At 48.9% G+C, this 140,729-nt stretch overlaps 6 protein-coding genes and 1 long non-coding RNA gene across 25 annotated transcripts in view; 2 read left to right on the top strand and 5 right to left on the bottom strand.

The window, feature by feature from the left end:
* LOC135188468 (protein disulfide-isomerase TMX3-like) overlaps positions 1 to 907 on the bottom strand; it is a 77,002-nt gene extending 76,095 nt beyond the window's left edge. For all 5 annotated transcript variants that reach the window (XR_010307710.1, XR_010307709.1, XR_010307708.1 and 2 more), the window contains exon 1: positions 616 to 907. The gene's annotated coding sequence lies outside the window, so the exon portion shown is untranslated. The remainder of the gene's footprint in view (positions 1 to 615) is intronic.
* A 379-nt stretch (positions 908 to 1,286) lies between these two features.
* Positions 1,287 to 9,226, bottom strand: LOC135188473 (uncharacterized). Its single transcript, XR_010307716.1, has 7 exons — positions 9,138 to 9,226; positions 8,494 to 8,659; positions 7,115 to 7,448; positions 6,087 to 6,252; positions 4,567 to 5,981; positions 4,284 to 4,462; positions 1,287 to 4,039 (listed from the first exon to the last, which is right to left on the bottom strand). It is a non-coding gene; the product is annotated as an uncharacterized LOC135188473 (long non-coding RNA).
* Positions 9,227 to 24,440: 15,214 nt separating this feature from the next.
* Positions 24,441 to 37,582, top strand: KCNS1 (potassium voltage-gated channel modifier subfamily S member 1). Of its 2 annotated transcripts, none has more exons than XM_064167539.1 (3): positions 24,441 to 24,480; positions 29,052 to 30,044; positions 34,957 to 37,582. In XM_064167539.1, exons 1-3 carry the CDS (start codon positions 24,460 to 24,462, stop codon positions 35,410 to 35,412), a joined length of 1,470 nt encoding a protein of 489 aa, XP_064023609.1. In that variant the 5' UTR covers positions 24,441 to 24,459; the 3' UTR covers positions 35,413 to 37,582. The 2 variants fall into 2 exon arrangements, with proteins under 2 accessions (XP_064023609.1, XP_064023608.1); XM_064167538.1 differs by lacking the exon at positions 24,441 to 24,480 and adding an exon at positions 24,639 to 24,971.
* A 7,003-nt stretch (positions 37,583 to 44,585) lies between these two features.
* STK4 (serine/threonine kinase 4) lies at positions 44,586 to 98,172 on the bottom strand. Of its 11 annotated transcripts, none has more exons than XM_064167349.1 (12): positions 98,051 to 98,172; positions 94,781 to 94,861; positions 93,460 to 93,588; positions 91,572 to 91,686; positions 90,692 to 90,856; positions 90,113 to 90,280; positions 89,440 to 89,577; positions 88,673 to 88,801; positions 88,207 to 88,260; positions 86,278 to 86,458; positions 68,256 to 68,407; positions 44,586 to 47,551 (listed from the first exon to the last, which is right to left on the bottom strand). In XM_064167349.1, the coding sequence occupies exons 1-12, from the start codon at positions 98,080 to 98,082 to the stop codon at positions 47,393 to 47,395; spliced, it is 1,503 nt and encodes a 500-aa protein (XP_064023419.1). In that variant the 5' UTR covers positions 98,083 to 98,172; the 3' UTR covers positions 44,586 to 47,392. The 11 variants fall into 11 exon arrangements, with proteins under 11 accessions (XP_064023419.1, XP_064023417.1, XP_064023422.1 ...); XM_064167347.1 differs by lacking the exon at positions 98,051 to 98,172 and adding an exon at positions 97,694 to 97,834; XM_064167346.1 differs by lacking the exon at positions 44,586 to 47,551 and adding an exon at positions 47,552 to 48,334.
* Positions 98,173 to 98,246: 74 nt separating this feature from the next.
* Positions 98,247 to 102,588, top strand: TOMM34 (translocase of outer mitochondrial membrane 34). The gene is made up of 7 exons (XM_064167747.1): positions 98,247 to 98,405; positions 98,489 to 98,588; positions 98,797 to 98,949; positions 99,798 to 99,955; positions 100,213 to 100,357; positions 100,975 to 101,101; positions 101,573 to 102,588. The coding sequence occupies exons 1-7, from the start codon at positions 98,291 to 98,293 to the stop codon at positions 101,669 to 101,671; spliced, it is 897 nt and encodes a 298-aa protein (XP_064023817.1). The 5' UTR covers positions 98,247 to 98,290; the 3' UTR covers positions 101,672 to 102,588.
* A 3,030-nt stretch (positions 102,589 to 105,618) lies between these two features.
* PABPC1L (poly(A) binding protein cytoplasmic 1 like) lies at positions 105,619 to 116,304 on the bottom strand. Of its 4 annotated transcripts, none has more exons than XM_064168028.1 (15): positions 116,098 to 116,304; positions 115,180 to 115,373; positions 114,552 to 114,667; positions 113,632 to 113,771; positions 112,671 to 112,831; positions 112,363 to 112,500; positions 111,733 to 111,828; positions 110,652 to 110,918; positions 110,055 to 110,145; positions 109,702 to 109,827; positions 108,627 to 108,787; positions 108,205 to 108,298; positions 107,428 to 107,558; positions 106,579 to 106,668; positions 105,619 to 105,974 (listed from the first exon to the last, which is right to left on the bottom strand). In XM_064168028.1, the coding sequence occupies exons 1-14, from the start codon at positions 116,288 to 116,290 to the stop codon at positions 106,585 to 106,587; spliced, it is 1,992 nt and encodes a 663-aa protein (XP_064024098.1). In that variant the 5' UTR covers positions 116,291 to 116,304; the 3' UTR covers positions 105,619 to 105,974; positions 106,579 to 106,584. The 4 variants fall into 4 exon arrangements, with proteins under 4 accessions (XP_064024098.1, XP_064024099.1, XP_064024100.1 ...); XM_064168029.1 differs by having other exon boundaries at positions 108,627 to 108,766; XM_064168030.1 differs by having other exon boundaries at positions 112,737 to 112,831.
* Positions 116,305 to 120,262: 3,958 nt separating this feature from the next.
* Positions 120,263 to 134,951, bottom strand: YWHAB (tyrosine 3-monooxygenase/tryptophan 5-monooxygenase activation protein beta). The gene is given in 11 exon segments (XM_064167784.1): positions 120,263 to 122,113; positions 122,115 to 122,129; positions 122,552 to 122,614; positions 122,616 to 122,648; positions 124,141 to 124,238; positions 124,241 to 124,269; positions 124,271 to 124,301; positions 125,183 to 125,410; positions 126,269 to 126,428; positions 126,430 to 126,580; positions 134,826 to 134,951. Coding segments are annotated over 10 exon segments (954 nt in total). The 5' UTR covers positions 126,574 to 126,580; positions 134,826 to 134,951; the 3' UTR covers positions 120,263 to 121,960.
* Between the last annotated feature and the right edge of the window lie 5,778 nt (positions 134,952 to 140,729).

The raw sequence follows: 140,729 nt of genomic DNA, 5'->3' as shown, positions 1-140,729 counted from the left end.
AGGGGAAGACTGAGAGGCCTCACAGCCCCCTCGGGTACCCACAAACCCCATTCTGATGCCCCCAGACCCCTTCAGATGCCCCCAAAAGGCCTTTCGATAGCCCCCAGACCCCCTTGTCGCTCCCAAAACCCCTTCAGACGCCCCCGGCTCACCTGCAGGTGCCGGCAGGGCAGTGGCTGGCAGGTCCAGGCTTGGACACTGAACACCAGAGGGGCACAGCCCCAAATCCTCAGCTCCCCAAGCCCCGAGACTGCACAGCAGAGCCCACGGACTGTGGGGACCCCACAGAGACCCCTAAAGAGCTCACCGAGAGCCACTCAGATCCCGCCCGAATCCTGCGGCGCCCACAGAGGCCACACAGCTCCAGAGACACTGCCCAGCTCCTCTGGGACCATCGGAGCCCACAGGGGACACCCAGAGGCTTACAGGCGCCTCCATGCGCCCCGCAGCCCTCGGGACGCTGCCAGACCCACTCCAGGGGCCCGCACAGCCCCTCCCGAGGGGCGGCAACGCTGAGCGGCCTGGGAAGCAGCTCCGCCGGGCCCCGCTCAGAGCGACACAGAAAACTCACCACGCACTAAGGACAATCCCTGCGGCACTGCTACGGACACTCACCGGCACTGCAAAGCCCTCCTCGGCCCGGCCCGGCCCCGCTGCCGCTCCACGCCGCTGCCGCCGCAGCCTTCCCCCCGCAGGCCTCTCAGCACGGCCCCGGCCCCGCATGCGTAACGAGGCGGCAGAGCAGGACGCATGCGCCAGCTCCGCACCCCGCACAGCGACCCAACGCATGCGCGCAGCGCTCACTGCTGCCACCCTGTGCTTAACTGCCGGCACTGCAGCTCCCTGGGGACCGTGCTCGCTGCTGCCACCCTGTGCTTAACTGCCGGCACTGCAGCTCCCTGGGGACTGTGCTCACTGCTGCCACCCTGTGCTTAACTGCCGGCACTGCAGTTCGCTGGGGACCGTGCTCGCTGCTGCCACCCTGTGTTTAATTGTCGGCACTGCAGTTCGCTGGGGACCGTGCTCACTGCTGCCACCCTGTGCTTAACTGCCGGCACTGCAGCACCCTCCGCACCAGTGCGGGCTTACGTAATTACGTCAGAGGCGGAGCTATCTCCATAGCAACAAGACGAGAAACGACGCAGGCGCGAAACTCTATAGCAACGAGCCGCGACAGGACGCATGCGCACAGGTCCATAGCAACGAGCCGCTTTTTAATGTCTCCCTCCCTCCTCTCCTGCCCACTCCCCGAGAATTTTCAGGCGTTTCAGCCTGAAACCAGGAGCATCTCCGCCCCCCCCGGGCCTGGGCAGCTGCTCAGCCTGGCTCCGTTTAGTTTCTCCACTTACATTTTCAACAAGAAAACAAACACGCAGAGGAAAATTCACTCTTTGTAATGTACATATCCACGTTGCAGAGTTGTGGTTTAAAACACTACGTTGCTCTACTTAGGGATTGCTTTCATATCCCAGAAACCTTTACATATCAGAGAGGAGATGAGGGGGGGCACTGCAAAGTCTTTTTCACATACACATTCATACAATCCTCCAATATCCGGATAAAACCGAGAGCTTTTTCTCTGCTGGAACACCTCACACCACTACTAACAGGGTTTCATCTGTTTCCAGCCCCCCTCAAGCACTTCCAAGCTTTTCAAACACTCAGGGCTGCAAGCACCCTTTTTGGGAGGCTGCCCCCACCCCTCACTCACCTGCTCCTCTGCAGCATCTCTCACCCTGCCCTCCCCACCACGTGGCGTCACGGAAGGATAGGCAGAGACTGGGACGGCTAACAGGCTCTGCTCCTTTCCCTCCACCCAAGGCAGAGACATCCTTCTGGGTAAGATCTGCACCTCCAGCACAGGGCTGAGCTTTTGCTGCTTTCCTCTTCTCAAGCAGAGCTGCTGCACAGGGCTGCACCTCTGACCGTGTCAATGTTCCCCAGGGTTGACTGCCCTGAGACCACCTCGCAGGCAGTGCATTTATCCCTGGCAGTCCCCCAGCTCTCCTGTCTGTTGCTCTGATAAACTAAACCAGCTCTCTGAACCTGTCTCAGTACAGGTCCTTATCAGGGCCCTGGGAGAAAAGAAGGACAAGTGTTAACTCTGTCCCACAGTTCCAGTAAGAGCCCTGCCACTCAGGCACAGACATTGGACTCTCACCCACAAGGCAACCCTTGGGCTAAGGCTCCAGAGGCAGAGGTGGTCAGTTTTTAAATGCCACTTCCTCCAAGCCCAAGCTGGGTGTGTTCCCCCACATAAAAAAGTCAGACAGATGTGCTAAGAGAGCTGCATGGATGAGCAAGGAGCAGCCTGACAACCAAGGATGAAGAAAAGGCAGAGTTGCTAATCATCTTCTCTGTTTCAGTCTTTACTCCCAAGACTGAACTCCCTCTGAGCTCCAGCCCCTAGACGAAGGAGAGGAAAGCTGGAGTAGGGAGGACCCTGCACAACTCAACGCAGGCTGCGTTAGGATCAGTTACACAAACTGAACACTCACAAGTGTGTGGGCCCTGACCAGATGCACCCAAGAGTGCTGAGAGAACTGGGCTGATGTTGTCACTTTGCCACTCTCCATCAGATTTGCTAGATCGTGGCAGACAGGAGAGGTGCCTGAGGACTGGATGGAGTCTACCTTGACTGCAGCAAGGCTTTGCATACTGTCTCCCATGACAGGAGACAGCCTCAGGAGGTGTGGGATAGAAGAGCAGACAGTGAGAAAGATTGGGAACTGGTGACACGATAGAGTGCAAAGAGTGGTGACCAGTGGTGCCAGGTCCAGCTGGAGAGCTGTGAGGAGTGGAGTCCCCCAGGGACCAGTGCCAGGCCCAGTCCTGGTCAACATCTTCATCAATGACACTGATGAGGGCACAGACAGACAGAGTCTGCTCAGCAAGTCTACTGATGATACCAAACTGGGAGGCTTGGCTGAGACACATGGAGTCTGTGTGGCCATGCAGCGAGGCTTGGACAGAGCGAGAGCTGGGCAGAGTAGAACCTGATGAGGTTCCACAAGGCTAAGTGCAGAGTCCTGCGCCTAGGAAGGAGCAATAAACTGCACTGGTGCAGGCTGGGAGGTGATCTGCTGGAAAGCAGCCCTGTGGAGGACCTGGGAGCCCTGGTGCACAACAAGTTATGCATGGGACAGCAATGTGCCTTGGTGGCCAAGAAGGCCAAGAGGATCCTGGGGTGCACTAAGAGGAGTGTGTGCAGCAGGTCTAGGGAGGTTCTTCTCCCCCATCTTCTCTGCCCAGGTGAGACCTCACTTGGATATTGTGTTCAGGTTTGGGCTCCCCAGTTCAAGAGGGACAGGGATCTACTTGGAAGAGTCCAAGGGAGGGCTACAGAGATGACTAAGGAGCTGGAGCACTGCCCTACAAGGAGAGCCTGAGGGACCTGGGGCTTTTGGCTCTGGTGAAGAGCAGACTTAGAGGAGATCTGATCCATGTTTATAAATATCTGAGGGCTGGGGGTCAAGAGGGAGGAGACAAACTCTTCTCAGCTGTGCCCTGTGACAGGACAAGGGGGAGCAGGTATAAACTCCAGCACAGGAAGTTCTGTCTCAACATGAGGAAGAACTTCTTTACTGTAAGGGTCACAGAGCACTGGAGCAGGCTGCCCAGAGAGGTTGTAGAGTCTCCTTCTCTGGAGACTTTCAAGACCCATCTGGATGCGTTCCTGTGCCACCTGATCTAGATTCTAAGGTCCTGCTCTGGCAGGAGGGTTGGATGCAGCAATCTATGGAGGTCCATTCCAATCCCTTACATCCTGTGATCCTGTGACAGTAGCCATGCACTCAGGCTGGGTGCACTGAGCAGCTGAGGAAGCCTGTGCAACACCTGCAAAAAAAACCTTCTCTGGCTCTAGAAACAAAGCATCATCTTACCTCAGCACCAGCTGTAGCTACCAACGATTGCCACACTGCAGAGCAACAGCCTGTACCTTCGTCCTGCTCCAAACGGAGAGCGAGCCACGAGGAACGGCCTTCTCTAATCACCTGTGCCCTCCTGAGGGGCTGGGCACAGCCTCACCAGCCTGTGCCTGTGCAGGAGGAACACAGCACCTGTCAGCATCTGCTGGCGGCCGGGAGCAGAGAGCAGCGCTCCTCAGTGCAGACAAGGGAAGTACTTCTGCCAGCTCCATCATTCCCATCAGAGCCTTCCGGCTTGCCCGGCTGCTCTGTTCGAGTCTACACCTGACAGACACTTCAGCTACTAGGTCAGAGCTCTGACTGAGCAATCTCCTTTTCAACCCTTCCCTCCTGGCAGACACAGACAAACCCTACCTGGAGCCCACAGGAGCCAAGCCAAAGGAGATCACCCTGCCAGGCTGCAGGGCCAGGCTGCAGCGGCACCAGCGTCCGTGCTGACGGATTCACCGCAGCAGCTGGGGCCCTCGTGCCCATCCTGCTGCTGCTGCACATCTGGCTGGCTTGGCCAGTGGAGTGGAAAGCAAAGTGTAAAACTATAAAGAGTAAAATGACAAACAGGGAACAAATCTCACTGCTCTGAGGCCACAGCTTCCTGCAGCTACAGCAGGCCATTTGAACAGCAATGAAATCCAGTTACCTGTCCTCTAAGAGTGCTGAAAATGAGGAGCAGCAGCTCTGCAGCTCTTCAGGTGGAAAGCAGAAAGGAAGGTACATTAAATACACCCCAGAAGTAAAACAACGTCAAAACCACCCAAACACAGATGCACACAAAAGCCTTTGGCAGCAAGCACAGCCCAGCACATGCTGAACTCCCCTGGCACTGTTGGGTTTCTGTCTCCACTGCCATCATTTCATAAACCAGAACTAGAAGCATGGCTGCACAAATACAAACTCCACTGTGGCAGAGGCTGCTCACACAGCTACCTCTCTTCCAAAGCACAGCCCTCAGCAGAAAGCAGCACACACAGCTGAAGATCTGAAGTGCTTTGGCCCCCACAGCAATGAGGCCCAGACAGCTTTGATTTCTTGCTACTCACCTACCAACAGTGCCACAATGATGTCTCCAAAAGAAGAAGTTCCCTGAGGGAGTGCTCAGCTGCAGCAACACTGCTGAGCAGCCTCGCCAGGGCAGAGGCCACTCCCCGCATCTGAAGACCCCCTCCAGTTTTCATTCCTTCACCCCCTGAGCTTCTCCTCCTCTGCAAGCACCAGGACTTGAAAGGCCTAAGAGAAGCTCCCTGCTGCTTGCCCAGGCAGGCACCCAGAGGCCAGCCACAGGTTCCTCAGTGCTTGGAAACAAACCCAAATATGACAAACCTGCCACATCTGCTCCAGCCAAACTCTGCGACCTGAGCGTGCCAAAAGCTCTGGTGACAAAAGTGGCCTCTCGGAGCAGAGAGCAGCACACTGTGCCTCAGGTCAGGAGCCTGACAGCCAGCCCAAGAGCCTCGGGTCTAATTTAAATTCCCCAGAGACTCAAACAGAGTTGATAGAACCAGTAACAATTGGTAGGATGCCCTTCCCTCTTCCCCCTTCTTTTCCCAAAGGAAAGGAAACAGATGGAGAGAGAGGGAAGGTAAGCAGAGCCAAACAATAATCCCACTGGGAGTCGGGAGTTAAATAAAAAAAAGTTTAACATAAATACAAGGTGTATGAGGCAGGGAAGCTACAAAAGCATAGGGACGGGGAAAGCAAGATACAAAACATGTAAATGTACAACCAGATTGGATGGCAGTGGGTTTTGTCCACTTCGTGGTGATGATGGCCACGTGGAAAGACAAAGAGCAGCAGGAAAACAGGAATGGTGATGCTGGCAGGCAAGGAGGGAGAGAGACTGCAAGCAGGACATCTCTCCTGCTTTCATGTATCTCAGACAGGGAGGGGGAGCGGACTAACCATCACCTGGTAGTGTTCAGACCCACCCCTGGGGAGGAGTCAAGTTCAAGATCACTCCCCCCCAGGAGGGTTAACCCTGTACACCAAGCTAGATCTACCTCTTCACACAGCAGAACAGCAGGGGCCAGCAGAGCCACACAGCAGGAGGTACCAAGCCTACAGAGAAGTTAGTTAAGTTGATTTCCTCCAAACATACTCTAAGGGAGAAGTTTAAGGTGGTCAGAGGTCAGTCCCCAGGGCTGGCACTTCACAGCAACTCACCACAGAGACGTTTTTGTCTCCATTTCCCAAAGGAAATCTGATTCTGAACCACTTGGGTGTCCAACAGCTCCACGTTCTGGTACCAAAGCATCCTCCACAGCCAGGCTTTGTGTCTGAGGCCGAATGCAGATCTGCAGCTTCCTTTCAGGCAAAGCAATTAAGCTCCCTAAAAAAGCAGAGGAATAAAAAACAAAGCAAGAAAAGAAAGAGTGAGATAATCTTCAATAAAACCCAACAACAACCCAAAGCATTTCACAGGAAGCCTCATCCTCCAACCCATCTCACGCTGGAACTCCCATCCCCTGTGCTTCCTGGTTGGCCGAGAGCTGTGGAACAAAGCAAGGCACCAGCCTGCAGATACCTGCTGCCCTGTGGCCACCAAATAGAGAGACCACTCAGGAGCTCCAAGGTAACATCCAGGACACCAGACCAATTTAGATGCTCACAACAACCCTTCTGATGCCCCCCAAACCTCATTTCATATCTCCAGACCCACTTTAAATGACCTCAAAACCCCCTCACATGGCCCCAGACCCTACTTAAATGCTCACAGACCTACTTTAGATGTTCCCAAACCCACTTTAGATCTACCCCACCACCGCTTTAGATGCCCCCTAGACAATCTCAGATGTCCCCAGGTGCCCTTAGATGTCCCTAAAAGCCCTTTTGATACACCCGGACCTGTTCAACATGCCCTCAGACCACCTTTGTCATCCTCAAACTCCCCTCTAGATGCCCCCACATCGCCTTTAAATAGAATCACAGAATGGTTTAGCTTGGAAGGGACCTCAAAGCTCATCCGGTTCCAACCTCCTGCCAGAGGCAGGGACACCTCCCACTAGAACAGGTTGCTCAAGGTCTCATCCCACCTGGCCTTGAAAACCTCCAGGGAGGGAGCATCCACAACCTCCCTGGGCAACCTGTGCCAGTGTCTCACCACACTCACTGCAAAGAGCTTCCTAACATCCAGTTTCAATCTCCCCTCTGCCAATTCAAACCCATTACCCCTTGTCCTGTCATTACAAGACCTTGTCAATAGTCCCTCCCCAGCCTTCCTGTAGCCCCTTCCGATCCTGAAGGCCACACCAAGGTCCCCTTGAAGCCTTCTCTTCTCCAGGTTGCAGAACTCCAACTCTCTCAGCCTGTCCTCATAGCATAGCTGCTGCAGCCCTCTGAGCATCTTTGTGGCCTCTTCTGGACTGGTCAAACGGTTCCATGTCCTTCTTGTGCTGGGGGCTCCAGAACTGCACATAGGACTCCAGGTGGGGTCTGACTAGAGCAGAGTAAAGGGGCAGAATCCCCTTCCTTGCCCTGCTGGTGCTCTTGAAGATGCCAGGAAGGACATGGCTGGAGGTCCTGGGCCTGAAAGGACACCAAAAACCAGAGTGTGTCTCCTAGTTCTGCTACTCTGGTTACACTGATCTGCGGTCTCTGGGCTCACACAACAGCGGGGCGCAGGCAGTGCAGACAGCTCCATTCCCACTGCTGCTCTACTGAAACTAAAGGTACTCAAAGACTGTTGGCTGAAACATGGATTACAACTTTCAATGCAAGAATTCACAACTTAGCTCCATATTTGCAAGACTAAATATGCACTGAGTTGCTAAGATTTACAGAGCAATCTTGAATTAGAGTTGCTTGTGAGGCCATGGAGCAGATGCATGCCACATTTCACCAACACTCTGAGATTCTTCTGCCTTTCTTTTTGAAGAGGTTGCCAAGTTAGATTGCTTTTCCATTAGTGTGCTGCAAGCAAACGTGGCACCCTGAAACAGTTGAAGTTCTTCACCATAAGGGCGGTGAGACACTGCAACAGGTTGCATGAAGAGCTGGTGGAAGCCTCATCCCTGGAAATTTTTAAGGCCAGGCTGGATGTGGCTCTGGGCAACCTGATCTAGTGGGAATTGTTCCTGCCCATGGCAGAGAGGGTTGGGACTAGATGGTCCTTGAGGTCCCTTCCAAGCCTGACAATCCCATGAGTCTATGAATTTACACCAGACAAAAGGTGAGCCATTGTTGTACAGACTGCAGAGACTCTGGCAGAGGCAGGCTTCCTGGATCGGCCGTCGAGCCCTTCGAAGTTTGCGTGGGCTGCACATCAGGGAAAAGGATGTGCTCGTAGCCCTATACTGTTCTTGCTTTGCAGCTGGAAAACAACATCCAAACACAGTCCTCCAAGAAATGACAAGCAGCACATCTTCTGTACTGATTTGGTTCCACCATCAAAGCTGTACAGTGAAATGTTACAAAAACCATTAAACTGCAGGGTCAGGTTGGGAGGCTGACAAGATGGAGAAGAGCAAAAGAGAAATCTCTTTGAAAGGCATTAGGCATGGGTAGGGAAAGGGGGCATGAAAGACTGATCAAATGCTTTGGTCTCCCTTCTTCCCCACTACAAAGTACTTACCAAGAGGTGGGAAAACAACATCCACAGCAAAACTCAACATCATTTCCTCCTGTAGTATGGCAACAACAGTCACTGAACAGTACTTTCCCATGAGAGGGGAAGAGAAGTTGATGGTGCCTCCATTCCATCCTTTTGCATTGCAATTGGCAAAGGAACACCCAATGACCTGAAAAGAATTACAGTTAGAACGAGAGGAAACAGGGAGTTGTTCTGCCCTGTCAAAGAAGCAACTACATGTTTAACATCCTCTGAAACACCATCTTGCACACAAAAGTTACAGCCACCGATGGCATTTGAAGTGCTATCAATTCAACTCACTTCTTCACAAGAGAGTTAAGAATTAGGAAATCAACTTTGAACTGTAAACTACATTTCCTCAGCAGCAGACACTGAGGGCTTCAAACTGAGATTCAAAGAGCTATCAAAATCTTAGGGACCCAGCAGAAAGTGTGATCACAGAGCCCAGGAGGGTAGCGCTTGGAAGGGACCTGTGCAAAGCTACCAGCGCAACCCCCCGGCCACAGCAGCCCCAGAGAGCCCAGCACAGCTGGCACAGGGACACGTGCAGACAGCGCCGCAAAGGCTACTTACGGCAGCTGCGCTAAAACGCGGCTCAGATGCGGCGCCGCTGCCGAGCAACTCACCTGCCCAAACTCCTCTGCTGCGAGAGAAAAAGAACGCAGCTCTGCCGGGGAACGCGGGAGGCTTCCCTCTGGCCCGAAACGCCCTGCCCGCCTGCCGCTCTGTGCTCGCCGCCATTCCGCTGCAGCCTGCACAGCGCCACTGCCGCTCCCTGCGGCTCCACCCGCGATGCTCCGCCCTCCCTCCGCCCCGCCCCCTCCCACAGCACCGCCCCGCTCCCACCGCCCCGCCCCCTCCCACAGCACCGCCCCCTCCCACAGCACCGCCCTCCCACAGCACCGCCCTCCCACAGCACCGCCCCCTCCCACAGCACCGCCCCCTCCCACAGCACCGCCCTCCCACAGCACCGCCCCCTCCCACAGCACCGCCCTCCCACAGCACCGCCCCGCTCCCACAGCACCGCCCCGCTCCCACCGCCCCGCCCCCTCCCACAGCACCGCCCCCTCCCACAGCACCGCACCGCCCCCACAGCACCGCACCGCCCCCACAGCACCGCACCGCCCCCACAGCACCGCCACCTCTCTCCGCTCTGGGAGGAACCGCCCTAAGCAACCGGTCAACCAGACCCTGGCACCACCTGCGAGCTCAGCGCTGTCCTCTCCAGCCCTAGAAGCAACTGAATGCCAAGGAATTGCTTAAAAATTAATCCAGTGCTTGTATTTCTCATTAAAATGCTAAATTACTGGTGCACAGCCCTGAAAGTCTGTTTGGGATGGCCAAATACTCTCCTGGTTATTTCAGAAATGACTTCACAAAGAGAAAAGCAGACACAAAATCATTAGGGAAAGTGACAATAATTAACAGTACTCCAGTAGACAAGGTGCAGGGGCTGCAGGGGCTGGGCCAGAACAATGTCAGCAGGCTCAGGGGCTGCCTGCAGCATGTAGGGGTGATGCCTGGCCTTGTGCAAGGAGCACTTTGCCCTGCCCAGTTGTGAAATCAGGGACTCTCCCAGCCTGACCATTGTAATAGCATGGGATATTCAGCTGCAGGATGCCTTCCCCTTCCAAGACATTCCCACTACCAGTTTTCAGTACGCCTTGTGCTCCTGCCAACACCAGAAATCCCAAGGAAGAAGTCCAGGAGCCTGTTACACAACGTGAGGCGAGCTCTGACCCATTGGTGGGAAGTGGAGTAATTTCTCATTGCCCAAGAGCACCCAAAGAAAACAGTTTTCCCAGACAGGGTGTAAGTCGCTACCTGAAGGGTAGTAAGATCATTGTCTTCTGAGTAGTGACTGAAGACATCAAGAGTTAGGCTCAGTCACACCAGGGATGTTTGGCAGGTGACTGTGCTGTGTGGAGCTTGTGCTCCTACGCTGCTGAGACAAGCCGCTTTCTTCCAGAACCAACCTGCTTCCTGCATGCAGTGGCCGTCCAGAGAAGATGCTGGGGTTCAGATGACCCCACAGTGCTTGGAAAAGACTCACCCTTGGCTAAGCTAAAGCTGCTTTCCCCACACTGGCTTTGAGCTGGGGCAGGTTTCCTTTGGGAAATCCGTTAAGGATCAGCCCCATGCTGAGGACAATCTTCCCTTGGCTTGTGCCTCAGCCCCGGATGTGGCTGCAGGGGGCAGTTGTGCAACAGAACTGCTTTTTGAGCAATTGAAGAATCCTGCTAGTGTCTTCTGCAAAAGGTTCCCGTAAAACACCATGCAATGTAAGAAGAAAAAGGTACAAACATCAGCCCCATTCTCCACCCCCATCCTCCCCAAGGCTTTAAATGTCGGTATCCCCCAGCTCTGCACACTTGCACCTCTTGGGAGCACAGCAGCATGAAGTCTGTGGTCGCTTTCTTCTTGGTAGGGATGCTCATTCTCTGCGCAGAGCTGCCAACAGGTACGAGATGACTTAGAGTGGGGTTCAAGGGGTGGAAAGAACAGAGGCTAGGAAGGAGCTATGTTTGCAGGGATCTTCTGGAATGTGGCATTTCCTGGGGATAATCTCCCCAGGGTTTCTCAGCTGCCAGCAGCCTGGAGCAAATACGTCCCTCCTCTCGCAGGTAGCGCCTGGTCCTGCCCACCCGTCCGCATCACCTGTGCCTTGCTCAACCCACCCAACAGGTGCCTCACAGACCGGGGGTGCCCACGATACAAGAAGTGCTGCAAATCGTTCTGCGGCAAGAGATGCATCTCACGTCCTTCTCCCTTCCCTGTCTCCTACGGTAGGGTCTGGAGAGCGCCTACCTCCTTGGGTAACAGAGCAGGGCTATGGTTGGTGATGGTGGCTCTGGGCAGGGAACTGTGTCCAGATGCCAGAGCCCTTTACTGCCAGGCTGGTGGAGTGATTGATGGCCAGACATGTGCGCTGGGGTTACTATGAGCACTAGATTTAACCTGTTGCTATTTCTTCCTTTCCCCAGTGTGAACTCCTGCTCTCAGAACAGACCAAGAGCTTTTTCAGCTTCTCTGTGCCACCCTGGCACCAGCCAGCTGCCCATGTCTCTGCTAAGACTTATACTGCCTGATGCCTGCTCCTGGGAGCATAGGAACAGCCAGCAGCCTATGCTCAAGCTGCAGGATCACTCCACTGAGAGCTGCCATGCTATGTGACACCTACTTGCCCTCTCCCTCCTCTTCCCCACTGCTGCTCTGACAAATATAAGAGATTGTCCCACGAATGTGCCTGATGTGTGACTCCTTTCCTCACCTCCTTCTGCCCTTCCCCAGGCCCATCCTGGTGGATGCTTCTACTGCTGCTTTTACCCCAGAATGTCTGCCTGGGGAACAGGATGAAAACAGCTCAGCTGCAAACCTGGAGCGTGGTCAGGGCCTGGCTGGGGGACCAGATCCATCCAGAGGCATACAAACCCCAGGAGCAGAGGTGTTGTAAATGGGGTGGGAGAAAAACGTGATGAGACATGCTAAGAGGCTCCTGGGAGGCCACAAGGAGCCCTGGAGAGCAGCATATGTCCCCAGACACATCCCAAGCTGCACAGAGCTGTGGAAGAGGACTGGCCTGGTCTGTATGGGGACATGCAGGAGGCAGAGCATCCTTGTGGGTACCCTCATCCCGAGGGCAGCGGAGAGCTGGTGGTACACAGATCCAAACTGCAAGTGTTGCTGAGCACCTCATTGAGCTTGTGGGGAAAACTCAGAACGAAGAAAATTGTCTGGGAAAGCCTCGAGTCAGGGCACAAAATCACAGTTCCAGAAGTTTTTTTTGTAATTTTGTTACAGCTAAGTAGCAGGCCCAAAAATTCAGGAAATTATGAGAAACATCAGCAGGAGAAAGCATGTGCAGGCTGAAGGGGCTGCCCAGCATCTGCCTGGTGCAATAGCAGAGCCAGGCATTGTCACCATGTGCTGCTGGGGCACAGCATCACCCAGCCTCTGCTGATGTCCAGCAAACACTGCCTGCTAGTCCTCCCAAGCTCCATGGCTGATGTTTTGCACATCGCATCATCATGTTCTCAACAGACAAACCCAGCCCGTACTGGGAGAGGAGTCTGCTCTGTCTGCACTCACCAGAGAGAGCTGAGAGGGAAATGAATGAATGCTGCGTGCTGGGGGAGAGGAACATTTGGGTGGCTAATTGGGCAAAGCCACTTTGCCTCCATCTCCTTCAACCTGCAGTCAGATCCCACAGACTGCCCAGCTCCTGGCCCCTAACACTTCTGTTCTGAGAAACATCCTGAATGTTATGTTAACCAGCACTGTGGCTGCTTAAGAGCTGAGCTAAGGACCCCAACTGTCAGGCAGAGGCGAGGCAATCTGGAGAGCAGCATTAACTGGGCAGATACCTAAACCAGACACAAACAGAGCAGGATGAAACCTCTAGCTTTGGGATTGACATCTCAGACATCCCAAGGCAGGCACTGAACCTTGCCACGGCTGGGGAGAGCACCTGCTGAAGCAAGTCCTTCCATGGAGGTGTGTGGGAAGCTTTCTCCTGCAACGAGGTATGGAATGTAAACATCAGGCCCTGTGATGGGAAGTGTCCTTGGAGCCTCACAGGCTCCCAGGGGCCTAGTCTGAGAACTATGAGCAACCCACGCACAGCTGTCAGGGGGTGGAAGCTGCCGGCCCCTGGGGCGGACACAGCCCCAGGGGGCTGACCCTGGCCAGCCCCCCTGGGTGGTACTCACAGGTTGTTTATCACAGGTAACCTATCTCTGCCAATCTGTACTGTCCACTTGTGCCAGCCCCAGGCTGGCTGGAAACACCTCCTCTGAGCGCTATGTAAGACACTGCACTACCCTAATAAAATGGTACTGATGCACAGATGCCTGGAAGCTGCTGTCTCGAGTCGTCAGTACCCCGATCTCGCCTCTCACCAGCCTCCGTACCCCAACAAAGGTGTTTAAAAGACAGAGAGACGTGGTGCTGAGGGACAAGGATTAGCACCAGACTTGGTAGGGTTAGAAAATGTTTGGGCTGGATGATCTTAAAGGCCTTTTCCAATCAAAACAATTCTATTACTCTGTGGCCACCCCATGGAGGAACTGAAGGTAGGTGAAGACTCAGAAATAATTCAGTGATTGAGATGAAGTCCTATTGTGAAATATCACCTTCCTGCTTAACTCAGCTAAGGGAGGGCAGGGATAACTCCTGCAGTGCCAGGGGAAGCTGGAAACACCAGGATTCTGGCAGTGCTGGGCAAGAGCAAGGGTTGGGGGCTCATCAGCCAAATTCATTGTAAGAGCAAACATTACTCTGACCAGCACAGTGTCCTGCTGGGATGGAAAAGTTCTCTTCCACCCTTACCCAAATCCACTCTTCTGAGAGGGAAGCCCTGTGCCACACAGGACATGGGGACAGGGACAGAGCACCAGCACTGTCCCCAGCCATCCCTGCCCTGAGGCAGCCCTGGCTGGTGCAATGGTCAAGGGCAGAGAAGCCAGGTCACAGATCACAAGCCTCTCTGCTGCAGTAGGAGCAGTCACCATCAGCTATTAAGCAGGCATTTACATACAGCCTGCTAATTTGATGATTGTCTTGTTTTGCTAAGAAGATTAAATTGCTAATTGGTTTGATCAAACACAGAACTCCAGGCATGGCTCTGTGCAGCCCAATGACTGCTGCGCCCACTGCAGCAGCCCCTCTGCAGAGATAAGGGCGAGACAGCAACCCAGGAAGGGTTCATCCCCTAAAATCTGTGGCCTGGAGCCTCCACCTCTCCTTGTAGTGACCTGGAGAGGGTTTTCTTCTTTCCCGGAGGCAGAACCATCTTTGCCTGCGTCACCCCTGTCACCCAGCTCCTGACTCAGGCAGGTAGGAAGAGATGGCTGTTCAGGCAGAGGATGCTGTGGGCACACCTGGTCTGCATCCATCCTGCTGCTTGCAGTTTGGGAGCATGTGAGGCCATGCCCCAACTGTGTGTATTCACCTGCAGTTTCATCAACAATCCTCTGCCCTCCTCTCCCCAGGCACAGTCCCTACCACATTATTCCCAGCAACACCCTGCTCGCTACCACAATCGTGCTGGGAAATCCTCTGTGTCCTAGGTACATGCTAGTGGGACATCAGGAAAAGCAGCAAGACCTGTGGCAGAGAGGCGTTTCCATTTGTTTTCTTCCCATGCTGTCTGCTTTCCCCAGGGCTAGAGCATCCTGGAGATGGAAGGACTTGTTTTCTCCTCTTGCGGGCTTCCACAGCTCAGGACTCACTGATGCAGGATGTTCTCCCAAGTTGAGCTCACTGAATCTGGTGGTGGGAATTTGGTCAAAATCTTCACTCAAGGACCCAGCTTTGGGTTAGAAACATCTGCCATGGCATGTCACAGCAGCAGCAGGGCAGGGAACTGTTCAGCTCCTTGCACATGCAGCAAGTCAAAACAGGGTGTTGGGGCCAGCCCTGGACCCGTCCCAAAGTAAACATCCAATGCTCTCTGACATCCCAGGGCATGGGAACCAGGACTCCCTAGATGGCTATCAGCATTATGGAAGCAGCCTTGCTGCACTCAGAAATGCGCTTTGGTCCACTCTCAGATGGAGACAGGGCAGAGGACAGAGAAGAGAGGTACACCTGAACAACTTAATATTTTCTTGGAGCCTTGTTTCTGCATATTTCATCCTCTGGCTCAGGAGACTGGGTGATCAGAGTCTGCATACAGAACAGTTTGGTGCTTGAGAGCGACACGAGACCTTTCCAAAGGATGATTCACTCCAGCTGAACTACAGCTTTGAAAATGGAGAGTTATTTAACCAACCTAGCCCAGCAATGGGAAGCTATGGTCCCAGCAGGATGCAGCAACCACATCAGATCCAAAGCAGTAACATTCTTGGGCTAGGCAGATCCACTGGGCTGTGACTCTGCCCATGATTGGGTGCTGCACACAGTCCTCATCTCCTCTGCAGAGGTGCAGCAGTACTTTAGGTGGGGAAGGAGTCAGCAGTATTCTGGTCTCCGCCATTAAAGTAATATAGATACATCTCTGCATGTAATAAGCCATTCTCACTCTGATGAAGGTCAACAGGTGTATCATTTCACTCTGCTTTCTTCTACTGAATGATTTATATGGACACAGCTCCCCACCTGGGCTGTGTCACCCTCCAGCAGCAGGGAGAGAGTGGTCAGGGCCAGAACTCTCTCACATCAGCTGATGACCTTCTTTCTGGAGACATGTGGATACCTTTTTCCTGCTCAGGAGTCTTGCCTGGTCAGGATGCACCAGTTACTTTTCCTACTGCCCTCCCACCCTCCTCAAAACAAGGGAGCTTGTAGCATCAGCTCCCACTGTGGTTGGACAGTAAAAGGAAAGTCAGATCCCAGGCTGTCATGGCTTAGGCTTCTTGGTGTCACAAGGAGGCCCTAGAGACAGCTGAGGTGGAAGCTATTCTTTCTTCTGGCTCCAGCACCCACTCCAGCAGTGCACTGTACCCAGCCCCCCTGCATAGTGGGCACCCGCAGAACAGGAAGGCCTGGCAGGGGATGGGACTGCAACCTATTATGATTTCCCTCCTACCTAAAGTGCTGCCAAGCCTTGCAAGATGCTTGTGATGAAGCCCTTTCATTTGGTACATGAACAGCTCTGCATGCTCCATGATGGCCAAGAGACAGCAGAGCTGCACCAAACTTCTTGGCTCCATCTTCCCTTCATCCCACCAGGAATCCTTATCAGGCTGCTCTCCGCTGCAGCTACACCAGGCTGCACACCCAGGAAGCTTCTGAGATGATGGCAGGACTACCCTGAGCCACAGAGCCAAAAGGAAAGAAAGGCAAAAACCTAAGGCACTGGCAGAACCTTGTAGCTGGGGGAAGTCTTGCATGCCAGCAATCCCTTCTCCTGCACGAGGCTGTGGATCCCTCCTTCTCTCCCATTCCCTGTCTGCATCCTCAGAGTATCTCAGAAAGACAAAGGCCTGCATGCAGACAGGCAGCTGGGATGCTACAGGAATCACAGCTCTGGCAAAGGCTGGCCAAGCACTTGAAAACTCACAAGAAGCAATTCACAGAGAGGGAAGCATCAGCAGTGAACAAAGCACTTCCCATAGGCACCTGTGCCACACCCACCCCTGATCACACACCAAACAGCAGCTCAGATCCCAGCTCACAGCCCACACCCATGCTTTGGGCAAGGGCAAGGTCATAAATCCACCAGCACAGGCATCAGGGTACCTGCACACCCCCCTCCCAGATGGGGCCAGTCACCTGCAGAGAGGCTCTCCCATAGCAGAGTGCCATGGAAGAGGAGGGTGTGCTATTTATGCTATAGGGCAGCCCAGACGAGCTTCTGCTACTCCTTTGCTCCAGCTTTGGAGGCAGAACAATTACCCATCTCCTTTGGGTACTGGCACCAGCTCTCCATTAATGCCAGCAGCATGGCACAGGGGAATTCCTTCTGCCCTGCCTGTGCCAAGGCAGACACAGATGCTCCTTTCCCTTACAGCTATGTAGGTTAATAACATGCGGTGTGATTGCAAGACACAGGGAACCACAATACTATCTCAATATTTAGCTGTTACACATTTGGCTAATTAGAGAGCAACCTGTGGTTCCCCCTGCAGGGGGCCCAGCTCCGCTCCCTCCCCTTCTGCATATTCCCAGTTCAGACAGGGTAAACATCAGGTCGTTATTTCTGGAGTCTGCTGGTCACTAACAGTCTGTCCCAAAATGCTGCTCCCAGGCACTGAATGTCAGAAATCATTATATTAAATAAAGCTTCATGAATGATTCATAGAGCTGAGTCTCACATTAGTCAGGCAGAGATGGGCAAACACGACGCAGAATCACTGTGCTGTGGTCTTGCACAGGCAAAAGGAGAGGTTGGGCCTTGAAGGCACAAATCAGAGAAACATCCTGCTGGAGCCTGACTGGGAGAGACCAAAAGAAGGCAGCAGACCCTTGTCCAAATACCCTTCTGCTTCAGAAGTTTCTGTGAGCGCATCAGCTCAAGGAGCCTGGGGCTGGCGGCTGCAGCTGGGAGCATCCTGTGAGGTGCACGACTGCCTCTCACACGCGCTCCAGCCCCAGCAGGGGCCGAGCTGGCACTCGGCACGCAGGCCCTGGCTCCCTGGCTCCGCTCACAGCACTCACGCAGGCCCTGGCTCCCTGGCTCCGCTCGCAGCACTCACTCAGGCCCTGGCTCTGCTCGCAGCACTCGCTCAGGCCCTGGCTCTGCTCGCAGCACTCGCTCAGGCCCTGGCTCCCTGGCTCCGCTCGCAGCACTCGCTCAGGCCCTGGCTCTGCTCGCAGCACTCGCTCAGGCCCTGGCTCCCTGGCTCTGCTCGCAGCACTCGCTCAGGCCCTGGCTCTGCTCGCAGCACTCGCTCAGGCCCTGGCTCCCTGGCTCTGCTCGCAGCACTCGCTCAGGCCCTGGCTCTGCTCGCAGCACTCGCTCAGGCCCTGGCGCCCTGGCTCTGCTCGCAGCACTCGCTCAGGCCCTGGCGCCCTGGCTCTGCTCGCAGCACTCGCTCAGGCCCTGGCTCCCTGGCTCTGCTCGCAGCACTCGCTCAGGCCCTGGCTCCCTGGCTCTGCTCGCAGCACTCGCTCAGGCCCTGGCTCTGCTCGCAGCACTCGCTCAGGCCCTGGCTCCCTGGCTCTGCTCGCAGCACTCGCTCAGGCCCTGGCTCCCTGGCTCTGCTCGCTCTCTTCTGAAAACAGAACTCTTTTTTTCTGAAATGTCATCAGGAAGTTCCACCCAGAACATGGCTTCTGCCTGGCAGCCACTCTGCAGCCCAGCGCTGCCTGCCTGCCAACTTGTAGTTTCTTGGGATGCAAATGCTTCTTCCACTTCTCCAAGGGTTTGGTACCCGAATCTACCTAAAAAGGCAAGCTCGGAGCTGCGTATCAGTGAAGGACAGTGCTGTCAGTGGAAGGGGTGATGAAGCACGGCACCCTGTGTGTATTTCACAAGAGTTAGTGTCTGTGGTCCTGCCAGATAGTCAGGCTCAGCCAGTGAGATGCCCCTTGAGGCTGCCCTTGCATCTCTGGCTGCTTCTCTGCCACGTTCTCAAAAATTTCTGGTTTAGAAACCCTCAAGATTGCAAAAAAACATTGGCAATTAGCCAGGCCAACTGTATGGCCAGGAAAAGCTGGTGTGGCAAAATTTGGGCTCTGATATGAAGACAGCAGTGATCCTCTATGCAGCAATGGAGGAACATCTGTCCGGAGGCCAAGCAGCTGTCAGACACCTCTGCCTCCCTCACTATGTTTCTGCAGCCTTCCTGGAGACGGTGGTGAATCACCAGCCCTGAACCATGGCAGGGCTGACCTATCACTGAAGGCATGTGGGGGGACCCAGCCTGGGCCCCCAGATTCACCTTGAAGCTTTGGGGTGCCACACCATCCTGTTCCCCAACTCTCCAACATATTTTTTTTATGCTCTAGCTCCGTCATCTCCCATTCGTCCTCCTTGGACAGGAATGCTGCCTGCAGGAGAGAGAGGCAGAAATGGGATGAAGGAAGCCATCCAGTTTCCCAGCATCTTTCAGAGCACTGAGGTGACTCACCAAGAGGCAAACCAACGTGGCACAAAACAACGCTAGCGAGGATTCATCAGCTATTTATAGCTTGGCTTGAAATGCCTTAGCTGTGTCACCACAGCTGGGCAGGGAGCGAAGGGGAGCAAACCCAGCAGCCACCCTCCATCCCTGGTGTCTCGGTTCTAGTTTACATTTCAAATAGAGTTAATAGAACCAATATCAATTTCTAGAATGCTTTTCCCTCTTTCCCCTTCTTTCCCAAAGAAAAGGAATTAGATGTAGAGAGGAAAAGGTAAAGCACACCCAAATAAATAATCTCACTTCGAGTTGGAAGTTAAAAAAAAGAAAAATTTAACAATACATAAAAGGAATTTGAAGTGGGGAAATTACAAAGGTATAGGGAAGGGGAAACAAGATACAAAAGATGTAAATACAACCAGATTTGATGGCACTGGGTTTGTCCCCTCGCAGGTGATGGCTGCGTGGTAAAACAAAGAGAAGCAGGGAGGCACAGTAAGAGAGACAGAGAGAAGCAGGACCTGCCTCTGTTTTTTATAGGAGGGCTAGACAGGCAGTGGGAGTGGGCTAAGCACCACACCTGGCAGTGTTCAGACCCACCCCCGGGGAAGGGTTGGGAGGACCTGAGGTCAGGATCAAGAGCACTCCCCCAAGAGGGTTAACCCTTTACACCTGGCTTCGGGCAGAGGCAGAGCCTCAGGACAGGTTTTCTGCCCCTGCTCCCATCAACACCACCCCTTCACCTGTGCTGCTGTGGTGCAGGATCAGCTGCCACACAGAAATGGCATCTGCCTACCCCTTTACTGCATGGAGAGACTGATTTCTTCCATGTCTCCTTGTACCATGGTAGTGCCATGTCTGGGGCAGGACCAAGGCAGGGGGCAGACTTCCTTGCTTCATCCTGCCTGGTCATGCCCAGCACAGGCCAAAGGCTGCCACATGCTTCCTCTGTGGCCGTGGCCATGGCCATGACCTGAGCTATCAAAAGCAAAGTGCAGGGAAAGCATCTGCACTGCACAAGCCTGCAGAAAGTCAGAAGCTCTGATGCACTCAGGGTTACTCATAGGATAAAACCATACTGTAAGATTTAACTACAAGGAGATTTGTACTCCCAGCTTCACCTGTTTCTCACCTGACAGGGAAAGCAAGCAGTGAGCTTGCATCTGCCTCTGCGAGCTTGAGTGTAAGAGCTAGCTGCTGTGGCTTTGTCTGTACTAGTAAATGAAAAGTGCCTGAGCTGATGCTGACACCAAAGCCAGATGACAGGAAAGAGCTCAAGTCCTCACTGTCAAGCTCCCTGACACCATGCTGCCATCCCTTATGCAGGAATTCCTGTCCATGATGGCTCTCAGCCCTGATAGGAATGGTCTGGAGAAGGCTGCTGGGCCTGAGATGCTCTAGCAGCCAACAACGAGCATAGGAACAGCCCGTGGTTTTGTTGAATTTAATTCTGGGGGATGTGTCCTGGGTGTTGGAGGGCAAACACCCTAGGGCAGAGACAGAGTGGAGGGAGGGGATGTGGCACTAAGAAGATAGCAAGCTGCTGTACGATGGAGGCAATGCATGTCATCAGGACATGTGGAAACCCTCCAGATATAAACCATTGCTCTGAATTTTAGTCTAAAGCATATGACCTTAAACTGCAGCATCTCTGTGATCCCAGATCTCCAGAGGTTCTCCACCTGTATAAAAAATAGCCATTGCTGCATTACAGCTCTTCAAAGTCTCTTATGCTTCTGGTTACAGCTTCAGAGCCCAACCACAAGCCAAGCTCTCCAGCAAGTTCAGTGAATGGTCATTACTCTTTCCTGGCTTAGGCACCCTGTGGGCTCAGTAAAACTCCAACCCAGAAAAGTTGTGCGCTGTCAGAGTGGTGGGCTGCAGGCAGGCAATGTGGCAAGAGCTTGTCCTGCACCCACCACAGCTACTTTCCTGCAGGGGGCTAGATGCTGTGGGTGCATCTGAGGGCTCCAGAGTCTGAAAGAGGTTGGGTAAACAATTTTCAGTGTGGAGCAGGCTGACAATCCTCCATCAGCAGCACCTACAAACACTCAATGGCTCTGGGAAGAAGATGAGAGTTGTGAGGACAGGGACTCCAACATCTGCTGGTCCTCACTCCCCTCTTCCTGTTCAGAGGACGGGATGCTGCCATCACTGCTTGGCACCCCTTGGGCTAGCTCCAGGGAGAGGAATGGCTGCACAGGGACAGCTAATGGCAAGAGAAAGTGAGGCCCAAACCCCTGCAGCTGAAGCAATCCCCTCCCAGAGATTGCAAGAGCATAGAGGCAACAAGCACACCAGCGAGCACAGAAACTGTCAGGAAAAAGAGCGTTAAGGAGAGCCCAAACATCTTTGCCACTGTGAAATGCAACAGCAGCCTTTCATCTCTGACCTAATTTATCTCTTTCCCTCTGTAAAGGACTATTTGGGAAATTCTTTGTGCCCGTCTCCCTGTTGACAGACAGCTCCATGGATCCTCTCTACTTGCAGGTGCATGGACACTTGCCCTGCTTCATCCCACCCTCCTACACAGCAGGTACCCAGCGTCTCCCACCTTTTTCCACAGATGTCCAAAGGGATGCAAAGGTGCTTGAAGATTCTATTTTTAATTACAGGAGCTCTGCAGATATTTGTACACGTTTCCTCCTGTTTTTTAATGTATTGCTACATCGGCTGTCAAAAAAAATCAAAAAGGCAGAAAGAAGCAAGGGAGGGAGCTGCCACAGGCTGAGTGCCTTTTGGGATGACTCACTGCAGTACTGAAATGGCTGCTGGCTTCAGACTCACCCTACTGACAACGATCTACTTCCAGACTGCAGAAGAGACCACACCCCTCCCGCCCCCCCCATCCCCATGTTCAGGGTTTGCTGTGTGGCTATTGACACAACTCTCCCCGGGCTTAACTGGGAGGAGGGCAGCCTTCCCCAAGAAAGGCAGATGTGGGTGACGAGAAAGAAAGGGATGAAGAAGTGTTTCCAGCTGACCTGATTTTCTGATTTCCCCATCTCCACATCAGTGATGTCTGGCTCAGGAACGGTTGCAGTGCTGGCCCATGCTGCAGAGAGCCATGACCTCCCAGCGTGGCTGCAAACTTGACTGTGCCAAGTATGGACCCTTCCACCTCAATTTCTTGGGAAAGAGCCTTCTCTCCTTCTTGCCATGGCTTGCCAGTGTCAGTGAGAAGTCAGGCCAAGAAGCTCTGCTCAGCTAGTGGGAGAGTCAGACCTCTCACATCTGAGTTTGTGCAGCCAATGGAAAATTCACCTTGGGTACCACCGGTGCAGCAGCCAAGTCCCATCTAAAGGATGCTGTGCTGTCAGTACAACCCTGTGCATGGCCTGTGCAGCCCAGAAAGTGAACTTCACTCTCCTGCAGGTGCTTCCAGACAGGGTTTTGAGATGCAATAGCAGACATGGAGGTGTCTCCCATCCATGCCTTCCCAGTCTCTTTCCAGAGTGCTCCTCAGGCCTGGGAGAGCCTTGTCAGCTCCCTGCCTTTCTTCCCACGCACCTTAGCTTCCCCTCACAGCCCAGTGATGAGAGAGCTGCTATCTGGGGAAACAGGGCTCAGCTCTACGCTGTGGTGGTGCAAAAATGAAGCTGTGGTGTGGAAACAGTTCCGGTTGAAATGAGTGCCCTCACAACAGAGAGCTGGCTGATAAATATATTCAGAAGGGAAAAGAAAATTCACCCTGATCACCACATGTCAGTGATAGGCAGAGAAAACCCCGTGTAGGAGCTAGCCCTCCTCCACAGTGTGTGCTGTACCCCGCTGAGGCTCAGCAGCCATCATGAGCTGGGTTTGTGCATGCCCAAAGCACATGAAGCTGGGCATGTTTGTCTTGCAGCTCCCAAGGATGCTCAGCCACCCCTAACTGCCATAAAAATAAATGCCTTTTGCTTCATATCGCAGAACAGAGGAATTTCCCCCAGCTGTTGGTTGGGTTTGCTCCTTTTTTTTCACTTTTCAAAGTCATCCCTTCCCCCTCCCTCTATTGCCTCCTTCCCATGTAAACAAGCACACGTCACACACACACATTTTGACACATCACACACATGGAACCACACTGATGGCCCTGCAGCGGTGAGCAGGTGGCTAGCAGCACACACATCACGGGGAGACTGGCGTTCAGGCAGGGAGATGGATGCTCGCCACCAAAAAGAGCTCTCCATCACCCCTCAACAAGCCCAGAGAAGGGTGAGCATCCATGGGCTCCAGCTCCTTGGGCTGGAATCAGCAAGCTGAGGGATCCGATGTGGACGATGGTGCAGGGTCTTGCCCTATGCGAGCTGCCTGTCTGACACAGCAGTTCCATGCCAGCTACCGGAGTGATGAGCTGTTGCTGAACGAACATGCCGCCTCGGTCAGCACCGCAGGAAGGTCACCCATCCTCTCTTTCCCGTTTGTGCTCCGGCAGCTGACTTCTAGGGGAGTTGATGTGCTTGAAACAGGCTCCAGATTGTGTGGGAATGGAGCTAGGTAGCAGCAGCACTGGCACCGTGCTGACCTGAAACCTAGTGTGTGCTATGCCCAGGACTTGCTGCCTTCACCCCCCTCCCAGTGAGCCTTTAAAGAGACAATAGGGAGCAAAACCGCTTTCCTGGTTCCCTACACACCCCCTTTCTCACAGCAGAAGATGGAACTGGATCATATGGAAGCTAACTGCAAGGGCAGAGGAGCATCATCTGCCCAGGGCAGGGCAGCACGACTGCTGGGACCTTGCTCGTCCTGAACACCACAGCACAGTGCACCCCACGCGACATGCCGCACCCCAAGGAAGGCAGTGCTTCCACTTGGGCAGTTTTGAGAAGACCTGGAATAGGGCAGGGCTGAGTGAGACCTGTAGCCACAGTGCAGCTCCGCTAGCCGTGCTGTTCCCCGTGCTGTTCTGGCTGCGGAAGACACATCCAGCAGGTAACGTTGTCTGGGCAGGCGTTCCCACACCTGCCTCAGTTTTCCCATCCCGCTGCCGGCCCCGGCTCTGCCTACTCAGGGCAATCCACCTGCCTGGTATTGAAGCTGTACTGACCCGCCAGCCAATGCTGCCAAAACCGAATCCCTTGTCTTGTGGTCCCAGCGGGCTTTCTCCAGGGTTCGGGGTGGGCGTCCCCGGAACTCGGGGTGGGCTTTCCGCTGGCCATCTCTCCCTGGGAGTCTCCGGGCATCCCCAGACCCGAAGCTCGGGAAGCGAGCTCAAAGGGGACCGCGCTGCTTCGGCCCCCTCATGCCGCCGAGGCGACAGTGGCAGAAGCGGCCGGGAATCTGGACCTGGGTAGCGGCTTCGCCTCCCCGTTCCCGCCCCGCGCTTCCGTGTGGGCCGGAGGGCGGCACTCCCGGAAAGAGGGGCAGCGGGCGGCATCCCCTTCGCCTCTGGCCCCGCGGAGCTTTTGCCGCCGCCAGCCTCGTAGGGCTCCGCGGCTCCGCGCCGGGCGCGCAAGCTGCGATGGGGGCGGTGCCGCGGCAGGTGAGCAGAGGCACGGGGCCGGGCTCCGGTACCCAGGGTGCGGCAAGCACCGGCATCGCGAAGTCCCAGACCACTTGGCACCCCAGGGAGAGATGCGGAGCCTGGGCATCGGCATCCCCGGATACTGCAGGCACCGACATCGCGGGCACTTGAGGCACTGGCATCTCGGGTCGCGGCGAGGACCGTGAAATCAGCAGACGGGGGAAAACTAGACACCCCGAGAAGCCGGATTACCAGTGTTCCCGAGCATTTCAGGGATCAGCTCCCTGGGCCGCGGCAGGCGCCGGGGACACTGGCATTACGGGTTGAGAGGGCAGAGACAGCAGCGGCATGCGGGGGTGAGGATGGATGCGGGCAGCGGCACACCGGCATGAGCGGGAAGTGAGGCATCGACATCCTGGAATGCGCGGGGAGCCGCCGTGACAGCACCCACATCCCGGGCCGCTGCTGGCACTTGGGCCACAGGGATGCCCCTGTGCATTCCTCCGCAGGTGGGTGTAGGACGGCGCCTCTCCCTGCAGCCTTTCTCCCTCGGGGGCTGCATTTCCTCCTCCCCAGGGAACGGGGAAGGGTTTGGGGGTCCCTTCAAGAGAGCCGAGCATACACTGCCTGGGGGCTGTGAGCGGGGACTGGCACAAGGCATCTGCAGCAGGCACTGGGCTGCCCACAGGCAGCAGAAAGCCGAGCTACTGGTAATCCCCACTCCTGCCTTCCGGGACCAGCTGGGAGTTCCCTCCGTCATCCACATTCCCAGTACTGGGCATTTGGACGGCATCAGCGTACAGCAGCAGCTTGTGCTCTGCCTGTGGGAGCATCCAGCAGTGGGAATCCTCCTCCATGCTCCCCCCTGCCAGTCTGCCACCGCCCTCCTTCCCCCCACTGTCAAGGAAAGGGCTTGGTTCTACGCACCTTCAGGTGGATGGGGACAGGGACGCTCCACAATGGGGGGCAAGGCTCTGCAGGGGCATTTTTGGATGACTAGAAAGTGGGTGTTCTCTCAATCCTGCGCCGGGACATCATCCTGCAGGTCAGCCAGTCTCACTGCCCCATCCAGCTACCCAAGTCCTTCCCCATCCCCATGGGATCCAGTGTGGGACTTCTCCAGAGGTTTGTAGCCACAAGCTCTGCGCCCCTGGGACGTGCAGAGTGGCAAGCCTGGGGTGACAGGGCATTCGGGACTAGGCTACATGCAAAGAATAAGTGTTTCCTCCTCTACGTGTTTCTTATGGCTCCTTTGAGACAAGCCACACGACTCGTTACTGGGAAGCTTCGCTGAGCTGTAAGTACAGGGCTTTTTATTCAGACTTAATTTAAATCCATTGCACCTGGCTGGGAAAGCCCGTGTGCAATATTACCTACACTTGCTGCATCCTCACTTGAATGTCGATTAGCATCTTCCCACTCGAGTCCCCTCTGCCCGTTAAAACAAATGTACATAACTTCCATCTGAAAGCCTTTAAGAAAAAAACACAAAACAAACCAACAGAACGCTGTCAAAGCAAACTCGTTCACTGTTTCTTACAGATACACTTGATCTGCTTTTATGTTCTTTGTTGTCAGGAATGCATACATCGGAGATTCCTTTCTTTCTCCACAAGAGACATATTCATTTGGATGCCGAACACCCAGCTCACACTGGGCTTGAGAATTCCGATGGCTGTCTCCTTTAGCTTACAACATAATTCAGTTTATCAGAAAGAGACTGGCTTTATCTCTCCCTTTTCTCCAGTAATTCATGGAAATTTTGAGTTAACAAAAGGAAAATTTGGAAAATTCAGAAAATCCATATTCTCTCAGACACATTGGTGTTCTCTATCTGTTGTGTCTTACAGTAAACCCCCCACCCAATCATCTTAAAGTGAGCTCTCGTTTCCCACTAGACCCCTCTGCTAATGCCAGATGGGTGCATGCTTTGATGGTCCATTGGGAACATCACACCAGATCTCAGTTCGAACTCCAGTTTCATTCTGAAGCTGAGCTCAGCTAGTCAGGAAACTGTTAGGCAGAAGTTATAGAACTACTAATTGTTGCTTTACATTCCTAGATGAAAGCCATATGTGGGCAGAAATCATTTGCTCTGTTCAGAAGCCAATATCAGAACGGAGCATCTCGGAGAGTTTGTGACCCTTTAGGGGAAGGAAGCAGGGATTTCCCTGGGGTACAGAGGTTTTCAAGGACCTGACACCCCTTTTTTATCTGAGCTGAAAGCAAGCTGGGAGCCATTTCCCTGCTGGAGCCATGCCCCATCCCAGCCCCTGAACCATCTTGTCTTTGTTTTTTTGTGACATTTGGCCTGGTCTTCTGGAGTGGAGAGAGGCTGAGGCTGCGTGTGAGATAGGCTGGATCCCACAAACCCACCCCTGTGGCCCCTGTGTGTGTCGGTAGCCTGAATGCATGAACATCCTTCTGGAAGGTACTTGGATTAGTCATACCCACCCCACAGATGGGCTATGTGATGTCTTCTCTGCAAAACCTAATCTGTCACAGAAATTCCAATTTATCCCTGAAAAGGAGTTTTTGTGCCCCTTTCCCCCCCTTGTTTTTGTCTTAAGCACTGAAAAAATCTGATCCTTCCTTTTTTCCCTCCCCTTTGAAAGGCAAGACAATTATTCCATCAAGCTTTGAGGCTTATCACAAGGGTGTTGCTTTCTCCAGACATGGAGTAAGAGGAAGCGCTGGCTCTGTGGTGCAAAGCCTGTGTCTTGAAGGAGCCCTGACTGGGCGATGCAGGGGAGTTATCAGATGCCTTTGCCAGGCTCTTTCGCATGTATCTAGCATTTGCGGCACCCACAGGCCTGCTCAGCTTAGAAACGGACCTCTGGGGCTTGTTTTTAACTGTGACTTTGGCACCTGTTCCTCTCCAGCTCTGCTCTGACCACCACATCTAGATGTGAAAATGTTCCCCAAGCCCCTCTCAGTCAGACAACCTTTTACATCATGTTTCTCAGACACCAACAGACACCTTTCCAGGCTTTGGTGTTTGCCCCATAAACCACATGAGATGAGCAACTCAGGGCTGAGGTATAATGGTGTCTGGAGCTCTCCTGGGCAGGGTGGGAACCCACCTTGTGTCAGTGACCTGGCCTTGGCCCTTGGTGACTGCTGTTGGACCAGATTGTCCTGGTCTGGTGGCACCTCAGCATCACCATGGGGGTCTTTTCCTTCAGTTTCTGCTGCCTGACTGCATCCTCTGCACCTAAAAGTTTGTAAACCTTAGTGGGTGACACATGACACAAAACATGAGGGATTTTCCCAATAAGCTGCTGGCTGATTAAAACCAGGGAGAGAAGCCTTTGGGATGGGGGACAAGCCAGTCTGGAGGTCACAAATGCCTCGGTGACCACTGGAGCAAAAGCATCAGTGGCTGCAGAAATCGAGTTGGAACCCTGAAAGTATAAGCAGAGCTCAGGAGCAAGTCATGCCTAACAGAGGGACTTTTCCAAAGCAGCTAATGTGTGGGAAGAAAGGTAAATTCTCCACCTGGAGAGAAATGCAGTGTCCCTCCTGAGGACACCCAACACCCTTACAGTGGGAGTGGGGGGACTGCATGAGTACAGGGCTGCCCCACAGCCCTGCATATTGTGATGAATGAAGTAGGTGGGGAAGTCTGATTTCAAGGTGACATAGGAAAACCTCCAACATTTCAAAGTTGTCTTTTTATTCTCAGCTTCTCCTCAAGACATTGGAAGGTGTGAGAATGCTGTTCTTTGTTCACTGATGGGACTGCTCCTCATTAAAAATGGAATTTCTACTGGATGGAGAAGCGCAGCTCCGTGAGATTGAAATTCCCTGAACACAATAGAAATAAAAACGTTGGCTTCTATTTCCCTACCAATGTAGAGATTTTTAGTTCAGCCATCAATGCTTCTGAGCCATGTTTCTGTTACGGTTCAACATTACGAAAGTAATCATTATTTTTTTACGCAGAACACCCAAGAGAAAACAAAGCAGGCAGATGAACTGTTTTGACACTTTTCCTCCACTGAAATTTGCCCTAAAACAGACACCTTCCATGAAAATACTTTGATTTTGGCAAAACTGCCTTTGCTGCTGGGAGCATTGCACCACCTGTACTTTTTGACCAGGTCTGATTAGCGGTGTAGAGAGTGGGGCCACAAAGCTCTTTGCAGAATGGTGATAGTCATTCAATGAGATTTTTTTTTCCCTTGGGACAGGCTCTTTGGGGAATAAATCCTCTCTTCAGTGACTGATTGCCTGTCCGAACAAGGAAAGCCCTATGAATGAGGTGCTGGAGGTGCAGTGAAATGCCTTCCTTAGGCCACTAGCAAAGGGAGGAACTTTGAGAGGTGAATAAAAGTAAGGAAAAGTTTCACCTGGAAAAATCATCAGCTTTTTCCTTTCCCCTTCCACAGCACTGAAGAGCAGCTGCCCAAAGCTGCTTCTCTCCCCTCCCCTCTCCTTTTTCAAAAATGTCATTGGTCAAAAGGCGAGCATCCCTCCCCTCTCAACCCTTCTCATCCCCTGGGGTGCTTCTTGTGCCCCTTCCCCCAGGAGCACCCGGATGGGAGGAGCCATGTGTCCCCTCTAGCCCGGCTGTGTCTCATCCACAGGTGGAACCAGCTCCTGCTCTGCTGATCATGGTCAACAAGACCTTAACTTACTGGGGTCCCAGCTTTGAGGAGGATGTGATCAACATCAATGTGGGGGGTCTGAGAAGGCGTCTCAGCTCCAGCGCCCTCTCCAAGTTCCCTGACACCCGCCTAGGACGCCTGCTCTCCTGTGACTCTGAAGAGTCCATCCTGCAGCTCTGCGATGACTACGATGTGAGCGCCAGGGAGTTCTACTTTGACCGGAACCCTGGCTTCTTCCTCTACGTGCTCCACTTCTACCAGACAGGGAAGTTGCATGTCATGGAGGAGCTCTGTGTCTTCTCCTTCTGCCAGGAGATCGAGTACTGGGGCATCAACGAGTTCTTCCTGGACTCCTGCTGCAGCTACCGCTACCACGAGCGCAAACTGGAGAGCCGGCATCATGACTGGGATGAGGAGAGCGAGGTCAGCAGTGTGGACACATCCCCTGATGAGATCTCTGACATCAACCATGACCTGTTGCGCTACAGGACGCTGCGCTGCGGCAACGTGCGCAAGCGCCTCTGGCTCACCATGGAGAACCCTGGCTACTCCATCCCAAGCAAAATCTTCAGCTTTGTGTCCATCAGTGTGGTGCTGGTTTCCATTGCCACCATGTGCATCCACAGCATGCCCGAGTACCAGCAGGTGGATGAGAATGGCAGTGTGCTTGATGAACCCATCCTGCACAAGCTGGAGTATTTCTGCATCTCCTGGTTCACCTTCGAAGTGTCTTCCCGTCTCCTGCTTTCTCCCAACCCCAGGAAGTTCTTCAAGCACCCACTGAACCTGATTGACATTGTCTCAGTGTTGCCCTTCTACTTCACTCTCATGGTGGACTTGACCATGGGTAATGACTCGGAGTTGGGCAACCTTGGCAAGGTCGTGCAGGTGTTTCGGCTCATGAGGATATTCCGGGTGCTGAAGCTGGCTCGGCACTCCACTGGACTGAGGTCTCTGGGGGCCACCTTGAAGGTAAGCTGGCTATCTCCTTATCTCCTCTTAGTCTCTGGGTGGGAAGAAGACATTTGGCACAGCTGAGAAATGTGGACATGCCCATTCTTAGTGAGCTGCCATCTCAGAATGATGTCTGTCAGGCTTGCTTTAGGTGGTGGGCTGGGCTGTGGGTTTGTATGTCTGCTAAAGCAAGCGTGAGGAGCACTCGCATGAGTCCTCTTTGCACACACACTTGGATGAAATAGCAGTTAACCCCATTTCTTGCAAACTTTGCTTCATGTGGAACTGGTTCTTCCAGGTGCTTCCATCCCTTCACTAGCATTGTGTGCAAGTGGTGTTGCAACAAACTCAGCCATGCATAGATGGATGGTGGCATCCCACCAGAAGTATATCAGTGCCTAGCTGAGCTGAAAACACCTTGCTGAGCAAGGACTGGGCCAGTCAGCAGCTGCTGGGTGTGCCAGCACCAGAGCGTGCTGCTTGGAGCTGCTCCTGTTCCCAGTCTGGAAGAAGAGGGAACCTCCTAAGGGCATGCTGCCAGCTGGCCATAGGCCAGCATCCAACCCTTGGTGCTTGCCCATCTAGGAAGATGTAGAGATCCTGGTTGAGTTGACACTTGGATGCTCCAGGATATGATGAGGTTTGGACTGGCACATGGTTATCAATGGGTGGAGCATAGCAGCAACAGAAAACAGGACTCAGTCCAAGGCAGGATCCATGCCCCTAGTAGAGTCTGAGTGGCCACCAGCTGCAGGGCTGGGGAGAGCTGGCCCTGGGATCATGAGGTCCTCAGGCGGAAGAGATGGATGAGAATATGCTGAGAAAGTGAAGGAGCAGGATCCATGCTGAGGGTGGTACTTCTGCAGCTTTGGTGAGAGAAGGTCCTCATCCTCCATAGTGTGCCCTAAGGCTGCATTGCTCCAGACACTCTCTGCAGCACTCCCAGCCTCCGTGGACAGACCAAGAGCAGTTGTGACAAGAGTCAAAACATGAAGCTATCATGAATTCTCATCAAGTGCTGCAGCCCAGGCCTCCACTGCTGCATCTCAACTGTGTTCTATGGACCTACCATGGTGCCCTGTATGGTGCGCTGTTCTGCCATACTATTCCTCTGTCCCCACTGTGCTCAATGACGTGCCCAAATCTCTCCTTTCCTCTCAGAGAAAATCCAGACAGATGTGGAGGGTAGTTAAAGTCAGTCTTTGTTTCTGATTTATGATGACCACAAGAGAAATCTAAAAAGTCAAACCTCAAGCCTGCCAAGACACAGAGTGGCACATGCTGCCAATGCCCCATCGCACATGGACCTTGTGCTAGACATAAAAACCCTTCTGGCAACCTCAAAGCCTGCTGAAAATAGGCTCCAGGGAGCATTGTTTGAAATGAAAATACCTTAAGTCCTACCTGCATCTTACTTCTGAATGCTCACCTTAAGAGTGCAATTAGGAAGTGGCAGACTCATGTAACACTGTGTGTGAAACTGAAATACAACTGTCCATGTGAGAAGGCTCCCTGAACCTTGCCTGGGCTTTGAGCCTGAACAACATGTTGCAGCAGAGCAGTGACTGATAGGTTCACCTGCATCTCATGAAGCAGCAAATGAGGTCCAGGGAGCCAGCAGCACTCCAGCTCCAGCCTCTCTGAGCTGCTGATTCACCCAGTGAGCTGCTGGAAGATGCCACTTCCTGAGAACTCTGGACCCAGCTGGAAATGGGGATATGTGGAGACACAGATGTGAAGCAGCAGCCTGGCCTCATGATTTACTGGGCACAGAAACTACAACTTCTCGTTAATCACAATTTACTTCCTGTTGCAGGAGCACAAGGCAGTGTCAGAGGAGTAAAAGCTGTGGACATCTGGGAAACCGGAGTGAGGAACTGCTCCCTGCCACCAAAGTGTCAGCAGAGGGGTTTCTGCATTTGCACCTCATAAACTTTGTGCAGTCTTCAGATGGCATGGGCCTGATCCAGGGTCTAATTAATTCGAGGGTAGGCTTCCCACATGCCCCTGCTCCTCCTCTCTGCTCTGTGTGCCTTTGCCCTGACTGCTGGTGCAGCTTCCTGGGCATGGGAATGGGGCTGGGCTCCCACTGACAGTCAAGAGGTGTGAGTCACTGAGTAATTCAGGCATCTGCAGGAATATGTCCCCTAAGGGGCCTAAATACAAAGATAAGTTGGAAGAGCCAGAGATGCAGGTCCCCAGGCAGCAGATACACCACCTTTCTGTTGCCACCGTGGGCTGTTTCATACTGGGTCCCCACACTGGTAGCTCTGGCCAGGGTCAAACCAGGCTCTTGCACTACATTTATCTTCTGCTGTACTGGAGGAAAGGTGTACACCCAGTGTGACAAGGAGCCCACACATGGCCCATGGCTGTCCCAAAGGCAGGCAGCCTTTCTGCCAGGTCAGGAGCCCGTAAAGGCTGCTGCTGAGTTGGCTGTTTCCCTGGAGCCTTTTATTATCCAGCATCACCTCCCCTGAGGTTGTCTGCTTGCTAAAATTGCATCTCCACCTGAACCATGGCTAAAACTGCATCTTCACCTGAACCCCAGCTAAGCTGCATTGCACCCAAACCCCAGCTGCAGCTGTCTGCCCCTGGATCAATGAGCAAACTACACATTCTGAGGACAAATAGCTGCAAAGAGGTGGCAGCCAGTGCCTGAGAATCACATGGCAGATTCCTGGAGCGCCCCCTGCACCACAAGCCCTAACCCTCTTGGTGTATCAAAGCAATAGGAGCTATCAAGTTTCCTGATGTCCCTCTCATCTTCCCCCTCTAACACAACCCAGGGCCATGATCCATACTCTTTAGAAATGGAGAGAGCTTTGGGGTTCTGCTGCTCCCCAGCTGCGACATATAAATGTGCTGCTAAGATCCAGGCAGGAGCAAGCCTTTCGAGGCCAGGTGATACGTCCTTGAAACCTAGTGGCTGAGAGCTGTTTGTCCTTCTCAAGGAGATGCTATAAGGTATTTGCAGGTGATGGTGGAGGAGTCATTTGTTTCCCCTTGGCATTGTTGGCATTATCTGAGCAGCTTATGCCAGCAGTCTAAGCAAAATAGTCTTGCTCTTTGCCATGAATCCACCTTCTTTATGCTTTGTGTTGACCATGGAAGCACTTTTCCCACAGCTTCTGCTGTTTGCTTTGCTCACATATTTTATGTAGTCGTTATGAGGTCTCAAATAATACTTTCTCTGCCTGATAGGAGACCAGAGCTCTTTCTGCAAGCTGCAGATCTGTGGCAGAAACATCCAAGAGACTCACTTGTGACATCCAAAATGAGTAGATTAGCCATGCTATGAGGAGGGAAGTGGCTTTGGCACTGGTTATGGATAGCTTAGTCCTGCCAGGGACAAGGGGATCTGTGGTCCCCTCGCAGTCTGTGAAGCTTTAGGGGCAGGCTGTGGTGGAGGTTTCTGTCCCCACTCCCTGCAGGGCTCTTGGCTCAAATCTTGCCAGCTGCAGGGTGGGAGCTGGCTGCCAGCAAGACCAGCACTGACTCAGTTCTGGCCCATGGCAATTTGCCTGGTCCCAGCTTGTCCTCTGGCAGTCACAGAATCACAGAAGGTTAGGAGCTGAAAGATCATCCAGTCCAACCCTCATGCCAGAGCAGGATCCCCTATACCAGATCACACAGGAACGCATTCAAGCGGTCCCCTTTCTGTTGCCACTTACTGCCTTGTCCCCAGCTGCCTGGGGACAGCCATCACTCTGGCTCTTGGTACAGGTTTATACTTTGCTCAAAAATGCAGAATATCCAAAGAAACATTGAAACAAAAATCATGGAATTGTAGAGTGGTTTGGCTGGAAAGGACCTGGAAGATCACCTCATTCCAAGCTCCCTGCCATGGGAAGGGACACCTTCCTCTAGACCAGCTTGCACACAGCTTCATCCAACCTGGCTTTGAACACTTCCAGGGAGTGGACATCCACAACCTCCCTGGACAACTTGCAATGTCTTGGTTTGAAACCAGAGCGATAGTGGCTTCTTTGCAGAGTTTTGCACATCTCTGCCATCAGTTTGTCCCCTCAGGCCTTGCAGCTCCACATGGGAGGCTAGGTGTCCCATGGCCCCATTCTTGCAAGCATTCTCAGACCCTTCAGGCTTGGGCTCATGGTGTCAGGGTGTGCAGCACCCTGTGGAGATAGGTGCTAAGACCAGCTCACACTGATGCTGGGTGGATCCCTGGGCTAACCTGATGACCAGGGCTGCTCGGTTTCATGGCAGCTGTGAGGTTCACTTCAAGTCTCCCATGGAGAAGCAGAAAAACCTGAAGGGAAATGTTGTTCTCTCAGAAACAGTTGTTTCTGTAAGAAAACTTGCTGCTGCATGTGGACAAAGGGTCAAATGAGTGCTGCGACTGTGAATGGTGATGGCACATTGGAGGGATCAGGTACCCGGAGGGATCAGGTTTTGGGGGTCCCCAGCAGTTGGGGAGCCCAGAGCTGAGCCTGCAGCAGAGGCACATCACCAGTCAAGAGAAGATGCAAATCTCTTCACTTCGAAGCTGCCTATTAGGTGGTTTCTGGAGACTTGCCAAGATAAAAGGAAAATGTGTCAGAATATGGTTAGCTGTGGTCAGGTGGGAGCAAGGGCTGGTGGCAGAGGACGAGCCTCAGCCTAGGAATCCTGGCTAGAAGCACAAGGTCCACCTTTCTGCATGACACTGTCTCCTCCCCACTGGCTGGTGGAGGGCAGCAGGTGGCTGCAGGTGCCAAGGCTGATTTCCCAGGGTGGGTCACTCATGCACCCTGCAACCTGTCTCAGGCCTGCCCTGCAGCAGGACATCCCACAGCAGAGGTGGAGAGAAGTACTGAAATCCTGATGGAGACATGTGGGCAGGCTGTGTGCACGGCTGCACTCACACTGTAGGATCCCAGTGGGAGGGGTGGGGTGCCCCTGTTAACCACTGCTCTGCTTTGCCTTCCAGCACAGCTACCGGGAGGTGGGAATCCTGCTGCTCTACCTGGCCGTGGGGGTCTCTGTCTTCTCCGGTGTGGCCTACACTGCTGAGAAGGAGGAAGACGTTGGCTTTGACACCATCCCAGCATGCTGGTGGTGGGGCACGGTCAGCATGACCACAGTGGGCTACGGTGATGTGGTGCCTGTCACCGTGGCAGGCAAGCTGGCTGCCTCGGGCTGCATCCTGGGGGGCATTCTTGTTGTGGCACTGCCTATCACCATCATCTTCAACAAGTTCTCTCACTTCTACCGCAAGCAGAAGGCACTGGAGGCAGCTGTGAGGAACAGTGGAAAGAAAATCCCCAAGGATGTGGAGAGCACCTGCAGCCAGGACCGAGACTCAGAGACTCTAAGTGAGACCTCCCTGGGCAGAGGCAGTCCTGACTACCGTGGTATGACTCCCGATGCCCACCTCACACCCTGACCCCATGGCACCGGGGCACACATAGAACTCACGTTCTCACTGAGGGCATGACTGTGGCAACAAGACATGGTGAGGGAGCCAGGCTCTCCCTGTCTCACACAGCATCTGGCATCAATCCCCCAGTGAAGAACAGGAGGGTTTGGAGGAGCCACCCAACGGGTGCCAGCTGCTACCAGCCCCTGGGAAGCAGCATCTGGGTATTACTAGATGTGTCTCAGCCTTCACCCAGTGAAGCCTTGGTCCTCTGTGGCTGCAGAGGCTGCAGCACTGGATGTACCCCTGCAGAAAAGGAGTAAGACAAAGAAGTGGAAGTGACCCCTGACCAGGCATTGCTCTGGCTGTGTGGAGGGGACTTTGTTCTGAGATTGTGTGTTGTCCAGGGTGAGACTGAATAGCTTAAGAGTGAGGCAGCTCCTCATCAGGATGGCTGCCCTCGCAGGTTCTGTGCCAGGTTGGTATCAACTCCAGCCCCAACCTCATCCTATCCACAGCTAGAAACAGCCTCCAAAGGCTCAGCTGCCCCACTGGCTATGGGGAGAAAGTGAGTTGGAAATGAATCTTTATGGGAAGGGAAGTATTGTCCAGCTCAGGGTGAGTCCCACTGCCACCAGCCCCTGCAATGGGATCAACTGGACCTCAGCTTTCACTGCAGCTGGGTTTTAGCTGATGTCCTGCCCTGGCACTACCTAGAGCCCCCAGGGATCATGAGCTGTGCTGGGAGCACGGCACAGCTGGAAACACTGTCGATGAAGTGGGTACATCAGGCAGGGATGATCAGGCAAATGGATGCTGTCCTCTGAGGCAGGAGCAGCCAGGGAGGATCAGGCTTGGGGAGGACTCAGAGGGCCACCCTGGTGGGGCTCTTCCCCCAAGCCCTTTGGTCCATGGGGCATTTGTTTTGGAGGAGCAGCTGCTCTCTGTGCCTGCTGGTATCCAGCCTCCTGGGCAGAGAGGGGACAAAGTCCCTGCAAAGGGCCACCAGGGAGCAGACATGAGGGGACAAGGGATAATTCTGGACACGGAGAAGCTGTCTCTGCCATTACTGTATGCATGTGATTCTCACTGTAGGAACAGCTGCCAGGCAGGGGCTGTTGCAGCTCTCAGTGGGGTGGAGGCGATGACCAAAACCATCTGGGTTTGAGCTGGTCCCCATCACAACTTCCACAACTGCTGTCCTGCCTCTCCTTGCCTTGGGACCAGACTGTATGGAGGGGGTGCCACTGCCCCAAGCATCCCCTCTGTACCTGCAGGGAGCTGAGTTCCCTTGGTACCAATGAACTGCTCTTCCCTTTGCAGGGAAGGAGCACCCAAGCACCCTCATGTCCACAGACCAGCTGGGCCAAGAGGAGCTCACACTGCTCCTCATCACCGCCACCATCTGAGTGCCTCAGAGCTGGGCAGGGAGGTGTACTCAAAGCCCCCAGTCCTTTTCCTGCCTGGATCCCCTTGCCCGGTTAAGCATGTTCAGGACTGCTTCCAGCACAGCATTAATTCTCTGCAGAGTCTTACCTTGTCCTCCCCCATTCTCTGTTTGGCAGTTGTGCAGCTCCTTCGTGCACAGAAGAATACACCCAGCAATGCATTAGCAGGGGAAGTATGCCCCCTGCAATCATTCAATCAGCTAAAAAAATCTGTTGATGGCTGCAGGATGGCTTCAGGCACCTGGATCTTGGTGTCTGTCACCATTTGTCCTGGACAGCTTTCATCACAGCTGCAGCTGCCAGTGCTGGCTCTGCCTGTGGTAATCCTGGGAAAGAAAGGACAGGTCCAGTCTATCTGAAGCCCAGTGGGACTCAGGGAGAGGCCCCCAAGGAACAGTGCTGTGGGATGGCAGGGGGGTGTGTGTGTGTGTGTTCATGATCCTGGCATGACCAAGTCTTCCAGTATTGACAGTTTGTGCTTTGCTCTGTGTTCAGGCTCACTGTGAGCTGGGACAAGTGAGCTCCATCTCCTGATCCAATCAGCGCCTGCTGCACTGTTACTTGAATGAAAGGGAGGAGTTCTCCCTTCTGTCCGTGAATACTCCAGTAGCAAGATGTGAAGCCTGAATTACATGTACTAATTAAAAGGCATTATGCAAATAATTTAAAAAGCATGTAAATTAGTTTTCTATCTATGCATGGGATGCATACTGTATATTTTATTAAAGACTGAAGTGACCTGCTCTGGAGGCTGCTTTTGTGTTCTTGTTCTCCTGCAGTGTTTCATCTGAGCTGGAGCTGAGTCAGGGGATATAAGCAGCTCCCGGGGAGCAGGAGCAGCTGGACTGCTCGTGCAGTAACTGCAGGTCACGGAATTGAATTGCTTGGGTTGGAAAAGGCTAGAAAGATCACCGAGTCCAACCATGAACTCAGCTCTTGCAGGCCACCACTAAACCATGTCCTGCAGCACTGTATCTATATGGCTTTTAAATCCCTCCAGGGATGGGGACCTGGGCAGCCCTTCTAGAGCTTGACAACCATTCTAGGGAAGAAATTTTTCCTAGTGTCCAACCTAAACCTCCCTAGTGCAACTTGAAGACATTTCCTCTTGCCCTATGGCTTGTTCCTTGGGAGAATGGACCAACCGCCACTTGTCTCTGACCTCCTTTCAGGGAATTGTAGAGAGTGAGAAGTTCTCCCTTCAGCCTCCTTTTCTCCAGGTCCCTCAGCTGCTCCTCACCAGCCATGTTCTTCAGACCCTTCACCATCTTTGTTGCCCTTCTCTGGACATGCTCCAGCCCCTCAATGCCCTTCTCAGAGTGAGAGGCCCAAAACTGAACCCAGGATTCAAGATGTGGCCTCATCAGTGCGGAGTACAGGGGGATGATGTCTGCCCTGGTCCTGCTGGCCAAGCTATTGCTGATCCAGGCCAGGATAGTGTTGGCCTTCCTGACCACCAAGGCACATGATGTCTCATTGTCAGTTTGCTGTCAGCCAACACCCCTAGGTCCTTTTCTGCTTGACAGGTTTGCAGCATCATCCAAGATGGAGCATTTCAGATCCTGCTCACTGCAGGGGGGGTTGGACCTCTAGAGGTTCCTTCCAAACCAGTGCATTCTATGATTCCATGACACTTGTGCATGTTCCCTTGATGGTTTCCCAGCCATCTTATTCTCAGTTGTGCTGTTAGAATGGCAGAGGATCGGTGTCTGGGACTAGGAGGGAACACAGCCCACTGTAGCTCTGGAGCCCCAGGAGGAGCCGTTCCATCTGACTGACAGCTGCATTCTTTCCTGCTGCTTCCATTAGCTCCACATATTAAAGCCAGGAGGGCCAACGCCCATCCAAACAAACTCAGGCCAGTTTGTGCAAGATATCAGCTGGTTGAATACCACAGCTGTGCTTAAATACCATATTCTGGCATGGAAGATGTCCCCTTGGCTTTAGTGGTCCTAATCACACCTAACTTCTGCTGCTTTCCGTGCAAGGTTATCCAGTCCAACCCTCTCTGCAGTCAGCAGGGACATCTGACACCAGAGCAGGTTGCTCAGTGCCCCAAACAACCTGACCTGGAGCAGCTCCAGGATGGGGCATCTACCAGCTCTCTGGGCAACCTGGGACAGGGTCTCACCATCCTTACTGTAAAAAATGTCTGTCTTCTATATTGGCTATCATCAGAAGATGAGAGCTATCATTAATGAAACTACATTAACACAGGCTGCCACTGGCCAACACTGCTTGTAGACTGAGAAGTTCCCAAGCTCCTTGGGAGGTCTAGAAGAGCCCTACAGATAGCACTGCACAGCTTTGGGATGCCTAAGGAAATGCCTTTGCACAGGCAGAGGGTGGTAAGCCCCTAGATAGCAGCTGAGCATGTAAGGAGCAGCATCCCTGGCTGAGTTGAGCAAGTCAGTTTTCCTCCCAAGGAGGAGATCTCCCACCAGTGTCCAGATACTTCAAGGAGCTGGGCATGCTTTTTTGGGTGTTGACTCCACTATGTTTCATGGGGTGCTTCATGCTGCCTAGGTTTTATCCTAAAAGGCTGAACCAGCTCCTCATGCTGGAAGTGGCCTCTCTGACGCTGTGGAATGAGGTAACTCTAGGCTCCTTGTCTGCAGGGGCTGGCTGGGGAGGGGAAGCCTTCCTGCTGCTCTGCCTGTGCCAAGTGCAGTTTCCTGATAGATGTGACAGGAGGGCAGGGTTAAAAATAAAGCTCAACCTTCATTCCTCTTATTAAAGAATTTTTCCATTTAGAAAAATTAAATCCACCTGCTGCTCATCTTCCCCAAAAGCTCCCCTAGCTTGGGGGTTAAAAGCAAGGCAGAACTCCCAGTCAAGGGGCTGGTGCCACAGAGCTCCGGGCTTGGGTTTGGGAAAGCCATGAAAGACACGTTCCCCTTTTAGCTTCCTGCTCTCTGTGAAGACATTAGGATTTGCATGGCTGTGAGTAACTGCACCAAGCAAATCCTCCCACTGCAGGCTGAGCTAGCAGAGCTTGTGTTCTGCAGAGCACAGAAGAGCTGGGTGGAGGAAGGTGCCCAGCATCAGGGGAGTGGGTGAGGGCAGCCCACGAGTGCATCAGCAAGGCACTGCTGCACACGATGGGCTGCCAGGACTGGTCTAACTATTATTAAGGCAAGGAGGAATTCCTGTTCTTTTGCTAATCCTTACTCAGATTTCCTGAAGGTGACTGTGTTTCCACTTGGTAGGGTGGCTAAAACAATTAAACACTTTATCAGGTTCTATTTCCACAAAGGCTGCTCTCCACTCACAAAATAATGGATGAAAGAGCAACTCTTTTGCCTCTAGAAAATTAGGAGTGACCTTATTAAGCTAGTTCATGCAGCTGAGAATTAGACAACTCTGCCCAAAGAGACAGGGTAAATTTCATTAGTTCTGTTTAAAACCTGTTTTCCTTTGCTGACTTTCAGACGTGTGACTACCCTGAGCCTGTGCACTCAGCTGGTTACTGGAAATCCAGTAGATTTGAAAGAGCTGCACTGCAGGAAGGGAAGACTCCTTGCTGGCAGTGTTTCTGGGATCTCTCCTGATCGTTGGCTCCTACAGTCCTGCTGATCTCAGCAGAGTTCAGCGAGTCAGAGAACAGAGCTGACTGCTTGAGCATGTATGTGTTAAATCAGCGTCACTTGGAATTCCTTATTTGATGAGCTGTGCATGGGGACTAGCAAACAGTGCTCTGACTCACTTCTTTTTAAAAAGCCACGCTGAAACCCTGTCTCCTGGTGTTAAAAGCCCTCAGGGGCTGCATATGCGCATGGGTTCACTCCAGCATTTACCTGAACCACAGCTATTACCTATGTTGAAGGAAACATGTGGACTCAAGGATTTTGCTCTAACCATTTGAGACAGTGAAACAAGTAGCCTCAAATGTGTGGAATTAAGTTAACCAAAACCATCTAGACAGGTCACACAGCTAAGGAAATGAAGACCACAGGCTGGGGAGCAGAGAAGCACAATACCAGTGGTGCATGTTCACAGCCAGACACTGAATCTGGTGAGAGGAGCCCTGCTGCTCATTTTCCATATCATCCCTATTATGGTCCACAAGTGATAGTCCAGGTCTGGGGAAAGGCTGGCCTACAGCTCAGCTGCCCAGTGATTGTGCAGAAGCAGGTCTGCAAGAAGCTGCTTTGCTGCTGTGATCACTTTGGATGGGATTCAGGTACTTTGGGCTCCCCCCACGTCCAGCGCTGCATTTATTTTAACAGCAAAAACCTAGGGAGGAGCAGAACAGACTGTGCTTTGTAGATGGAATTGATTTGTTTTAAAGTCATCTCTCAAGGCAGGTCTGTCAGCACTCAAAGTGTTTACCTAAAACACATGCTCAGGCTCTTTTGGCCTGTGGACTGGAGAAAATGGGACAGAGTGAGGGTGCAGGAAAGAGTAGCAAGGCATAAAGGACACTGGCAGAGCAATATCTCTACCTTAGTGTTGACAATTGTTACAGAACAGCAAAAACTGCTGGTGCTGTGGGCTTTGTGGAAAGTTCATTTTCCCCCACAGTGGAGAAGAGTCTGGCTAAAGGTCAGCCCCAGCTCCTGGCAGTGTTAATTTTTTTGGTTATATAGAAATCATAGAATCAACCAGGTTGGAAGAGACCTCCAAGATCATCCAGTCCAACCTAGCACCCAGCCCTATCCAGTCAACTAGACCATGGCACTAAGTGCCTCATCCAGGCTCTTCTTGAAGACCCCCAGGGATGGTGCCTCCACCACCTCCCTGGGCAGCCCATTCCAATGCCAATCACTCTCTCTGCCAACAACTTCCTCCTGATATCCAGCCTAGACCTAACCTGGCACAACTTGAGACTGTGTCCCCTTGTTCTATTGCTGGTTGCCTGGGAGAAGAGGCCACCCCCCCACCTGGCTACAATGTAGTTCAGGTAGTTGTAGACAGTAATAAGATCACCCCTGAGCCTCCTCTTCTGCAGGCTGCACACCCCCAGCTCCCTCATCCTCTCCTCATAGGGTTTGTGCTCCAGGCCCCTCACCAGCTTTGTTGCCCTTCTCTGGACATGCTCCAGCACCTCAACATCTTTCTTGAATTGAGGGGCCCAGAACTGGACACAGCACTCAAGGTGTGGCCTGACCAGTGCTGAGTACATGGGAAGAATAACCTCCCTTGTCCTACTGGCCACACTGTTCCTGATGCAGGCCAGGATGCCATTGGCTCTCTTGGCCACCTGGGCACACTGCTGGCTCATCTTCAGCCTACTATCAGTACCCCCAGGTCCCTTTCCTCCTGGCTGCTCTCCAGCCACTCAGTCCCCAGCCTATAGCGCTGCTTGGGGTTGTTGTGGCCAAAGTGCAGAACCCTGCACTTGGCCTTGTTAAATCTCATCCCATTGGCCTCTGCCCACCCATCCAGCCTGTCCAGGTCCCTCTGCAGGGCTCTCCTACCTTCCAACAGCTCCACACCTGCTCCTAGCTTGGTGTCATCTGCAAACTTACTGATGCTGGACTCAATGCCCTCATCCAGGTCATCAATAAAGATATTGAACAGGACTGTGCCCAGCACTGATCCTTGGGGAACACCACTGGTGCCAGCTGCCAACTGGATGTGTCACCATTCACCACCACTCTCTGGGCTCTGCCATCCAGCCACTTCCTGACCCAGCACACAGTGAATCTGTCCAAACCATGAGCTGCCAGCTTGGCCAGGAGCTTCTTGTGGCAGACAGTGTCAAAGGCTTTGCTGAAGTCCAGGTAGACTACATCCACAGCCTGCCCCACGCTCACCAGGTGGGTAACCTGATCATAAAAGGAGATCAGGTTGGTGAGGCAGGACCTGCCCTTCCTAAACCCATGCTGGCTGGGCCTGATCCCTTGGCCATCCTGGAGGTGCTTTGAGATGGCACTCAAGATGACCTGTTCCATCACCTTGCCTGGCACTGAGGTCAGGCTCACAGGTCTGTAGTTTTCTGGCTCCTCCTTACGACCCTTCTTGTGGATGGGTATCACATTGGCAGCTTCCAGTCTTTGGGGACCTCTCCAGTGAGCCAGGACTGCTGCTAAATGATGGAGAGTGGCTTGGCCAGCTCATCTGCCAGCTCTCTCAGCACCCTAGGGTGGATTCCATCCGGTCCCATGGACTAGTGAGGATCCAAACAATGCAGCAGGTCCCTTACTGCTTCCTCATGGATTAGAGGGGGACTGTACTGGTCCCTGACTCCATCCACCACTTCAGGAGTCCAGCTGTCCTGGAGACAACCTGTCCCACTAGTGAAGATTGAGGCAAAGAAGGTGTTAAGCACCTCTGCCTTTTCCTCATCCTTTGTCACTATGTTCCCCTCTCTATCTAATAAGGACTGGAGCTTGTCCTTGGCCCTTCTCTTGCCATTCATATATTTAAAGAAACACTTTTTATTTTCCTTCACAGCCGTGGCCAGCCTGAGCTCCAAATGGGCTTTTGCCTCTCTAATTTTTCCTCTACAAGACCTAGCAACATCCTTGAACTTTTCCTGGGACACCTCCCCTCTTTTCCAAAGGTGATACACTCTCTTTTTAATCTTTAATTCCTTCAGTAGCTCCCTGCCCATATGCAATTAACTACAACTCTTTGCAAATACCTTAAAGGAGGTTGCAGTGGGATGTGTGTTGGCCTCTTCTCCCAAGCTACCAGCAACAAGACGAGAGGAACAGGTTGCCCAGGGAGGTGGTGGAGGCACCATCCCTGCAGGTGTTCAAAAAATGTGTGGACATGGCACTGTGGGACATGGTTCAGTGTCCACGGTGGTGTTGACAGTTGGACTTGATAATCTTAGAGGACTTTTTTGCAACCTTAATGATTCTATGATTTGAGGATGAATACTGGAATGCCACGCCCCCAGCATGCAGGCAGTGCATGTGAACGGTACAGCTGCACTGGGAGTGCAGCCCTGCCCTCATGCTGGGGCTCCGCAAGATCTGCCTATTGTCTCTGAGAACAGGCAAGAGCTGCAGGCTTCCCCCGTTACTAGAAATGCCTGCAGTCCTCCTCCCTTTGATTTTCATGCTCCTTCCTAACATTTAGAAGCTCAGATCTATTTTGCTTCTTCTGGGACTGCTAACCAAAGCTGACTGCTCAATGAATTCTGTCTCTGCTCCAGTTAGTCATCCCGTCAGGACAGAATTAGTAACTGCTCAGGGAAACCATACAGAAGCCAACAGTTCACCATCGAAGGCAGCACCCACTCACTGTCAGCCTCATCTTTTTGTGATTGAGAAAGCTGAAAGTGGAGCAAGCAAGGCAGAGCCGGGCCGGCCAGCCCAGCCCCACCTGCAGCGCAGGGAGGCGGATACATCAATGGATACCGAGTCACAAACCTGTCTGCAGTGTGAAGAGCAGAGACAGCAAGCGCCTAGAGCAGAGCTCACCCTCCCCATCTGCCAGAGCACCCACTGGGGCAAAGGGACCTCCTCTGCACTGCAGCGCCAGGCTGCCCACATTCCTGCTGTGAGGAAACCACCAGACCATCTACCATGCATCCTTCTGAGTTCCAGCGGGCTGGCAGCACAAGGACCTGCCCTGGGAAGCAACTTACAGAACAAGTCATGTTTCAAGGCTAAAGAACTGCCTGTTCACAAACGTCTCTCGGACACCTCTGCTGCTGGTGTTTACTAAATCTTGTGGGCTCCCCAGAATCCTGCACAACGTTGGGTAGCTAGAGGCAGGTCAGGTTAAAACTTGTCCTGACAAGCACTAACACACCGGGGTGTTCTAACACATAAATATGAGTCACAACACTGACGCTTTCAGGTAAGGACAGTTTATTTGTCCCTTTGAATGAATAAGGCAAGGTATTTGAGAAAGATCAACCAAAATCTCCCGTATCAAACTCAGAGGAACGCAGTAAAAGTTACTATTTCATACATATACAAACTAAGGACCCAACACTATTATATACAAACAGCCAGATGTTACAAAATAGCATTTCAAGCCTTTCAAGCATTTCAGCACTTTATGCCAGTGTTGCTAATTTCTTTGCTACCAAAAGAAGTTAAAGCTGCAAACTTCACATTTTTAAGACTCAAATGACTGACATAACATCAGTATGTCTGGGTAGAAGCAAAGGTAATGGTTGGTCCAGAACACTTTCAGCGATGCAGATGGACTTAAGGAGTCCACAAATGCAGCCTCACAAGTAAACAAACTTTTCCCTTAGGGGAACAAAAAGGGAATTATTTTCTCCAACAGACTGAAAAAACAGTGAAACAGAAAGTAATCCCTCTGCATTCCAGCTCCAGGTGAGAGAAACCTCAAGTCTCTGCCACTGCAAGCATTTAACAAAGGTTCAGAGGCAGTTAAGCCATTGGACCAGTTTTACCTGTTTTGGTTCATTTGCTTTATTTTAAGACACCCAGATCAGCAAAGAGGAGGATTTCAAGAGTGCTTACATTCAGTTACAGCAGTCACAGGTTGCATATTCTGTAATAGACACCACTCTGTGGTGTTTCACCTAAAACTTGGGTTTTCTAATGCCCTCTAATCACTAGAAAGTTACCTAGACAGCACAGAGGTAAAATCTGCCCAGTCCACACCACAAGCAGTGCAAAATTTACCACGACACATACCCACATTTCTGTCACACCAGAGGTGCTAGGCCAGATCCATTCAAGATCCAACACCTGACTGGAGAACTTCTTTCTAAGTAGAAGGAGTTTCTTTGATGCAAAGGATGCTCGTGAGTATTGCTCATATTAAACACATTTAGAGCAAAAGGTATTGCACAGATTGCAGGTGAGCACTGCATGAGCCCTGGTGCTCACTCAGCACTTCACTGGGCCTCACTAGAGAGTCCAGACTAAGGGATTTTAACTCAATGACAACAGTAAAGCCTTTAAATACTCAGTTTTCTCAATTTAAAACTTTCCCAAAACTTGAGACTTTCTAACAGCTGGTTATCCCAGTTCAATCTCTTCCTTCATCACCCCAGGGACAGTGCTCACTATCTGCCTTTCTCTAGGGACAGCTGCTGCGCTCACCCCCAAACAGTGCTATTCATGTTGTGCATCAAACTGAGATGAAGTGATGCAACCTGCTCTGCCAAGGGGTAAAAATGGCTTGGTTTCTTTCACAGCAATGGAGCACATCTGTCAGCAGCAGCCAAGCGCCTGCTCCAAGGAGAAACAAGAGGTGAAAAGAACGCCTCTCTAGCAGCATTTGATTCAGGAGACACTGCTTTTTAGTTTATTTATCTGGGTGGTGTACCAAGGTCTGTTTTGGAAGAATGAGATGGAAATTAATCCCTCTACCAGAGCAAAGCAGAAATAAATTGGTAGAAATACTTGCTGTATCCAAATCTTTCATCATCCTGGACTACACACCTCTGCTGTTACAGCCCAGTGGGCAGAGGCACCGCTCACTCTCTGGCCTGCACTAGGGTCTTTGCCGCTGCTGTTTTATCCTCCACTCTGCAGGTGTGAGTTGACTGCATTGTCCTTATGGTGAACGTACACACTGGGGCTTTTCTGCTGATTGAGCTATCATGGACAGGAAACAGAACAGAAAGTAAAGGAAGAACACAGGAGGATCCAGAGGAACTGGAATTGAGAAGACTGAATCTCTCCAGACATTAGCAATTGCCTTCTCATTCTGATCAACTCTGCCTTTGCTCCCCCACCATAAATGCATATCTTTGTTAATTCAACCAAGCCTTTACTTTCAGTCTAACTTTTTGGATGTGCCAAACCTTGTGGCAATGTGAAGGACTGTGAAATGAAGTCTTTACTCAAGCTTCTACAGGCCTAAACCTGAAGTGAAACCTACAAAACATTTCACAAACTGCAGAGATTCAGACCTTGCAGATACAGCAGAAGTACCTAATTCCTGAGAGGGGTTCACAGGAATTCCACCCATTTGAATACTGTTTCCTTTTCCCAGCACTCCAGTATCAGCAGGGTCTCCCTGAAGGACAATTCCAGACAATCAACAGATCACCAACTGGCTCTTAGTTTTAAGTCAGTGTGGATTTGAAATCATAGAACATAATTTCTGACGGAGACACAACATGTTTTATCTACGCATAGTGATTCAGAAAGTACACAGAAAGGGGACAAAACCAAGGTCATCAAACCACACTTGCTTAAAGCACACGGTGTAAGGCATGGGGCTTATTACAGGCTTTGTGAAAAAATGAGATTTAAGTTTCTTTCAAAAGGCTGGAACAGTTTGTAGATGTTTTCACCTCCTCTTTTCAGTGACCTAAAACTTATCAGTACCTTAACAGATACAGTTAACAGCTTGAAACTGAGTCTGTGTATTCACTAAAAAAACCAAAAGCTTTCATTACCCTACTTTTACCTGTTCCTTTGATTTAAAAACAATTCCCCTACACCCAGCAACAAAATTCCTTTAACTGCACATCTGACATTAGAAGATACCACCAGGACTTTTCACTTACTGGCATTCCTGAGTTCACAAAGGTGCTATGGAAAAACGAATGAGCAGAAGTATTGCCCTCTATTTTGCTAGCGTATTTCAACAGAAATCGATCTGTTCAGTAGTCATAGAAGCAAGGAGCTGATTGTTTGAGGATGGAAGAAGGTTCTACCCATGACTCAGAAGTTCTGCTGCCGCCGCTTCTTGGCCTCGATGGCATCGAGAATTGGCTGACGCTTTGACTGGTACTTCTGGCGGATCTCTTCAATCTCCTGCTCCATCATGGGGTCCAGGGATGAAAGCCTCCTCTGAAGTTCATCGACATTCCAAGTCTTCAGCTGACCGTGAGACAAAAGAACAGACATCAGTGTCAGTACAGCCATCATTTACACATCTACAGGGACTTTGCTGCCCATCTGTTGGTCACAAGTCTTCCATAGGAGAAGATGGAAGAGTTCCGCTCCAGACTGCTGCTGTCAAGGAGACTGACATGAACCTCAAGATACTGGGCTGCTATGCTGGTTTTACAGATACATAAGCGCTGTTCAGTGGCAGCAAGAACACACAAAACAACCAGTGAAATGTTTCTCCTGTTGAGTTGTTTTTCTAACAGTTCATTTTGCATGCTTAAAGAAGAAATCCTGCACTGAGATGGAACAGAAGCAAAGTTCTCTCTCCTTTCCCTTTGCTTGTAACTAAGTGACAAAAGGAGACAGAAAAGGAAAGGAAAAAATAATTTCTAAAAGCTGCATTTGAAAAATGAGTATTTAGGTGCCATCAAGTTGCACCCAAATCATGGTGAGGAATTCAGATTCCACTGAGCCAGAGACCCCAGAACACACAGCCCAGGTCAGTCTCGTGCTGCTGTCATTTGCAAGTGCAATTCATATTTCGCTGTACACATGAAGATGTCAGGCAGATGTCAGGAGAGTCTGGGCAAGGTCTCCTTCCCTGAAGTCCCTCTCTGCTTGCCCTTTGTTTAACTGGCTCTCTTGGGTGTGCCAGCCTGCTGAGAACTGGCACAGAAAAGTTCCATTCTGTGAATGAAGTGTGGCCTGGGACAGTTTAGACTGTCCATAGCTGCATGGACATGGTGTTGTGTAATATTCTGCAATCATAACCTGTGGAACAGACAAGATTTTAGGACAGCGTTAAAATATGGATACTCTAAGAACTTCAAACGTTCACCTAAGGACCAGCCCTTTTCCCAGCCAGGACCAAGAGACCACCAGCAAGACAGGAGAGAGACTGTTTTACAGTCACTGCAGCAGGATGGGAGTGACCACCTGCTGTGGACGCTAAGAACACGCAGAATAACTCGGGGGTTTTGTGAACTTTTGTGAGGAGTGAAGCATCAGTTTTCAGACACTCAGCAAATGTTGTAACTGAGTGACTTATCTTCACATGACTGACATGCCAGCTCTGCTGCTGTCCTGGTTTAGCCACTCATTAGTCAGCTGTTGTGGTTGTTCTTCAAGCTATTTCTGAAACACAACAGAGTGAGATTCTTTGCTGCCCATTACCAGCAACAACAGAATTACTGGCTCTGTGCATCAGTCCTTACAACATAGGCAAATGCTAAAGGAGGGAAATCCTAATCTTTCCTCCTGAAATGGAAGAGATGCCAGTCCCCAGATCACAAAGACATCTGCTAGCCGACTTCTTGCATGGTCTTTTAAAATCTTTTAGCACATTCTGCTACATAAGATGTTTCCTAGTTGCAGCTACAGGATGATGAATCCTCTTTAATAATCTAGGCACACATGAAACAAAACCATTCTTGCAAGGGTACACAGGCTTTCGGCCTCTCCAAGCAGGCAACTGTTCATTAGCAAGACAAAGCACTTCCTGCACAAAGATATACATTATTTATATGCATTAATGCAATTGCACCAGACAGCAGTTTAACTTGATGCACAGCATCAGTTGCATTTTCACACTAATTGATTATGGAGCTGGTAACCATTCAAGATGCCTCTTCCTCACAGTCCAGGGAATTGAACAGTCAAACAAACACCCCCCAGAAAAAAGCAAACCAAAGAAGGAGGAAAATATTAATTCATTTACTGAGCTACACCAGAGCAAACGTCTGCCAGCTCTCCTCGGGTGCCCAGTGCCAGACTGCTCAAAGAGAGCTGAGGAAACAAACCTGTATGTCAGAACAGGCCCTAGGGCTGAAATCCTCCCACGAATGCCCTTTGAGTCTTCTCCACCACCCCTCCCAAACTGCTGGGTGCTGCTTGTGGCCAGACACAAAGTGCCGGAGTTGGTGGATTTGGAGGCAGAGCAGATTTACAGCGATAGTCTCTCCAGATCCCAAGAATGTGGAAGAGAGAAACAAAAAATGTCCTTTAATGTTCTTGAACATGATCTAGCATCATGGGACGCTCTCTGTGGACACACAAAGTCCTTCTGCTAACTGTAAGCTACTGTGAGCCACAGGATGCAGTGGCTCCAACAACTGCTGGGCCTGTGTGTCTGCCAGGACAGATGGCTAATAGGATAGAACACACCAGCACAGCTATGTCTGGAGGGGGCAAAAGCCTACAGACACATATTAACATGAGCTCCTTGGGAAGTGGGCTGCCTGCACAGAAGTGTGATGTGGAACAAAGGAGTTACTGCAGGAGCCTGCTCGCAGGTTAACTGGGAAAGCGACGCAAGGCAATGCTGCTGCAGTGCAAGAAGCTAAGTGCACAGAAACGCATCCTGTGCACAACGCTGTGTGTAGATGAGGATGAACTAACTGCAGAGTCTTCATCTGGAACAGCATCAGCATGGCTGTGAATGCCACCACACTCCTAGAAGATGCAGAAAAGCCAAAGGGCAATGTTACTAAAAGGTCTAGAATATGACTGCTTACCACAGATGAGCCAAAGCAAAGCTGACAGCACCTAAGTGCTAATGAAAGCCAAGAGCCCACACTCAGCCCTCTGCTCTGCTCCTACTAACATCATGAGCCCTGGGACCTGGGTTGAGCTATCACCCAGCTTGTCCTTCCCCTTGCACATGCATCTTTGGAAAGGAACCAAAAGAGCTTAGAATATAGTGGCCTCCACTTCACTTTGCTGCATGGCATTTCATTGTAAGACAATGCCTAGGACAGGCCTGCTCCCAGAAATCAAGTTTTTACACTCCACCCTATCTGTCTCTGCAGTGGCAGACTCCTGGGATTCTGACATGCTTCTCTTAGAGAAATGCCAGAAGCAAATTAAGAAAAGAAGGACAAGGACAGAGCATCTCATGACAGACTGTTACTCAGGGTAAAGTCTCAGCACTGAAGAGCTGCAATTAGAGCTGGTTTTAGCCACTGGCTCAGTCCCATTGCTCTCCTCACTTGTCCTCAGCAGTCTCTCTGCTGTTTGGAGTCTGAGTGACTTTGTAAAAACCATCTATTTTTTGTTCCCAGTGATCAAATAGCCAAGACAAACTTTTCAAGGAAAGAATCTCATTTCAAATGCAAAAGGCTGATGTAAAATATCTGTTCTAAGGTTGGTCAAACATCTAGCGACAGAGAGACGTGGCAGCACAGTGAAAACTGTTCAAGCAAGGCTCTATGTGCAGAAAGCTGATTTTTTAACCATTTAATTAACAGCTGTATTTTTACTCCAGCTGAAGAGAAGCATCAGAGGTGTGAGTGTTCACCTGAAAGTCTCTCAGCCATAGCCGCGCAGGCTGCAGACACGACTGCAACATCCCGTTTAATGTGCTGATGATTTCTACTGTACAATTGAGAAGGACATAGATAATCACACCCCTCAGAAGGACAGAACATACAGCCTTTTCCACGCACACATGGGCTACAATGGGTACATCAGGAACAGACCCTCTGACACACAGGTCCTTCCCTGATAAGGTTTGTAAGCAATTCATGACATCCCTTTGCCAGCACTTCAGACAGATTTGCAGGTAATTGGGGCTGTTCAGCCTGGAGAGAAGAAGACTCTGGAAAGATCTTAGAGCAGTAGGAGACCTACAGGAAGGCTGGGGAGGGACTGTTTAGAATGGCCTGTGGGGATAGCAGAAGCGGGCAATAGTTTGAAACTTGAGCAGGGTAGATTTAAATTGGACACCAGAAGGAAGTTCTGCACAATGAAGGCAGTGAAAGCCTGGAACAAGTTGCCTGGGATGTGGTTGAGGCTCTGTCCCTGGAGACATTCAAGGTCAAACTCGATGTGGCCTTGGTCAAGCTGATCTAGTTGGAGCTGCCCCTGCTGACTGCAGGGGGGTTGGGCATGATCTTTGAGGGTCCCGGGCATGATCTTTGAGGGTCCCTTCCAATCCAACACAGTTTGTGAATCTGCAGCTGCTCTGCTGAACAATATTCACCTCACACTGCTTCTGAGTTACTGTTCTTTCAGGTCAGCATTTTTCAAATAGGGGAAAAATTACCTCTTGCATCTGTTACAGTCAGGTGAAGTGTCACTGCGAGATGATCCTGAGTGCAGATGAATCTGAGTAGCAAAGGGGGAAATAAAGGCTCTCTGCAGTCATGCTAGACACAGCCACAGGTTCGATATTCAAGGGCACCATGGTCTGAAATTTGTACCTCTGCAGTTCTGTCCTGGGCAAGAGGCAGCATAAAACTCTGCCACAGTGTTTTTAAGCAGATCATGCCACATTTCCATTTCACACAAGATCTACTGTAAAATGAAAAGTCTGGAGAATTAATAGCCCAGTCCATTCCCTTTCCCAAGAAAACCGAATAAAAAACCCAGACAGTGAAAACCTTCTGAATTAGAAGCTGAAGCAAATGATTTATCACAGTTCCTTTGGTACTCAGTCCTGATGCTGAAGAACACCCATGTCTGGCTTAGCCACAGGATCTGTACCTTGGTCGGTTTGAGACCCAGCATGCTCCTCTGGTCCCTCAATGACCCTTCAGCAGCAGCAGGTCATCACTGACTCAGACCAGTCTGCACTACTGCCATGAATATGATGTCCCGTAAGCCCTGAGTCACTTCGGCTATCATTCCTATTTGCTGCCCTACAAAAACACTGCCAGCAAAATCCTCTTGCTGCATGAATTATGAACATCAAACAGAAATGAGCAGTTTCCCCAGCAGCTTTCACCCATTTCTCCTCTAACAAAGACTTTCCACAGAGCACTAACTCACTGGCCCATAGGAATCAAAAAATACTATTGTGCGACAAGTGAAAGACATGTTCCTCTTGCAATTTGCCTTTTTAGTTGCTGACACTGAATCTGATCCCCAGATTTTGCACAAAGCCTTTTCTTTGCAACATTTCAAACTAGCTCAGGTTTGTTTGTAAATGCTGCCTTAGAAATCTTGAAGTTTATGTCAAACACGAACCCTCCATCCCCAGAGAGGATGCGGTTGTGCTCAGGCCACATCTGTCTTCTGGAACAAGAGAGGAAAACATCTGACTCTGGTAACATGGGTTTTATTCCTCACAGTCTAAGTACTTGAACAGTTTGCAGAAGGAGGAGATTTTCCAGTCTCAGTACTAGAGCAAATTCTACATATAAATGAGGATGTTGTTCTCTCTTCCTTAGTCCCCAGTTGTACCCCTCTGCCATGATTTCCCTGAGCCTGAACACTTCTCTTCCACAGGCTCAGAGTACCCTCTGAGCATCCTCCCACCCTTACCACCAATGGCCTTGGGCTTGCTCAAAAGGAAACACTCAGCTGCAGCAACCCATGTGCCTTTCACCCAAATATTCCAGGTGGCACTTACTGTTCAACACAACGATGTCAAACTTTTAGTTTTAAATAGCCTTTGAAAAACTGGCTTCAGCAATTATCACCTCATAAGGGGCAGTGGGAGTTTGAAGACTAAAATACAGAAGTAATAAAATTGCAGCTTCCCACACTATGCAGGAAAATAAATTCTTAGTGGAAAAGCTATAAGCTAGATGGGAACTAAAGAAAACAAATTAATTGTCTATTTAGCATAGCTTTTATTGTATATCTTCCCCCTTCTGCCTAGTTTTACACTGCAATCTAACAGTTCTTGACTGCACGCCCAGTTATGAAAGCCCCCTAGAGACATTCAAGACAGTTTGAATCACATCAGCAGGGAGCAAGAGTCTTCACTTACTTGTGAGTATCTGGACAGGAAAAATCACAACATGGCTTGAGAAGGGTTTTGCCCAAACCACTTTATCCAAGCTATACTAAACATTAAATGCCAAGCATGAACTTGCTGCTGCAGGTAATACTATAATACAGTAGCAACAGGCTACAGTGAACAAACAAACCAAAATCAAAATGTCCAACTGGGACTACAACTACATGGAAGCACGTCGAGTCCCTTCACAGGAGGCTATTGATGATCACGCTCAATATCAGAAGTGGCTATGTACAGAAATGAGTAAAAAAGAATTCCTGCATTTAGTCTACTGAGTGTTCAGATGCTCTTTGGGAAGGGAGGCTCTTCACAGATGAGAGACCTTGGCTGTCAGCAATGCTACCAAGATGCTTTCCCCTTCTGATAAACCAAGGGCACACCTCATACATTCTCTCCAGGATCCTGCAGATCATTTCAACATATACCCACCTCAACTTTTGAGCTTCTGCCATCTCCTCAAGCAGAGATTTATTTCTGGGAGGCAATCGCCCATAGGATAGCACTTGCTGCAACTATTTGTGGCAACCACCTCGGAGCGTAATTCAGCCTGCAGCATGAGAGTGCTAGAGAAGAGCACCAGCCATGGAGAGGTGCCAGATCTCACGAGTTCATGAATGTGAGCTCTGACACATCTATCAACTGGGATTATTCTGGAATTAGCCTTCTGTAACTTCAAGGACTGGCTAAACATGCCATCAATTAAACACTCCTATAAAGTACACTCTGAGGGAACAGATCATTGAATAGTACTATATACTCTTTTTATAACAGCAAAAGAAGCATTTCACTTCTCTGGCCAAAATTAAATGCAGAGGGTGATTGTCAGGCTAAGCAGTGCTCCAGACTTCAGGCCCTGAAAATGGTGGCAGGAATTGCTGCTGGAATGGTGTGCCATTTCTTCTCCTTAGCATTCTTCCTGAAATGCTAGCTCCACACCATTTGGCAGACTTTCAACCACTGATCTGAAAATTAAGCACCCTGTTCTCATTTCTGTAGGAGGTCTCACTGTGATGTATGAGTAGGCATTAACTATTTACTCTCTGAAAGCTGTCCAGCACAAAGGACACAACAACCTAAGAACCTACAGGCGCTTATCACCCACTGTTCAACACAGCTGTCAGGTCCCTACGACTTCACCAACCTGTCAAGACGTCATGCTACGGAGGGGCTGCAGTAAACCAGAACAAGCCCAGCACCTACACAAGCACCAATTACCTTGATTTCTCCCCCTCCTTTTAGTAAGAGTACATCAGGAAAGCTCCTCACTGTTGTGAAAGCAATGGATGAAATGCCCTTAACTGTGGGATTTCATGCAAGATTAAAAACACAGATATTAATCTTTCAAAGGATTTGAAAAACAAGTCTCAGCTGCACAAGCCTCAGCTTTTAATGTATTTTAATTATTTAGGCAATGTGCTAGCAAAACACATCATGGGCTGCAGCTTCCAGCACATGCCAAACCAAAACAGCAGCTAGAACCTCCCAAAGCCAAGTGTAGATGATTCATGATCAGGGCATATCTGGAAAAAGCTGTTTCAGGCCACCTCATTTAGCCAGTAGATGATTCCCACAAATAATTAAAACTAAACTTTCACTAGATCATGAAATGCTCCAGAGGCTGAGTCAAGTTAAGCCACAGTGCAAGTCAAGCAGTTAAAATGGTGAGTACAATCACATCATCACCTTTTGTGATGGGAACTAGAAAGAAGCATTGCCATAAACTCTCAGAGGAGACTCAGACATCCTCAGATGACATGCTGGGCAAGGCTCAACCTCACTTTCACAAACGTGGAGTTTTATGGCTACTGAAAGTGAAACATCTTCCTGCTACAATGCCGGTGAGGATCTGGGTTATTTTTCTAGAGAGCTCTGCTTGCTCGTTTAAATAAAGGTCATGACACCAGATCAGTGCATCCATACTACGCCTGCAGAGCTACTGGCAGGCAACATGTGCCAGTGTCCTTCCTGCCCTGCTCCCTGCCAGACAGACCCGAAGACCATGACACACCAGGAAGACCATGTCTGAACTGGAAACTTCCCTCTGTCCTACATGTGCAGGAAGGACAACTGCCAAAGACCTCTCCTTCCATCTTAGCAAGGCATCTATCAAGCTGCCACAGTATCACAGTTTGATGGGCTTCTGGGAAGCTGTCCCTGCACCAGTAGCACTGACTGATGGAGTTTCACCCACCAGTGGCTGCCAAGGTTGCTGCTCATCTTTAGCAAGAACTGCCACAGTTTTATTACTCACCTCAAGTATCCCTGGCTACTCTGGCTACCCAGACATAACCACACAGCACTTGCACAGAACTGCTACCAACAGAGCAGAGAACAACTGCAGGAACATCAATAACATTGGCATTCTTGGGCTGCTCTTAGCCAAGAACTGCACTTTATTAATGCTTACTGTAATTCACAAAAGGCCCAACAAAGCCTTGGTGTTACAGCCAGCACACTCATATGGCCTCTGCATGTTGCTGTTGCCCCCAGCTTCGTACAGAAGTCATACTAAGCAAAATACTCCTTGCGAAGCTCTGCTCTTTGATATAAGTGGTCATAAAAGGGGTTTTAAACAGAGTAATGCATGTTAATCTTCTGAGCTCCATGATTATATTTCCTGGTTTAGCTCTAGTACCAATTTTAGGTCTAAATAACCTTAATTACCAGCAAAATTATCCTGAGTACCATAAACACTTAATCTAAACACAGAAAGTGACCCTTTTTTTGTTACTGTAGCAATGAACTGCAGGAAGTCCAAACCTGAAAACCCTTTTGGGACTTGGAAAGTGGCTGACTAGTCCAGCACCCACAAAGATGAGTTATTGTACTTCTTTTCTTCAGTAACTGAAGTAGAAACCAAGCTAAAAGGTCAGTCTGCCTGGGCAAGGGAAAAAAAAATAAGAAAAAAACAGCAAGAAAAAACATCAGTTGGTTATAGAAAACACTTGCCAGAGATTTGATTAAGGGAAAGCACAGCAGAGGGGCTCTTTTCCCTTCTAAGTGATTATGCTTAAATTTTCTTAAGTAAGAATATCAAAATACCTCTGGACCTGCTAAAATAAATCATGTCATTGGGCTTTGAAACACTGGCTAGCTGTACAAATTGACTGTAAAGTACACAGGTGGCCACTGAGGGCTTTGTCCTCTTTTTTTAAGAAAAGCAAGTTACCAGAAAAAAATGATCCTTTTATACCAAGTCACCTGAGGTTCAGCTAAGTTCTGCCAGGAAGGTTACCTGGGTCTGTAACAATTTCCCTCCATCTGACATACCCTTTCCCTGCCTCTCCCTTGCTCCTCTGGGCTCTACTCACCCGAGGGTTAACAATTAATTGTTTTATTCAGGGTCATTTATCCTAAATAAAGCAGAACTCCTGAAGAAGTAAAATTGAGAGTACCTGAAGCAAAGGCATCTTGATGCAGTATCACTCAGTGTACTAAAACCATGAAACACAAATGGAACTGGCACAGAAATCAACTAGCTAACACTCTATCAGTATGGGAAAAATCTTCTCTTACAAGTGACTGAGAAGTCTGCTTAGTGGCATATTGGCATCATTAATGCATCTGAAGCCTTCAATGCACCTGAATGCAAAGCTAAGGGTTAAGACATGCAGTTTCATTTTCAAAGGCTTTAGACTACATCATCCATGGTATTAGGCTAGAGCTATTTTTAACTATCTTAACAGTTAAGAGTATTAACCTTTATTCAATTAAAGGTCTTAACCTCTCCATTTATTTCCAGGTCCAGGACTGCTGCTGTCCAGCAGTCCAGACCAGCTGCCTAGCTGCTATACCCAAAAGTGAGCCTCATCATCACAAAAGCACAGTCCAACGCTGCTCTGCCTCTCCTCCTTCTCCGAGGGAAAGGGAGCAATAGCAAAGAAAATGGGAGAGAGAACTCAGAGCTTTCTGAGGGAAGACTGAGCTACAGTTAAAACCAGAGGCAAGTATTCAATAGCTCAGAGACAAATATTTTTGTGAAACAGACTCCAGTGAACCATCTCCACAGGATCCATGTCACATGAACCTGCACACCTCACTATATGAGGTTTTTCCAGATGTTCACTATTTTTAACAATCCTGCATGATGGTAGGTCACAAAACAAGAAGGAATTGAGCACTCCATTTCTGAGTAACATTCCCTGTAGACTGTATCAGTATTTGCATATTAGGCTACTCTTCCTCCCTCTTCCTTGAAGATCAAAACTTGGGTTTTGAAGCTGTTTGGTCACTGAGGCTACTGAAATCCAAGCTAAGGCCAATCTCCCAGGACATCTGGGCTGTTAGAAGCAGGTGTAGCCAGCTGCAGACTCCATTACCTTCTCTATAAGAGCAAGACCTCAAACATTCCTCACTTGTGATGAAACTCCCCACTGCCAAGGCGAGGTAAAGCAGGGAGACACCCAGCAATTACACGTACCAAACAGCACTATCAATCAGCAACATTCAGCTTTTGCCTCAGGTTTTACAGCAACATAAGAGGGTGCACAAAGGCAAATGTACCACATCCCAGTGTCAGAGCTGAGAGAACTTTGCTCCTCCATGGTGCAGCATTTCAGGTGCTGGTTTGGATGAGACCTGGTCCTTTGGAAGGTATACACAGATGCCTGATGGAGACTTTATCCCCAGACTTTTCTCTCATGGTTCTTAGACTCCATCCTCCAAGAGGCTCCTGACGCAAACAGTCCCCAGAAGGAGCCCTTTTTGCTACAAATGAGAAAAGCCTAAACACACTTTGTCTTTTTAAGCTACATTACCTGTTACAAAGGTTTATGTTGACAGAGGAGTGGCAAGGAGATTTTAGAAGCATTTGAAAGAGCTGTTCTTTCTTTAAGGGAGATGCTGTGCCAGGAACACACCCAGCCTTGAAAATAGATCTCAAAGCATGACAAAGCTCAAACAGGTTGTCTGAAGAATTCTGTATTCTCAACCATTCTTCCAACATCACACCTTCAATTACTAATTCCTCTTCCCTTCCTCCAATGCCGAAATGCACATAGCAGCCTGGCCTTAAACATGCAGCAGCAGTGGAACAGGTCCCACAGTCAAAGACACTGGGTGAAGTTCCGTTAGTTACTTAGCTCATCCACAAAGCTTTCAGTTAATGTCTCAGTTGATCAAGTGCTACGGTAGGAAAGGGGCCTCCAAGACAGCATGTTGAATGTACAAGTCTGAACAGTCCCACGTAGAGTGGATTTCAGGTTACATTATTTCAGTCTCCATTAAGGGCTATGACCTAACTAATTCAACACAACAGCAACTCGTTCTACTTGCCACTCACCACAAGCTGCATTTAAAAGCCGTACGTCACCGAAAGCCTGCTGCACACAAAAACACAGCAAAAATGAGATTCTGACAGCAAGTTGCAGCAGTAAGAGCTTTGCAATCCATGTCAACGCGCACCAAAGTGAAAGCAGGTGGTGAACAATGACCCTGTTACCAAGGGGGAGACGGAGGAAATCTATTCTTTTCCACAGCAGGTCAGAGTCAAGCCACTAAACTACCTTTTCCAATTTCAAATACTGCTAACAAACCTTAAAATCTTATGTTTTGTTGTTTTTTTCTCTTGTTGCTGTAAGAGGAATTTGGAAAGGTTCATAAAATCTCCACACAGAACCCACTGTAAATCAGACTGGTGGTTTGAAGCAGCCATGAGCACGGTGAGGTTTGCAGTAAGCTTCAGAGAGCCTTCATGCGAGTGGTACAGAAGATTCAAGACCACTTAACCAACAACCAAAGAGAGAAGCTGTTCCTGGGCTTCCTTTTAAAATGATTCTATGTTTGACTGCAAAGTGACAAAACGAATCATCTTCCCTCAATAAAGATGTAGTAACAGTATGGAAGTGCTTGCTGGGAAGAACACACCAAATATGCTGAAAAGGTAATGCTCTGAAGAAACACAATTAAGAGAGCATTAACAATACCTGGTGGACGGCTGAGCGGAAAGGAAATCCATGCAGGGGACATCAATGTTACGAACCAAACCAGGTGACACTTCAGCAAATGAATGAAGGGTCGCACAAACCTCTCTTGTTTCACAAATCAATCTTCGGTGAAATCTCATCTAGGTACATTTTACTCCTTCCTCAATTAGCAAGAGGTAGCATAGCAGTATGATTTCAGGTGTGGACATCGGAATCACAGAATGACTTAGGTTTTCAGGGACCTCAGAGATCATCTACTCCAATTCCCCTGGCATGGGCAGAGATGCCTCTCCACAGCTGCTCAAGGCCTTCTCCAACTTAACCTTTTAACACCCCCAAGGAGGGGGTATCCACAACCTCCCTAGGCAACCTCTTCCAGAGTCTCACCACCTTTGTACTGAAAAACTTCTTGCTAAGATCCAGTCTAACCTTGCTCTTCCTCAGTTCCAAACCATTTCCCCTTGCCCTGTCTCTTGACATGCTGATGAAAAGTTCCTCTGCAGCCTTCCTGTAGGATCCCCCCAGCTAATGGAAGGCAGCTCTAAGGTCCCTCCAGAGTCTTCTCTTCTCCAAACTGAACACCCCCAGCTCTCTCAGCCTGTGCTCACAGCAGAGCTGCTCCAGCCCTTGATTCATTTCTGTGGCTGTCCCCAGGGCTCTCCCCAACAGCTCTGTGCTGGGGACACCAGAACTGGACACAGGATTCGGGCTGTGGTCTCACCAGAGCAGAGTCAAGGGGCAGAACCCCCTCTCTTGCCTTCTGGGCTTCAGGAGCACACTTCCAGGTCTTGCTGAGCTTCCCATCAATATGTCCACGGCTCTTCAGAGCTACTCCCAATCCGCTCTGCATCCAGCCTGTTGTCTGCTCTGCACTGCCTGCTGTTGGCAGTTAAAAACACTCCTTTTGTTTGAGTCTGGCTCCCACTCCCCGCCCCGCACAACCACCAAAACCAGTGTGCTAACGCTCCCCCAGTGCAGGCAAACCCGACTGCAGGCAAGCCAGACCGCAGGCCCAGCCTGACCGCAGGCCCAGCACACAGGGTTTCACTTCTCTCCCAAGTAGGAGCCTACCCTAGCTCTGTAGGTCCTAGGCAGGGATGTCTGTCAGCCATCCCAGAGCCGGCTTTATCTCTGAGACTGAGAAATGCCTTGGCTAATAACTTCACGTCACAATCTAAGTGAGATTATTGGAAGAAATCAGTGTCTGAGAAGTAATATTTATTCCTGCTACTGCTGGGAAAACAGGAGTTCATGACAGATGAAGGGAAGGAACTTCTGGTCAGAGAAATCCCTTAAGATTCAAAGTGTTCATTTTCATCTTGGAAAAATATGAGATTGAAATGAGCTCCACTTTAACCAAATGGTTTTTTCTTCTAGGCAAAACTACACATATCCAAATGCATTTCTGGAAAAAATCCATCTTCATCATACTAAAGTCAGGGCAATTTTCTCTCTTGGAAAAGAAAGAATGTACTGCAGGTTTCATGGTAATTCAATACAAGTCTCAGCATTGTTTGAGTCCGGAATAATCCCTTTAAATAACCTGTAAACATGCAGCCTCTAATGAAGGATTTTTGCTCCCATCCAAATGGATAGACTTTCTGGAGTCTTAACCACCCACTCAGGTTACTCACTCGAGTAATTTGGATGTAGCGTAGAGCCTTGCATCTAACACCTTTACCAAGCTGCTTAAAAAGACAGAAGTAAAAAGAAGGTAAAGCTGGGAAGATCATGGCAGAGTCAGGAAACACTGCAAAATGATCAGCTGAAAAAAGTCACCCAACAGCAGCTTATCCATGTAATGCAGGTTCTTTTCCTCCAGTGCCTGCCTTATCCAGGTATCCTCAGCATGCTTCTTCCTACTGCTAGAAAAGACCCAAAACCCAGTGCAAACAAAACAAGGGGCAATTATTTAGCCTGTCACCATTTCCAAGCCTGCAACTACAAAAATGCTCCCAAGTTTTTAATTGATTGAACTTTTAGAAGGGCAAAAAGGTAGCAAAGCCCTAAAGCATCAGTGTTAGATTGCTAAGAAATGCTATCCAAGGGAATGTTCTAGAGAAACCAAAGACATTGGATGTTCTAGGAATGGCAGACAACAAGCTGTTTGCAGGACAAATGACATCTTCACAGACAGAACACAATAAATTAGAGGCTCCAGTCATTGTAAAGCAGAGTGTGTTTACTGTTACTGATAAGCAATAAATCACCTGCCTACTAACAGTTCCTCCCTATAAATCACTTCCAATGAAAGAAACAGATGGTTTCAGCATGTAGCCATTCCTCACCACAGGCCTGAGCTGGGAGAAGAAATACACAGTGCTGAGCCAGGTTCATTTTTAACTGTACTACATCAGTGTAGAGGAAGCAGGATGGCAATGCAAGAGCATACCTGCAGAGATGAGCTGCATGCAGAGCTGCAGTGTGTATCAGCCACGGTACGTCCCTCGTTTGTGCTCCAGCCTGCAGCAATCCATTGTGGCTGGCATTCTTACCACCCAGACCACACCTGGTATGTGTAAGCAGACTCTGATCTGCAGGAACTGTCAGGCTGGTGTCTACCACCAGTAAAACCTGAAATTGGTCTGACTTGCCTTGAAGGAACGAAGCTTTCCCAAAACTCTTCATTAAGGACTTCACTCTCTTGCTCTTGCAGCAATTTAGATTTGTCTAACCTAGAAGAAAAAAGGATGCACATTCACCAATTTTCCTGCAAACCAACCGCCATTTGTCCTACTGACAACCTGGAGACACTGTTCGACTAACACACTGACTATATCTGTGATAAAGTGAGAGCAGCATAATGAAACATTACCAGTGCCACAGAAAACTGTGTTTTTTCTTTAATGCTTCAAGAAAAAAGAATTATTTCTCTGCCTCAGGTAGCGTAAGGCTTGCTGCTTTTTTTTTTTTACAATACAAAGTAAATGAAAAGATCTAAGTAGCATCTGTTAAAATCTCTGGCCAGAAGACACAACACTTAGCTTGGTTTCCCTATCAAGTATAAACAGACCTAGTTATTTCAAAATTTCTCTAAGGAGGCTGCCGCAGTAATACCAGTCCTTGCAGTGCAGAAATCCAAGAAACTCCAAAAGATGTGAATACACCTGGAGAAACTGGATTTCATTAACACTTAAGTCTTTTCTTGATATTATGCTTTGACAGTTTGCCAGACTATGCTCTGTCTCTTATCTGAACAAACTCCAATTGCAATCAGGAAATTAATTTCCATGCTCATTCCTTTGTCCCACTGGCTTGGTGAACATCCATCTCCCACAGCTTCCAGCTCCAAGGAAGCACCTGGCAGGAGACAGGGTAAGGAAGAGGAACAGTGGAGCAAGAGCTCTCTACACAAAACCAAAGAACACCAGTAAGAAGTCCACAGACACTTTTAAAGATGCCTCATTTTGAACTTAGTAAAATTTTAAGGAGCATGGCCCATGGGGCAGCAAGCTGTGCCAAACATCTTTGGAAGCACCAGGGGTAGGCAGCTGGTTACTGGAAAGAAAGCTGTAGCAGTGAGAAAAAATCAGTCCTTCTTCCAACTCCTGTCCTTCTCTGCCCCTCTCTGTCTAGCAGATGAGGTGGAGACAAGACTGTTTGCCAGGAGGACTCAACTCTGCAGCCCTGATAAAGCAGTAGCTGATCAGCACCTGCATTCTGTCCCCTAGTCTGAGACAACTGACACCTCTGCTCATCCTTCCTTCTTTCACTCTGAAAACATTTCAGAAGCAACAGTTCAGCTGGTTGTGGAACAGGCGTCTCCCACAGCAGAGAAACAAGTGACACTGCACTGTGATGTGACAAAGTCTGTTTGAGAACTGGGGGGAACTCTCACCAATCCTTTCTGTCCCAACGGATTTCAGCCCAACATGGGACTTCTCAAGAGAAGCTACCAAGATGAGCTAGCACAGAGAATGACACTCATAGCACAGGAACACAGGACCTGAACACAGGTTTGCTCATGGGATGCTGCACCATGATGAACCTGTGAGCAAAAACCATGACAACCCAACCATCTTCTGCAGTCTTTCCACAGAACACCAAGAAAATTTGCCACATCTACTCTTTCCATTTCTACAAACCACTACACTCTCAAGGATATATGTTATTTTGTAAGGAAAAAGTTCTGTTTCCAAGGTTTCTGCTTCAGTGAGAGAACCTGTGAAGGCAAACCCTCTATATTAGGCCAAAGAGCGAGATGGAAACGCACAAACTAGTGGCCACTGGCTAACTGCTGAAGAGAAAAGGTCTGATTCACCAAGCCTTAGCAGATGCAAGCAATCAAGGTCTTCCCAAAGGAAAGCAGGGTACATCTTAAGAGAGACATAAACCCTTGTTTCTGAATGTCAGCTTCCCTCCCAGATTGCTAGAGCAGAAAATGGCTGCTGCTGACAGCTGCAGCTCTCCTTTGAGGTCCCAGGGGTGAATGGCAATGCTTTCCTTCAAAAGCTCAGCTATCAATTCGTGCTCTTCAAGCCAAGCACCAACAGCAGGAGCAGCTAAAGACAACATAAAATGTCTGCACTGTCTAAGTTCTTGTAGGACTCCCTTACACAAGGTAGGAATGGTCAGCAGCTACGCAATGGCTGGAATCAAAGAGACCTTTGAACAAATGGCTTCAGCTCCTTGTGTAAAGCCTGCAGCAAGACTCAAGTGCTGCAGCACTCTTGCTCTAGCATCTGTTAACCAGCTCAGACGGGTACTTAATTTGCAAACATTCACTAATATATATAGACAAATATTGGTCAGAGTTACAGCAAAATGTAAGCTCAACTCTACAGGTATTCATAAAACAGCAGCTGATTGCAATGGCAAAATTCAGGACTGACAGGGACTCCACTGACACTGGCCCTCACTCACCACTGAAACCAACTACTCATGAAATAAAACTGGAAAGGTTTCAATATTGGCATAACTACCATAAGCCATGAATGCCTGGGCACCTGTTAATTTGCTACCAAAACAGGCTATCAATAAAAGGATTAGCGATAGAAACACACAACACTCATGAGTGGCTGATCCGTAAGCATGTGCTTGCCAGAGCTTTGTCAAGACTGGGAGCCCTTCAAGCAGGGCCAGAGCAAGCAGTACCAGTGGCTCCAGTTTAGCCACAAGTAGTACCAGAAACACTGACTCGCTCACAGCAGCTCAAAGGCTTTTACAAATGGGAACAAGCAAAGGGTCTGATGTGTCTAAGCGCAGGAGACACTACCCCCATTAATTTTGCTCTGTTACAGTACTACTGAAAGATGAAAATGAAAACCAAAAAGCATGACGCTGTCTAAACAATCTTCGAGCGTTATTAATTCAAGCTGTGAAGCACTATGAGACTAATGTCTGCTGGCAACATTAAATTCAACTACAAAAATGTTGAGCTCTGACTATGGCAATTGTGAATTCTACACTCAGGCAACCTGCCCATTACCAGCCTACCCCTGCAAGCATTTTCTTCTCACAGTTTATTACAGGTTTCTTAGAATACGACTTTTTGCACATATTTAGTATTTTCTCCTCGTGTTACACAAACCATAATGTTCTTGAAAAACATTCTTTGTAATCAAACTGGCCAGAAATCTTGGAGATCCTTTGCTGAAACTAGAGTGGGGATAAACATTAACAACAGCAGGCAGTGACTAATCAGTTAATAGTAACTTCTACCTCAGAAATTCAAGGGTGAAATACAGTGCTGGATTTATGTCATCTCTGACCACAACAGGACACAGCCAGAGCACCACGTCTGGGAGGAAGGAGTTCATCACCTCTTAGAAGAGGATCTCTGGGTTTCCAGCTCTGCAGTGGATGAGGCTGAATCAGTCTAACCCTTATCCAACATGACACTGCCAATTGTGATATAAATAGAGTGTTGTTTTGCCAGCTTGTGAGGAACAATGCTAGTCAAGGAAAAGGTCAAACGCTTTTGCCATGAGGGAAAAAGAGCAAAAATCATCTGTAATTTTAATATAGCCCTTTTTTTATGGGAGACAGAAGACTCCAGGTGCTAATCACATAGCAGGAAGAGGAGTACAGAAGACAAGACAAAGCAAGGCATATTTATCTGGCCTGCAGTAGCACAAAGCAATAATATTTCAATCACTCCTTAATGCCCAGGAGCAACTAGTACTCAGCCAGCTTCTCCCTGGTCTCATCTCCACTTGAAATCCTGCAAATTCTACAGCCAAAATCTGCTCAAACCTGTCTACCCTGCTGCTGCAGAAGTCAGCCCTTGCTGCAGGCAGGCTGAGCACACAGGTACTTGGGACACCTAAGGAACATAATGTTTTTATTATTCCAAAGTGCTTATTGTGTAGAATGATGGAATCATTAAAGTTGGAAAAAACCTCCAAGATCACCAAGGCCATGAATGGTCTGAATGGAAGGAACTGACACTGTCAGTTAATAAACACGACCTTCAAACATAGCCAGCCATCAAATGGATCCATTTTTAGCCAAATGGGAAAAATATCTAGTTTAAAGTCTTGGAATACATCACTCAACGTGAGGTTACTGCTACTAACCCTCAAAAGAGGACTGGATGATCTTGGAGGTCTCTTCCAACCTGGCTGATTCTATGACTATACAAGTACACAGGTGTATTACTAAAGTTGCCTTCAAGTTGGTTTTGGGGTTTTTTAGTCTACAGAAAAGTGAGTAGCTCTGATACAAAATCTGCAGGCAAAACAGGCTGCTAGATTCATCCACAGCTGAACAAGAGAAATGCACAGAGCTGGGAAACAAAATTTCTACAAATTACTACACGAAGGTGACATGAAGCCCAGATTATTGCTAGCTTTTACTGCTTGCCTTTCTTGCTTCCAGCAGACTGGTAATCCACACACAGGGCAAAACTTTGGTACCAGTGGAAATCAGTAAGCAGGGTCACATGTGTGGCAAACCCTTGCTCTGCACGCTCTAAAAATACTGGCAAGTCCTGTTTGCTGGCATGGCACTGACCTCTCCTTGTGCCTTCTGCTGCCTGTGCAGCTCCAGGGGTGTAGCCTGCATCTACAGCTACCAGTGTGCAGGGTGGAATTTACCTTGCATGGGGGAAATAAGGGTAATTGCTCAACTTGTTATCAACCAAATTAGAAAGTAAAATAACTACAGGAAGTTTCCCCTTGGGCCATCTTCTGCAGACTACAAAAGACTTCTAAGATGCTCCAAACCAGCCCATCTCCCCTGGGAAATACTACACAGTGAAAATTAATTGTTGAGCATTAAATTAAGTTACAGCATGTAAGATGAATGAGATAGATGAAGTATCTGACTTGACTGGGATCATGTCTTTGGCTCAGACCCTGTGTACACAGGGAGCTTGAAGGTTATTTTTGCAAAACGTGTTTATGCAGCAACTTTAAACCCTCAGGCTAAACCTAACAGAAATGCTCAGAGCACTGGAGAGCCTCTCCTAGGAAGCCAGGCTGACAGAGCTGGAGTTGCTCAGCCTGGAAAAGAGAAGGCTCTGGGGAGACCTCCATGCTTAGAGACCAATCAAAAAGACGGCAACAGACTTTTCAGTAGGGGCCTACTGTGACAGGACAAGGGGTGACTGTTTTAACTAAAAGAGGAAGATTTAATCTAGATAGAAGGAAGAAATTTTTTACACTGAGGGTAATGGGACCCTGGCCCAGGTTGCCCACAGAGGTGGGATATGCCCCATGCCTGGCACCATTCCAGGCCAGGTTGTTTGAGGCTCTAAGCAACCTGCTCTAGTTGCAGATGCCCCTGCTGACTACAGTGGGTTGGACTGGATGACCTTAAAAGGTCTGTTCCAAGACAAAATGTTCTATGATTCTACAATAATGTAGAGCAAAGGGCTACAAGAGACAGAATACAGCAGGTGCCCCTCAGCCAGCCATTCTTTTCAGTCTAAACAATTTGACAGGCAGCAGCAAAGACAACAAAATTTAGGTAACAGCAACAGTCTATACAACCTTCACAAAGAAAACTGAAGGTTCCAGTTATTATTCCAGCCCTAAAGCAAAGTATGTCCCCTCCAGTCATGACTAGCAGACGGACTTCGCTTTCCGCACCTCCTCCCTTTCCACTCTGTCCTGTTGAGTCCACACCTGGAGTAGCATGCCCAGTTCTGGGCTCCCCAGTTCAAGACAGACAGGGAACAACTGGAGAAAGTCCAAGAGGGCCATGAAGATGCTGAGGGGATTGGAAAAGATAGGACTGAGAGGGCTTTCAAAATCTGTCTGTATGTGTTCTTGTGCAGCCTGCTCTGGGTGACCCTGCTTTAGCAGCGGGGTTGAAATAATCTCCAGATGTCCCTTCCAACACTCCACACGCTGGGACTCTGTGAAGGTGGAGTGAATCTCAGCAGCTACCAAAGCAGCATGACAACCTGAGCCAAAGGCAACACAAACAGACATGGTAAGGGCACACAATACATTTAAAGCACAAAGTACTTGCAGGGAAGTATCACTGAAAGGAACTGCAGTGGAGGGAAGAGTGTACAGCACAGCACACATCTTCCAGCATTTGGAATTAAGACCAGAAACTGCCCATCCTCACAGAAATAATAAAATCAAATTTAAGAACAGATCTTACTTTGGACTTCTGAATTGCTCCTGAAAATTCTAAGCACAGGAACCTCAGTTGTGAAGACTGAAATTGAGGACTGAAAAGAGAAACTAAGGCAGGCTGGATATTTCTAATGCTGTTCTTTGTCAAACACTGTACATTTAGGATATGCATTTTCCAACTGCCATCTGGAATTCAATTTTTGAATTATTTTAAACACGTACTAGGGGAGCAAAGCAGGATATCTTGTACACTCCTGTCCCCAGGCTGTTTTACTGCTTCTCAACAAGGGAAAGATGCAGGTGGTGACTGGTTACAACTACTGAGAAATACCTACAGAAAATGAGTTTTCCAAGAGGCCCCATCCCAACGCATTAGCAACTAGAATCTCCTCCAATTTCCATTAGTATGTCAAAACAGAAAGTAATCTTACAGCAGCTTTGACTAAAACTCTTAAAGATTGTCACATTGATTGCATTTCAAAGTATAGACTTACAAATTCGTAGTCTCCATCCTGTGGTACTTTCCAATCAGATGAATTTTTTGTCTGGCCAGAGAAATTCTTCCCAAAGGTAGTGATCTGATTCTCCTTCTGCTCAAAATACTCAAGGAATGACGGTCTGGCTGGCTGAATAGTTTCATCTCTCCCTGCAAATGTCAAAAATAAAAAAAATCTGTTCATAGAATCACAGAACCAAGCAGGTTGGCAGAGAGCTCCAAGCTCATCCAGCCCAACCTGGCACCCAGCCCTGGCCAATCAACCAGACCATGGCACTAAGATCTGCCCTGGTACAGCTTGAGACTGTGTCCTCTTGTTCTGTTGCTGGTTGCTTGGCAGAAGAACCCAACCCCACCTGACTACAGCCTCCCTTCAGGTAGCTGTAGAGAGCAATGAGGTCTGCCTTGAGCTTTCTCTTCTCCAGGCTGCACACCCCCAGCTCCCTCAGCCTTTCCTCAGAGGGCTTGTGTCCAGTTGTTTTGAAAAACATCCTTTCGGTTATACAGCCTAACGCTATGCCCCAAAGGGATTTCCTATTTATTTAGCACAGACTTAAACCAGATAGCACTGCTGAAGTACTTGCTGAAGTACTACTTTTCTGTAGCTGTCTGATCATCGAACTGACTATCCAGTTCACCACAAGCAAGAGGTTGCTTGGTCTCTAGACTCGCAACCCACCCATCAAAGGATGGTACCAGGTAACCACGCCTAAGCCACTGAAGAACTAAATTGCTACCCAGAGAGGTGGGGTTTTGTCATCCCAGACAGGCTGCACGCACTGCAAAAGACACCAAGTCCCAGAACTACCTGCTGCTTTACAAGCAGAAACTTGTTTTCACAAGAATTCTACAAAAAATGAGGCTTTCCAAGACCACACCTACCATGCAAGTATCATGCCACTTGCCTTGAGCAGAAGCAGGTGAGTTCCGCATTTCTTGGGTAGCAAGAATCAATTAATTGTCAAAGCTTCTTTTTCTCTTTGCTAAACCATCAGTTAGTAAGTCTTCTGCCTTTGTTTTCTTATAATAAGTTAATCCCTGAACACACTTAGTGGATTACTCAAGCCAGATACATAAACCTTTCTAAACTGCATTCAAGAAACTTGGGGTGATAGGACAAAGGCAGGGATACGGAGGAGTCAAAATAACCCTCTGAATGTGAATAGTTTGATGTCAAAGAGTAAGTCTCATAAGCCTCCCAAGAATCCTCCACAGCAAAGAGTTCCACCATACTGATAGGAGCAGCCAGGCTATAGCTGAGAGCACAAAGCTTTAGTACTAGACTGATATTCCTCTCATTCGTCAAAATCGTTCTGTGGAAGAAGTGAAAAGGAAGAACTCGATGATCCACTAAGAGCAACGAGCTAGTGAACTCCAGTCTCACAGGGTACCCAGATATGTCAGGTGGTTGGTGGGACTAGGGATCTGAGCACTAAGAAGAACACAAAGAACTAAGACTTCTTTGAACTTCAGCCATCACACCACCTGAATCCCTGCTTCTGTGACTGAAATACTATAGCAACAAGTCTAGCAATCCATTTGGCACACAGGTTTCCATCACTTGAGGAAGAAACACAGGCTCCCAAGCTGCCAGACCAAAGCAGTGCTGCCTCAGGAGAGGAGGTCACACCAACAGAGGCAGCTTTATCTGTAGGATGACAACAGCACAATGGGGAAGTGACAAAGCATGAGAGGATGACAACACTTATTCCTAGCACTGCATAAAACCTGATACAGGAAATAAACCACAAAATTGAGCTTCACAGCAGATCAAGACCAAAAGACTTCCAGTATCTCTAAAGGAAGATCTCTTCACTACTGTGACCAGCACAGAATCAGGCACTGCCCAGACCACCCACACTTAAAACTGTCCTGTCCTGGGAATTATAGTGCAGCTAACACCTTATGATGAGTCTCAAGCTAAAGGAAGAGGAAGGTTTGCACTGCAAACGTGCTTCATCAGGGCTGCACCATAGGACCATGACAGCTTAAAACACAGCTAAAGACAACTTACAGCTTAATGCTGTTGTGCTGCTTCTGATTGCAAAGTGCTTCATAAAAACCTGGAAGAGTAGCAGAAGTAAGCACTGCAACAATACCTAGTAAAAGAACTTTGTTGTGATAAAACACAGTTCTCTGAAGTAGGTTACTCATACTTGAAACATGGTTTAAGCAATGCAGAAACCATCATTTTTTGAGAGCAGGATTAGAACTAGAGTTAACAGAAAATGGCCTCGGAATAGCCTCATCCTGGCCTACAGAAGTTAGTTCCCTGCCAAATGCCATACATTTGAAATAAATATCATCCATCAAGCAGCAATCCACCAAACGTTTAGGGCTTCAGATGAGCACAGAGGGGATGGAGCATTCCTTTGGTGGCTTCATGGGGTCTACATAATCCAAAGACCCTCCTGCAGGAGTATGCACAGAAAGCAGGCTACCACTAGCCAGTCCTCACTGAGGAAGTGCAGCAATGCTTTCCTCTTGAATAAATATTAGCAACCCTGCAAACTCATTAAGATTTAACCACTCAATATTACTCTTGTGCCTAAAATTTCCATCCAGTCATTCAGAACTTCCTTGTCAGACACTGTCTCATCCTCAGACAAGTATATAAATTCCTTGGTCAGATAAGAGGTACTTTAGGAAGTTATTTGTCTACAGAGATGTTAAATACAGGACAAATTTCTGCAAAGTATGAGAAGTGTTTGGCAGAGTGGTTGGGATATGATAGCAAGAGACGTGTGGCTCCACATGGCCTGAAATGTCACCATGTATTTTGCAAAGCCCTGCATTGCACTGCCTCTCCAGGGTCAGCTAAAAGCTCAAGCATGAACTGAAGTGCTTGCATTTTTTCACCATGACAACTGGAGCAAAGACAAATTATTCTACCCCTAGCAGTAGTTACCCTAAAAAAAAACCAAAACACAACAACAACAACAAAACTCACATAAAATCCCCAAATCCAAACCAAACCCAAAAACCTCATTGTGCAGAATTAGATCAAGAAAGACACCTTCAGACAGCCTGTGAAGGTCAGGCAGGGAACGAATCCGTGGAGCGGAGATGCGCTGCTGGGAATAACGACTGCGCCGCAAGAGCAATCCAATTACTGCTAAGTGGTAAAACGCTTATCTGGAAGGAAGCACACCCCCCCATCACGCTCTGCTGCAGCCCGGCCTGTCTGAAGCAGGAGGTGGGCTGTTAGGGCAAACCACGGCAGCACAGCTTGGAGAAACAGAGGAATTCGTAGCAGCCTGGGCTGATGTACACGCAGCTTAGCGGCAGCCAGCCTAGGGCTCGGGACTCAGGCTTCCCGAGAGAAAAAAGAAAATTTAAACCAGGCTTCTACTCTGTGTCTTGAGAACAACTGCTTGCAGCACATCTCTCCAGCCACACTGCTTAGTCATTTCTTTGTTGGGCTTTTTGGGGTATTCTTTGGTTTGGGTGGCTGGTTGGTTGTTTTTTTAAAGATTGTTTGCTCATACCAGAGCTGAATTTGGAGTGTCCCTTAAAATAATCATGCTCATTTCCCTGCATCTTGCAGTTTGGGGCAAAGCACAGCATTTGGAAATTACTAACTGCATCTACTGAACAACAGCCTGTTGTAGCATCACTGAATTGCCAAAAGGCATGTCACAGATTCACAGAATGGTTTGTGTTGGAAGGGACCTTAAAGATCATCTAGCTCCAATGCCCTGATACAGGCAAGGACACCTCCCACTAGCCCAGGCTGCTCACAGTCTCATCCAGCCTTGAACACCTCCAGATAAGGGGCATCCCGGGACTTCCCTGGGAAACCTGTTCCAGTATCTTGCCATCCTCACCACAAAGAGTTTCTTCATAATCTCCAGTTTAAATCTCCCCTCCTTAAGCTTCCGTCCATCCCTCCTGCCCTTGTGAAAAGCCCCCCCAGCTTTTTTGTAGGCCCCTCTTCAGGTACTGGAAGGCTGCTCTGAAGCCTTCTTTTACTCATGCTGAACAGCCCCAACTTTCTCAGCCTGTCCCTATAGAGGAGGTTCTCCAGCACGCCAATCATCATCCTGGCCTCCTCTGAACCTGCTCCAGCAGTTCCACATCCCTCTTGTGCTGGTGGCACCAGAACTGGACACAATGCTGCCAGTTATCATCAACTGGCACCCCCAAGTCATTCTTCTCAAGACTGCTTTGCCACATTTCCATGGTGCTTGGGGCCCAGAACATCTTTTGAACTGTTAATATGTCTGAAATACTTTTTGAAATGCTCTGTGAGAACACATAGTGCTAGTAAGCAGTGCAGCATTTTTACTCTTTCTTTTCTTTTTCATGCTTTATTTCCTTTAGGCTTTGAGGTGGTAGGAACTTGACATGAGTTTGTCTCTTCAATTTAAAGAGCAGAGCCCAATTTTATAATAAAGCAGGTAAACACACTGGACACTTCTTTGGACACTGCAATACAATCAGATCCAAGTGAAACAGGATCTAGTTTGTCTAGTACTGCAACCTGTACTGTTTCCTATGTTGCAGTGTCTGCGGTTCGTTCAAGCACAAGACAAAAGGGCACTGTAGAATGTAGGGCTGCCAGTCGTGGCCTGAAGTGGGCTGTTTGGATTTTGGGCTGAGATGAACGAGGGATCTGGAGATGGTAAAAGAACCTATGTAGGTGTGTGGTTCTTGTCAATGCAGTACACATTTCAGGAGAGTGTCTGATGCAAAGGAAGTCCTGTTTGTGCCCAGTCAAGAATTTTTACTTGCACACTGTATTAACAGTCTGTGAATGTTTCAAATAAGAAACTCTAAGCTTTACTCTTACAATGCAGTTAGGGGTGGTTTGGGTTTCACTGCGTTCTCCCCCTGCCTACATTGCTACATTAGACACAAGCATGGTTGTGTCCTTTTTTTCAAAAGCTTTTTTCCCCCTTTTGAGGGGAGATTGGGTTTCACCACCAAATGAAATGAGCTAAGATGCCAACTTGGCAATCTCCTGTTAGAAAAAAACTCATTAGTCCTGGTGGCTTTGTGAGACAGACAAGAAGCTTAAACCTAAACCAGAGAGGTGTTACTGCCAAGACTTGGGAAACTTTTCTTCCCTGCCAGTTAACCTGTGATTTGTCATCTAAGGCAATGACCATAAAAGCTGTAATGTGACCAGCAGAATGAATATGGATGGCAGAAGGTTTATAATTGAATAAAGCATTACTGGTAGGAAATGAGGCTGCTGTAACCGGTGTAATATCAGACGCATGCTATCCAAATAGCCAATGCAGGTACCGTACAGAACAGCTCCCCAGCTTGTCAGGATTTATGTCATGAGTCTGCCAAAGATATTGCCTGTGCTTTGCTTCTGGTTTTCTCTGTAGACAAAAGTTCTTCATAGCAGCTTCCCACTACTTAGTGTCATTAACGTCCAGTGGCACAGTTCTACATTTAAAATAAATTGATCCACTAAGGCATAACTGAACCACAAAACACTCTTGGCGTTACACATTTAAACACCACACTGCTTGTAGAAATGCCTACAGTGATGAAATTCTTCCTGAACTCTAGCAGCATTGTACAGCCACACACAAATCTTCACAGATAACTCTTGCGGCTGCATTACTTCTGACTTTTTTCTTCCTAGCAGCTTTGCTGGCAAACTGGACATAGAGTGGCCAGCATGGTTTAAGGATATCAAGCCATGCAGCCTGGGAAGACATGATTTTTGAGCCATGGGAGAAATTGTACAGTCATTGTGGTTTTTTTTTGCTGTGGACTTTGTTTGAACACTGGACCTCTCTGCAGTGTGCTAGGAGTTGGAATGGTGGCTATGCACAGACTGATGCATGAGGAGTTAAATCTGGGATCTAAGTTGGATGCTTGTCCACCTTTGGTTGTTCTGAGGACCTGACAAAGCTCTAAACCAAGACAAAGTTAATAATGTGTTGATATATGCAGAAACACTGACACCAGAGAAAGATGTCTGTATTTACCACATCTGTTTTTGCTGTTCCTAACACTTTATCATTAAGGTCCTGCATTTGTGATGGTGAGGGACAGAAAGCAGGGGTATGGGGGGCGGCTGACACAAGCATCTTGAAGAAGGTGGGAAGTGCAACTGCCCAAGCCCTGAACACCATACAGGAGGCAGCATGTTTCAGGAGACTCAATCAAGACACAGAGTCATAGTAAATCAGAGAGTAAGTACATCTTGGTCCTCTACGCATGCATATATTTGCAAACCTGTCTCCTCTAAGAATAAACTCACTTCTGACTGGACAAAAACAAACCCTGGAGGAAGCTTTCTTCCTGAGCGGGAATAAGGAAAAGTCTATACACTTTGAATTCCTCAACTGCAGGAGTTTATAATCAGATTACATTTTCACCAGCATATTGTCAAGCTTCAGGGGAGAAAAAGTATTCATTGCTATGCTGTTTTCTGTTCTCCCAGGATAAGCAAATGAGTTTTGTGTTATGAATAGAAAGAGTGGTAGCAAATGCTTCCTCATCTGGGGAGGGTGCCTGAGCTCCAGCCCACACTGTGCTGGATCTGAAGATTACATCCCTGTCAATGTGATTGTTCCTCATTAAACTTCCTTCATCAGAACCTGAGCCAGATGATGTAGAACAGGAAATGTTCACCTCTTACTGATGCACCTTCATATCTTGCTGCCTTTGTCACATACTGTGGCTGCTGGACTAAATCAGCAATGCAAGTTAATGAGGCAGAAGATGTGAGGTGTCTGCTGAAAATCTGTGATGGCAGAACAAATCTACTATACATAAAAACTGAGAAAATATTATAAATACAGAAGAGATCCAAAAGGAGGTAACCTGGTCTTAAACAGCTTTCATCACTGTGAGGACTTCCTCCTCTTTCAGGAAGAGTTCTCAATTTTCTACACCATGGCACTGGGCAACTGTTGGCACTCTCTTCCTTAGATGTCTTATATTAATTAAATGCTGATTTTTATGGTCATTAAGGATCACCTTAACAGCAGGACCCGTTAGGTGATGTTCTGCTTTGATTTGAGATAGGCTGCAATTATGGGAAGACTTGTCCTCATAAGCTTCAAGAGACATGAAGTACTATGGCTATGTGGTCTACTTCCAACATGAGGAAATCTCAGCCTATGTTCCCATGGGGTGAATTCATTAACGATGGAGCACTTCTTGCTCTGGTTGAATAAACTGGCATCTCTCTGTTTTGCTGCTTGAAATGACTAAGTTCTGATCATTCTGTACAAATTTTGCTGTCCAGCTGCTAAAGTTCATCTGTGATCTTCAAGAAACAGCCTGAAGCAAATAAAACTGCAATTCCACTTGCAATGTAATATTTATGAAGTGTTGCTTGCACATAACCATCAGGCACTGTTTTGTGCATCCTAAATGTGTGTGCATTTTAAGCCTTAAAGTTCTATAATTTAGTCTAAAGCAGACAGAAGCTTCCTGAGACTACTGGGTGGTAAGCCTGTTACATGGGAAGTCAGTGGAAGATCTATGCTTATTCAGACCACTAAAATGAAAAATGAGGTTGGATATGAGACCTCCTAAAAAAATACAATTAAAATGGGTGAACACTGTGGAGGAGGATGGTTTGAATGCTGAGAAGCTGTGGCATGCTCAAGAGTGAGCACATAGGCATTTGCTGTCCATAAACTTCAGCCTGGAGATGAGACAGTTTGTCACTCCTTGCAAGTCTGCCAGCTGCAAAGACAAAGCAAGACACTTGCCTCATAGAATTGTAGAATCAACCAGCTTGGAAGAGACCTCCAAGATCATCCAGCCCAACCTAGCACCCAGTCCTAGCCAAGCAACTGCACCATGGCACTAAGTGCCCCAGCCAGACTTTTCTTAAACATCTTCAGGCATGGCAACTCCCCCAGGTCCCTGGGCAGCCCATTCCAATGCCAATCACTCTCTCTGCCAACAACTTCCTCCTAACATCCAGCCTAGACCTCCCCTGGCACAACTTGAGACTGTGTCCCCTTGTTCTATTGCTGGTTGTCTGGGAGAAGAGACCAACCTCACCTGGCCACAACCTCCCTTCACGTAGTTGTAGACAGTAATGAGGTCACCCCTGAGACTCCTCCAGGCTAACCACCTCCAGCTCCCTCAGCCTCTCCTCATAGGGTTTGTGTTCCTGGCCTTTTACCAGCTTTGTCACCCTTCTGTGGACACGTTCCAGAACCTCAACATCTCTCTTGACAGACCTTGATCCTGCCGTGAAAGGGACTATTTAATCTTGTATCCGAGAGCAGAAGACTGCTGCTTGTACCAGGAGATCCTTGATGGTGCCCCATGTGACCAAAGGCAGCAATAGTTCTGCTTCCTTTAAGGCTACCATCAGTGCTCTTCGCTGCACACCTGCAGGGCTGGCTGGAGCTCCTGCTCACCAAGCTATGCCTTTCTGGGCTCTGTGATACTTCCCTAGCATGAGTCAACTTAGAAATTCTTGGCCTTGTTGCTTCTGACACGTCACTCAGCTACACACAAGCGTTCTCCAGAGCTGGGGCTAATTGTCCTTCTACAGACTGCAGCCTCCTGCACTCCTGACAGGCACCTGTACCACCTATCATGGTTTAGTCTGATGTTGCTAATTAGCAACTGATCACTTCCTTGTTGATCTACATCACCTTCTGTAGATGAATTTGTAGTATTATCCCATGACTGTTTCCAGCCATGACTTTAGCTCCAATTTCTGTGATATAAGGGAGGAAGATTCTCACCATGGCTTTAAAAGCAGACACTTTAACTGCAAAAAAATGACCTAGGTAGAGAGCATGTTCCTGAGGTTTATTTTGTCTCGTGACAACCTTTGTGACTCTAGAATATTCACCCTAGGTTGATAACAGCAATCTCTTTCCAGAGGAAAGAATAATTAAACAAGGATTCTTCTACTCTCAAATTTGAGTAGGGAAGAATAAATTTTGAGAACAGGTGAAATTCCAGTTTCATTACCTGGCAAGCTTGCTCAGACAGAAGAACTCTTGTAACTCCCACCTTCCTTCTGAAGGCTTCCTTAAGGCTGACAGGCTTCTCAAGTCTTTCAGTTGTGAGAACTAATTTGACAAGATCAGCAAAACGAGTGCTTTGATTCCGGGGACTGGATGATGCTGGAGGATCTGGTTTCATGGATATTCTTCACTGCTGAAGAGGAAAGTAAAACTCTTTCTGGTTTAAACGACTGTGCTGTTTCTTTATCATTCTTCTTTCTCTGCAGCATCATATGGAAATTAAAATGGCCCGAAGATTCTCCTCACCTCTGTCATTTTTTGCTTGATGTAAGGTCTGTATGTTGCAGTCAGACACACTGACCTCTTCCATTCCCTCAGGTCACATTTATAAGGAGGAACCATAGTTGTTTAGGTTTTTCCTTAACACTTGCCAGGGCCCTAGCCAGGCAGAGGAGAGGAACCAGGATGCTGAGGCCACTGCCTGTTGCTGGTGTGACCTTGCTGGCTATTTGCAGTGCCCTCCCTGTATCTGTTAGCTGTCTTTAGGCTTGCCTGGGCTGTCTGTGCTTTGGGTAGCAACTGTTGCAGCTTGCATGGAACCACATGCAGTTGGACTTCGCTTTCCTGTTCTGGAAGAGTAATGCTGGTACTGACATCAGAGGTGAGCTTACCGTGGTGCTCCTGTAACGCTTTTCTAATCACAGCTTTACGCCAGGCAGTGCTTGTAAGTGTTTCATGGAGGACTTTGTTCTTCACCACATGACAGGCTGAACAACAAGCAGTTCTGGTCCTCACAGTGCTAGTGGCTCTGTGCAGCCAACCCAGACCTGCATTTCTGCAGTCAGCTGGACCAGCTCCAGCAGAGCTGTGGTGTTCCATTTGTTTAATTAATACAGCTCCTCAAAGGTGACTGTGTGTCAAAATGGGGACCCATTAATTGCTCCAGGGAGCTCCTGTGGCTCATCCTTAGAAGCAGCTCTCCAGGTTCCAGGACAAATGCATGGTGAAGCCTTTCTTATCTCTGCAGGGTGACCTTCGAAAGGCTCTTTTTTGCCACAGCTGTGATCTCACTTTCTGTCAAGTGTTCATATTTCAATCTAACCCAATAAAATGAGGAAGTTAAATGCTTTTTGGCACAGACTCATTTAGTGCTGCATCATCTTTCAGCAGGAGCTGCTGCTGCAAATAGCAGTGATCGATTTCTGTTTTGGCTGCCTGTTACCAAACTCTTAAAGATGTAGCGGTGAATTAATAGCAGATCATCTTTGGAAAGATACCACTACTGTTATGTGCCAAGACTGAGGAAAAGAAATCCAGTTGTGCTGGGATGATAATTAATTTGGTGTCTTTCAGTTTCCAGATTCTGTCAGCCTTGCTGCATGTGCACCCCAACTGAGATCACACCAGCAGTGAACATTTCTGACATCTTCTGGCTGGTTTTCATTTGACATTATCTTTTCTTCTATTTTTTGTGTGCCTGCAAGCAATCTAAACTTCCACTAGTTTAAACAAAACCCTGGGCAACACTAAACAAAGATGCAATGTTGCATACATGTGTGCTGCAATGCAACAAAACTAGTGATGAAATATGGCATGCAATGGAAAGGCTTGAAGTGACTGCAGGGTTGAAGGTGTCTGACAGAGTATGAAGAGCATAAGTCAGAGGAGCTGGGCTTGGCAGGCACCTCTGGAGGTCAATGGTCTGGTTGCCTATGTGATGGCTGGGACCAAGTGCAATGTTGTGGTCTTGCACAGTCTCTCCAGCCCTGCTTTACTGCACAACCATCTCTGTTGTGACAACTTTCTTCCTTATGTTCAGCCAAGGGTTCACCCTTGCTATGGTTCAGATCCTTCTCTCATCCTTTCACTGGGGAGAGCAGGTATTTGACAGCCTGATGGGGTGGGAGACTGCAGCAAGAGCCTCTCCTGTTCAACCCAGGCTGAAAAACACCCTTTCTACCCATCCTCTCAGTACGGTGGACACCACTTTGGTGTCCCCACAGCCTTCTGCTGCATCCCACCAACATTTCAGTCACTTGTACTGGTGGGGCTGAGAACCACAGAATCATGGAATACATTGGGTTGGAAGAGACCTCTAGAGGTCATCTAGTCCAACCTTCCTGCAACAAGAAGGGAGAAATCCTCTGACACTCTCAGGATTATTCACTACCACTGCCACTTCACATGCTTCCTTCTTTGGCTGTTGCACTTCTGCATGAAAACAGAACTTTTATGAAATACAGCTTGGGTTTGGCCTGTTGTGGTAGGATGAGAGGGAAGGGATTGAAGCTTTGAAAACAGGAGATTTAGACTGGATATTAGAAAGAAACTCTTTCCAGTGAGAGTAGTGAGACACTGCAGCAGGTTGCCCAGGGAGGTCATGGCTGCCCCCTCCCTGAAGGTGTTCAAGGACAGGTTGGATGTGGCCTTGAGCAACCTGAACTAGTGGGAGGTGTCCCTACCCATGTCAGGCAGTTGGAACTGGATGACCTTTAAGGACCCTGCCAATCCAAACCATTCTATAAAATGCCTGTTATTACAAGCCACTGCTCTTCCACAATCCTTCAGCTACTTCCTGAGTTTTCCTGGAATAGTTTCCCTGCCATCCATAAGCAATCTGCTAGCATCGATTTCCCAGCACAAGGAGCTGCTGCGCAGCTCAGTGCTGCAGTTTCACACTCGAGTGCTTTCAAAACCTGTGACAGATTGTCACACTGACATTTTTAATGCTGGTCCTGTACTTATGTTGAGCACCCAGAAGAAAAACAGAAAGCCAAGCAAACAAAAGAATTTAAGCAAATGGAATTACAGCTCATTTGACTACAACCCAAAACTTTCCCTCCAATGCAAAATGCTGGAACTTAGGAACCTGAAGAGCCATGAATTTTCTCCCTGCCCCTCAAACTCTCCAGAGAGACCTTACCTGGTAACTGGGTAGTCATGCAAACTCTCCAGAGAGACCTTACCTGGTAACTGGGTAGTCATGCAAACTCTCCAGAGAGACCTTACCGGTAACTGGGTAGTTATGCAGCAGAACCCTGGGGTAGGCCACAGCCTTCCAGGCTGCTGGCTGCCAGTGTGAATCTGGCCTGTTTGGGGCCAATGGGAGAAAATGAGCACTGGGGTTTGGGGGCATTTGGTTTGCCTGGGGGGAATTCTCATGTATCCTGTGCCTGGGTGATTCTCTTAAGAGTAAGGGGCAGGTAACACCCAAACCATCACACTTCCACTAACAGGTAACAAGTAAGCTTGTTACCTGTCTGGGAAAGAGAGAGGGTAGCTTTGAGTTCCTTCTGGGCAGTTTTTTCATCCAAGAAGGAATTTGGATTCCTGCATTATTTCTGCTTTGTGTATAACTGTAAATATATTGTGTATAGATGCTTGTAAATTTAGCTTTGCTGTAAACACAGCTTCATCTTACTTCCAACCCTTTTGAGCTGGTCTGATAAATTCCAATAGTGGGGGAGGAATTCCTCAACCCACTCCAGCCACTCTGACATAAGAGAATCAGTGACATTTCAGGTTCATTCCATTTTCCTTGCTGGGAATTCGCAGACATTTCCTCCACAGTAAGTCAAGGCTTCTCAAAACAGTTCTTCCTGGCATTTTTACAGTTTTACAAGTCAGCAGAAAGAAGCAGCCAAACCGAGAGGAGCTCAGCCAGCACCCATAGGTGACATTAGAGCAATTGATCATCAAACCTACTCCTATGGAACCGGGGGGCCACCAGGCCCCCCGGCCTTTTTGTCCCACTCCCATACACCCAGTGCACACCACTGTGGGGACTCACCAGAGCGACAGGAGAAGGATCCCTCTGCCCAGTTGGGCAAACTTAAGGCTTCTGCCTTTCCTGGAGTGACTTAAATAGGGGAGTGGGCAGGGAGGGCAAAGTGGTCACACCTGAGGTGGGAGGAGACTCCAACAGGACTCAGGTGCTCTGGGTTTGGGGGAAAAGGCATAAATGCTGTGTGGGGTGGGAGAGGGGGCAGGTATAGTGGAAAATGGGAGGTGGTGCTGAGAGGAAGGAGATTGAGAGGAAAATGGTGGCAGTCGAGATGAAAAGAGGAAGATAGGGGAAAGGAAGGTGATGGAAAGGAAGGAAAATGGGGGAAAATAGAAGATGGAGACGAAAGCAGGGAGATGGGGGAGAAGGGAGATAAAAAGAGAACAACAGAAATTAAAATTGATCTGCAGTGTTTGCTTTGAAACTAGCCTTTGTATGACCAAGCCTTTGTCATCTCTGCTTGGAGCAGTAACCAGACATCTTCAGTAGCTCACTATGTTGGCTGAAGAAAAGCAAGGCACACCTGTCTAAGAGGTAAAAATGAGGAAATAAAGAGGAAAACTATGAAATAAGAAAGAAAAATAGTAACAATACAAATTATATCTGTACAAAGTGTGAGGTATTTCAGCAAGTTCTCCATGGGACAGAAATGTGCCCTTGTGGCCAAGAGGGTCAATGGCATCCTAGGGTATTCTAGAAGGAATAGGATTAGCAGGTGGAGAGAGGGTCTCCTACTCCTCTACTCTGCCCTGGTGAGGCTGCATCTGGAATATTGTGTCCAGTTCTGGGCCCATCAGTTTAAGAAGGGCCTCAGAAAACTGCTTGAGAGAACCTAGTGCAGAGCCATGAAAATAATTAAGGGAGTGGAACATCTCTCTTACAAAGAGAGGCTGAGGCAGCTGGGGGTCTTGAGCTTGGAGGATCCTGAGAGGTGACCTCATTCATGTTTAGAAATATGTGAGAGTGATGTCCAGTGATAAGACAAGGGGCAATGTGTGCCAGCTGGAGCAGAGGAGTTTCCATGTGAACATAAGTGATATTTTTTTTTCCTGTGAGGATAACAGAGCCTGGAGCAGGCTGTCCAGAGAGGATGTGGAGTCTCCTTCCCTGGAGACATTCAAAACCTGCCTAGATGCATTCCTTTGTGCTCTTCTCTAGGTGGTCCTGCTGTGGCAGGTAGGTTGGACTGGATGGTATTTTGAGGTCTCTTCCAATCCTCAACATTCTGTGATTCTCTAATTCTGTATCATGAGTTTATAAAAGAACCTGTGAATAGTGCCAAAGTTTTTGACTGACACATCATAACTGCTCATGAAAGTCTACTCAGTAACTATGTAATAAAGAAGCAAACAACTCCAAATAGCAAAGCTAGAGGATAATTTTGCAGGGAGGAAAAAAAAAGAATAAATAATAAAAACACTGTCCTTAAACAATGAGCTGAAATTCCTAAAGCTAAATTTAACTTAAATATTACAGACAAATGACACAAAATAATCCTCCAGTACATTGGTGATAGCTTCTTGATGAAAATGGTGGAGGAGACAAGTAGGAGATGAGCACTGCTGGATCTTATCCTAACCAACAAGAAGGGTCTGGTTGAAGCAGTGAAGGTTGAGGGCAACCTTGGCCTTAGTGATCATGAGATGGTGGAGTTCAAGATCTTGTCTGGTAGGAACAGGTATCAACCAGAATTACAACTCTGGACTTCAGGAGGGCAAACTTTGGCCTTTTCAAACAATTGTTGGGTGAAATCTCATGGGACAGCATACTAGAAGGCAGAGGGGCCCATGATATTTGGTTAATATATAAGGACCTCTTTTTCCAAGCACAAGATCAGCTCATCCCAGCAAGTAGAAAATCGAGAAAGGGAGCCAGGATACCTGCATGGTTAGTTAAGGAACTGCTAAACAAACATAAATTGAAGAAGTAAGTCTACAGATCATGGAAGGAGGGGCTGGCCATCTGGGATAACAGTCTTGGACTGTTATCAGAGGATACAGGGAGGCAACTAAGAAGCCTAAGGCCTTGTTGGAACTCAACCTTGCAAGGAAGGCCAAGGATAACAAAAAGGGCTTCTTTGAATACATTGCAGGAGATGCTAGTGTTAGAGGCAAAGTAGGCCCTCTGCTGAATGAGGTGGGTGCCTTGGTGACAAAGTCTGGCACATGATTAAGGAAACGGAACATCTTTATTAAGAGAAGAGTCTGAGGGAGCTGAGGTTCTTTAGCTTGGAGAGGAGAAGCCTGAGGGGAGACCTCATGAATGTTCATAAAGATGTAAAGGGTGATCATCAAGAGGATGAAGCCAGGGTCTTCCTGGTGACGCCTGATGACAAGACAAGGGACAATGGGTAGAAGCTGAAGGACAGGAGGTTTCACTTAAACATGAGGAGTAGTTTTCTTCACTGTGAGGATGACAGAACACTGAAACAGGCTGCCCAGTAGGGTTGTGGAGTCTCCCTCTCTGAAGATATTCAAAACCCACCTGGATATGTTCCTATGTAATCTGATATAGAAGGTCCTGCTCTGGCAGGGGGGTTGGACTAGTGACCTTTAGAGGTCCCTTCCAGCCCCTGACATTCTGTGAATTAATGTATGCAAGAATTTCTTTCAAGCCTACTGGAAGGTGTTACAGACTTTTAAGACAGCCCTATCTAAAACATTTGTATTTCAATGTCCTTTAAGCATTTTGTACATTAAAAAGAAATAAAGCCAACCCCAAAACTGGTGAGTGGTTTGTTTTCTTTAGAAGGAAGGGCTGAAACACAAGTGCTGAAGCCTGCCGTTAGAGCCCGAGACATCTAGTGAAGCTAAATCCTACTAGAAATGTCAGGCAGGAACTTTTTTACTGACTTCAACTACATTTTATTGTGAGCCATAATGCAAGCTGCCAAATGAAATATAGACATCTTCAATAACATCAATCAACGATGCTTCTCTGTGGTTTCCAAACAGCATTATCACATTTATATTTAAGATCACAAAAAGACTTTGCTCCAGAGAGTTCTGCAGCAGGCTGATGAGCTTTGTAGTTAAATAAATTGAACTGAATGTTATGAGAACATGAATATGGAAATGGTGAGCTGAAAAATGGAGCTATAGGCAATTCTCACGAAGAACACACTGCTCTGAAACACTGCTGTGCAGTGTCCAGGGAACAAGCACAGACCTGTTCTGCAGCAACCAGGACTTCAGAATGAAGCTGTTGGGCAAGGAGGAGAATAAGGTGTAAAGGCAAAGCTAAATTCCAGTCTGGCACAATCATTTCATTAATATCAGATTTCCTGGAATCGAGGCAGAAGGCATTAAAATGCAACACAACCTGCAGCAGAGTGCTGAGAGTGGCTGGATCTCACTAGATACAGCTATGTGAAGCCCATCGATATCAAAGTGGCACCAGCGTCAACCATCACTTGCACCCAGGCTCTCAGGATGGTTCCTCCAGAATGCAAAATTGCTCAAGCACTGCCATGAACTTAGTTTGCAATATTGTTAACAGAGCAGCAGCTGAAGAACAGGGGGGTTTAAGAAGTCTGAGGTCTAAGAGGGGAGGTTAAAATAAAACCTCGACTTTCTAGCCCCAGGAATCAGAAGCTCTCAGAGCCTGTTCTGGAGCTCCCTCTTGAGCTTAGACACTGCACTGTACTAAAGACACAACTACATCCTCACAACTGATTCTGCTCAAAGCTAGGGTATGTCCCTGAAAAGGAGATGTTACTGAATGCATCTCCTCAAACCTCTGTAAACTGCTTTACGGAGAGCATTGGATGGTCTTGAGTTACCAGTCCTGCAGGCTTGAAAGCACGGTGAGAAGATAAGCTCATGTTGAAGACAGGATGATAAAGAAGACAGGAAGATAAACTTGCACAGGTTTGGCAGCCAGTGCAGGAGCACCACAGACAGCTAAACCTCTATCACTGTGAACCACACACACTGAGGGTGAGAAATTAACTGTTGTCTGTTCATAGAGAAACCCACAGCTTTCAATAGGCTTAGTTAAGGCTGTTAAGTCCTGCTCTTGGGATGACTTTTTAGCTACTCTCAGCTTCAGTCTCCTTGCTAAAGCTACCTTGCTCCACGAAACCTCAGGGCACTACTCCACTGTCCTTGTTGCCAAAAGCTGCTTCATGGGCTGACACCTCTGTTTTTTGACACACTCAATCAGTGTTTGCCAAAGTTTGGGAAACTCTTCAAACTGCTTATGCTGAAATTTCACTCACAAACCCAGCATCTTTCCATGAGCTTTACAAGCTCCCTCACAAAAGGTGCTTTCAACACAGGAACACCTGAGAAAAGGATTTTTCCTAACACCTGTTGAGATTTTTTTCCTCTCCCACAAAAGCTGAAGGTCCAAAATCAGGAAGTCTTTGGAAGCAGTGCAAGAGCCACAACAAGCTTTGCCTATGATGATCATATTTTAGTAGTGCTGAGCTCCCACTCAGCACTTTCCTCTGTCCTTGCAGAAGCACCCGTGCTGGCCAGCTGAGTCATCCATGACTACCTCTGCCTCAACACTGTGGAGGCAGTGTTCCCACCACTCCAGTCGGTGGGGACAAGTTTCCATGAGATTCTTTCTGTTCTTGTTGTACCTTCCCAGGGAGGGTCTCCCTGCCATTTCTTTAATCAAAGAAAACAGTTTTAACCCTTCTCCAGCTCAAGCTGTGAGGTCTTCCATAGACTATGATGGATCAATGTTGCTTCATTCTAGACCTTGCATCCTATCACAAGGATTGTAGTTTTAAGCAAGCTTCTCTGTTTTAGAGCAGAGAAGATTTCACCTTGAGTGTCTCAGAACAGTAACAATTTATTTAGTTCTTAGTGATTAAAGAAGCACTACAGAAGCACACAAACTTATAGAGATGCCTGCTTCTCCCACCATGTGCCTTGCTGTGTTTGAGACCTGCAAGTATTTGTCATTTTATACATGTAGCCTTTAATTTGATGCATCACTTCTGAAGCAGACTTGCTGTTTTCAGATGCCAGGCTACATCCAGATCGCTTTCTAAGGTGACAAAAAATGTTTTGACCACCCTTCATATTAGCTAAAATCAGATCTTGTTTGCTTAGAACAGAAACTTGTGGAAATTGTGCACAACTCATCAGCTATACCAACTGCAAGACTAAAAAGAATGGCTTGAAACTTGTACTTTGAAAGTCTCTCTTTTTTCTACTGCCAGAGGGCATGGACCTAAGAGTTTCAGCTCTCTACAACCAAGAGACGTCACGGTAAGACACCAAAACTATCAAAACAGGCTGAGAACACACATCATAGCTCAAATTAGGTTCTAAACAATATTCTAGAAGATAAAGATGTTTCCTTACTTTTCATAGTGCCATCCTCCTCTTCTGTGTTTATCACCATCGTACCCAGCTGGGATTCTAAGGCACCATCATGTTCTATCATTGTGTTGGCTTCATCACTCAGTGTGCTGACAGCTCTTATGGTACCAGTTTCATCTCCACTCGCCCTCACCATGGTCCCCGACTCAGTTTCATCTTCTTCCTGTACAAGGATGCCACAAAGGTGTTTTTACTGATGGTGGAGTCCCATGAAGAATGTCTGTAGCAAAGGACACTGGTAAGTCTTACTAACTCAAAGATTAATTATACAAATACACATAGAAGTAACATTTGGTTTATGCACTTGGTTCTCGCCCTGTCATCTCCAAACAGGTATGGAAAAGTCCTCATACTTTTCTGCCAGCATGAAAAAATCAGAGAACACATAAATAATCAGCAGAAACGCCTGAGTGCAAGCTGCAGCTCATTTCTCATCTGGTGACCTGTCTGTAAGAGAAGATTACAGTATTCATTCAGTGTTTCTATTCATGCCGCTCCTTTAAACAGTTGACCTAAATACCTTATCTCAAGTGGCACAGCGCACTGAGGAGTCGTTAGGTATTAGACAGCAACAGGTCTAAGTCTGGAGTACTTGAGGCACACTGAAGAAAAACAATCACCCTGGTTATAAGGAGTATCTCTCTAGCATTTAGACCGTTTCACTTGCTGCAAACTTCAGAACCACCGAAGCAAAATTAACTCATTCAAAAAGACTGAAAACTCAGTTAAGTCAATTACCAAGGTATAGTAATTTAATTTTGAGATGAAACTGCTTTGTCTTTCTATTTGTTAATAGGTACTAATATTACATTAGTCAGATCATTGCTGTCAAGGCTCGAGAGACTGAATCTGTAGGAAAATACAAGCTCCTGAAACAAATTCTGGTAGGACAACTTATGGCAGACAGTTAAATTAGCCAGAGGTAGGAGTTTCCTTAGGTGGAGCGCACTTCACTAAGTAGATATTCCTACCAGGGTTTAATAAGAACAAGGCCAGAATTTCCAGTCTAGTTAGTTTCTCAGAAATGTGGACCAAGTATCTAACTACTAGAACAGAAGTCACATCCTAGGTTTACTGCAGAGTTTCTAAGCATCGCATCCTGGATGAGAAGCTCATGTTTTGTTATAAAGATGAAGCTCACTGTCCTGTGTGACTTGGGCTTACTGATCTTTATTGGTGCTAGAAGAAAAAACATAGGCCTCACACATCAAGCTGCAATAATGCATCTCAATGTCATTGAGAGGAACCAGACTCTCCTGGTGTTTCAAGCATTTAAACTGTTCTGTCAAGGATGTTTCTATAATATACTTCTCAACATCAAAACCAATAGCAAGAGGAGAAGAAAACTACACAAGAGGTTAATGGAGGAGAAGTAACTTTATGTGGAGATGAGTGGGTGAGAGGAAGTAATAAATTTGTTACCTACACATCATTTAACAAAGGACTGTAGCAGAAGCTTCCACAGCACTAGGGAAGTGCCTGGGAACTCTTTTCTGCTAGTACACAGAGTCTGGGAAAACACATGCACTGACAGAGACAATTCAGCTCCACTTCACAGACTCCATCTCCCAGCAATGTGACTCCAGATTGGTCAGAAGTGAAGAAGAGAGGGTAGGGACAACACGCAGAGCCAACATTAAGGCAACATGCCCATTAAAGTGACTTCCACAGCCCTGAACTGGAAAACTAGATGAACAATGTCTTCAGCACAGACACTGTGGGACCATGCTGTTCAGTCTGACCTCTGAAATGAAATGGCATCCAAAGCCTTTCGTTTTTCATTTATTCAGGTTGAAGCAAGCAGAGGCTCAAACTCAACATGCGTTTCATATTCACATGCTGTAACCACTGGAACAAGGAGTCCAAACTTAAACTCACAGCAATTCCCTGAACCATTTGTCATGCCCTCACCTTGGCTTTTTGTCGGTTGCTCTTGTGCAGTAGAAAGTTTCTATAAGGGGGATTCTAAAGCACAACAACAGTAAAACATATGTAGATCATAATGCATTGCAGATGATACTACTATTTTCCACTAGGAGAGCAGTCTAGAACCCGAATATACAGTGAGGAATTCTCATTACTACATAAATAATGTAGTACAATCCAACTGGGAGAACAGACCAGGTCTCTGCATGCACTACTTTGTAGCCCTATTCAACCACAGGTCTTAAGCTACACTTACTGGCTATTTCCTTCAAAGAGAAAGACTGAGCAGGGCCCAAGCATCAACTTAAGCAGTTCTAAAATACAAAACTCAATACCTAAATCAAATCCACCAGCAATTGGACAAAATACTGCAAAATCGAACACTAAAGCAGCTGTTTTGTGAAAGGAGCAAGGGTTTGGACTTTGTACACTGTTGTTAGTGAATACTCACTGAATTCTCTTCATCATCTTGATCTAGTTCACGATGCTGTGCCTCTTGCCTTTTCAACTTGATATCCATGGCTTCGTTAATCAAGTCCCGCAGAATTGAGACTCCTTTGGCACTTTTAACAAATGGATGCTGAGAAGTATTTTAGAAACAAATAAGCACTGCATCCCAATCAAGAGACAAACCACTAATACTATGGTCTATTTCCAAACAAAATCAAAGTTTAACTCGATATATTGCTAAAATAAAAATCTAATGCCTGTTTGGCACAGGAGGGAGACCTCCCACCCTCCAAACAAGATCATGTTCAAAGGCTCTACCGCTGTGAGACTTCAGCTCATTCCCCCACCCACATTAAACTTATATTAAACTAATTTCTTTCCATAAGAGCTTAGCTGTCAAGAATTACTCACACAGCTCAGCACCATGCCTAGACCATTCTCAGCAACCACTTTTACTTAGTTTCCACTTTTTAGTGCTTTATGAAGCAGTGTCTTGGTAGTGCTGGTGAGAATTTGAAAGTAAAAACAACTCCAAAAGGCAAATTAACAAAAGAACAACCCAGAGAAGACAAAGTCAGGAAGTTGATGTTAGAGAAGAACTGAAAAAGTTGAAGTCAAATGCAAGATTTTAAAAATAAGACATCAAGAAGTAAAAGCTGGAGTGAGCAGGAGCGGCAAGTACCAAACCCAACATCTCAACAGACAAGGAGCCTTGCTGACCCCAGTGAGCCTTCTCGAGAGCCTATGCTCGGCTAAGACAAGGCAGACCTGCAGAAGCTGTGTGGCTGTAGCACGCTGCTCCGGGCTCTTAACCAGACACTGCTTTACAAAGTCAGTGAAGTCGTCTGACCAGAGCTCTGGCCTCCGGAATGTTGGAGGTGGGTTGGTTGGGATCATGAAAATTGCCTGAAAACAGAAGAACATTCCAGATTTCCAAGCAAAGTTTAAAAGATTTCCAACACCACAACAGAAATCCACCCATACACCGACACCAAGGAACAATGGGCATTTCACCTTTGCTGCTTCTGCAGTTTGTGCCAGCATTACGAATTTGCTCAGAGAGATAAGGAAATCAGACTTTTCTCCTTAGGTGCCTACATGTCTGTTTGAGCCATTACATGCCCCAGATGGTGCGAATCTGCCAATTTCAAGTCCTAACAAGTTGTGCTTATATAAGAAAATCACTTTGGTAATAAAACTGAAAATATGTTTCTTCACACCCAGCACAAGCAGCTGTAGCTATGTCTTAACAGAAGATGTTCCTGATTTCTCTTCCAATACAGATTCTCCTTCTCAAAGACTTGGTTTTCATTTAATCAGTAGTACAAAGAACTTTCAGCCAAGTCATTTACTCTAAACGCAAGGTGGCACACTGATAAGTCTTTCAGCCAGCTGTAGCAGCAAATTGTTCCAGTACATTTTCAATGGCCATAGTCCTTACCCTCATAGGATGAATATCTGCATATGGTGGTTTGCCTTCAGCCATTTCTATACAAGTGATCCCCAGAGACCAGATGTCTGCCACACAATTATACCCAATTTCTTGAATCACTTCCGGAGCCATCCAAAATGGGGTCCCTATGACTGTGTTCCGCTTTGCCATGGTGTCCTGAGAAGAAAAGCAAGATAAAGTCCCATACAGTGGCAACTGTATTAGCCATAAACATTTATTAACAAATTATCACCCAAACTACCTTCCACTTGCATGCACACATGCATTATAAGATTCAGCAAGACTAGGATATGGAGGGCTGCAAAGGGGAAATCAAATGTGCTTACAGAAGTCAGAAATATCCTGAAGCAAAGTGCAAACGGTAGTGCAAACCATCATGTAGATATAGCAGCTTCCACAGAGAAAGACCTGCTCTGAAGTGTTGCTTGTTCTAGTATCTCATGATTGAAGGTAAAGTACTAAAAACCAGTTCAGAACAATTTCTCCAACTCTCCACAATCACATCACACTTGGGCACAGGTTAAAACAACAAGCCAAAATGCATGCAGCTATCGTGTGTTTACTTACCGTAAGTTGTCCTGCCACTCCGAAATCAGCCAGTTTGGCATGACCCTCTGTATTCAGCAATATATTGCCAGCCTTGATGTCCCTGTGTATTTTCCTCATAAAATGCAGGTACTCTAGTCCTTTCAGTGTGGATTGGACTATTGTAGCAATTTCCTCTTCTGAGAGCTAAAGAAAGCAAGAATCACTGCCAAACTATCGGCTGCTGAGATGTTACATGACTGTTTCAGCCTCTTTTTCTGAGATCCTCTAATTGCCATTTAATTGCCTTCACTTAATGCTGCCACACTAGTGAGGAACTAGCAACTTACAGCATTATGCAGAATTAAATTACAACCAGCACACACAAACACAACCCCCCTTTCTCCACTAGTAATTCCTATCCTGCAGTAACCAAAGTAGGCAGAGCTGAGTCCGTTATTCAGAATCAGTCTGCCCTTTCAGGAAAGCCAACCCCAAGTCTCTTCCAACAACTACACTGCACAGATAACCAAAACTCAATCAATGCAATCAGCTTTCTTATCTTTAGAGGAACAAATGACCTGCATCTCATGCTATGGCCAGTGTCAGACGTTGAACACGATAAGAATAATACCCAAGTTCATAAAATCCTAGAATGGTATTTTGGGTTGGAAGGGACATCAAAGATCATCTAGATCCAGCCTCTTGCCATGGTGGTGGACACCTCCTACTTGACCAGGTTGTTCAAGGCCTTCAACATTTTCAGGGTTGAAGCTTCTACAGCTTCTCTCAGTAACCTGTTCCAGTGCTTCACCACTCTCCTAGGGAAGAATTTCTTCCTAATGCCTAATTACTTGACTTCCTTCAGCTGCTGGACACCTGTCTTTTTCCCACTCACACACTCCAAGGAGAAAGGACGTACAGTTTTATTTCGTAACCGAATGATGTCGGACACAGAGCCAGCACCACAGTATTCCATGACTATCCACAGGTCTGTGTTCTTAAAATAGCTGCCATAGTATTTCACCACATGAGGACTGCAAGATGTAAAACAAGGGGAAGAAAACAAAGGGTCAAATGCCAGTATCCAGCATAACTGAGTAAGCACAACACACTGCAGAGTCCCTCAGTCAGTTTTAGAAATTGAAGTGTCACTGAAACCTCAGCCACAAGCAATTCAAAATTAGTCTCAACTTGCACAGGGCTACAGCAGTACTGCCAAGCTTCCTTCCCACAGCAGTGCTAACCTGACCTGCCCCTAAGGCAGTTCCTACCAAAATAGGGAGTCACTGGTCTTCGTCTGGTTCAGCTTCCTGAACAGGATTACAAGGTCATTGCTGCAGCAAGCAAGAAGGCAGGCCAAGAGAAAGAGAAACAGACCACGGCAGCCCCTGAAGCCTGCTGCAGAGCAGTGGCAACCCAATGGAAAAGTAAAATAAAGTCCAAAGTATGCTGGAAAATAGCTGTAACATTCATTAAGAGGAATGTCCCCCCACTACCACTACCACAGTTTAGTTCAGGATGTATTTTAGGAATCCAGTACAACCTCAGACTGTCTCACAATAAGCAATCAATGCAGTAAGCTGTACCTGCCAGAATAACCATCTGTCCGCTGCAAAAGCTAAAGGAGACTACTAGGAAAGATTTCCTATTCCCAACTTCACAGGAACGGAATTAAGAAACAGAAGTGCACCTGGTCTATTCTCTGCTGAGTATTTGCTAATGAAAAGCATAAACCCAGCAAAATGAAGTCAGTCACCCACCCAGCGTCCCTCAATGCCTGCACAGAAGACCTGCTGCTCCAGCAGCACACTCCCTCTGCTGTTCCTAAGCGCAAGATCTCATTTCAGGCCTTACAATGTTAATATTTAATTAAAGAAAGAGACAGGCAGCAATGCTTCCCAAGTTGCACAGTAAGATCTGTCACGCGCAATCCTCTCTGCCATCGGTCACCTTTATGTAAAGAGAGTGAAGTGCAGCAGAGTGAATGATTTGGGCCATATTTTTATATTGCTAATGTCACTTACTTTAAGTGTCCATCAAAATAATGTTTCTCAAGACTAAATCCATAGCACCAGAAGAATTTGGTGTATTTTAAACTTTCAGCCCAGGACACACTTTTAGGAAGTCTTCCTCATCCATAAGCTCTCTGTCAGCTAGGTTAGTACAGCACCTTCTCCCACAAGAAACGTGCAAAGACAACTCAGAGAGCCAACCATCAGCCCAGAGGTGCCAGCAAGTTATTCTGGGCATGTTCAGGTCAGAAAATAGCTCGTACTGCACCAGAACCTGCACAGGCAGAAAACAGCCAGGAAGGACAGTTCTGCAGGCAGATTGTGAACACACAAGAGCAGTCATGCATTAGTGGCTCTCAGCAATGTGCCACTTAAAAACCAAACAAAACCCCCTCCTCTAGCAGTTTTCTACTTGCATACCAAAAATCCCTTTGGTGATGGGAGCCACTGTTCAGCACCCAATCAAGTTACTACAGTTCAACAGTTGATGGTATAGGGGGAGGACCATGGTCACTGCTCACATGCTTGGCTCTGTGCTGCAGTAAGTGCAAGGTTATTAACTCAGCTCAATGCTGTCTTGGCAAGCTCCATTTCTGCTGTCTTACCTTTGCCTGGATCAACACCACCCAAAGGGTCAGCTATCATGACTCTGGTGATACAAGGAAACTTGATCCTGCAAGTCCATCCTTTTTAAAAGCATTTAAGGTAACATCATGCTTTGATGTGATTAAATGCCAGATCACAGACAATACTTTTCTTTGTGTACTAATAATGGGGTTTGCAGGACATGCTTACCTGTCACACTGCTGCATTATGGATATCTCCTTTATAATCTCTTGCAGGTCAGATTCCACAGGAACTTGTTTAATTGCAACAACTTGACCCGTTTCTTTATGAATGGCTTTGAACACACTGCCATAGGAGCTATGAAACAAAATATTACATAAACACTGAGCACAGTAACATTTTACAAAAAGAGATGTGGGTTTGCTTTTTACAAGTGCAGGTATCAGAAACAAAATATCCTCCTGTTAAACATATTTCATATTTTAATCACACATTCACAGAACAATGAAGGTTGGAAGGGACATCTGGAGATCATCTAGTCCAATTCCCTTGCTAAAGTAAGGAGATCCAAAGCAGGCTGCCCACGATCACATCCATCAGGGTCTGCATAGCACCAGAAAAGGAGACTCCAAAGTTCTTTGGGCAGTCCACTCCCGTGCTCCATCACCATTACATTAACGTAAATAACCATCCTCTGGTTTTTAACAAAACGCTGGAATGGACTGCCCAGAGAGGTTGTGGAGTCTCCTTCTCTGGAGACATTCAAAACCTGCATGGACACCTTCCCGTGTGACCTGCTCTAGGTGACCCTGCTCTGGTAAGGCAGTTGGACTGGATCATTTTTTGAGGTCCCTTCCAATCCTATCATTCTGTGTCTCCGTGACAATAATACAAATAAGTCACAGCACACTGAGACAATCAGAAAGGAGCCAACCATCATCACACAGCTCATAGCTCCGCAAGGGCCTTTTGCACAAACCAAACAAATACAATTCTCTCTTTCCAGCCCACAGTACAGGTGAGCACCAGTATGAACTACAGCTCTGGTCAGAGGTTTGATTGTCCTTGTCATATATTATCTGTCTGACTCCCAGCTTCCTTGCTTACAGGAGCCAGGCAGATTCACAGCTCATTTTTCACATGGGCTGCTTACAAAGGCAGACACATCACTCTTCCAGCATGGCCATGCTGCTCTACCTCACCAAGTAGCACAAAGCAATAGAAGTTCATTTCCATGTGGATCTTCTGCAAGAGGTACCAGGGATGAACTACAAAACCTCTCTAGTTCCCACAAAGCTCTCTCAACTCCAAACTGGCCTTTTGAGCATTGTTTTAACTCCCTACTGCTGACCCAGAAGCTGCTGTTTGGATTAAGGTATCACACTCTTGAAAAAAGAATGCTTTATTCTGTTGTTAATCAGTCGCTATGGCAGAACACATCTCTGTAGTAACAGGATCATGACAGAAGTGAAAAACCAAGAGACCACTGAATCTGTATCCATTACATAGGTTTGTTCTCAGAGAAGCACACATTAGCAGAAACACATACCCTTCTCCAAGCTTCTCCAGTACATCAAACACTTCTTCAGGCTGTTTGGTTAAACTATCTTCATCTAACTTCTTCAGCTGCCTGTATATATAAGAATAGAGCAATTATTACATTCCATTTTACAGCAGTTTGGGCTTTGTTGAAAGAGTAGTATAAAGAGCATCATTTAAACATACACAAGGCTTAATGTGAAGAAGACTGATGATCACAGAATTGCCATAGTTGAAAAAGACCTCTAAGACTGTCAAGTCCAACCATTATCTAACTCTACTAAGGCCGCTACTACACCACCCCATCTCGACAGCTTTTATATACCTCCTGGGATGGCAGTTCAACCACTTCCCTGGGCAGCCAGTTCCAGTCTTTGGTAATCTTTTTGGTATAGAAGTTTTTGCTAACGTCTAACCTAAATCTCCCCTGGTGTAACTTGATACCATTCCTCTTGTCATATCAGTTGTGACTTGTGAGAAGAGACCAGCACTCACCTCTCTACAACCTCCCTTCAGGTAGTTGCAGAGAGCTGTGAGGTCTCCTCTAAGTTTATTTCATCTGACCAGAGAGTGAATAGTATTAGCATCCCATAGCAAAAGATAATTTGGAATAACAAAGGACAGAAAATGATGAGGCGACACAAATCTACAATTCCTCTGGATGGAAACACACCTCAGGATCTAGACACTGGCGGTCAAATACCAACACAGCGCTGTAGAGCCCTGCAGCTATAGAATGTACCTGATAAGTTCAGTATCTCATATGGATATGTAAGGATACATCACGTAAAGATGTGTGCCAAGGCCATGCAAAGGGGAACACCATCTTCCCCAGTGCCTTAGAGTACACACACTTGTTAGGAGAAGAGGCAATACTATTCTCACTTGCACATTTTTAACATCCAAAGTTCAAATCTTGACCGTGTGGGCCTGGACATACACTAAGAAAAGTCTATCAGAAGAAAAATAAATGAAAGAAATTGATATCTGGCTCTGCAGATCTCAGCACTGCTTGGTCCATCCCTTTAAAATGCATTGCTAAGAAGAGTCAGATGAAATACTTGCTAGACAGAAAAACCATCCTGTACGCACTGTGATCCTTCACTTTGACCCAGTGCAGCTCTCAGGGAGATTGTGTACACAAAGCACCAAGATCAATTGCATTTGTTTCTCTACCACAGGTCAGAGCAGTTCACCAACAAACCTCCTGAATTAGAATCACAGAATCAGTCAGGGTTGGAAGGGATCACAATGATCATCCAGTTCCACCCCCCCCTGCCATGGGCAGGGACACCCCACCCTACAGCGGGCTGCCCACAGCCTCATGCAGCCTGGCCTTAAAAACCTGCAGGGAGGGGGCCTCAGTCACATCCCTGGGTAAACCATTCCTGGCTCTCACCGTTCTCATGCTGAACACCACGTCCAGGCTGACTCTCCCCATCTCCAGCTTTGCTCCATTCCCCCTGGTCCTATCACTCCCTGATATCCTGAAAAGTCCCTCCCCAGCTTTTTTGTAGGCCCCCTTCAGATACTGAAAGGCCTCAATAAGGTCATCTTGGACCTTGCTGTGGATCTTGGCCAAGAGCTTTGTTAAAAATGTTCTGAAATTGCCGACCAGCATCTGACAGTGCACGCACAAGTGCACTTTCATTTCCACAACTGAACAAACATTCGAAACAACAACATAACCCCACAAAAACTACCCAAACAAAACAGATCTTACTGGTCTCACCAGGAGCAACGTTTAAAAAGAAATGTGTGTGGTTGCCTGCAACTGCAAATTACTGCTGCTCTCAAAGATCACAATTCCAGCCATAATCCTGCCAATTTTGGCAGTAAAAAAGACTAATTTCTTCAGAAACTGAGTGAGAAACTACTCACAGATCCCTGGCTATTATGTTTACGTACAAAGGCCATAGAGGAGGGGCAGCTCAGGCGTGGAGTACATACAATGGCTTCCTGAGGCAGAGGAAACATTATAAAGAAGCAGACGCAGGAAGTGGTGAAATATTGACAGTAGTCACTTGCTTCCCTGCAAAGATAAGTGTCAACCGACAGAACATTAGTTGTCCTTGTGAAAAAAGGTAGGCAGGAATGTGTGGGAAGAGGAAAGAAAAGAAAAAACAATCTATGCATCAGTGACCCCACAAGCTGCCATTTCCAAGGAGCCCTAAAATTATCCAAGGAGTCCAGAAGTGCAGATGCAAGAGACAGATCCTTCTTGCTGAAATTAAGGCCTAAGTTCTAGTAAAAAGAAAAAAATAATAAAAATAGGTTTTCACACATCAAAACGCAATCACCAATAACTAGTGTGCTTGGATCAAACCACCTTATTTCTGTCACAGTTCAGGAGCGTACTGTGCAGCGTCCAGCCTGTTCCCTCTGCTGCCTGTTCCACAGGATGTAACAACACCACAGACCCAACCTTGCCCGAGCTGCCGTTGTGCTCTAGTCTCCATCACCTCCCAGCCAAGCGCTGACCTAAGCAACTACAAAACAATGCCAGACCTCTTATTTTTGAGCAGAAGACACATGGCTGTCTCGCTAAACAAACCCTGGCTAAGAAGGCCAGAGCCTGCGGCTTCCTCTGTGGCGGGCCCCAGCTGCAGCGGGCCGATAGCAGCCCCGACAGACAGGCACTCCGCTCAAACCGCGCTCGTTTTCGAACCGCTCCCTGCCAGACCCGCTCCGCCGCAGCCCGGCGGGCAGAGATAAGCGACTCCCGGCTCCGGACGGGACCCAGGCCGGCCCCTCGATAGGACTGCGCTCGACGGGGACTGTGAAGTGTGTCCCGACCAGGAAAGGCCCAAGCTGGCACCGAACCTCTCCGAAACCCACCCAAAGAGGCGAGCGGAACGAGCAAGTTACCGAGAGCTCTGTCACCAGAGCGGCTCGCGGCAGCATACCCCCGGTGCAGTCATACCGCAAGCTTCCGCAGCCGTCGAAGCCTGCGCCTTCGCAGTCTCGCATATTCCACTTTAAGCCATTTTCTCAACATCAGCTCGCTGCCGTCACAGCACAGACTTGCCGGCGCCGGCCGGTTCGTCGCGGTGCAAAAACGTCCAATGCCATCAGCACCGGCAGCCCTCAGATGCTGCCCACCACCGTGGGGCGAGGTTTCCCGGCAGTGTGGCGGGGAGGCAGAGGTACAGAGGCTCAATGGGGCTCGCTACCCGGCTCCGACGGATGCTAGGACCCGCGCCGGCACCAGGAAGGCGCATGCAGTGCCAGCCGGACAGGAGCACTCCCAGCCCCCACAGGTACGCAGTCCCTTGCTTACCGGCGCGGGTTCCGCAGCTGCACCGTCTCCATGGCGCGGCGCAGCACAGCTACAGTCGGTCGGGCGGGCTAGCGCTCCCTCGCCATCGCAGCCCGCCGCACCGCCGCTTCCGCCCGCCGCCGGAAGCCAGCGGAGGGTGTCCGCCCCGCCGGCAGGGGGCGCGATGTGACCGAGACTCGCCCCGCGGCTCCGGCAGCGGGGCGTGGCCTCCCGGCCGAGGCGGGCGGTGGCGGCGGCGCCATGGCGGCATCGCCGAGCGCCCTGCGGCGGGCTGGGAACGAGGAGTTCCGCCGCGGGCAGTACGGACCAGCTGCCGAGCTCTATACCCGTGCGCTAGAGCTGCTGGAGGCCGCAGGTACGGTCCTTCCGGGGTTGGGGCCGGGCGGGCGGTCGAGCGATTCCCGGCTGATCACCAGTCCCGCTTGTGTCCCGGCGTAGGGGAGGCCACCGCCGAAGAGCGGAGTGTGCTGCTTGCCAACCGTGCCGCCTGCTACCTCAAGGACGGAGCCTGCAGCCTCTGCGTCGCCGACTGCAGCACGTGAGTGGCGACGGGAGCCAGGCCTGCGGGGGCGGGGGGGGCTCGTTCATCATCCTCACCGTTAGGTTAGGGCGGGAGGCGAGGTAGGGCCCGTGTCATCCCCGGAACACCGTAGACCTGACTTGGCCGCGCCGTGTCCGCGGTCCGTTCCGAGGCAGCCCATCCCGCCGGGCTCACGCCGACTCGGTCGCTCTCTTCTCTGTCGCAGCGCTTTGGAGCTCGTCCCTTTCGGGGTCAAACCCCTTCTGAGGCGGGCCGCGGCCTTCGAGGCCCTGGAGAAGTACCGGCTGGCTTACGTGGACTACAAGACGGTGCTGCAGGTGGACTGCACCATCCAGGCAGCTCACGACGGCGTCAACAGGTAACGCTGTTCAGCACCGGTGAGCCTGGGAGCGCCACGGCTCTGTTAGCTGCTCCTGCCGGCCTGATGCTGTTCTTGCAACCGTGACAAGAGCAAGCTAGGTCCTCAGCACACAGATCACAGAATTACAGAATCGTTTGGGCTGGAACTTTCAAGGTCAAGGCCAACCATTCTGTAACTCTGCTAACCCGTGATCCTCAGCAACACATCTCCGGGGATGGGGATTCAACCACCTCTCTGGGGAGCCTGTTCCAGTCTTTGAGAACCCATTCATGATAAAGTTTATTCTAATACCCAACCTAAACCTCCTCTGATGCAACTTGAGGCCATTTCCTCTTGTCCTAATCACACCTTAAATCAGGTAGCCAAAGGCAGGCCTTTGATACTTCACCTAAGGCCTAGCCATGCTCCCTATGTATGCTGGCACCCTTCCCTCTTTGCAAGATGCTGGTTGGGAATGAATTCCCTGGGTCTGTTTGTGCTTTACTGGTTTAAAGGAACTAACACATACAAGTTCCAGTGCCCTGTCCTCTAAGCCTCCCTATGCTGACTGGGTTTACAGGCTGCTGTAGTTCTTCCTTTTCTCCTCCTGGAGTGGTCTTCTTCACTTCATTGCTTGCCAGGCTGAGGAGTGACAGGTATGTCTCTTGCCAGCTGAGCATCGACAGTTTGAACCCTTGTGCCATGATATTTTTAGCCATGCTGATGTGAAGAAGGTCCTTTCATTAATGTGCTGTCTGTGGAATTCACTTAGTTTAGATGCATGGGGAGGGGTCAGTGGAGAGAGAGTGTCCTCACTACCTGAGCCACATTAGAAGTGCTGCAGTCAGGGTGCCTGTCTCTCCCAGGATGACTAAAGCCCTGCTGGAGAAGGATGGTGTGCACTGGCGCCAGAAGCTCCCGCCAATCCCCACAGTCCCAGTTGCTGCCCAGACAAGGTGGAGCGGTCCTTCTGCTGGAGGCTCTGGGGCAAACACTTCTGTGACTGCACTGAGGGGAGAACCAGGTGAGAGCATGCCTTTGGGCTAGGCACAGAGCCCTGTAGCGCAGAAGGATGGTGAACAAGACAGCTGCTGTGCCTGCTTAGCATGTCTGCAGCTGTGGCTGAGGCCTGGAGAAACCCGGGCCTGGTTCTGCCAGTCTCTTTGGTTGACTCTGGATCCTTTGATGTCTTTGTGTCTTGCCTCTGATACGAGGATGTTTGCTTTCTGAGCTAATCTAGTCAGGCTTATGGTGTTCTGTTCTCTTTCACCCTGTTTTCAGATCAGGCTGCTGCTGGCACAGAGAGAGCTCGAACTCTGAAGGAAGAGGGAAATGAACTTGTAAAGAAAGGAAAACATGAAAAAGCAGTTGAGAAGTACAGTGAGAGTTTAAAGCTCAACCAGGAATGTGCCACTTACACTAACAGGTACTACTCAGAAATTTGTCCAAGCACTCCTTGGCCCTGTATAAGGCCTATCATGGTACTTTAGACAGTGCTGCCTAATGTTTGCTTCTACAAGTGAATAAACCAAAACCACTCACACACATACACCCCAAGTGCAGACTTCCTTGTAGCTGTGTACTGTTCAGGTGCTGCAAAACCCCTTGGAGACATTTGGCTTAGGACTGCTAAGGGATTTATCCTTTTAATGCTTGTCTGTCAAGGCTGTGGTCTTTTGAATGGTGTCTGCTGCCTCAGGAATCACAGGCTGCAGACTTGTACTTAAAAACTCTTGAATACATGTAAGACAATTGCAGCCAGCAGAGCGTGTTCTGGACTGGTGTAGCTAGGGACCTGCATCCCTAGCTTGTACAGTTTCTCAGCTTTAGAGCAGGTTGCTTTCAAAATCCTCAAAAATATGTCTCTTTTTTCCTTCTTTTAACTGAAACAAATGAGCTCAAGGAGTGAGATGACATGATGTGGAAAGATAAAGCTGGACTCCAACAACACTGTGTTGTGCTGGGGCTGGCTGAGATTTGTGCTGTGTGTTGCAGCAGTAGGTGCTGCTTTCACAGGTCTCTAACCAGGTTCTTGTGTTGCAGAGCTCTCTGTTACCTGTCTCTGAAGCAGTACAAGGAGGCAGTACAGGACTGCACAGAAGCTCTGAGTTTAGATCCTAAAAATGTTAAGGCACTCTACAGACGTGCTCAAGCACTGAAAGAACTGAAGGTAAGTCAGGTTTTGGATGGTTTTAGTCTAGGACTAGAAGCCTGTGCATGCAGGACAGGGCCAGAGATGCCCTTTAGAACTTCTTTTTGTGCTAGACAACAGATCTTTATGGTGGGACTTTTCTTCAGTGCTTGCATCTCATGAGCTCCTCAGCATTAGGTCCTGTTCCCAGTGATGCTGAAAGCAGGCAGTTGTGTGAGCTTTATCTTTTCAGGGCTGGTGAGAGGTTCTGTAGGCAGCACTGGATGACATACTGCTTTGGTGTTGGATTCAGAACCCACTAGAGTGCTGTAATGTCATCTTCTCAGCGCTAGTTTAAGCATGTTTTAGAATAGTTACATTGATGCTAGTGCTTAAGCAATTAGGGAGTCACAGGCTTAGTTGTGTTGCCTTTGCCTCTTGCTGGGTGGTATTCTGCAGCCTTAGACCACATTTTTAGTGCGATGACCCTTAAAGACTATTCCCTTCTAGGATTATAAGTCAAGCATTGCTGATATCAAGAGCTTGTTGAAAACTGAACCAAAGAACACAGCTGCACTGAGATTGCTGCAAGAACTGAACAGAACCTAGGGTAACCAAGCAACAAGGAAAGCTTTGTTTTCCACTGCAGAATAACGTTTTTCCCCTTCTAATAAAGATAGAGGGACCAATCTTAACACAGGATCTTTCACTGCTGCTGAGATGTTCTGTGCTGGCACAATGAATGTCAAGACACAATCTGTATCAAACTCTGTTACCTGGCTCTCTCCTCAAAATTAATGCCCCCTCTGAGAGGCATACAGTTTAGCTTCCCTGGGTGAAGTCATCTTTTCTGCAACCATTGGCCTCAGGGACTTTTTAGGTTGGCTGAAATGCATGTGAAGTGACAGTTTTCTTTCTGAGGAGCTACAGAGGTTTTTTTTTTTTTGCCCTTAATCAGGTGACAGTTCTGCTGCTTTTGTGCTGCTATCACTTAAGGTTGCTGCAGGAACTGCTGCAGTTGCCCTTGCACCAGTAGTACCATTCTTGTGATGGAGGCACAGTTACTTGTGCAGGGCTGAGCTTGTTCTCTTTCCCCCTTGATACCTGCTGGCCCTCAGGTGAGTTTCTGCTGCCTAATGTGGCTGAGCAGATGTTTACAGTAGCAGCTTTCCTTCAGTTTTCATTATTCTGCACATTTAAGAAGACAGCAGCAAGTTAAGCCTGCCTTGTTACACTGTGCATTACTTTCACATTCTGGGTGCTTGGGAATTTTAAAAGTGGTGGGTTTTTAGACCACTTCTAGCTCCTTTGTGCCTTTTGGAGCAGTTATGGGATGTCACAGGGAGGAAGATACACAGTAACATCCCTGCTGAAGTCTGGCTTGTTACTTCATGCATGATTATTGTTTTTGATTTTCTTATCTGGTAGTCATGGCACTGATGGCATGGGAGGTAAGGAGATACTTGGAGATATTCTGTGAACCATTAAACCCAGTTCTCATTAAAGCCATTTTTATTTTCACTACAGACCTGTGTAGTTTTGTGATGAATAGTATAGGGAAACTGAAACACTTTTTAAACCACTCCATACTGTCTCTGTTGTCAGAGGACCTCAGGCAGCGTTGTCACAATGACAGTACATCAAGATTTCTCACCCTTGTTTAGCCTTGCACACTGCATGAGTGAAATGCTTGTCCTGACCCAGTGTCCTGAGCCAGGCCTGGACAGCAGAGGAGGTCATGCTACAATGCTAAAATGCTCTTTGCGTAAATTGAACTGAACAGACACCAAAGGGCTGCTGAGGTGGGTTTGTCAGAGCCAAGGGAAACTCGGTAAGGGGATGGAGCAGAAGGAATATGGAGAAGGGACAAGTCAGAGAGAAAGAAGGATATCACCACTCTTTGGCTCCTTCAGTGGCAGCTCTACAGCCCAGTAGGGTCTTCTGTGGTAGATGCAAGATGTGGACCCCAGCCACTGTGGTCCTTTTACACCCTTTTTGAGGGGAGGCTTTCTCTCCACAAAGGGAGGTGTGCACAGAGGAGTCATTCCGTGCACTGCCTGCCTTTGGCCTTGCCGTGGCGCTGTTGCAGTAGTTTTAAGAGAAGACAGACTTGGTGCCTCTGCAGAAACTGTTCTCCTTGTTAAGCCATTCTCCCAAACCGGCGGCTGTCTTCCGGAGCTGTTAAGGACTATCAGAGCCATGACCCTGTCTCTTCTGACCAGCTCTGTCACACACGGTTAGGAGACAAGAGAGCCCTTAGGCTCTCACAGTGCTTTATCTAATAAGTCAAGACAAGACACTGAACACTACCAGATCTGAGCACACTTACAACACAGACCAGGAGAAAGCAGCTGTCAAGGTTTAAATACCTTCATTTCCCACCTTACTTCTGGCCGCAGTTGGTGTTTCAGGCAAGTACCCCCCTGAACTGAAGTTAGAACTTGTGCCTGTACTGCTTCAGCTGTAAGTCACCAGGGCTTGAAAAAACTACTCCCTGAGGGCACAAACTGCTCCATTCATACCACCTCTGAGCATAGCAACTCCATTGATCCTGCAGCCAGCGCTTCCCCAGGCTGCCAGCAGGTAAGTGTGAAGGATTTCAAGTGGAAAAGCACAAGTCAGCAGTACACAGATAAGCAGAGGAAGGTCACAGAACTCAGGAGGAAGAGCAACTTCACTTAGTTCAGAGCTATCCTTTTAGCAGCCTTTCTGTTACCAGTGATGGCAGATACCTGCACTGTTCAATTCATCACACCTCTGAGCGGCAGCATTCACTGCCTCTTTTACCTCTCAGCAACAGCCATGTGTCCTTGTACCTTACCTCTGAGGCTTGCCACAACAGTATCACCAGAGACCAAGCACAGCTTCATCCCTTTCAAGAGCCACAGTAACTGCTCCATACTAGAAACTCCAGACTCACATTGGCATTGCCACTCCGGCTCAACTCCCTAAAGCCTCAGGCTGCCCCTAGGAATTCAGCCAGGGAGATGCTCTGAAAACTTTCCAGCAGCCTCCAGTGTAGAGGAATCCAAACTCCAACTTTTTAATTTCTGGCCTTGGTCCTTTTTCACATATTTTTACACTACTCTGATGTCCCTGTGTTCCTTGGCCCCATTCTATGCCTTCTTACTTTAACAGCTTCCTTCAGCCCAGCTATTCAGCGTTGTAGGTGGTACCACAGGCATATCTGAACCACCTTGTTACACCTGAAAAGGGATTGCAAGGCAAGCCAGCCAACAGTAGGATTCAGTTCTGCAGCTCCATTCCAGCTACATTACCCTCACACAAATACACATTTTTCCTCTAGTGACACAGCATGAAAGCTTCCAGGCAGTTACACTTAGGGAGAAATAACAGCTTAAATGAAAATTCTGTATAAGTGGATTAAAGTCCTTTGTAGGCATCTCACCAAGAAGAAAATGCCTAAATAGTGCCTGGTTCAGGCTGAGGCATACACTATGAGGAAAAGATGAAAATACTTAACATCAGAAGGAGCAAAATAAAGGCAAGAAAAAGAAATGATGAAAGGGCACGGGGCAAGTCCCAAACTGGGCAGAGCAGCCACAATGCAGGGGCAAATGTGTGATACTGGTGAAATGCTGGAAGGGAAATGAGGTCAGTGGGCTGACCCAGCAGCGAGCTGGTGCAAGAGCATGATGCAGCATAGAAGGGAGACTGAGGCAGCAGCAACAGCACTCAAGTTGGACAGAAAGAAGGTAGAATGGTGCTGCTGGAGGCATGCTCCTGTCAGCTCCAGGGAGCAGTCAAGTAGGTTCAATACATCAGTCTCAAGTACCAAAGAGCTTCTAAGGACTCAAAATTCCTAACTAGGAAAAGCAGGGCATTAAGGCAAGAGTGAAGACAATGATATGCTCTGGGAAAGGCCCACAGGGCAGAAAACAGCAGTAACAGGTCCCAGTGGGATACAATGTGGTTATGAATGTTTCCAGGCCCAACACCACCGGTATGCAAGACACATTGCAGAGAGCAGCTTTTGATTTACAGCTACTCCACAATGCCTCAAAAGATGGGGTTTGTGTACCACGGACACACTTACGGTGTGGTGACTAGCAGAAGATACTTGGTGCCAGTACTCCTGAAGGCATACAAGGCCCATTACAAAGGAAGAATCATAGAATCAAGTTGGAAAGGATCCCTGAGATCATCAAGTCCAACCACTGACCCTGCTCTAAAAGTTCACCCCTAAGCCATACCCCCAAGCACCACCTTTAAAGCACATCCAGGGTTGGTGACAACCACCTCCCTGGGCAGCCTGTTCCAGAGCTATCCAGAGAGCACAAGATCCAGGCAGATGGTATGAAATTTGTTTAAAGCCAGCCTCCTAGACAGCCATAAAGGCTCAGGAGAGCCTGCTGGTTGGCAATTTGTTCCTTTAAACCTACATATTCCTTCCTGTCAGCTCTCAGGACTTCTGCCCCACCAGCACTACGAGGTTCAAACACAAAGCACAGCAGCCTGACCCAAGTCTAACCCTCTACCTCCATGAAACAGGAAACGTATTTGCTGTCTTTCTGTAGTGGGAACCAGCCCATGCATTGCGTGTGGAAGCATTGGTTCTTTATTAGTGTCAGGAGCAAATAAAACTACAGAACCCAGCAAACTCACTAAAACGGTGATTAGTCAGCACTTACTTTCTGGGTAACTAAACCAGCCTGGGTTCCACACTACATTTTACAAGGTGCTGCCAGTAGTGAGAAAAAAAAACACAATCAATGTGGGAATAATATTTTGTACAAGTGCAGGAGAAAGCAGTTTGCCAGGGTTTAGAATACACACAAAAATTAGGATGAGGCACTGAAGACAAGCCAGGCATGAATCCAAAACCACAGCGGGATTGCTGCTGCTGTTCTTCACAGGCAATGCTCTCAGAGCTCATTCTCAGTCCTGAAGTCTACAAGAAACAGAGAACCCACACATGCATTTCTCAGTTGCTAGGGGAAGAATTTCATCCACACAAGGTGAAATTCACCTAAAGCTGTTTTAACGTGGTATCCTTGAGATCACAAGTCAAGAAAGCATCTTCAGAGGGGAACACAAGAAGGACTCATTTGCCAATGTGCCTGTCCCAGCCTCAGCAGCAGCCAAGCCCAGGGTAACGCAGGGCTGCTAACATTTTATAGAGTGTATACTGATAGAGGTCTGCAAAAAGCACTGGGCAGTCCCAGGAAAGATTGTGCTGATTTCAATTAGGCCCACAGAAAAGCAACATCCTTTGCTCCCTTCCTCTCTGTCTGTGCAGTCATTGCCCTCACCAACAGAAAGAAACTCCAAATGAACAAAAAACCCAAACCAGCCCACACAGAACCAGGTCTCTGCAGCATAGTTAAGGCTGGAAAATGGAAGATGTAGTTTCAGAAATGGAATATTAGAGTCGAAGATACTTTGGTTTCTCATCAAACTTGGTCTGGACAAGAAACCAAATCCCCAGCTTCAGACCCAGAACCCCTGAGCACACCACGCACACACCAAGACCTGCGACAGCTCCCCACACGTACCCAGGGTCACTGCGGGAATGTCACAGCACTGCCCTTGTGTGATGCCTCTGTGACCTGTTGCGCCTGGAGAACAACCACCGCCTCCTCGATCTGCCAACGGAGCACAGGGCAAGGAGAGGTTGAGTTGCTCAAGTGTACGAGCACTGCACATCAGGTGCAATATTCTGGGTCACTTCCAAGAGGTCAGGGACTTAATTCTAAAACCTAAGTCTGCTGCTTCCACAGGAGACTGATCAGCTCAAAGACCTCTTCTGTCTCGTGCCTTGGGAAATGCTGAGGCATTTCTCCTTTTTTGTGGGAGTCAGGACTTGCCAGAGAAATTTGACTTCTCTATAGGTGAAGTTGCCTGAGAGCACCCAGCAGGAAAAGATCAATGAAAAGGTGGAAGTGAATCCTGTCTCCAAAGGAATGCAATCAATCAGTTTGCTGCAACTGCTCTGATGAGAACCAAAGCTAAATGTTCACCAGGATTAAAGAGGAAATGCTGCAGAGGCAGCTTTGGTTTGTTATCACAGGAAAATCATTTCCCTGGCTCCTTCTGGGAAGTGACACCTACCCTGTCTTTTCCCCTTCTAGTCCCAGCTACCTCCAAACCACTTTCAAAGCTTGGCCTGTGCTTCCAGGGAGCTGCTCTGAGCTTCTTTGCTGAAGGCAGGCAGATGTGCTGAGCAGAGTGACATCAACCCAGGGTCCTTTCTGCTCAATTTTCACTTCATAAAGAGCAGCTATTTGCTCTTCTAGTGGCTATCAATGTCCCTGGCCATCTTCTGGGCCATGATCACCCTCCTTGCAGCAGCAGGTCGTTAGCCCTCTGGATTGTGGCTTGTTCAGGCACCAAGTACCTCCTACCTTGGAGCACAGGGATTCGGGGGACTCCAGAAGCAGCAGCAGCTCTGAGTTGTCTATCTCCAGCAGCATCCCAGTGATCTTGCCAGCCAGTGAGGGATGCATCGAGTGGATGAGAGGGTAGAGGCGCTCACCTGCTCCAGACACAGGAAGGACATTAGCTCTGTGCAAGACCTCCAAGTATTTTCAAAGCAAATACAAACCCTCCTGCCTTCCCAGCTCCATCCTTTTAACTAAAAAGGAATACAAGAATGGGGACAGTGGTGGAAAAAACACTGCTCACAAGCAAACCTACTCCAGCATGCCACAGTGCCAGTAGGCAGGGGAGTTGCTAGGTGAAGGCAGACAGCAGTGGTGACTTTTGCAGGAGAAGGGTGCTGGACACCAGACAGCACCCAAAGCCCAAGGACTGCAACAGCAGAGCTGATGTCAAGCCCTGTGGTCACTAAACTCCTCATCAGGGCCTGAGAGCAGCGGTGCAAGACAGCTCAGAGCTCTGGGGGATTGCACATGCCCAGGAGCAGCCTGGCAGCATGGGCAGGATGCCACTCTGCCTCTCCTGCAGAGCGTCACTAGACACTGCCTCACTGCAAGGCAGTTAATATAGACAGGGAGTCCATTTTGCTGCTTCCAAAGCCTTTCAACACAGCCTGGGTATTTCTCTTTCACAGCAATCCCAAAAGCTTTATAGCTTCTCCCAGCAGCTAAATTTTCCCTGGTGCATGCAAATTCCCATGCCCACAGCCCAACCTCCTCCAGCAGAGCAGCCGTGACACCCACCTATCATTTGCTTCTGCTCCCGAGGAGGAGCTGCTGCAAGCATAGATGCTGTCAGTGGCTCCTGCCCCTGGACATGCACAGCAGATTCTCTCACCTGGAGATAAGCCAGAGGAGAGCAACAGTCAAGGGCTGGAAACAACGCAGGGCTGGAAGCAACGCATGAGTCCCCTGGGGCTTGCAGGAATGGTGCTGGTCCCCAAACATAGGGAGGCATTTCACCCTTCTGGGAGGCTGATGCAGTCTCCAGCATTGCCTGTTTGTGCACAAACAGGCAATCCATAGCCCCCATTAACCCAGCATCCCCCAGAAAAGGCCCCAGTCAGAGCCACGGCGATGCCTGGGGTCAGCAACCATGTTAGCCCAAAGCAGGACCAGGACTCACGCATGGTGCGGTGCCCATGCCAAAGATGGGAGACTGTTACCTGTGAGGCCACCACAGATGGTATCTGTCCCATATGCTGAGCATTCCTGACAGTTGAGGAGTACTTGTACTGCTGGGCTCCCCGTGGCAGGGTGGGCGAGGGGGGCACCCGGGCACTGACTGTCTGCGTCCCAATGTTGACTGCAATAGGGATGGGAATGTCTGTAAGGAGGAATCCATTAAACATGCCAAGGAGGCTGGAGACACAAGAATGGTGTGCTCAACCAAAGGGATCACCAGGGGCTCAAAGAAGCCTCCAGGTCAAAGGCAGCTTTCCCCAGTAAAGGCAGGGCACTGCCATCCTGCCTGCAAAGGTTACCCACAGCAGCTTGCCCAGGACCAGTGCCCAGGCAAGTTTGGCATCTCTCCAGCAGATGAGACTTCACAACCCCTCCGAGCAGCCTGCTCCAGGAATCCAGAACCCTCACACGGAAGAATTTTTCCCTTATGTTTAGGTGGAACCTCCTGGGTGCCCTCCTGTGCCTCTGCTCTCTCAGCAATAAGTCACTCAATGCTGAAGAGGACCTTGGAACAAGTTACATGAAGCTGGGATGGTTGCAAGTATATGCAGCCCTACCAGATGGTCCTATGTTTTGGGGGATATCAGACTGCCACACCATCCCCCACCAGGTGGGAAACTTCCTCCCTGTGCTACTTCAGCACTCCTCCAAAGCCTGTCCACAGAGGAGCTCGAGCAGGGGCTATGCTGCGAGCTTCAGTCAACATCCTCCTCTTCCTTGCTTACAGGAAAGCCAGAGGGGTGATGTGACAGAAACGGGGTCAGTGCTCTGGGGCAGGACAACAGGTTGGTCACCACCCCACCAGGAGCACAGCCGCATCATGCCAGCAAGGTGGAGAGGACACCCTGGGACAGCCCCTGCCTGCCCCGAGCGCCCACGGGCCTGCCCCCGGCCCCCGCAGGCCGCCCCAGAAGCAACACTCGTCTCTTGCAGGCACTGTGCCAGCCCCATCGCAGGCAGGGCACTATCCGGACTCCTCCACAAGGGATCCCTCTCTAGAGGCAGGCCCAAGTGCGCAGCTAAAGCGATGTCCAAGCTGGGTCCTCCCCCACTCACCCACTCTCTGGGCCTGGTGGGGCACACGGGGCACCTGGGTAGAGGCCTGTCTCACGGTGCTGATGTTGGACAGCAGGCGCCGGGGTGGTACAGCAGCCCTCAGGATGGGAGTAGATGCAGGATATGCTGCGGTAGAGGTTGGAGCATGATCAGTAAAGCTTCTCAGTAGCAGATCTGGTGGGGAGCAACTGGGGAAAGCCCAGAAACACCTCACCTCTGGGGTCAAACCCTAACATCCCATCCCCTGGTGCCCAGCACCACAGCCCCTGCACCAAACCCACAAGCATTTCTCCAGGCAGCAGCCCCGCGCTGCCCTGGAGCGCCGCCGCGCCGGGGGACTCAGGCTGACTCACGGGCGGGCCGCGGGGGCTGCGCACTCCAGCGAGCGGCAGGGTGCACCGGCACGGCTGGGCTGGGGCTGTAGAAGGTCGCTCTGGTTTGCGGCTAGGAAAGAACACGTTATCTAAAGGCGGGCTGGGAGCTGAGGGGAGTCTAACTCGGTGGCTGCTGCACAGGGACAGGCACGCCTGAACCACCCCTGCAGCGTGCCGGAGCACTTGAAAGAGCAGCCTCCAGCCTTGCTGCCTCTGCCTGCTCCTTCAGCTCCACTTCTCTCCTCCTCACAAGCGTCTGCGCCCCTGTCACTCTTCTCCTTCTCCTCATTTCGTCATCAGACCTATGCTCTGTGCTCACACCCTCTCAGACCCCTCCTTGGGAGCACTCAGCAGCTATTAAATCCCCAGCCTGGAACACCCTCCCTCCACCGCTTCGGCCAGCCCTGCTGCTTACAGAGAAGCAGAGCTGACACCAGCCAGCCCCACCGACCCCACCCCAGCACACGCCTGGGTCTGCACCACTCGGGATGCGCTTCCCAGCCCCGCTGCCACCCCACTCTGCCAGCCAGGACAAACTGAAGTGCCAGTGCAAGGAGCCTGGGAGCACGGACTTACCTGGGGGACTGAGGGTAGGAAGTACCCCGGGGAGGGCTGGAAGGAGGCCAGCAGAGGGCCAGGCAGGGCCCTCATGGTGGCTAATCTCTGAATGTACTGGTTGGCGAGGATCGCTTTCCGTTCCTCTTTCCTTTGAGCTAGTGCAACATAGAGAGGCTTAGTGCTGACGATCCGCCCGTTCATTTCTGTCACAGCCTTGGTGGCCTCTTCTGGAGAGGAAAAACATACAAAGCCAAACCCTTTGCTGTGGCCACCTTCTGTCATCACCTAAAATTGGATTAGAACAAGACAGCTAAGTCCACAGATCACTGCAGCACTCAAAGCATGGCACAGTGGGGACATGGAGAGGTTTCTCTAGGAAGGTTTTGCTCAGGCAAAAACAGTAGGTTTGGTGGTTGAAACGGTAGAGTCTGGGCCAGCCCAAGGTCTGCAGCCTGTGACCTTTCAGGCAACCTGTGCCACAGCCCACAGGACCCATGGGACAGCAATGCTCTCCTGCTTAATGCCACAGAAACCAGCAAATGCTGGGCATCAGCAGGACACTATGCCCTGCCTGAGGGCCAGGCAGTATCTGTCCCTACATCTGTCAGGTTACAGGCAGCTGACCTTAAAGCTAAACCATCCCTCTGCACCCATGCAAGCAGCCTTTGAGAAGGTTGACACCAGTCTGTGTGACGAGACCGAGACATTTACTGTTTTCCAAAAGGCCAGATGCCAGCTTGCCACCCTGCTTTCTGCAGAGCAAAGTGGCTTGTGGGTCATTTCCACTTGTATCAGCACCACTGTAGTTCCAAAACTGCAGAGCAGCTGTGCAATATTCAATAAGGTGGCTTTAGGGTACCATACCCTGCACCTCACCAGGGCTGGGGTAACTCGGGAAGACTTCCAAATATTTGCTGAGATCAAGAAGTTCCTCAGGGCAGCATAGGGTACAAGTGGCATATCTCAAGCCAAGTGCCAAGGATACAAGCCATCAGCAGGGAACCATGACTCAAGAGCATGATGATCCTGACCCACTTCCCAGCACTAAGCACACCAGCTGGCCAGCCCCAGAGCCCCAGTGACAGGCCTGCTCCCTCACCTTGGCACTAGTGATGGTGCCGTAGGGAGAAAACTCCTTCCTCAGCCTCTCATCATCTATCCCATCATCCAGGTTCTTCACATACAGGTTGATCCCCTGCAAACAGGCAAAAAAGCAGTTTGACTTCCAGACTCCCAAAGTCTACAGCAGATTTTCAAGCTGGACCTGTCCTTCACCAGCAGCTCAGATGCAGTTTGCAACATTCCAGAGATCCTCTCCAGAGCTGACACAGGACTGGTGACACGGAGAGGAGCCAGGACCGCACGCAAGCTCCACTCATAGGCAAGACACTTAGTGAAGAGGGTGCCCAAACCATTGCTATGAAGCTGCTCCAAGGCCTCAGGAAGCTACTTCATTTCCAGGCTAATATGCCTGCTCCTTTCCAAGAATTTAAATGTTTGCTCCCCTGCCAACATCATCCTGGGTTCAGATTTCTCTCCTCACACTGCTTCCCAGGACATCACCAGGCAGTGACTAGATCTCTGTGCAGGTCTTCCATTGCAGAAGGGACCCAGCACACTGATCTGCTTCAGAGAACCCTGTGCTCTCCACAAGCTGGGATGTTCCTGGATGCCCAGGACGTGTCCCTAGTGTAGACCTCCTGGACGGGGGACCCTGCTCTCCCCTCACCTGGTACTTGCTCACTCGCTGCTGCTTGATCTGCTCAAACTTCCTTCTCAGCTCACTCTGGCGCTCCAGCCGCTTCTGGGCTCGGCCCACGTACACCACACGCCCATTGATCTCCTTCCCGTTCATGTCGGCCACTGCCTGCCAGCAGAAGGAAGGGCTCTCAGCAGAGAGGAGCTGACAGACACAGCCCTGGTCTCCATCCACCACCAGGGGAGGAAAGCAGCTCTGTTCCCCTTTCCCAGGTCCTGCCCACCCAGACACCCCTGCTAGGACTGGCACCCAGGCAAACATGAAGCTGGTGAAGTTGCCTCAGGGGAGAGGTGAGAAGATGAGCAGGGTGCAAGCTCAGGGCTGAGGCAGCAGGAACTTCTTGCCTTCTGGGCTTCTTCGTGCTTCTCAAAGTTGACAAACCCAAAGCCCTTTGAGCGGCCAGTGTTGTCCATCATAACTTTGACACTTAGAGTCTTTCCTGCAAAAGAAAAGTATCATCTGAAGAAGGGTGCCCACCGAGGGAGTGCTGCTAGCATACAGCACCATGCTCAGGAGCCACTATGAGATACCAGTCCAGGGAGGAGATTTGCTTGGCTCTTCCGCACTGCCACAGCCACCCAGATGACATGCAGTGGAATTGCCACCATGAGGCAGGAATGGGAGTCTGTGTGCATTGGTGAAGGTAATTTCTTCCACCCTGGACTGCTCTCAGCTTTTTCTTGTTTCTCCAGGCAGCAGAGCAAGTTCTGTTGTCAGAAGCCCTCATCTCCTCTACATATGAACAGAGAGGTATTGGGCTCGCATGGAGGGTATTCACAAGTCACCAGAGCTAGCACTGGCCAAGCATGGACACAACACCTCCAGTTATGAACTAAACTAAAAGGCCTTTTGTGCTTTCAGCTCAGACTCAGTATCTCTTGTGCCAGGGCTCCTGTACCCAGACAGCACACCATGTTTGAGACAACTGAAAAAAAACAAAAAACCTCAGACACCAAAAATCTCCACTTCTGTGGCCCAAGAAAGGAAAAGATTTTTTTTCCAGGACAGCATCCAAACCAAATCATCCTCCACCACAGCAGGAAAGCACACAATGTCCTGATAATTGATAATTTAAGCCACTGAGGCCCTTCAGAGAGGTGATGTTTAAGTAAGTCAAGTCCCACCAAGAGGAGGGGCTCAGATTTCAGTCCAGCACTCTCCCTGGCTTTCCTTGCCATCATCTTCCATTACTCCATGTCCTCAGCCATGAGGAGGTTTGCCTTCAGCAGCTGCACTCACCAAACCTGGAGAAGATTGCCCGCAGCCTGTCATCATCCATGTCATCCCCAAAGTTTTTGATGTAGACGTTGGTGAACTCCATCACCCGAGTCCCAAACTCTGCCTCACGCTCTTTGCGGGATTTGAAATGGCCAACAAACCTGCAGGCATCAAGGAAAGGGACCTGAAACCCACTGTGTGCCCTGCAGAGGGAGGATGGACACAGGCACATCTGCCTCAGCACAGGCCACGAGAGATCCCAGCACCTCAGGCCATGCTTTGCTCACTCTCAAACCCACCCTGTGTTTCACATCCACCAACTGCAGCATGTTCCACTCCAGCACTCCCCTCCCAAGACCCTACTTGGCACTACTGACATGAGAAGACTGGTAACACATGGCACAGCCACATCCTGGCCAAGTCACCACGGGAAACCCCCCCCCCCAAACACCGAAGGATGCTGCCAAGTGCCAGCTTTCTTACTCCAAGGTATATCCAAGTCCCTTTTTAGCAGCTGTTTGCCTCTGCATCAGAGAGGGCTGAAGAGAGTGAGGTGACAGAATGTCAGCAGAGAGATGAAGAACAACAAATCCTCTTCCTGCCTAGACTATCTGATGCTGACAGCTGGGTTTGAGGACCAGCCCTGCTTTGTAGACACTCATTACACTGCCTCAGCAACACCCAGGGCTGGACTCCTTCCTTGACATCAGGAACAGCTCCAAACCACCATCGTGCTTCCAATAGCATTGACCAGGAGTGACTCAGTGCTCCACAGCACAGTGGAGTTGTGCCTGGTGGGGAAGGATGGGAAGAGAAGAGAACAAAGAGCAGTAGGAGACGGCAGCTCAAGCAGGGCAGGGGTTTGCTACTGACAGTGCACCAAGGCAAAGGAGGAGCAGAGCCAAGTGCAGAGTCAGGAGACACTTCTCTTCAGCACTTACACCTTCCTGTCATTGAACAGCATTCCATTCATGGTCTCAATGGCCCGAGCCGCTGCCTCGTGAGTATCAAAGTGAACAAAGCCATAGCCACGGGATCCGTTCTCGTCACAAACCACCTACAAACACGAAGCCAGGAGGAGGGAAGGCTCAGAGCCTGGTTTTCTCCACTCTTGCTCGAGTAAGTCACAGGAAAACCCATCCTCATTTTCCAGAGGAATTTTCCCTCCCTGGTATCCCAGTCCCACTGCAATTAAGCTGCACTGAGGTGTTTGCAGCAGGTCAGGGAGCCAGGTGGGAGCTATGGCCTGAGGCTGCCCAGGGCCAGATGCCCTAATGAGGCCAAGCTGGTTGTGTGCCAGCACTCAGTGTTTTATATGATGCCCAAGTGCTTGTGCCATCAGTGCACCGAGCTCAGACAGGACAACACATAACACTTCTGTGCAGGGACAGGGAAGAATGGGAAAGTCCACATTTCTGAGGCAAACACAGCAGGGTCTTTTGGCTTCAAAGCAGGTGGGAATTTAGAGGAAGCTTCATGGGAAGGAAATAAGAAAGTGAATTTCAGCTGACTGGGGCACATTGCCAAGAACCCAGGGCACTTTCCTGCAGGGCCTATGAGAGCATGTACCTTGCAGGACAAGATGTTTCCAAAGGCAGAGAAAGTGTCATACAGGGCTTTGTTATCAATGGAGTCATCCAGGTTCTTGATGAAGATGTTCCCAACCCCTGACTTGCGGAGCCCAGGGTCCCGCTGGGACCACATGATGCGGATGGGACGGCCCTTGATCACTTCGAAGTTCATGGTGTCCAGGGCTCGCTCAGCTGGCACAGAAGCAAAGACAGTAAGAAAGGAGGGTAACCAAGACAGATTCCCTCCATGTCCTAGAGCAGCTGAGACAGGCACAGAGGCTCATTAACCTAAATGAGGCTGGCAGTTCTGCCTCACAGGGCTGCAGGACCACACAGGAGCTGCTCTCTTCTCCTCCACTCCTTCCTTTTCAGTTTATTTTTTCCCCTCTCCAAAGCATGCCTGACTCGCACAGGATGGCAGATGCCCAACTCATTTACCCCGTAAGGATTATGGTCTCTGGCAACTATCCCAACACCTTCCCATCACATCTGCCTCGCTCCAGCATGAAACACCTTTAAGTCACAGCAGTGTGTCACTGCCATGCCTGCCAGGGAAGGGGCCTCGCCTCATGCTGTGATTCACTGGGCAGCTGGCTGCCCTAGGGAAGGGCAGAAAGGGTTTTGGTGACCTTCTCCATCAGCTTGTGGAGAAGCTTCCTCCCTTCACAAACCCAAAGGCCAGCTCTGTATCCTCTCTCAGTCCCTAAGAAGAGATGAGAGTGGGATGGATCACCACCTGAGAGCAGACCAGGGTTAGTTACAACCAACACTCAACATTAGCACCCAAGCCCAAACAGCTTCTCCACCCATTCAGACAAGTGCTCTCCCTTTTTCCACCAGCTGCCTTTCCATCTCCTGCACACTGTAAGCCCCTACTGCAAGGCAGCTGCTTGGGGCTGTGTTACTGGGCACGTACCATCCACAGGCTGCTGGAAGTTTATGTAAGCATAGCGAAGCGACCGGCGTGTGGCAACATCCCGGCAGACTCTGATGGACATGATGGGCCCAGCGGGAGAGAACTTCTCATAGAGCATGGCTTCGGTCACGTCTGGGTGGAGGTCTCCCACATATAGAGAGGCTAATGGATAGCCAGTCCCACTAGCATTCATGATCAGCCACAAAGCCCAGCTGTGGAGAAAGACAGATGGAAGGCTGCAAAGCACAGATTTCAGATCACATGCAGCGACCACACACCCGTGCTTGGGCTGGCCCCACCACCGCGGTGCAAGCCACGCCCCTCTTAGCAGCCTGGGGAGCACCAAAGATGCTGCAGTTCCAAACATTTTCAGGGACATTTCAATGTTGGTGCAAAAGCTGAGCCGAGGCAACCTGCACACACCTGGGGTACAGACAGAGGGACACACTACAGACACCTTTTAACACCTGAAAACCAACAGAATTAAAATGCTCCCCAGAAGACAAAAAGGGCCTTTCTCCACCAGATTCATTCATTTTAATCCCTCCTTAATGGTCCCCCTCCAGCAGGGGCAAAACCGAGGAGCACAGGAGGAGCGCAGGTTTGCTTTGCTGCAGGCACCATTGTGCCAGGAGAGCAGCTTCCCACCTGCAGTCCTGCAGCCCACACTGCTTCCACCTAACATCTCCATCTCTAACAAGGCAACCTCAAGTTTTTGTTTAGCCTTTCTCGATTTCTCAGCTTGCTCACAAGGTCTCCAAATCAGAAAACTGATGCTCTCACTGCTTTCAGCTGGTTATAAAGTTGTACATGAAGGTGACCATCACCCCTTGGGATTCCTGAGATAATGCCTGGGAAAAAAGAAACGCAGCTCCTGCCCTAAAATCTTTTAAGTCCATCTTGGAGGTTCCTACGTTAATACTCAGAAGACCCAAACCGCTTATCGAGATACTCTATGGAGTCACAAAATAACCTCACGCTGAACCAGACACACAGCAAAAAGTGCATTAAGCAATCGCAGACTGGTTTGGGTTGGGAGGGATCGTAATCATCTGGTTCCTAACCCTCTGACACCGCCGTAACCCCAAGGACATCGCCCACTAGAGCAGGCTGCTCCCAGCCCTGTCCAGCCTGACCTTGAACACACAGTCAAGGACAAGCTACCAGCGAGGGCAGGAGGCGGAGGAGCCCCGCACAAGCTCAGTGACACAGCTCCACTGTGCACGCTCCCAGGAGCGGCCCCAGTCACCCACCGCAAACAAGCCCGGGGATGGGGCAGGCCCCGCTCTGCGGCCGGCGGGGACAGCTCGCGGGGCAGAAAGGGGCGCAGGAAGCAGTACAGAGGAGGCAGAACAGGGCGCGGCGGAACCGGTACCGATGCGGTCCTGCTCCAACCCCAGGCTGCGAGACCTCGCAACAGAGACCCTGCGCCCAGCCGCACCGGAGCGGCCGTGCACAGCCAGGAGCCAGCGGCACACCGGGAGCGGATCCAGGGCGGAGCTCGAGCCTGTCCGCACTCCGCCGGCGGGAACCCGCCGACCACCCTGCCCCGGCAGACCCCGCACTCACGCCAAGCGCTTCGGCAAACTTGGCTCGCTGCGCAGCACGGCTCCCAGCGCCGGCACCGGCCGCTTTTTCCCGCGGCGGCGCCGAGGGCGGGGCGGAACCTGCCCCCCGCCCCCAGCCCTCCGCCAGGTGCGGCCCGGCCCGGCCCCGCCCCGGGCTGGGGGAGGCATTGCCCTGGGCAGGGCAGCGGCACCCCCCAGCCCCCCGGAGCTACGGGTTTGGGGCAGAGCTTCTCCCGGTTGCGGGGACAGACACCGTTAGCTCTCGGGTCTCGGGACACGGCGGGATGGGACGGTGCAGGGCCGTGTCCCTGGCGCTGACAGCGTTTGTCACAGCTGCGTGTCCCACCCACCCGTTCTCAGCAGGCACCTCCCGTTCTTAGCGGGACGCAGTTCAGGAAGCCAGGCAGGAGCCGGCGAGCTCCAGAGCTCCTTCGTCATTAATCACAGAATCGTTTAACTTGGAAGAGACCTTTAAGATCATGGAGTCCAACCACTAACTGGCACTGCCAGGTCACCACTACACCCAGTTCCTCAGCACCACATCTACGCGGCTTTTAAACACATCAAGGGATAGGGATTCCACCACTGCCCTGGGCTGCCTAGTCCAGAATTTGACAAGCTTTTGGGGGAAATAATTGTTCCTCGTGTCCAACCAAAACCTCTCCTAGTGCATTTTGAGGCCGTTTCTTCTCGTTTCTATCATTTGTTACTTGGGAAAAGAGACCGACCTCCACCTGGCTCCAGCCTCCTTTCAGGGAGTTACAGAGAGCAATGAGGTCTCCCCTCAGCCTTCTCTTCTTCAGGCAGGGTAAACAACCCCAGGTGCCCCAGCTGCTGCCCCTGTTCTCCAGACCCTTCCCCAGCTTTATTGCCCTTCTCTAGACACATTCTAGCCCCTCAAAGTCCTTCTCAGAGTGAGGGGCCCAAAACTGAACCCAGGATTCAAAGTGTGGCCTCACCAGTGCTGAGTACAGAAGGATGATCTCTGCCCTGGTCCTGCTGGCCACACTATGGGTCACCTAAGCTAGGATGCTGCTGGTCTTCTTGGCCACCTAGGCACGCCCTGGCTCATCTCCGTTTGGCTGTTGATCAGCATTCCCAGGTCCTTTCTCAAGGGGCAGAAGTCACCAGCACTACCATGTTTCAGCCAGACTCATTCCTCAGCTACACTCCCTCTGCTTCTGCATTTAGCAGGGGAAAAGAGTGCAGGAAGACAAGCCTCTCATGTTGGCTTCGTCTGAACAAGTCTATTTGTTTTCATAAAAGAAGGCAGTGTTTCTGCTGCTGTGAAGTCCTTGAACATTGCTCAGGAGACACCAGCCTGCTCTAGGAAGCACACACACCACACAGTACCAGTCCAACAACAAAATGAATCCAAAATTAATCCAAGTGCTCAGCTCAGTCCCATCCTGCACTCTCAGAGAGGGCAGATCAGGAGAAACCTTCCCTTTCCAAAAGCTTTCTGGTGCTTTCCCACACTGAACTGCATCATCCAGAGAAGCTGCTGCAGCACCAGTCAGATCAGTTAAACACAGAGCAATGCCTGGACTCACTGAACTTGAAGCAGCTGCAGGGCCCTTTCCCAAAAAGGCAGAATTATTGGAAAAAATGGAGCTGCTCCCTCAGCTCATCATTGCTGCAGACCTGTCTCCTAGGCTCATCATTTCCTCCCACAGAGACAGTAAGGATGGGAGATGTCCTGCCTCAGCTCTTTCAGTAAGTGCTATACGAACAGGGGCAGCTAGGAGATGGGAGTTTTCCTTCTTGGAGCTGCCAATGTCACGGCAGAGGACAGGTCAGTAGTTGATCTGCAGCTAGTCGAGACTTTAGCCCAACGTTTCTGTAGTGGTCAGTCAGGAGCCAAGTGACACTATCTGCCAAGCACAGCTCTGTACAGCTTCATTGAAGCAGATGCTCTGAGAGCAGGAGGGACACTTGCTTTGGTCCAAATCAATCTTCCTCAGTGCTTTCAGGCTCACTGCTATCCGCTACCCTCCCCTGACTATTTTTACCCACCTCCTCAAGGACTCTTACGTCCTCAGAACACCTCCAACTCACACCTAAACCTGCTTTTGCACTCTCAGCAGTGCACCCACTCACCATCAGCTGAGGGGAGCACACAGTTTTACAGAGCACCTGCTCAGTTTGCAAAGGGATAGCTGAGGGGGGGTGTAGCTGAAGAGCTCTCCAAACCCTGTGCCCAGAGGTTTGCATTTCCAGGATTCCCCTCGGGAAAACCTTAACGTAAGCTACAGGCTTGCTTCATGCCTGGTGTGTTCAACCACACGACCTGTGGTGACTCGTGACATGACAAACAGGTATCTGTAGCTGCACATCTTTTTAAGTCCTGCAATAACGTTTGAGTGTGGCACAACACAAACGCAGAGAACCAGTGGCTTCTACTACGGACCTGGGACGGTGTGTGTGGGCAAGCCTCTCTTCAAAGGAATGAGTAACTAGGTATTCCCACCCTTGGACACCGTGGATCAGCTCAGTCCGCCCAAGAGCTGAGCACGTAACAAAAGTGATGATTTTCACTACTGTGTGTGGTGTGTTTTCCCCACTAGCACATCACAGACAAGTCACAAACAACTGATAAATTTTTTTTATTATTCACTTTTTGAATTCTTTTACACTTTCCTGATTATTCTGTGTAAGGTGAAACTAGAACTGTTGAAAAGACATACACAAATCTAGTACATCAATAACCAGGTATTTCTTTTTGCTATACTATTCTCACAACCACGTGTGTGCTAGGCAATAGAACCGTCACAGAAGCAAACTTTAGGCAGAATACTGGTCAGTAAAAACAAAGCGAGGAGAGCTACCAGATATACAGACAGGCTCGGCTCCACATTCACTACTGCATTGATCAAGCGCCAAGTATTAACTGCACAATTTGTTCAGCTAGGAAAGGGGAGTTGTAAAATCAGTGCATGAAATTCTCTTCAGCAGACAGATGGACAAACATATGATCCTATCGCTAAGTGGAATGTGAAGGCAGGGGATGATACTGTGAGACTGAGAGGTGACTGCTCCTTATCTTTTCCACTGCATTATTCACGTAACTCTTATTAGGTTTAAGTTAATGGGACACGTTTGAAACATAACTAGGTGAGGACATTTGGAGATGAAATACTACAAGTGTTACACATGTGTAGGTCTGCATTCCATCACAACAAATGGGAAATCCTGAATATCTGAGCCAGGTCCTGGTACTACTGAAAAATGGCAGATGAGAGCTGAAGACTGCAACAGCACTGGCAGCTCTCAAACATCCCAGAGAGAAACCTGTTCTGGAGCAGGTCTTACCCACCATGCTGACATCACCCATCTCCAAAGAAAGGATGATGCATTTGTGGGAGTCCCAATAGCTTTAGTGAAGCTAGAACAGGTGACAGAGTCAAGGACGAACAGAGTCCAATGGGAAAAGGCCTACAGAGTGAATCAAGAGATGGCTTGGCAGATTACTTCAGGAGCTTTCAGGACAACTTCAGAATGGGAGTACCATGGAGATTTCCATTCACCTCAGAGCAAAACAATGCAAAAGTGGCAGACCCCTTCATGGCTATTGTCCAAACTAGTAAGGCCATTCAAAATAACTGAATCTTCTCCTATCACAAGTCCATGGCTGTGAGCCAAGAATTGTCACTACTGAAGAATATCTAAGGGTGTAATCAGGAAAGTTATTGCTGTGGAGGGGGCTTAGGCATGCATGTCATATGAGCACAAAAGCACTTTGAGGAGTCAAATCCCAGCTACCTGCCAGTGCCAGGAGTTTGGAGATCAAGCTGATAACTCTCCCACTGCACTTCTCCCCAACCCAAACCCCATCCTCAGAAAGACAGGATTGACAAAGTGAGCTTGGAATGGACGTGGGTGCCGCAGACCGGGTTACTAATGCTGACAGTATGCCTGCTGAGCTAATTCAGAGCAGTGCCACTAACTGGATGCCACACATTGATTGCTTCCCTTCTGTGCCCTGTGTCAGGACAGAGCCTCTAGAACTTTCTGTACAACTTTATGACAGAATTTGTACCTCTGCTGTTTTGGTGCCAAATTAAGCTTGCCAAGTAACAGGTTTGATGTTTATTTTCTACCAATGAGAGTTTTGTAAAGTCAACTGCAACCACAAAACCCCTGATCACAGTGTTCAGTTCAAAATATAAACTCGGTAATGGGAACTGCAAAGGGTTCAGAACAGGAAAGTTCAGAATGCCATTGGGATAACTGACCTCTGCGTGGCTACAGCAAACACCAGCCCACCCCTTGGACCCCCACAGAAGAGTTTGTTGCTACGTTGAGGTTGTGAAAAGTCGATGTACTATTTTTCTTGCTGTCACACAAAGGGATACATGTGTAGGATACAGGGTGACACTGAACACAGAGTGAAGCGTGACAGTCGTTAGTTCCTCTCCCTCCCCAGCGTCCCCCTCATCTCCCTGGTTTTTCCGACGTCCATAGCTGTAAGAAAAGACAAATCCATGTTTATGTGAAAGCACACAGCTGATACAGCTGTCAGACAGGGAAGGCAGTGTAATTAGCAGTAGCTGTGCAGCACTCTCAGCTAGGAGAACTTTACCGGTAAAGCTGAAGAATAAAGATGTAGAAAATGAGAACAAGTGAAAATCCAGCACAAGTCTGTAAACCCAGCACAAAGCTCCACTTTGGGTTACAAATAATCTCAGCTTGTTAAAGGGGGTACCAAGTGATTCTGGTTTAAACATGCCAATTCGAAGGTGTCTGGTTACAAAAACCAGTGCACTTAAGCCATACAGAAAAGGTTTTTAAGGCACAGAGCTACATGGAGTGCCCAAATGCCCAGTCTCACTTAGTGGAGCCCAGCAGCCTAAAAGAACAGTGAAACAGTGCCTTGAGATACTTACAGTGAGGTTGTCCCTAAGCAGCTGCATGATCAGAGTGCTGTCTTTGTAAGACTCTTCATTCAGCCGTGTCCAGCTCCGCTATCGCTTCATCGAATGCCTAAATACATGCAAGACAAAGCGCTGACACCCTGCTCTCCACAGCCCTTTCTGCGTTACAGCTTACACTTTTGCCACAAAAGCCTCCACCATTCTTCTGTCTCACCAAAGGAAGGGAATGCGAACCAAAGCGGGCAATTGTTTTAAACTAGATCCCAGTAGATTTAGATTGGATATTAGGAAGAAGTTCTTTACTGTGAAGGTTGTGAGACACTGGAACAGGCTGCTCAAGAGAGGCTGTGGACACCTCATCCCTGGAAGTGTTCAAGACCAGGCTGGATGAAGCTTTGAGTGGCCTGGTATATAGGAGTTGGAACTAGTGGATCTTTAGGTTCCTTCCAACTCAAACCAAGCTATGAAGTGAGCACCAGATTTGTACATGACCAGCAGGAACAGAAAAGTCTTCATTGAGGTCCAGATCAAAGCCCAGGACAACTGTACTGCCATGCCATCAGCATGCGCTGAAGAGGCAAGCACACTCTGTCTGCTGAAGAATGATTCACACACCTTGAGGCTGGGCTTGAAAACAACAGTTAAAGCAATACTTCCATGAAAAAATGAATGTCCTCACTGGTCTGAACTAGCAAGTAAAATACAGAGGCATCATTAAGTTGTTATGTATATGGTACATGAGTAAGCAAGAAAATGGAAGAGAAGGGCTTTTTGATGGTGGGGTGTGCAAGGTACTGGATTTCATTCCCCAAAGCACAAGAGATCAGGCATGTTCCACTACAGATTCCCAAAGGCATTCTTCCCATTGATCTGTTTACACATGAAAGCCCAGGCTGCAGTCTGAGAGTCCAAAGGCATCAGTAAGCGCTGTTCCTTCATTCAGATTTCAAACAGATGAAAGCACGTAACTAAGGAGTGCAGGAGTTGCAGCAGCAGCAGCTCGTATAGCATAGCACCACTCTGGCTGCACTTGCCTAAAGCTTATTGTTCAAGTGAGTACCAGACAATTTGAATGGATGCAAAAATCTCTGTTTGGAAGGCTCCAATCCTATTTTAGGGAGCACGTTAAGACAAAACTGACTAGCTGTTTGGTTTGGCACAGTCCATCACACCATCTCTTCTTGGTCCTCTGGAGAGAGGTGCACACGCAGGTACACAAGACACTTAGAGCTACAAGTGCAGCCACACTACAGGACACTGCCTATTTCCTGAAGCATTCAAATTTGAATAAATATTTAACTTTAGAAGCTCTATATTAATCCAAAGCATTTTACAATTTGACACAAGCACATACTAAGTGAATTACATGCCATAAGAAGGGCATTTTGTCTTTGCCCACAGTTCACTGGATCAACTGCACCAGCAAATTAGCTTTGCTTAAAGCCAGCTAACCTAGCAGCAAACATGCTGAGATGACAATAAAGATGACAGCGTTTTAGAGGAATTTGACCAGGAAAAGCATAATCATTCACAAAGTGCTACTGCAAACGACGTAATGACCTCTTTGTCTCTACAAACTTGGGTAACAGGAAGGTACTTACTGTCTTTGCCAGGTTGCAGGCTTTTTCAGGAGAATTTAGTATCTCATAGTAGAAGACAGAGAAATTTAGGGCCAAACCGAGTCGAATGGGGTGTGTTGCTGCATCTCTTTCTTGCTAATTTCAAATGCCCCTGGTAAGCTTGCTGGAGTTTGCTACCGTTGCTGCAAGAAGTCATTATAAGCTCATTAATCCACAGTACATCACTGGACTTCACAGGGAAAGTGATTATAATTATTCTTAGTCTAGATTATTGTGCCACCAGAAACTCATACAATTACATATGCACAGATGCTTCTTTCAGTGTTTTCAGATGTAAAAGCCTACCGCTGGTTGAACCATTAAGGCAGAAATACTTGCCCAGATAACACTTGACAAGAAATTCAGTTAACAGTTTAAGGGAGAGTAAAAGGAAACATAGTAACTTCCAACCCCTCCTAAACGCACACAAGCTCTGCCTAAGTCAGAGTGCGCTATGATTAACAGTCACTTCCAGCCGAGCTGAAGAACCAGGCAGTTCTACATAAGAGAACTAGACAAAACCAAGTGGGGTTCTGGGCTAGTTATGTTAACTGGAGGGTACATTTAGCAGCTAGGTCACAAACTCTGTATTTCAGTTTCAGAGGAGACAACCAGTTCCTTCCTGGCTAACTGGTACAATGAGCTCCAGATAGTGTCAGACTGAGTGTGCAAGGCACTAGACACTCACCAGGAACTGGTTTAATTGAGTTAAATTAGTAGTTTAAGGAAGAGATGGATATGGACAGGGAGAAAAAACACATTATCCAGGAAAAGGATTTTACAGTGCCAAATATGCTTGAGAAATCAGTCACTGAGGTCAGGAGCTCCAAGAAGAATTTGACTGGTTTGATGAACATCTGTCAATCACTTCTATTAATTCCAGTGAGTCTTTCTCTACAAGTGACTTGCACTGCACATACCTCTGATAATACAGAGCAGCAGCAAAAAGAAATAACAGTTCATGCTGGGCAGAAGAACACAAGTGTTTTTATACAGCAGAATGAGCGATTCCATCTGTACTTACTTTGCTTATTGTCCCCAGATGCCACCTCTGACAGGTACCTGTAGTAATCACCTTTCATTTTCAGATAGAAGACCTTGCTTTCTGGCTGTGTGGCATTGACAATAAGGTATTTATCAGGAGTTCCTGAGAAAGAAAACATCACTTTTTTTTTTGCCCAAGTCATAAAAACAATGTCTGCAACAGAGCCTTTGTTAAAATAACCACAAACTGTTGAAGCATTAACAGTGCCTTATGTACACTCACAGATGTGAATCCCTGTCTACTGTTGTCACAAATCAGAAAAACAGAAAGCCAAACCTGCTTGTATCTAACCGCGGGACATCAGACAGCTGGCTGTACTGAGCTGCCCTCAACTCACTCCTGCAGGACCTAATGGCTACCAGGGCTTAAGACTACACAGATTTTCCTTGAAATACACTGAGGCAAAACCTGTGTCCGCAGCCCAAGCTAAGAAAAAGCAGCAGCTTAACATTAGCACAAGTCTGGCCACTTTTGCTGCCACAAAGTAGTGAAATTATCCACACCAAATTGACTCTACCTGCAGCTCCAGCTGAAATGTGGCACAGTCAGCACATGTGCGTTCAGAAAGAGATGCAAAGACTGAAGACACTGACAGCACCTGCTCCAGACTGATCTTCAGTAACCTATCAGCCAATGAAAATAATCCCTCTCCTCTAAGTGAAAGAAATGCCAAAACCAGCTGGGAGAAGAAGTACACAGCTTCCTCGTCCCGAAAGGGTACTAAACAAGCTTCAGGACCTCAGCACTTATTAAGGCAAGAATTTAAATAGCAGGCCTTTCAGCAGGGACTCTCATCAGTGGTCCAGACTTGCATCTGTTTGCATGGTGACCCTCAGCTGAGGGTCTTCAACACTGCCTTGCTGGCTTTTTAATAGTAAAAAAAGCAAGTGTTCTCCTTTATAACCAATTCCCAAAGAAACAAACTAGGAGCTACAACTGGACCCAAGTATGTGGCTATGCACAATTATCCCCCTGCTAGGTGCTGCCAGCATCTACAGCACCAGTCAGCCTCCTTAAGCCTCTCTGAAGAACACTGCAGGGCTCACTCCTGTTATTTGTGCTGTCATGTTATTACCAGAACATCATTGCAGATATCCTGCAACTCAGCCTCAATCTTCTCACGATATTCTCTTCCCATCTGCTGTTTCTTCTCGTTCCTCTCTGTTTTCTGTTCAATGCTGGAAATGACACGCCAGGACGAGCGACGGGCACCAACCACGTTCTTAGTAGGCAACTGAGAGTAGAGTCCTTTCCTCGTTGGACAGTTCATGTCCTTGCTCAGTGACAGCCTTCATTGCAGCAGCCATGTCATCGTAGCGCTCAGCTTGCTCAGCCAGCTTGGCTTTCTGTACCAACTCACTTTTATCCATGGCTATCCTGTAATTGGCAGGGAACAAAAGTAGGGCCCCGTGACTGTCTGCACTGTGGAAGTCAATGCTGAAGGGTGAAGCAGAACCCACAGTCACTACTAAGTGGGAAATGCTATCAACTCTACTAAAGCAATGGGAAGGTTTCGTTCTAAGCACTCATTAGATCTTCTGCCGAGTACCTATCAATTCTATGTGTAACCATCTATCATAATCCTGAAGTATTATTCTTAGATAGGCACCAAATTCACGTTGGCACCAAGCACAGCACATTGAATAGGTTCCCTGTGGAAATCTCCCTCCTTTCCTATACTGGCCACAACTCAGCCTGGAAGACAGTGCATGTTCTAACCCAGAAGCCACCAGTTTGTCTTGGTTTGGGTTTTTGTCTTTTGTTTGGAAGCACTGAAGTACTGGACAGCTTCACCTGACAGTTCATCTCACACAGTACAGGACATGTTTCAGTGGGATTTAAATAAACCACACCCAGTAAAGCTGCAGCCATTGGCAACTATGGAAAGCACAAATGGCACCATTCTGCCAGAGAACTGGATTTTATACAGGCATGAACCTACCAGTACTGGCCAGAAGGACTGCAGTCAGCTTGGGTTTTTCAAACCTTTTTGATAACATTGACATTCACAAAACCCAAATGGGACATGGCCCATGGGATGGTCATTACTGCAAAGCTAACAGTTTACACTTGTTTATCATTTCTGATAATGCAGTCTAGCCAAGAAGCAAGAAAAAGAAAATCACATGACCACAAGGCCCTTGAAGAGCTTCAGCACTGCAAGTTGAAGCTAGTAAGGAATGTGTTGGTGAGACAGCATGAGTGGTGTCTACTTGTACAAGGCAACTGCTAACATGCAGCTCCCTCAGTCATTGGGCTACCAGCCTCATACTCAAGCACCTATGGTCAGGCTTAGAGGGAAATTTCAGTTTTCTTTGCCTTTATCCAAGTAAGTGGATCTCAATACCTGACAAGCTCTCAGACACCCCAAATGAATCTGTAAGATTTCTTCAGGTGCATATGTTCACTTTCAGACAGACCCAAAACTGTTAATCTTGTTAGCACTGAGCATGATGCTCCTCTCCCACTCCCTAAATCCCAACTAGCACTTTCACTCTCCACAGAAGTTTCCAGGCTGAAACTTAACAGCCTAAAACCAACTTCTAAAAGAACAATAAAAAGCAACAAGCACAGTCAGTTTGCAACAATCTTTCACAGGCTCTCTTCAAACTCAAGCATCTACAGCCGAGTTAAAAGACCCAACAGGATGACAGCCATCACTGTACCTTTTCCCTGGCTCTGTCCTTTGAAGATACCTAGTCTCGCAGACTCCTGATGGAAAATGTCTTGGATGCACTGCTCAGCTTGTATTTTAAACCAAGCATCACCTACCACACCACTGCAGGTAAACTAGGCCCCTGTATTAACTCCTCAACCAGGACAATGAGATGCAGACTCAAATTCCATCACCTGTACAAGCACTTTCAGAATTTGCTACTGCCAAAGACAGAGTCCTAACTACAAAAGTATTTTGGGATGACCATATTCAATCTCTCCATCTGGAGATATTCCACTTTAGCCCAAAAGGAAAAATCACCCAAGATATTAAGCCAAACATTGTTACATCACATCAAAGCTCTTAAACCCAGCAACCAAATGTCCTACATTTGCAAGACACCCTCACTCCTCGTGTTTGATACTTCATGGATCTAACCTAATACATCCACCCATGTAAGGCCCTCAGTAATGACATACAATGCTTAAGTCAGGCTCTTGGGAAGAGAACAGACCTGTAAGCAATGCTGGGCTACAGCTTAGCTCCATTTCAAATACTGCATTTAAAATACTGGATTCTGGCACCTATTAAAAGGTGACACAGACTTCAGATCAAAGCCCTCCAGAAGACAGACTGTGGGTAGCAGTGTAACAAGTTCCTCTAAGGAATGATACATTTAGCTCTGTCTTCCTCAAGAGGCTTTTCTATGGGAATATGCTCTATTGACATTGGCTTCTACAGCTTTATCAAAAGGACAGCTCCTGAGGATGGGAAGGGATTAGTGCTGTTTGTGGTGTGATTTTCCTTCTCCCTACTCTGAAGTGTATCTCAGAACTGACACCTCACAAGCCTAATGAAATCATCAGACCATTTACCTTTGACAGAACCCATCCTACTCTTCACTGTGGTGTCTTTATCACACCTTGTAAATTCAGCACTAAATTTACACCATGTGCTTATTAATGCAGGAAGTAATTTGTGAGTGGTATTTCTCTACCCACCCTCTAAAGCCTTCACGTGAACAAAGTACACCTGAAGAATGCTCTTTATGTTATGAGGGGCAGCTTTAAACGACCAAACATTTAAACAAAGCTGATTCAGTGCTGCCTTTCAGCCTACACAGCTTCTGGAGGCATTTCTATTGCAGCTGCCTTATCTCTTCTTCTCATGGAACCTGACTACTATGTAGAAAACGCCTGCCGCTTGACATCCAAAGCAGAGCAGCTCCAACAGAGTTTACATTTTGCCACTGAAAGGTCAGTTTTATTTTTGATCTGCACTTTGCCAGCAGTAGTCTCATCCGCAGACAAGCTGGCCCTGCAGAACTCCATTTACAAACAACATGGTTTAGTTTAGATGTGGTGCAGTCTGGTTTATCTAGCTCGCTAACATATTTATCTTTAGATGCAAGTCATTTCACAGCAGTCGGTAGGTTCATATAAGGACGCACGAAAGGAAATGGCAGAAGGAACTGCAAAGGCATAAAGACACAGTGGATAAAAGAGATCTACAACCAGTTTAACCCATCAACTATACAGGCAAAACCACTGGCACAAAGCCATTAGAATGTTGCTTCACATCAAACAACCTTTCTCCAGTTAATGTAAATAAATTATAAATGTAACTCAAATCAGTTCCTGCAAGATGAAGTTCCTCAGAACTTCACTAGCTTAACAAATTAAGCATACAGGAACCCAAGTTGTTTAGATAGTCCTCAACATCTGTACTGCCGCAGGTTTGCTGTGAAACAGAGTACAACTCAGTAACAGAGGTTTAACACAATCTCCAACACAGTAAGAAAAATCATTGCCCACACCAAAGTATCTGCCATCAACAGCAAGCCCTACCATGATTTCATTCACAGGGAAGTAAGACTTTGAAATCCTTATTTTGATTCTCCACTGCTACCTTGTTAGAAGCCATGGAGAGAGCTTTGCAGAGCTAATGCTGGCTTGAGCTCAAAAGAGGGAAGTGTTTGCCAGAAGGAAAAAGATACAAGGAAAGGAGTGAGTTTGAAGAGGCAAAAAAGCAACCTATCAGTTATAACTGGTCCCCTCCCACAGAGGAGATGAAAGTCATGCTCTAACAATGGATCAGTGTGCCACAGTCTCAAACAAGCAAAGCCTACAGCTAAAAGTACTCCCTAGGCCACAAACAGAAGCCATCTCACAAAAGGTTACCTGCAGCTAGGAGCAAAACACAGAGGTGACAAACAGAAGAACCAACAGGGATGAATCTATTCTAGCACTAAGGATGCCATGCCATGTTGGCAAGAGGGAGAGGGGTGGGGATGATGAAAAGGGAGCATAGATGCAGCCCACAGCCATGGAGGGGTCCTGAGAGCTGCCCATTCCCAAGCAGAAGTGTCTCTTATTAGATATGTTATCCACCTTCAAATTCCTAAGACAATGTCTTCTTAGAAATCTGCACACCACCAACTCAGCAGCCTTCCGAAAGAAGTGGCTGGACACTGTTTGCAGTAAGGAATGCCAACCCTCTAGGCAGCAGTCCACAGCTGCTGGTACCAGCCGCCAGAGATCTGCACCATCCCAAATCCCACACAGCAAAATGTTAATTTTCTAAATTATATTTTTCTCTATCACCCACACAGGCTTTAGGACATCTTTCAATCTCTCTTACCACCACAAAACCGCATGAATGAAGGTACTAGAAGTTACAAGTGCCTACTCCTCCTACAAAAAAAGTGCTTTACACCTCTGAGGACAAGACCTCAAACACCCTTAGAAAGCATCAAAGGTGGAGGTCAGAGCTGTACATGCTCAGTCTGCAACTGCCTTTGTTACTTTCAGTAGACACTGCCAGTAAAAAGACGATGGGAATGAAACCATCCCTGGGAACAGCAACTGAATCTTTCTGCTCACAGATCTTTTCAGGAGTGGCCTGGACTGGCTCTGGAGGGTTTACCATCTCAGAAACAGCCAAGGAGTAAAACATACAGATAATGTTCTTCAGCAGGAGCTTGAGAACTACCCTCTTACTTCTCAGCAGTTGCTACAGCTGCTTCAGAGCCACCATTGCTTCCAGCCTGCAGAAGATGTTTTAGGACAAAGCCAGAACAGATCAAGAGCAACTGTGTTTAACAGTCTTGCAGGAAATCAAATGAGAACTGACACCAAAAAAAAACAAATAGGGGCTTATATAATGTATTGAACTGACAGGACAATACCAATAAGCCCACACTGGCCAGAAGTCTGCTGCTCCTGATGACCTGTTCCTCTGATGCTAATTAAGTCATTGATTTTTGTGGACTGTTTTTATAGCAAGCCTGAGAGTCCTATCAGGCAAACACTTCCACTTTGTAAAAACAATGGCGAGCAAGCAGTGTGGTGACTGGTTTGACACACTGGTCCCTCAGGAGGCAAGCAGAGATGTGGCCTAACAGACCTGCGCACTGCACTGTAAGCAAAGTGTCAGACCAGAATTTGGCAATATGGGATGGAATCACACTTCCAGACCCAGCGCCTTTCTAAGGTCACTCAACTTCGATAAGAAAGGCAGCAGAGTGGTAGAGAATCCTGTAGCTCAATCTTCTCACCATGTGTGAACACACCCTTGTTTCATTTCTGGACAGGCAGCCTCATTCTGAAATGAGTCATTCAACCGGAGCTAAATGGTTAATTCAAAGGACATTTCCTGTATTTACAGTGAAAGACCTTTAGAGATCCAGTTTCCTAAACAAATGGAAAATCCTTCCTCCAGAGCTCAGGTACAACACATGCTGTCTACATGGTGTAGATGGCATTCACCAGCATGCAGACATTCTTTACACAGGAAAGGAATCAACCTCTTCAATAGCATTCAGGGACCCTTCCTTGCGTTATCATAAACTCAGGCATTTCATTTTATTAGTTGTGCCTCTCAGTTTTAGTTCTTTGAAAGCTTATCACACACCTGTTAAATTACTGATTAGACTACTGCCTGCTAAGGTGAAATTGTCCACAAGCTGTCCACAAGCCTTGAGTGTACAACAAGTTCAGTAAAATATACTGCAAACAACGAGAGAAGGAAAAATTCACTTCATAGTTGTGATATTCTTGCTGACCTTGTGCAGCACTTAACTGAGCCTCCTCTGCATCTGCTCATTAACAGCAGGCCCTGGCCTTCAACTCAAATCTATGTGCAAACATTCAGATAAAATTCACATTCTATGATGCCCATACAGATGGCTTCTAGTCTCTATAAAAACACAATGAAATTGTGACAAGTAACCCCAGCCTGCAGGAATACCAACACCTTGTCTGGGCAAGCTACACTTAGTGACAGTAGCCTTGTTCATTTAGCCTTAAAGGCACTGAAAGAAGGGAGTGCAGGCTTGACAAGGACTGCACTGCCGCACACCTCTGGCACTTCACACAGGACCAGCTGAGGTGGAAACAAGCCTCAAATTCTATACTTACAATATACTTACATGGTAACACCCTTTCTGTTCCAACGAGTAGAATTTTTGGCTAGAGTCCATTGTGGAAATAAGAAGTTATCCCCAAACAGCTTCCCCAGGCATAGCGTTCATGCCAAGCTAATGGATTCATATGACAGGGTAAATCACTTTTGTTAATGATAAACTGATGGTATTTGTACTCCAGGGTGGGGCAAAAAGTAGGCCATACACCGTGTTCTCCCAGCCCACAGAGCCAACCACGTCCTAAGCTCACACTCCAGCAGAGTGGGCAGCAGGTTGAGGGAGGGGGATTCTGCCCCTTGGATCCACTCTGCTGAGACCCCACCTGCAGTGGTGGGTCCAGCTCTGGAGCCCCCAGCATAAGGACATGAAACCATTGGAGTGGATTCAGAGAAGGCCATGAGCATGATCCAAGGACTGGAACCCTGTGAAGACAGGCTGAGAGAGTTGGGGTTCTTCAGCCTGGAGAAGAGAAGCCTCCAGGAAGACCTTAGAGCAATCTTCCTGTGCTTGAAAGAGGCTACAGGAGAGTGTCTTTTTACAAAAGCCTGCAGTCACAGGACAAGGGGCAATGGTTCCAACTGGAAGTTGTTTAGATTACACGTTAGGAAGAAATTCTTCCCTATGAGGACGGTGAGGCTCTGGAACTGGTTGCCCAGAGCAGCTGTGGAAGCTCCAACTCTGGAAGAGCCCAAAGCCAGGCTGAATGGGGTGCTGAGCAACCTGGTCTAGAGGTGTCCCTGCCCACAGCAGGGAGCTTGGACTAGATGATCTCTAAAGTCCCTTCCAACTCAACCTATTCTATGACTTCCACACTCGAGACACTACTGTAACACCTGGCCTTACTGGGAAGTATCAGGATACCAGACAGATTACAGTACTTTTATACCTCAATATTCAAATAATTATTTATTTAACTCTTCTGCATCTGAGTCTGTTCACATGCAGCACAAAAAGCTGCACACTGGCAAAGTCCTGCTTCAAGAAAAATACACCAAGAAAACCCACCAACAAAAAACCACCCAACCAAACAAGACAAAACAGACTCAACATCAAAACAGCAGAAATCAGAACATGAGGTACTGACTAAAGAGGTTGAGAAAACTGCACTAGGCCACTTCTGTGCAAACCAGTCTATCAATTCATCAGTACCAATTTAATAAACAAAGTATCACAGACTGTATTTTCACAGCCCTTTGACATGAAAAGTGAAAAGCCACCTGCAGTCTTGTTTTCTATTCTAGACTGATGCATCATTATTATTTTAAAACAAAGGTCTTTCTTTCATACAGTAGTATGAAGCTATCTGTCCTGAGCTGTCCTTACAGTCCTGTGTAATGACAAATATTCCTACAGTCACTGAAGGTGCAAACCCGTACAAATACTGTCAAACTCTGATATTTTTATGTAGGAATTTAGATTTTATGGTGTTGCATGAGGTGCAGTTTGTTTTTCTACCACTGGAAAGTTATTTTATCTGTTAATAAAGAATTTAGCTGAGAGCAACCCTATTTATATTGTGATCTCTCTATGACAGTTGTTTCTGCTCCCACATGCGGACACAGTGACTGTCATACAGTTATCAGCCCAATTAATACCTGCTTAAAGATACCTCAAATAAAACCTCTGGTGGTTAGTTTCGGGTTACTGCAGAGTCTTTTTGTAGGCTGCGGCTGGCTTGAAGAAACCTCTCTAAACGCACATCTATTTCCAAATGGGACACAAGCGGTTCAAAACTGGGAAATAATAAAGTTACTGTGTTTCATTTTGAAAACGTTACATTTCCGTGATCGCCTTCGGTCTTACGTGAGCAGCTCCACACCAACCGGCCGTGAAACGGCACTTCCCTCTCCGGCGGAGCAGGGCCCGGCGTGTCGGCTGAGCACCCGAGCTCCTGCCTTTGTGGAGCTCCGAGGGGGGACGCCCCCGACCCCCTCCCGGGTTTGGGGTGGTGAACGCAGAAGCGGTCTGTGACCGGCAGCGGCCTCGGCGCGGAAGGGCTGCCCTTGCCTTTCTTCCTCAGCCGCCGAGCACCGTGACCCCCCGCCTCGGCCGTTCGGTACAGGTGTGCGCGGCCAGCCTCCGCCCTCCAGGGAGCCGGGTGACTTCACCCAGGGCGGGGCAGGGCCGGGCGCTCGCCCGAAGCGGTGGCGCCGCCCGCTCCGGCTGCATGGCGGCAGCCCGAGGGAGGGTCACACCGTTTACTTGGAGTGGGGAGGAGGGAGGCAAGGCCCACGACACTCTCCCCCCACCTCCCCCTCCCGCGCGGGGATCTCCCCGGAGGCAGATCCCGCGGCCTGGCGCGGTTTCCGAGGCTCCGCCCAACCGCCGGCCCTGCGCGGGTGCCAACCGGCGGGGAGGAGCGGACCCGGCCAGGCGCGGGGGTGTGGGGCAGGCCGGGAACCCTCCCCCGCACGCTCCCGGGGGACCGCGGCGGTGCGGCCCGAGCCTAGCGACCGGTAGAAGGCAGAAGGGGTGTGTGAGAGAAAAGGGGCATGAACCCAGGCAGCGAGCGGGAGCCGTGGGGAAGGGGCTGGGTCCCTCACCTTGCGGGGGCGGCAGCAAGCGCGGCCTGGATCCCGGCTGGCGCGGCGATGGCAGCGCGGCGGCCTCCCGGAGCACGCACACACACCCTGCGGCGCTGCGGCCCGCTTCCGCCGCCGCGCCACGCCCCTTCCGGCGCCAGGGGGCCGCCCCGCCCCCTCCCCCCCGCGCCGGCCGCCGGCGCCGGCCAGCACCGGGTCGCTATGGCAACAAGCGGGGGCGCGGACCAAGCCCGCCGCCACGGTGGCAGCTGGCCCTGCCGCCTTCGCCTGGCGTTTAGCCAGGGGCTCAGCCCTGCTCACCCCAGCGGCACAGACGCTCTCCCCGGTGTCCGGCAGAGAGGGCTCGACTTGGCCGGAGAAAACGGCGGCTCTTCTCAGCGCGGCACTCCGGTGCTCCGAGAAGCTGAGGGGCCGTGAGATACCCTGCGCAAGCCAACAAAAGGGCTGGTTGTCCTGTCACACTTCGGCACCCTTCGGGCTGCGGCCGGCCTCTTTGTCCCGTCTGACCTCGCTTCACACGCGTGGGGCGAGCCCCGGTCAACACCCGCCACGCTCAAAAGGCGGGGTGCGTATGGAGGGGCGAGAGTTGCTCCGGCTGCTCCCTCCCTTGCAAGAGGACAGCGTTTCTGGGGGGTCTTGCCATCTGTCACTGCTGCTCTCTGACTGAACCGCACCGTTTGTGCAGGTCGCAGTGGGTACCCTTCTTGCTCTGCATCTTAGATGTGAAAGTTCACAAATACTGCAAGGTCACCTCTGAACACTTTTAGCAGTGGCTGCTCCATACGATTGAAATCGGCATGTTTTGGTTGAAAGAATCAAGATTCTTATCAACTAGATAACTTTACGTAGCTGTTTGTAAATGACATTTACTAGAGAAATGTCGAGAGAGCATTTCTGAGGCCATGAGGAGAAGTCTAGCTTGGTCCTCCAAGAACGACTCCGAGGAAAGAGCTCAGCTGTGTAGCGCAGGTAACCCTTTGGGTGAGGAGTGACTGCGCACCCCCCACGCTGCTCCCACCTCTCAGATTTACAGCAGCACCACATATCAAAGCATTATTACTGGGGCTGAAGGGCACTCTTCAGCTACACTACCCTAGAGTCCATTTTTCGCTTATGCTTTCCAGATACAGTTCTGCTTCTGTCAAAGCCACCGTCAGATTCCTTTACAGTGGATGGAAGGACTTCATTAGTGTCTTGGGTTCTAATTCAAATTCCAGAGACTCTAATAATTTGATAGACCCAATAACAATTTGTAGAGTGCCCTCTCCTCTTCCCCCTCCTTTCCCAAAGACAGGGATTAGATATAGGGAGAGAGAGAGATAAGCACACCCAAATAAATCAATCTCACTGGATTTGGAAGTTAAAGGAAAAGTTTAACAATAACTTAGAAAGGTATTGGAGGTAGGGAGGTTTACAAAGGATGGGGAAGGAAAAATAGAAAAATACAAAAAGGTGCAAATTCAAACCCGAGTGTGTGATGGTGGCTTTGGCTGCCTCGTGGTGTGCTGGTATGCAAGCAGAGCTGTGGGAGTGTGAGTTTCTCACCTTGCTGCCTACTCTAAGCTCATCACTGCCCCTGCCCAGGTTGTCACAGCTAATGCCGCCATCACCTAGTGAGGTGCACTCAGTTCCCTCCATATTGCGCCTCCAGTTCGAGCAGACCAAGTGCTAGCTGTCACTTATGAAGTGTTTGCTATCCTTAGCTGGTATTTTTAGGCCACACATTCTCCATCACACTGTCCCAGGTAGTGCAGTTCAGCACGGTGCAGTGGACAGAGGAGAAAGTACCACCTTCTGCTTGTATAGGGTGCGCTGCTTCTTCTGCAGCTGGTCCCTGTGTGGCCAGAGGCCGCTGAGAGACATGTGTTAATGGTACAGAGCACTCCTGCTGAGCACTTCTTACTCTCTGATCTTCCCAGTCCTTGTCTGCCTGCTCCAGTGCAATGCATCCTGCAGTTTCTCCAGGCAGGGGGATGTGAAGTCTGGAGCTAGCACCAGACCTTGGCTCTGTAACATGTTGCAACAGCAGCGACTGTTGTCAACGTTACCTTTCAGTCCCATCAGTTTGGCACATCTCAAAGGATCTGAGACAAGAGATCCAGAACTTTGTGAACCAACAGCCATTGTCCTCAGGAACGAGCCTTGATCACGAAATAGACAGCCCCTGCCCTGTCTCCTCCAGTGGACAGCCACAGTGCTCTGTGTTTTCCCAGAGACATGTTTTCAGGTAACCTAAGTGTGATATAAATTGATATATGGCTTTTGCAGCTGGTCAGCTTTAACCTGGCACTGCTCTGGGGCAAGGGCAGAATGGCTGCACTGAGGGCATGCTGGTTGCTGTGCTCACCAAGGAGCTGCAAGGAAGGAAAACACAAGATTCTGCTGCAAGGAGACAGCCCTGTGGCCGAGATGGATCCCCCTTCGTAGAGAAGCAGGTCATTACAGGAACAGGGGGGACTAAAGCTCTCCCCTGGCTACAGCATAGGCTTCACCTTTAGAAGAAGCCTCTCTGCAGACAGCTGGCCTCTGTAAGGACAATTTGTTCCTGTCTTTCTGAATCTGCTTTCACTGCAGAGGAAGGATTCCAGTCTAGCTCCTCTAGCATTAAGTCCACCTAGCATCAATGACCGTTAAAAGAAGCGAAGCGACCTTCCTGTGGAAGGTGTCCTGCTGCCGAGCCAGCAGGGTGGCTCTGTGCCCAGTAAGAGCAGCGACGATAAGAGAAGCTGTTTCCAGCAGATGGCACAAGAGCTGGAGCAGCTGCAGCGGCTGCTCTCGACCCCGAGAAACTTGCTCTCAGGTGGCTGGTTCCTAGCACAAAAAAAGGTAGCCTGTGTAGCAAAATAGTGTAATTAAATCGATACATTTAGGTCCAGAAACAAAATCCCGGTGAGTGGCTCGACGTTTGCAGCTGTTCCGGTCGTTATTGACTGAAAGCAGGCGGTGCCAGATGCTGCGGGTACCAGAGGCGAGCGGTTGATGGCACTGCACGATCACAGTCCCTGCGGTTACCGTCTCCTTGGCTACGCAGCAGCCTTCCTCTTACCAAAAAGGGCAGGTGCTGCACTCTCACGCTGTAGGACATCCACTCACAAACGTAATCGCTACCTACTAAGTATCTCCGTTCTCTTGGTCCTTCTGTTAGCCGCATTCCCTGCTCCTGTGTGTGCAGGTGTGCAGCCTCCGTATTTTGGTTCCGGAGCTGTCTCTCACAGCTCACTACGTAACGCACTAGGGTGAAGGACTCCAAATGGGACTGGCGGAGAGTGATTCTGACAGCTGCCACAGCTGCGCTGCTGGAACTGGTGGCTGGGATGGCCAGCAGAAGCCTTCTCCGTGCATTCATTTCATCATTTGTAGTGCCTGGTTGTGTGCTGCTTTGAACTGAACATGGAGATAAGAAGGAAGCTTGTAAAATCATAGAGTCATGGAATCATAGAAATCACTAGAATCAACCAGGTTGGAAGAAGACCTCCAAGATCATCCAGTCCCAACCTAGCCACCCAGCCCTATCCAGTCAACTAGACCATGGCACTAAGTGCCTCATCCAGTCCTTTTCTTGAAGACCCCCAGGGACCGGGCCTCCCACCACCTCCCTGGGCAGCCCATTCCAATGGAAAACAATCAGATGGGGGATTTTTTTGTTGTTGTTGGTTAGAGGTTTTTTTGTTTAATTTTATTTTTATTTCCCCATTAATATTTCTGTAATAGGAAGTAAAAAGAGTCCAACGGGACAATTTCATGCATGTCTTATGTTTTCTGTGACATTACAGACAGATGTGATGAAGTTAAAACTAAAATTAGGGTTTAGCTAGAATTAAATTTACAGACAAAGTGGGATCAGGGATAAATATCTTGCATAGGACAGAATATTAGCATTATTACTTAACTTTACTTAAACCAACATTTAAAGCAACAAGCAACAAGTTTTCCTTATGGCCCCACCAGCTAAATTTTAGACTAAACAATACTTTGTTTGGGCATCTTTCCAGTTGTTTCTTCTGTCCCCAAGGAATGCGAGTGGCTTAGTACACTTTTCGGTTAAATGCAATTAGGACTGAAGTCAAACTGCTATTTTAACTTGAAGGTGTTTTAAAGGTCTGAAGGTGACTTTAGAGAAGGCAGCTCAGAGCATACTTGCAAAGCAGCAAAGTGAAGTCTAAGAAGTAACTGTGGGAGTTTGAAAAATATAAATGACCTAAATACTGTAAATTAGCATGAGAAATACGGGTAGAATAAATGTCCTTGGGAGGATGGGTATTCAGCTGCAGGAATGTAGTTTTGGCAGCAGTGTCCCAGTCAGAGAAAGCTATTTCTGGGGAAATGCATTGAACTCTGGGTCATAAATTCAAACTTAGGTAATTTATGTTCAGCTCATAAATTCTGGCAGGGTGAAAAAAAAGAAAAGCAGGAAATTGAACAGAATGGATTGCTGTAAATTTTTGCAGCCACTGATGACCTGTAAAGCTGTCCTGCATGTCTGATGCCAGGTAATGCCCAAAACCAACCCAAGCCAAGGAACAACAGCAAGCCCTTCAAAGCTGCCAGCTCATAACCTTACAGAAATCCAGTTTCAAAGCAGCATGTCAAGAGAAGTTTGAAGAGCTACCTTCCCAGACCCTACCCTCTATTTATTAGCTGTTTCTGACAAACCCTAAAGAGAGTCCAAATTTTTTTAGCTGCATGACAAATGTTCACTTCATGGGAAACTCCGACGGTCAGGAAACACTGACACTGCTCCATTTTCCTGCCTTCCCTTTCTTTTTCTCCTCTTGCTGTTTAATACCAGTCTGCCGTGGAGATCACAGTATCCACAGTATCACCAAGGTTGGAAGAGACCTCACAGATCATCAAGTCCAACCCTTCACCCACAGAGCTCAAGGCCAGACCATGGCACCTAAGTGCCACGTCCAGTCCTGCCTTGAACAGCTCCAGGGACGGCGACTCCCACCACCTCCCCGGGCAGCCCATTCCAGTGTCCAATGACTCTCTCAGGGAAGAACTTTCTCCCTCACCTCCAGCCTAAATCTCCCCTGTGTGCAGCCTGAGGCTGTGTCCTCTTGTTCCTGGTGCTGGCCACCTGAGAGAAGAGAGCCAACCTCCTCCTGGCCACAACCACCCCTCAGTAGTTGTAGACCAGCAATAAGGTCCCCCCTGAGCCTCCTCTTCTCAGGCTAACCATCCCAGCTCCCTCAGCCTCTCCTCGTAGGGCTGTGCTCGAGGCCTCTCCCCAGCCTTGTCGCACTTCTCTGGACACGCTCATAGCATCTCAATGTCCTTCCTAAACTGGGGGGGCCCGAAGAACTGAACACAGCACTCAAGGTGTGGTCTAACCAGTGCAGAGTACAGGTGCAGAGTGACCTCCCTGCTCCTGCTGGCCACACCATTCCTGATGCAGGCCATGATGCCACTGGCTCTCTTGGCCACCTGGGCACACTGCTGGCTCACTGTTCAGGTGGGTATCAATCAGCACCCCCAGATCCCTCTCTGTCTGGCCGCTCTCCAGCCACTCTGAGATCTTCCAAGCCAGTATCAGTTCCAAGGCTGGACGCCTGGGGCTCACAGATCTCCAGCTCCCTCACAACCAGCTATCTTCTAGGTCCCTTTGAAGTCCTGAATTCTGCTGGAAAAGTAGCTGTAGAAGAAATTCTCCTCCACTTCATAATTAGAGTTAGGCCCGTTAAGATTTTGGCAATGTTTCACTCCTCATCAGGTGCAGGATTGATGGACGACTTCATGGTGAGTTGCAGCCAAAGGAGAAACCTCCATTTGGCAGGAAGATGGATCCCTTTGGGGTTTGGTGAGATCAGCTTAGATAAGCCTGGGCCCCTTATGGCAAACCAGGGGAGAAACTTTGCACTTATACACAGAGTGGTGGAGGTCCTTAGTACAAAGCGCAGGGAA

Source organism: Pogoniulus pusillus, chromosome 29, assembly GCF_015220805.1.
Source record: "Pogoniulus pusillus isolate bPogPus1 chromosome 29, bPogPus1.pri, whole genome shotgun sequence".
In the NCBI taxonomy this organism is placed as follows: domain Eukaryota; kingdom Metazoa; phylum Chordata; class Aves; order Piciformes; family Lybiidae; genus Pogoniulus; species Pogoniulus pusillus.
Note: the sequence above shows the minus strand (reverse complement) of the source record. Positions and strands in the feature narration are given on the sequence as shown.

Excerpts from the sequence above, each read along its gene's own strand:
- KCNS1 (XM_064167538.1), top strand. The coding sequence starts at position 24,948 with ATGCCCCTGTGCATTCCTCCGCAG. Across the intron at positions 24,972-29,051 it reads CCCTGTGCATTCCTCCGCAG|GTGGAACCAGCTCCTGCTCT; the intron begins GTGGGTGTAGGA and ends TCTCATCCACAG. Across the intron at positions 30,045-34,956 it reads CTCTGGGGGCCACCTTGAAG|CACAGCTACCGGGAGGTGGG; the intron begins GTAAGCTGGCTA and ends TTTGCCTTCCAG.
- STK4 (XM_064167344.1), bottom strand. The coding sequence starts at position 97,740 with ATGCGAGACTGCGAAGGCGCAGGCTTCGACGGCTGCGGAAGCTTGCG. Across the intron at positions 89,578-90,112 it reads CAGATATTCATCCTATGAGG|GCAATTTTCATGATCCCAAC; the intron begins GTAAGGACTATG and ends TTCTGTTTTCAG. Across the intron at positions 86,459-88,206 it reads GCAACCGACAAAAAGCCAAG|GAAGAAGATGAAACTGAGTC; the intron begins GTGAGGGCATGA and ends ATCCTTGTACAG.
- TOMM34 (XM_064167747.1), top strand. The coding sequence starts at position 98,291 with ATGGCGGCATCGCCGAGCGCCCTGCGGCGGGCTGGGAACGAGGAGTTC. Across the intron at positions 100,358-100,974 it reads TGTGCCACTTACACTAACAG|AGCTCTCTGTTACCTGTCTC; the intron begins GTACTACTCAGA and ends CTTGTGTTGCAG. Across the intron at positions 101,102-101,572 it reads AAGCACTGAAAGAACTGAAG|GATTATAAGTCAAGCATTGC; the intron begins GTAAGTCAGGTT and ends ATTCCCTTCTAG.
- PABPC1L (XM_064168028.1), bottom strand. The coding sequence starts at position 116,290 with ATGAATGCTAGTGGGACTGGCTATCCATTAGCCTCTCTATATGTGGGA. Across the intron at positions 110,919-111,732 it reads GCACCATCACTAGTGCCAAG|GTGATGACAGAAGGTGGCCA; the intron begins GTGAGGGAGCAG and ends ATCCAATTTTAG. Across the intron at positions 109,828-110,054 it reads GCAGCCCCCGCGGCCCGCCC|CATATCCTGCATCTACTCCC; the intron begins GTGAGTCAGCCT and ends CCTCTACCGCAG.